Source organism: Panthera onca, chromosome B3 (genome assembly GCF_046562875.1).
Source record: "Panthera onca isolate mPanOnc1 chromosome B3, mPanOnc1 haplotype 2, whole genome shotgun sequence".
In the NCBI taxonomy this organism is placed as follows: domain Eukaryota; kingdom Metazoa; phylum Chordata; class Mammalia; order Carnivora; family Felidae; genus Panthera; species Panthera onca.
This window is the reverse complement of record NC_138344.1, coordinates 73,873,523-74,011,805: the sequence shown is the minus strand read 5'-3', so window position 1 is coordinate 74,011,805 and position 138,283 is coordinate 73,873,523. Positions and strand designations below refer to the sequence as shown.

Sequence of the window (138,283 nt, the reverse complement as noted above, 5' to 3'; positions counted from 1 at the left end):
TTGAAGTGTAAGCCCTACTAGCTGGAGATCCCTGGGAGATGAGGAGAAATAGTTCTGGGGTGGGATGGCCAATCCCCAAGTAATGGGTGTGCATAGCAGAAGAGGGAAAAAGCTTCTCCTTAGTGCTGGAGTTGCTGGGAACAAGTAAATCTCTTGCTGGGCAGGGGTGGGGGCATCTACAGGGAATAACTGAACAGTAAGTCATGTTTCCAAGCTCTGCATAAGGACTTGGGAATAAGACGTCATAATAACAGCTAATATCTACCATAACCATGCCAGGCATTAATTCATTTGATTCCCCTCACAGCCCTGCAAATTTATCCCCATTTTATACAAGAGAAAACTGACTCACAGAGAGGTTAACCCTCCAGAATTGAAGTCACGTAACTTGCATCTATTATCAAAATTTGATCATCCATTTAACCCTAGGGGATGCTTTTACAGATCACCTTCTGTGCACTAAGATGTGGTCTTCATGAGGATAACCCCCAGCAGGATGATGGCCATGTATGGGACTTTCCTAAACCCGTCTAGGAATGGGCAGATCTCAGTACCATGCTGCTCCACCGTGGCCCTCCAGAGTGAGGGCTGGACTGCAGTAGAGATATAAGCCGCTTCTCTGAATACCCAACCATGGAATAGTGGGAGTAAGAGCACTGACCTAGGAGTCAGGAAGCTCAGGGCTGAGGCAGACGGAATGGAAAGACAGCTGAGAAGGAAGGAAGGAGATGGGCTCTGCAAAGTAACCAGCTATGGGCTGAACACAGAGGTCACTGGATCCCCCTATGTCGGGCAGGTTCCAGCAGGAGTCAGGCAAACACTGGGGACAAATGTGGAGGGTGTGGCAGGTGTCCGGCTTCATACTACAAACAAACCTCCCCCATTGGAGAAGCTGGGATGTCCCAACATGGGAATGGGATTTGCTTCATTTCAACTCGACAGCAAGCCCTTTGCCTCCACCAGCTTGGGAGGGGTGGCATGATTTCTGCAGAAAAGCACTGCTTTTGCTGTGGGTCATCTCCTAAGAATGTACTACTTTGTCCTCCCCAGCCCTTCTCCCCACCCGGGGCTAGACAGATCTGCCCTTCTCTGGCTTTGACATGTCTCCAGGCACGAATCTGCTGGCCTGGCCTGGACAAGCAAAACATGCAGTCAGAAAAAGAATGAAGCTGACTGCCTTTGGCAGCACAAGACCTCAGTGCTGCCAGCCCCAGGCCCATCCACCATGCCCATCCCTCCCTCCCTGCTCACTGAGAAGAAGGAGGTCAAAAATCAAGCTGTCCTGGGGTGCCTGGGTAGCTCAGTCAGTTAAGCGTCCAACTTCGGCTCAGGTCGTGATCTCACGGTTCGTGAGTTCAAGCCCCACTTCAGGCTCTATGCTGACAGCTTGGAGCCCAGAGTCTGCTTCATATTCTGTGTCTCCCTCTCTCTCTGCCCCTCCCCTACCCATGCTCTGTCTCTCTGTCTCTCTCTCTCTCTCTCTCAAAAATAAATAAACATTAAAAAAAATAGAGCTGTCCACCTTTCATCAGCTGCACCTGTGACAATCATAATGTCCCAGGCCCTCTGTCCTTGCTCTGGTCTGCGAGGTGCTTTAGAGCTGTCCTTCCAACCCCCACAGGTTGTCATGGTGTCTGCTGCTCAGACTCCTCAATGGACAGAGCAGCAGACTGTCTCCATGGCAATGAAAAGAATCTGTGGAGGAAGGACGTTGGCCTTGGAAATGAACTCACAAGAACCCTCCCGGGAAATTAGCTCTTCCTGAGAGGTCAGGAGAGATGCCCCTCGTGGAGACAAAGTTCTTTAGCCGTTCCAGCAGCCTTGGGAAGCTCAGGTTTCCAACAGCGATGCCACCATCTCTGTCTACCCTCCAGCCATGGAGGAAGCCCAACCCAGATCCCTGGCTGAACCCATAAAAACTGCTGCTCTGGACAGCATGGTTGGTGTGGAGAATGCCTGACCCGGTTGTGCCGCACAGCCAGCTTCCCTGCCCGCTCTGCTTCTTCTCGAAGTCTCTCTCCCATCTGACAGGACCCTGGGCCCACTCCTCCTTGCTAAGGTGTGAGCAGATACAGATGAAACAGTGCCTCCCCTGCCCCCAGATGCTTGTGTGTTATCATAGGATCTTCCATAATAAGAACAACAGATCTCAACTAGCCCACTGCAGTCCTTGGGAGACATTTCTGCCCTGCATGTGTGCCTTTCTATCCTGCTTTTCACACCACGAATCTCAGCTTTGGCATGGTTCCTACAGGGAGGGCACTAGGGTTCTCTGAAACTCCTAATCCCTTTATTTTTTTTAAGTTTTTAAATGTTTTTATTTATTTTTGAGAGGGAGAGAAACAGAGTACAAGCAGAGGAAGGGCAGAGAGAGAGGGAGCCACAGAATCCATAGAAGGGTCCAGGCTCTGAGCTGTTAACACAGAGTCTGACACAGGGCTCGAACTCGTGAACTGTGAGATCATGACCTGAGCCGAAGTTGGACACTTAACCAACTGAGCCACCCAGGCACCCTGCTCCTAATCCCTTTCTAACCCGACACCTGCACAACTGGAATCAGGCTGGGCTGGGTTAGAAGATATGGCCTTTTCTACCTCAGCCTCCCAGGCAGGAATCTGTCTCCCCCACCTACCTCAGGTACCCAGTGACCCCTTCCCTCTCCCCATCAATCCTTGTTCTCACAGAGGAATCACAAATGCATTCACACTTGAATGTGAGCAATGACAGATAAAAGCAGATTCTCTCAGGGAGGTCAGAAGTTAAATTGTAAGGAATGAGCTCCTAAGTGGACTTTCAGCCACCAGTTCAAAGGACAAGTGCCATAAGAGTAGAGTTTGGACTTTGCTCTTAGAAAAAGAAAGAAGTGATGTGGATCTTCTTTCTTCCAAAGCGTTTCTTTGCACTTGCTGACTCCCTTGGACAATAAAGGGTCTGTTTTGCTTTAACTTCTAGTTCTTAAGCCAAGGAGTGTGATTTCATAAAATTCTGCTACACTAAAGCTAGGTGTGGTGTCACCACAGAGGACTTTATGTTCACTGCCTGATATCACTGCTTCCTCGTTAGCAACCCAAGAGCACAGCCTCATAGCCACCACCACACCTACAGAGCAGCCTGCAGGGGGGAAGGCATCCCACCCTTCCTCCCCTCCCCTCCTCTGCTCAGTAATCCTGGGTTCCTTCTGGGACTTCTCACTTCCTGAAAACAAATCAGAAAGGACTTCATCAAGTACACTTCAGTTCAGGTACCAGCTGTGCCACTTATTTCGCTACGTGACTGTCTTTACTTGAATCCTTCCAAAAGCAAAGCTTAAGTAAATCCTTTGTGATGTGGTCATGGGGCACAGAAGTGAGGGGGCGGGAAGAGAGACAGGGCAGCCTCTGGGCCATGGGAATGGACTCCACACAGACTCACTGAGAAAGTAGGATGCCTTCCTGTTCCTCCTCCCACAGGGTTCCCCACTGGCTGAGGCTGCCCCTGCCCCTGGCAGTCACCCCCCCACCCCCGACATGCAGGACTCCCTGTGTACTCCCCTGGGCAGAAAAGCAGATGAGTCATGGTAGGTGTTGTGGGGCGAGTACTGTCCATCTATGCTGTGGCTGACATCTGAGGTGGACTGAGGGGATGTGGCCACACTTTGGCACGTTACTGAATTTTTCTAGAATCTCAGGTTCTCCACAGGTAAAATGGGGCTAAGATCTGCCCTGCCTCACAGAGTTGTTACTATCTTTAAAAGAGAGAATTCTTGAGAAGCACTTAGCACTGTTCTTGATCCAGAATAAGGCTCAGTAAGTGGCAGCTACTACTCTTCCTGTGACTGGGGACCGTGGGGGTCACCTATGTTGCACTAAGGGCCTGGGGGTCTGTTTCCCACCCCACCCCCTCTCTTTGGCAGGACCCAGATTGGGCAGGACTGGAAGTCATTTGGGAGATGAATCCCAAGGAAGCAGCCTGAGTTCTGGGTCTAGAAAACTCTTAAGAGTTTTTCCTTCCTTTCCCAAAGGGAAGACAAACTTTTTCTGGAGTGCAAGAGGCAGAAAGGGTTGTAGCTCCAGAGTGGCTGGAGAGGAAAATCTTGCTTTTTCTAGAAGGAACCATTTCCTTATATGGTTTGCCTCTGCCATTTCCAGGAATTTAGGGTCTAAGAAGGAGTTCCCAGAAGCAGGAAGAGCTAGACACACCAGATTCACCCTCCAGAAGAGGAATTCATTCATTCACAATCCAGTCAACTATTCAACAAACCTGCATTGAAAAGTTTCTAGGTGCTGAGCTTTCTGCTAGAGGCTGGGGCTTCAGAGATACAAGACCATCTCTGGGCAACTGAAGAAGAAAACAGAACACACTGACAACGATGCCCACGCACTGCAGTAAGTGCCACAGGAGCGGCTGCCCTTGGAGGATGGGTTCTGACAAAGGCAGCAGTGTGTGTGGAGACCTCAAGCAAGAGAGAGCACAGCCCATGGGGAACTGTGAATCCTTCCACCAGCAAGAGTAAAGCTCCCGAGGGCAAGTGATGGTTTAAAAAACAGAGTGATGGGCTCCTGGGTGGCTCAGTCAGTTAGGCGGCTGATTTTTTTGTTTCATATTTATTTATTTTTGAAAGAGAGAGACAGATCATGAGCAGGGGAGGGGCAGAGAGAGAGGGAGACACAGAATCTGAAGCAGGCTCCAGGCTCTGAGCTGTCAGCACAGAGCCCGACGCTGGACTCGAACTCATGGACCATGAGGTCATGACCGGAGCCAAAGTTGGACGCTCAACCGACTGAGCCACCCAGGCACCCCAAGTGTCTGACTCTTGATTTTGGCTCAGGTCATGATCTCACAGTTCGTGAGTTCGAGCCTCGCAGGGGGCTCTCACTGTCAGCGCAGAGCCTGCCTGGGATTCTGTCTCTGCCCCTCTCTCTGCTCCTCCCTCACTTGTGTGCTCTCTCTCCCTCTCTCAAAATAAATAAATAAACTTAAAAAAAAATTTTTTTAAGCAAAACAAAATGAAAAAACAGTGACAAAGGAGGCAGAGGTCAGGATCTGAGGAGGTGTTCCCTACACAGAGAAATTTGGCTCTCATCCTGAGGCTGATGGAAAGCTATCTCCACCACAGGACTTATTCCATACCCCTCTGTGTAGCCCCTCATCATTGTAAAAGCTGTAGCTCCTGCATCAACGATGATATCCCCGACTATCTTAGAAGTGAAGGGAGAATGGAAAGCAACAAGCAAACCTCTCTGCCAATAAAGTTTGGGCCTCTGCTTAAAACACGGCCAGCCATGAGCCCTTTCTTCCTCTTCTTCTACTTACTGAAAAATCGTCCACTCAGTATCCTGAGTCACCTTTATAATTCCACTGAGAAAGTTCATAGCACTGCTGTGGAGTCCCAGGTGCAATAAATATTGGGTGGACAGGTGGATGAAAGGAAGGCCAAACAGTGGTAATAACGATAGGTGAGATGAGCACTGAAACTGATAAATACACATATGTGCTTGTACGTGCCCAGACTGTCTTTGGGAACAGCGATGGCCTGCGGGGAAGGGAAGCAGATTCTAGAGTTCAAGTGTGGTAAGGGAGACTCACCTTCCACTTCTCACCCTTTTGAAGTACTTCAATTTGTTACCATGTTCATTTAAAATACTTCTTAAAGGTGTGCCTGGGTGGCTTAGTCGGTTAAACGTCCGACTTCGGCTCAGGTCATGATCTCACAGTTCGTGGGTTCAAGCCCCGCATCAGGCTCTGTGCTGACAGCTCAGACCCTGGAGCCTGTTTCGGATTCTGTGTCTCCCTCTCTCATGGCCCCTCCCCCACTCACACTCTGTCTCCCTCTGTCTCAAAAATAAACAAACATTAAAAAATAATAATAAATAAATAAGTAAATAAATAAATAAATAAAATACTTCTTAAAAATAAATGCATGTACTGTCAATACCCTCCAGCCAAAGACCACCACCAATACAACCGTAGTCAAATAAAATTGGGTTTATTGACTCTTAGCAAATGAGGGAGAACATACCCTGTGGGGACGTGGGGTGTCTCACTAACAGAATGTTAGAAAGGACTTAATCAGATCAGGCTTATTTCAGGTGATTTTGAGGAGGATTCAAAGAAGCAAGTCTTTGCTCTGGATTGGATACTGGGATAACTCTGTGACTAGAATCTTAATCATAAGTATCTTAATTTGTACATAGAAGGAGAGAAGAAAAGAGCAAAGTTATGGGAGCTGTTGACAAAGCAGCATCTGTCACTCATTCAGGATGGAGGATGGATGTTCAGATTTTTGTAGTTTGGACAATAATTTGTCTGTGTTCAGGGGCTCCTGGGTAGCTCAAACGGTTAAGCATCTGACTTGATTTTGGCTCAGGTTGTGATCTCACAGTTTGTGAGTTTGAGCCCCACATCAGGCTCTGTGCTGACAGTATGGAGCCTGCTTGGGATTGTCTCTCCCTCTCTCTCTCTGTCCCTTCCCTGCTAACTCTCTCTCACACTCTCTCAAAATAAATAAGTAAACTATTTTAAAAAATCTCCCTTGAAAAAATAATTTGTCTGTGTTCAGACATGATTACAGAGTGATCTTGTTTTTGTCTTCATTCATCAAGTGAACAGAGTGGGCTTGTCTGGTGGTGGTATCCCCCAGAATTGCTTATGTCTAACTGAACACCGTCACCTAGCTGGGAGGCCAGGCCATCAGCACCAAGGCCTGGCTAATTATGCCAAGTCAGCTCCAGGCTAGCAGCGGCTGCTCCTCTCTTTCTAGGCACCCTTCAAACTAAAGAGTACAGATATTAATTCAACTAGTTGTTTTTACTATACTGCCTGAGTAGTATAGAAATTGGGCCAATTTTTTTTTTAATATGGACTCAACACTAAGTAAGGATCACTTTAACAACTTTTTATGAGATACCAGCAAGCTTTAATACAGTATATTCTAAAGCCTGAGCTGGGGCAGGTCCCTGAAAATGGGACCACTGGTGGCTGGCATAGATGGCCAGGCTCTCTGACCCATCAACACCATAGCGAAGTCACGTGGGCAGGGGTTAGTGTCAGCTCCACAGTCTTAGCTTGGGCTGCTATGACAAAATACCATAGATGGGCTGGCTTAACACAGACATTTATTTCCCACAGTTCCAGAGGCTCAGAATCTGAGATCAGGGTGCCTCCCTAGTCAGGATCTAGTGAGAGCACTTTTCCTGGTTTCCAATGGCCATTTTCTTGCTCTATACTCACCTGGTGGAGAGAGAGAGATCTCATATCCCACCACCACCACCCCCTTTTTGAAATTTGTTGTTAACATTTATTTTAGAGAGAGAGAAAGAAAGAGTGCAAGCACAAGTAGGAGACAGGCAGAGAGAAGGAGACAGGATCCGAAGCAGGCTCCACGCTGTCAGAACAGAGCCCGATGTGGGACTCAAACTCATGAACCGTGAGATCATGACCTGAACCAAAATCAAGAGTGAGCCACTTAACTGACTGAGCCATCCAGGCGCCCCTCATGTCCCTTTTATAAAAGCATTCACTCCATCATGAAGGCTACACTCTCATGACCTCATCTAACCCAAATTACAAAGGCCCCATCTCCTGGGGCACCCAGGTGGCTCAGTCGATGAAGCCTCCAACTCTTGATTTCAGCTCAGGTCATGACCTCATGGTTCTTGAGTTGGAGCCCCATATTAAGCTCTGTGCTGGTCATGTGGCAACTCCTTGGGATTCGGTCTCCCTCTCTATCTGCCCCTCCCCTGCTCACTCTTTATCTCTGTCTCAAAATAAATAAAAATAAACTTTAAAAAACAGGCCCATCTCCAAATACCATCATATTAGGGATTAGGATTTCAATATATGAATTTTAGGGGTAGATAGGCTTTCAGTCCACAGCACTCCCTGTTCAAATGCAGAAACTCCTGCCCTGGGAAAGAGAACTTCTTAGGGGATCATCAGTTGGACAGGTAATGGGTCAAGTGAACCAGGCACAGGACTTTCTCATGGCAAGCCCAGACTGAGGATCAGGGAATCTAGTCTCTGGATCAGTTTTCCCACCAGCCCACCACATGGCCAAGCTCCTTCCCCTCCATGGGCTTCAGTCTCTTCATCTGTAAAATGGCAGGGCAAGGGAAGGGGGAAGTAAACCAGATCATTTGTATGACCTTTTCTGTGATTCTGGGGCACAACTGTTCCAAAGGCAGGTGATGAGCCCATTTCAACCTCTTCTGGTAAAAGCAAGAGACCAGGTGCACTGGAGAGAAGCCAGCATATCTGGCAGGAAAAACATAGCCTCCATGACAAGCGAGTGGGCTTAGATCTCATGGACTCAGAGAGCTACACCTCCCCACACCTGCGTCAGTTCTTAACCCCCAGCAAATGAAGCAAGACAGGAGGAGCATTGAGCGTCCCCTAAAGGATTGTCATGGAGTTAGTTAGCTGACAAACTTCAGGACAGGGAAGAGAAGAAAGGAGGTAGAAGAGAATTCTGGAAATGGCTCCATCTGAGGTGGGCTATTCTGAAGTTGGGGGTTGGGTAATAGCTTCTTTTGCTTGGCATTCCATACTCCATCCTTCTGCCAGTTGAAAGACACTCTCTAGATGTGAGCTAACAGTGCTGTCTGTAAGCTGTTTAATTGGCCAAGGGGGCCACTTGCTTTGGATGAAAGACCGTCATCTTCTTGGTAGAATCTGATGCAGGACATTCAAGACCCAAAATGTCTGGTGTTTGGGTTGGGCTGGCCACTGAGGTATCAATTCATTAAACTCCAAGGCCCCACATCTCATCCCCACACCTGTGGTGTTTCAGGTCACCAAGGACCCATCTTTACCACCAGCATCTTTTGTCAATTGCCTCCAGAAGCTGGGTTGCCAGAAATGGGACAAAGGTGACCCTGGATTCCTTCCCTCCCAGGACCTCACATTCTAAAACCATCCTGATTTTTTACTTAGGGAGAAGTAAAGAGAGTTTTTAAATTGGTATGTAAATTTAATGACATTGAGTGTTGCATTTTAAATTTTCATTTTTTAACAAGTAGAACATCCAGTTGTTGAGAGACCGAAGCTCTTTGTGTGTGTGATTAGTTTATTAAGAGTTTCCTCTCTGATCTTCCTTTCCTGCCTTCCTCTCTCTTCAGTCTTCTGGGAACCCTGCGGAATAGTCACATGCACCACTCAAACCAGTAACTGGAGATTTAAGATCTGGCAGCTTGAAAGCCTCAGTGAAAATTTCTGATGGACGTCCCTTGGGGGAAGTGGATTAATTGTTATTTTGGGAAGAGGAGAGACTGTTTCTCCCTGGGGCTTCACAAGAGCAAAAGGGTTGAGAGTTTTGTTTTGTTTTCAATGTTTATTTTTTTTTGGGGGGGGGGGGGCAGGCAGAGAGAGAGACGGAAACACAGAATCCGAAGCAGGCTCCAGGCTCTGAGCTGTCAGCACAGAACCTGATACAGGGCTCAAACCCACGAACCTTGAGATCCTGACCTGAGCCAAAGTCAGACGCTTAGCCGAGTGAGCCACCTAGACACCCTGAGAGTTTTCGTTCTTAAACAAATTTGAGACCTTGGGTGCTTACATCCTAGAGACCTTGTATCAGACACTTTCGGTGTCCTGACTCAGGCCCTCTTGCTGTCACCTGCATGACTTCTGACATGGCTGGGGTGGGCCATTTCTTGTAGGCCTGACTCACTGCACTTTGGACAGCACCTTCCTCTTTGACTGGAAGTGTGGCCCAGTTAATAATCCCCAGAGGCAGCCCTCAGTGGATAGGAGGTGAGAGTACATGGATAAATGCTCCACCTGCCATCTTTAGGGTGGACATACTCTAAAGTATGTTTGTGAGGGAGTCTATGCTCTTCTTGGGAGATGGAGAGAACTTATGGCATGCAGTGGCATCCTCCCTAGCTGACCCCTTATTTCCCTGCTCACCCCCATACTTCTGCTCCCGCAAATCTCCTGTCTGAAAGCTCTTGTCTTAGGCTCTACTTACAAGAGAAACCAAACTAAGACAGATATGCCAGAGAGAATTAGGCTGACAGAGCCTTGGCCATCATTTTGTCATGGAAAGTGGTTGAGAGACAGACTCGGATTCAAATCTCAGCAATGCCTTCCTACAAGATGCACATATCTACACAAACTAACCTCTCTGGAGCAGGTAGCGATTAGGAAATGTCAAAGGTCCCCGTTAAAATGATCAGCATATGGAGTCATTTTACCACTGGGATTCATGAGGACCCTTCCTACATGGAGGAACACATCTTTGGGCCTTCAAGGGCTAAAGGAACAGAAACTGTAAACTTGAGTCCAGCCACTGAGGGTACACACAGCAGCCCAGCCCTGCATAGCAACTTCAGTGCCCCCCTCACCCCTGCTCCCAGGGTCCCAGCCCCACAGGTGAGGAAACCCAAGGGCACTTGTGTCATCTGATTGCTCTTTTCCTCCATTTCCATCCTACTCTCAATCTTTCGTTTATTCTGGTAATGTTTACCCCATTGTTTAATTGGCCAAGGGGACTTTTTGCTTTAGATGGAAAGAGTTCATCTCCTTGGTAAAATCTAATGCAAGACCTTCACTGGTGGAGTCAGCGGTGAACAAGCATAGCCTTGGGCATTCACCCATTTTTTGTCCTCACCTCACCCCACAAAACCCAGCCTCCACAAAACCTCCGCTTAGCTCCACTGCTTCGGGCCACTCTGGAACCACCCCTTCTTCTCCAATGCAGCACCAGGACCCTCTGCCCTGGCATTGCCCTTCAAACTGCCCTCCCACCTGTGAGCCCAGCCCACAGGTGAGGCCTGAACAGACACAGCCTGGATGTTCATTGCAGGAGTGAGTGATACACAGTGTGGTGGGACAAGAGACCCACTACAGTGTGGTCTGGAAAATAAATAAGAAAAAACCAGGCCAGGGACTGCAGCTTTTTATTCCTGTGGGGCCACAGCATCCAATCAAGGTTGGGTACCCTCAAGAGTCATAAGACACAGAATCCTCAGACTGGATTGCCATCACTCAGTTTATCATAATCCTTACCTATGGCCATCCCTGGATACCCTAGAATTCCCCAGTATCCTGATACTTTTTTCCTCCAGATCTTTCCTTAAGAATCAGAGATGAAGGGGTTAACTTGAAATGTATAAATACAGACAAAATGCTCCCAGGTGGAGAGTCAGATATTACAAGTCCCCACTCACCCGGCTCCATTTCCTCCTCTCCCTCCTTCCCCATCCCTCAAGCACACAAGTACTCCAAGCCAGCAGAAACCCTCTGATGAGCCAAGCTTGGCTGCTGTTGTTTTGTTTTTCATTTATTAGCCCAGGTGAAAGCATCTCAGTGCCACCCAAGGGCTGTTGGGAACCCAGTAAATACTGAGGTTATTTATCCCAAGGAAGAACTTATGTTCGGGTGTCTGTGACCTGCTGTCTCCTGGCTGGAAACAGCCTGAGGAGACAGGAGGGGGAGACTCAGTCTGGCCCTGGTCCTTACTCAACCCAGTCCGGAGCCCCCATCCACTTGTGTGGCTGTAAGGCAAGAATAGCATGGGAGCAGAGCAACGGGCCTGTCCTTCTCTCCATCCTTGCACCCTCCCATTCCTGGCATGCCCTGGGCAACGTGGGCCCAGAGTGGGCTTTTCCAGACACTTCTCAACAGAAGAAGGGCAAGAGCCATAAATTGAGTGCCAACCATCCTTTCACTCCCCAATATGTTCACCTGCTCTCTCTCCCAGCCCCTTCTCCTTGCTGAGGTCAGTTGCACTCTACCAGGGACACACACTCACTATAACAAACACACAGCATGTATCACTGGGACACCAAATCCCCTCTCTGAGCACTGCTCCATTGCAAGCAAAGTTCTCTTCTCGGCCTCAACGCCCTGCCTCCAGCACTGGGTCCAGAACTAGGGCCTTCCTTCCCAGTAACATACCCTCACCTTCTTCCACTGCTTTCATCCTGGGAGGGAGAGGGCTCAGCAGCCCCTGCCCCACCCTCAGGCTGCTCTCTCCCCTTGGGGGTCCCTGTCATCCTCTGCACCACTCTGGGTGTCCTCCCTGCCGGCCTAAAGGGCACTGTCCCTGCTTGCCTGGCCACTTCCCTTTCTCTAACTCTGCCCCCACAGAGTGTAGAGGGGGTCATGGGGCTGGAGAACCCATAACAAGCTTCTGCCCTCTGCCTTGGCTATTCTAGAGCTGTGGGAACCTCCAGAGTCTCCCCTCTGGGGCCTGGCTTTCTCACCTGTAGAATCCTGTCCTGCTCTGCCTGTCTGCATCTTCCCACTACACCGTGATTCCCAAGCCCCCCACCTTCCCCAACCAAAGCCTTCAGCCTGAGCTTTATGCTCTTGCTTTACTGTTCTATTCTGATTCCCCACCTCAGACGCCTCATTCAGGGCACTTCTGGTGGCACCTTAGCCCTGCACCTGTGGCCTGGACAAGTGCCAACCCTAGGGAGACCTCACTGTCCCCGTTTCTGCCACAGAATTCCTAAAACCCTTGGAATTTCGTAAGTGATGAGAGTAATAAAGGTGTCTCAATATTCATAACAACCTCCTCGCAACTATACCTCAGTTTATGTTAATGAGGTAACTTTTGGAAAACACCTAAGGATGGGCTGGTTGCCAGGGAAACCAACCATATGATTGGAGGGTTGAAACTTTCAGCCCCACTCCCCTGACCTCTGTGGGGGGGAGAGGGGCTGGAGGTTGAATCAATTGCCAACTGTGCCTAATGAAGCCTCCATTAAATCCTAAAGGGCAGGGTTCAGAGAGCTTTTAGGTTGGGGAGAGTGGCAACAGACATGGAAGCTCCATACCTTTCCCCATACCTTGCCCGATGGAACTCCCCCATCCAGCTGTTTCTGAGCGATAAGCTTTTATAATAAACTGGTAATCTAGTAAGAAAAATGTTCCTCTGAGTCCTGTGGGCCACTCCAGCAAACTAATCAAACCCAAGGAGGAGGCTGTTGGAATCTCCAAGCTATAGTCAGAGCACAGGTGACAACAGGGACTTGTGATTGGCTAGTGGGGTGAAGGCTGGTCTTGTAGAACTGAACCCTTGACCTATGGGATCTCATCCTATCTCCAGGTAGATGGTGTCAGAATTAAGTTGAATTGTAAGACATGCAGCTGGTGTTAGAGAACTGCTTGGTATGGGAGAAGAGCCCACACATTAGAACTAGGTACAAGGTGGGGGGTGCTTGGGTGGCTCAGTCAGTTAAGTGTCTGACTTAGGCTCAGGTCACAATCTCACAGTTCATGAGTTCAAGCCCTGTGTCGGGCTGACAGCTCAGAGCCTGGAACGTGCTTCAGATTGTGTCTCCCTCTCTCTCTGCTCCTCTCCAACTCATGCTCTGTCTGTCTGTCTCTCTCTCTCTCTCAAAAAAAATAAACATTAAAAAAAAAAAAAAGAATTAGGTACAAGGGCACCTGGGTGGCTCAATTGGTTAGGCATCCGACTCTTGGTTTCAGCTCACGTCATGATCTCACAGTTTCATGAATTTGAGCCCCAAGTTGGGCTCTGCACTGGCAGCTCAGAACCTGCTTGGGAGTCTCTCTCTTCCTCTCTCTCCCCCTCCCAAACTTACACTGTCTCTGTCTCTCTCAAAAAATAAATAAAATAAACAAACTAAAAAAAATAACGAAAAGCACAAAAATTTACACAGATTAAAAAAGAAAAAAAAATTGGCTACAGAATTGTACCCCTACCCTACTCTTAGTCTTTTTCTTCTGTACCTACTAAGACACTATATAATTTATTTTTTAACATGCTTGTTGCTTATTGTACCCCTCCCCCACGAGAGTGTAAGCTCTGTAGGGAAATGATCCTTGTTTTGTTCACAGTCACCCCCTGAGTTCCTAGAACGCGCTCAGGCAGAAGTCAGGAGACAGGAAAGGCCTGTCCTCAGCCTCATTCCCCTTGGCTCTGCTCTTACCAGGAGTTTCCAGGCTCGAGGATAAATTTGAGTTTATTTGGGGAAAAAAATGTTTAAAGCACAAGAGGCAGAGAGAAGAAGCCAGCATACATCAGGGGCCTGGTAAGGAGTGGTGCTTTGTCACTAAATTCATTGAATGAATGAATGAATGAATGAATGAATGAATACATTCTGCCTTATTTTAAACCCCTGTTTTCCTACCACAATGAAGGAACTTGAGGGAGGTTGGGTCTTTTTTATATTTATGTTCTCCAGGTTGTGTGGTCCAATGTACAAAGTAGGGATAAATAAAGCTTTTAATAGAATCAGTCTCAAGACAAAGACCCATGCCCAAGAGGTCCAGAGAGGGGGCGGTGGTGAGGGGCTTCGGTGAGGTGAAGGCTGGTGGGCAGGGTGGAAGCCTTGTCTCAGGCCCTCGCTTGGGCACCCCTTATGGATTGCAAAAGAGGAGGAGAGGCGTTCTCAGTGCCACTGTTCCTCCCCAGCTCCGCTGAGCCTTGGACATGTACACAAAGTAGGAGGGTGCCCATGAACATGACTCAGGACAATAAAAAGAACCTTTGCCAAGAGGAGACAACCTTAAGAAGAACTTCACACTGACTTCTCTCTTTTGTCTAAATTAGAAGTTCTCAACCTGGAATCGTATGCAAGATTTGGTGGGACTTTTTTCTTCGGGTCTCAAAGGCCTGTATGGCCCAGAAAACATTAAGAACCGCTAGCCTGGAGAATCCCGACGGGAGTTCCAGAATTCTCCCACTCCCTCCCGCCACTCACGCTACTCCCACCAGCCTGCTCAGAGAATGGAGCAGAGCCTGCTGTGAACACTCACTGACCACCACCATGGGTCTGTGAACGCGCTCAGGCAGAAGTCAGGAGACAGGAAAGGCCTGTCCTCAGCCTCATTCCCCTTGGCTCTGCCCTTACCAGGAGTTTCCAGGCTCAAGGATAAATTTGAGTTTATTTGGAGAAAAAAATGTTTAAAGCACAAGAGGCAGAGAGAAGAAGCCAGCATACATCAGGGGCCTGCTGCCCTGCTGCCAGAGGAGTCTCCGTTCCTTTCCCTTACGGTTCCTCCAAAGTCCCAGCCCCATGAATTCAGTCAGCTCCACAGCCCCACACCAAGAACCCACATGTTGGTCGAATCACAGCAGCTAAATCAACAACAGTCACGCAGATGAGAATACTGGGGGTCCTTCCTCGAGCCTGGCACAAACAAGCCCCCAGCTTTATTGTCTGGCAGAGCTTCAGACCTTCATGGGCCCCAGGCTCCTAGGCCTAGACCCCCTTAGCCCCATCAGAGACGAGAGGAGAAGCCGGCCACCGCGATGTTCTCGCCGGTGATGTAGCTGGCGTCTGGAGAGCACAGGAAGGACACAAGTCCTGCACAGTCCTCAGGCTGCCCAATCCTGGACAGAAGGAGGACAGAACACATGTCAATGATCTCAGACTCTGGTTTTGCTGCTCTGGTGGGAGTGGATTCCAAGAGGGGACAGGGTGGACCCGGCAGGGCTACTTGCATCCTCCAGGGCTCTGCAGAAACCAGACTTCAGCTAAAGGAATGACCAGTGCCCAGGGAGGGGTCAGCTAGTGAGATAGACCAGCCCCTCCTCCCCAACTGTACCCAGATTACCGAAGTTCCAAACCCAACTTGCCTCTGCACTTTGTGATCTTCCTTGAGGTTGTTCCAGAAAACCTCATTTTTGTGTAGCTGGGCAAAGAGAAAACATGAAAGAGTCAGTGCTAGCTAAAACAAGGAGATGAGCAGGGACCAAGGTGATCCCATAGCAGATTTGCCTTTCTCAGGGGAGAGGGACTGAGTCATGGCTGAATTCAGAGGACAGCAAGGACCTCAGCTGTTAAGGATGCTGATCTGAGGCTCCAGTCACTCCTTCATCACTTAGTCACTGGGGAGGTTTCGCCAAGCCAGGCTGAGAAATGGAGGACATGCCCCAGTCCTCACCACTTTGCTGAAGTCAGTCTTGATTACTCCTGGAACCAGGCAGTTCACCCGGATGCCCTTGGGGGCCAGCTCCAATGACAGTGTCCTGGTGAGGCTCAGCAGGGCCGTCTTACTGATGTTGTAGGGACCCAGCTCCTGGGAAGGGAATCAAGACAGTGATTAGGATATTGGGAAGCAGGGGCACCTGGGCGGCTCAGTCGGTTAAGTGTCTGACTCTTGGCTTCAGTTCAGGTCATGATCTCATGGTTCATGGGTTTGAGCCCCACATCAGGGCCTGTGCTGACAGTGCAGAACCTGCTTGGGATTCTCTCTCTCTCCCCCTCCCACACTGTCTCTCTCAAAATGAATAAATAAACTTAAAAAAAAATTTTTTTAAAGGATATAGGGAAGCAGAGGAACACATCAGTTGGATTTCTCTCCTACAGATGATCCCACCCTGGCCCAAGCACAGAACTCAGACACACTCTCCCCAGCCTGGTCTGAGAACAGAAGCTGGATCTGAGGGACCCAGCAGCCACATGGGCATCAGCTCAGCCTAGGGCAGCAGGAGTAAAGTGTGGGTCTATCCCAAACGTTGTCCCTGTGGCATTGTGGGGACCCCTTCCCCTAATCCTACCAGGAGCACATAAGCAACAACTCACCACTCGTGGTACATATGCTGAAATGGAGGAGACCAGGACGACTGCCCCCCTCCTGAGAGGAGACAGACACAGAGGAGACAGGAAACCAATAACTTACCACGGACTTAGGTGCCACTAGTATTTTTAAAAGATAAAAAATTATAATTATAACATTTTAATGATTATAGTCATTGAATAATGCAGTCCTCACAACAGCCATACAGTTCCTGTTATTATCCCCATTTCCCAGCTGAGCAAACAGAGGCTCAGCAGGGCTTATCAACAGAGCCAATAGGTGGCAGAGCTGGGACTCCAACCCTATCTCTCTCTGACCCAATGTCTCTACTTTGAACCATTACACTCTTCTGCCTATCCCTGGGGTAGTGAAGAACAGACAGCCAGGTGCTTGGGAAAGGGGGCAGAGTGGCCTTGGTGACAGTGAATGCCTATCAATGGGCGGCCTCTGACAAGTAGATGGGGCCGGAAGAGACAAGAAATGAGAGTCAGGAGTTTTTCCTTCTATCCAAGACAGTCCCCAGGCCAGTTCCTGAAGGGTATGTCTGCATGGAGGACATACTGGAGGACTAGCTACGTGCTGAGGGAGGTGGTGGCCCAAGTCCCTAACCTCAGACCCCTGAGACTATGTGTGGAGTGCAGTCAGATATGCAGGACCTAGAACAGGTCCTGCCTAGAACAGCAGGCTCCCTGGAGACTGAGAAGCAGGGAGTGAGGAAGGGCGTGGGATGGACCTCTCCCTGCCGGGAGCAAAGGGGCAGACCCTGTCCCAGACTGTAAGCTGGTGAAAAGGCATTGTCCAGCTGTGAGAGAATCAGAGTAGGTGAGGGTGAAAATGACCTGCCCAAGGCTAAGGAGCTAAAAGCACAGCCCTTTCCCAAACATGGTGATGTCAAGGCCAACGAGAGCATGCCTGAGCCACTGGACATCACCCTCATCAAACAGCCACTAGAATTAGAAGCCATAGCTGTACAAAAGGTGAGGCAGAACAGAGGGAGGGGGATGTGGAGGCCTCAGGGACACCTCTTTTGTCCTCCCCTCCCAGCTATGGCCCCATGTTCTCTAGACTCAATTCATGCCCTGGCTCCCCACCAGTCCCCACCCCCACCCTGCAACCTACCCCCTCTTCTCCATGTGGGGCACCAGCTGGCTCAGCATCAGGGCCGGGGCCTTCACATTCACTTCCATGATCTGAAGTCAGAGCAGAGGCATGGTGGAGGGCAGAAACACATAGTCAGCCTTCAGCCCAGGACCTGTTCTCATAAGACACATGGGGTCCTAGAATTTGTCCGGTAAACCCAGATATGTGCAGATCTGAGATCAGTTCCCCTTCTGATCAGGACAAGAGGTGCTTCCCACTTGCTAATGGTTTAACACGCAGGCAGGCTAAGTGACAGGCCTGTGAGCAGAGCCCCGAAAATGTGAATTGTTCAGGACTGGGGTGAAGGAAGGCAACGTTGAGGCCTTTTAAAGAAACTGGACTATGTTCTGGTTGTGCAGACAGAAGCTGTAAGCAGAGGCCACTGGAAAAAGACTGAAAGTAGAACAGATGGAGGGAATGTAGGTGCTGGGAGCAAAGGAGATTTCTAGAAGAGTTGTCTTTGTCTGTCTGTGTTTTTACTTGTTTATGTCCTTGTCTTGTCCCAATAGAATTAAAGGCGTACTCACAATGCAACAGCATAAAACAAATCAAATAGGTATTATGTGTGAAGAAATGGAGAACAGTAAAAAATAAGTGTAGAAAAATAAGAAAAAGCAAGAGTAAGGTTGGTGCCCACAGTTCACAGCATGTGGTAAGGACTGAACATTAGTCTATTATTCGTTCACAAAAATGCAAGCTGTGAGGGCCTACATGCATGCCAGTTTATTGCAAACTTGGCTCCAAGCTTTCTTACGGCCACCACAAAGAGGGAGACACAACAGAGAATTGCCATTCTGGGAGTTGGGTGCCCACGCTGGGCCTGCCTGCAGCTAAAACCTGGATCTGGGCTCAGACTTAAGGGTCCCTGACCCTCTGTCTGGGAACTCTGTCTGGTGGCACTGGGGACAGAGGAAAAGTATGAGAGGAGCCGACAGGGAAAGACGCAGAAACTGGGCTGGGGGCTAGGCCAGATTACCAGTTGGGACTAACATGGGAGCAGGATCCCTCCTGTGGGGCACCACCTCGAGTGAGGTCAGTGCGTCTGTGTCTCTAGGGAGTGAGGCTGCACATCTGCAATGCCTTCCCACGTTTTCATCCCACACCCAACCACCCCATTGGATGTGGGCAGGGGAAATGCTTCAATGGAGAGCTGGTGAGGCCAGTGTGATGACAACTTGCCAGTGTTGGGGATGACCCCCAAGACTGTAAGAAGTGGCTCAGATGTCTAAAGGGCGGACCAGCATGAGATCCCCAATAAGAAGGAATTGAGGGTTAGACTAAGGGTATTCCTGGTCATTTTCTGTTCGAAACAGACCCCCGCCACCCCACCGATGTCTGCCCTAAGCTCCATGTATGTCAGGCTGGGTGATGGGCTCAGACAAGGCCACTCCTAGACTTGGCAACCAAACATGAGCCAAGGAAAAGTTACAGCTCCTCCCGGGCTGAAGAGGACTGCCCTATTAGAAAATTGGGTAGAGTATCTCTGGGTGCCACGAAGTCCTGAGTAGAGACTGTGGGCCTGAGGAGGATGGGTGCTGGAGAGTCCTCAGGCAGGAGAAGGGTGGAGGAGAGGCGGTAGAATGGGAGATGGGAGATTTCCCAACCAGCTGGAGAAAACGGGAGTCTGCCTGGGGAGGTGCTCAAACCGGCCCAGGGATAAGGTGAACAAGAAGGAACTCCCAGGACACCTGCTGAAAACCGCATGCAGATAGAGCAGCAGGTCAATGTCACACTCGTTTTGTAACCATTTCACCTCTGAGGTGGTGGTGGATGTGACTGGAGATGACTCCTGCCCAGTGGGGCAGACCTTGGAAAACAGGGTAGCAGCAGAGAAAGTAAGGCTGGGCCGTGGGCAAGTGCGCTCGGCTTCAGGAGAGAAGATTTGAAATGGGTTCTGAGAAAAAGAGAGTCATGATCCCATGAACTAAGACACTAAAAGAGGGTATGACTCAGGAGGGTTAGGAGATGGTCAGCCATGCAGTCCCAGCCACCTAATCACTAATGGTCGTTGGGCAGCATCAGGAATCTGAGGAGCCTGGGGAGGCTGCTAGCAGCGGCTGCAGGGAGCTCAGATTTCAGGCCATCTCTGAGGATGGAGGAAAGGGCAAGCCGCCAAGGGCAGATGCACAGGAGAGGTGGCTCGAGAACGATGTCTACAGAGCGCGGATTGCTGGGGAAGGCAGAAGGGAATGCTCTGGCCAGTGCTTGGTAGGGAGGGGGGTGCTAACAAGGTGATTTCATTGCAGTCCGTCTTGTCTGACAGACTCAGGAACCAAAGACAGGAGTGAATGGAACAGAAGTCATAGGATAACAAAGCCCAAAATGGACCTCAAGACATTTTGCAAGGCCTCTTCTGGACCCTGTGGCTCAGGTGGCAGGATCATTAGGTGGACGCAGTGGGTGGAATGTCTGAGCTCATAGGAAGCCAGTGGCCAGGCCCAGGCCTGACAGGTGTAGCAGGTTCATCTGAGGGACAGTAAGGAAGCCTCATCTAGGAAGGGTGAAGAAAGAATCTCAGCGGCAGGTACAGGTCACCAAAAAGGAGCAAAATCACCAAGAAAAAAAAAAAAAAAAAGGAAAATATATCTGCTGTTGACAAAGAGCAGAGACCTTACTATTCTTGACCCTTACCAAAAGCAGAGACCTACTCCCACAGCTGTAAAGCTAGAGCCTGGAACCGTGCCTGGCACATAGCAAACCCTCAGTAAATATTTGCTAAATGAATAAATGCAAAAAGGATGGGAAGAGAAAAGATGGCAGAAAGAATGTAGGAAGCCACTTTAAAAACACACAAATTGGAAAGGAGCACCGCAGCACACTCCAGGGGACAAGCGGTCAGTGCCTGTTTTTACAGTAACTTTGGGAGGGGAGGCTCAACCGGGGAGCACTTCAGACCCTCTGCCAGCTCCTCCCAGCGGCCTCTCACCTTGTCCCACACTTGCTCACTGGCCCCCAGGGTGCTTCCCACCAGCGGGTTGACACCTGCACTGCACACCAGGAAGTCGAGACCCCCACAGTGCTCCACGACCTGGGGGAAAGAGTGACACGAAGGGCATAAGTGTGGAGATGGCCCAAGGAGGCCACACCCACCCCGCACTGCTGCCAGGTGCACAGGGCATTGAGACAACACTTGCTAATTAGATACTGTCTCAACCAGGAATGGTCACAAAGCCAGTGTGAGAACCAAACACTGGTGAAGGCAATGCCCTAGGTAGGCCCAAGGACGGGCTCTGCAGAGCTGAGGGCCTCAGGAGAGGAAGGTCTGTCTTCTCCAGGAATCCGTCTATATGCCCGGGATGGGGAATCCCTTTAGATTCCTCCTCAACCACAGTTCTCCAGGTGGGGGTGGGGGTGAGGGTCCTTTCACGAACAAGCCACTTTCCAGAAAGCCAGCATGAACAATGAGGTCTACCCGCTTAGACCATGAACAATCCTGGTTTCAAGACTGTTGTAGGGCCTCCCAACCCCGATCCGGGTCCCTGCCCCACCCAGGGCTGAGCAGAGTGGGAAAGGCTCTGTGCACTCTCCTTCCTATGTCCTTCCACCCCTGTGGCCCCTCACCGTGGCCACCAGTCGCTCCCGGTCCTCGGCCTTCCCCACGTGGCACACGGTGCCCACCACACTCAGCCCCTCCCCCTGCAGCGCCGCCACTGCCCGGTCTACGTTCTGCTGCTTCCGGCTGCTGACCACCACGAGGGCCCCGTCCCGGGCCAGGCGCCTGGCGATAGCAAAGCCGATCCTGTGGCAGAAATGGAGGGAACAAGACAGCCTCAGCCTCCTGCCACCATGGTCACTCGACCCACGGAAACCAATAAGGCTGTGTCCTAATCTACAACCCTGAGGTCTCTCTGTGGAAGCGAAAATCCTTGTGAGGGGTCAAGACCCATAGGGCAATCAGGGCACTTACCCATCAGTGGACCCCGTGACCACAGCCACCCGATTGGCCAGGATGCCCTTTTGGCCTATCCCACTGCTGGTCATGCGCACAGAGAGTCCAGCACAGGAATGGAACAAGCCTCTGTGGATGTAGGCCACTGTTGGGAGCATGGAGGCCAGTTCCTGTCTCTGCTTCCTGCTGAACTTGGCCCTGGAGGAGAGAATCAACTTCAACTATCACTGATGCCATTAGTGAGCGTGATGGCAATCTACCTCCAGCTCCTTCAGACAGACAAGGCCAGCAGCAGAGAGCCAGAGAGAGTCGAGCTAGTCAGGGTGAATTTCAAACACGTGAGCCTCAGGTCAGGCAAACTCTCTGTGAAAATTCTCTATTTATAAAACAGGCAAATTAGAGTATGAGACCCACCATTCAGCAGACAGGGTTATCTTCCCATTCATTCCACGACCAAGCACTGAGCACTTGCAACATGCCAGAGAAAGTAGACCAAGGTTCTGAGCGCCTGCATAACGTCCTCACCAGGCTGTGCTGAAGTGAAGCTAATTGCATAGAGGCTGTGAGGAGCCTGAGCCAGACAAGGCAGCCCCACACCAGGCTGCAGGGTGCAGACCCATGCCCTCAGGACACCCTCAGGAAGGAAAGGGGTAGGCCTTTCGCAAGTGTGGGTAGGGGTAGGTCTACACAAGTGTGAAGGCAGGGTGAGGACCTGGCGTGGGAGACTCACATATGCAGACACTGTGTATGAACTAGAAATACAGGAGAGATGCTTGTGTAGGGGATCCTCTTTCGCCAGGACCCCAAATTTCCCAGCTCCACATCAATGTGAGCCCAGAGGCTCCTGCCTCCCCCCAGTGTGAGATTCCCATTTGCCTGCCCAGGAGCCCTGTGGGGTCCCAAATCTAGGAGTGTGATCTGTTTCCTGCGGAGGCGGGAGGGAAGGAATGGTTGGAGAAAAGGGTCACTGAGGATACACAGCGACTCGGGATGTACTTTTCATGTAAGATAGTGCCAGGAAGCTGAAGAGATGCAGTCTCTGGCAGCTTGGACTGCAGGGGCCATCAGACACGCACTTTCAGGAGATTCTGGTGTGGGCTGACCGTCCGCAGACCCTCATCTGTTCCAGACCTGCCTTGGCCACTCTAACACCAAGGGTCTCCTTGTTACTAAGCAACCCCTGCCATACCTACTGCATCTCCCTTGTTCCTTAGCAACCAACCTTTACATAACCCAGTTCCCTCCAGTTAGGGGTCCTTATCTATAATAACAAATGAATGGGTGCTGCTCAGGAATTAGGGAGAAATTTCAGATTAAATATCAGTCTGTATCAGAGCCATAATGAAGGTAACCAAATGCTCTGCTTTAAGAGAGACAGCCTTGGTTTCAAATTTATGTCTCTTCGGATACCGTATTTCCAAAGACACCCTTTGCAGGTCCTTGACCTCCTCTCCTTTTTGTCCTGGCTGCTGTCATTCTCTTCTCTCTCACATGCTGTCTCTTTTCTGCAAGGTCATACCTACAGCCTTTCCATTCCAGAGGATGAGGGGTTTCAGCTTCTGATTATTCTACCTTTCCTAAACAGGACACCAGATTCTAAACACTGTTATGACCCCTGGGGGATTTCTCTACCCCCAGCTGTGAGCACAGATTAACCCCACCAAGTGTCAAGGGAATTGGTCTCCTTGGCTGGGAGGGCAGCAGGAAAAAGAGGGACTCGAATTTTGTCAGGACCGGCCGCCCCCTGCTGGAAGACCAGAGTTACGGCACGTCTGAGATGCTGTTCCCATACCAGCAAGTCCGTGGCTGTCCCCTCTGTTCTACAACAGTCCTTACCAAACCCTGCTCCTTTCTAAACTTGCCACGAGATGGTTTGCAGGAAAGCTTCCTTACTGGTAGGGAAAAGCAGCTGTGGCCTATTGCAGGTAGAGCATGGAGAAACTGATCAGGCCCCATCTGTCTGTCTTGGTTCCCCTTCCCATTCCAGATCCTTCTTTCCCTGAGACTGAGCAGCTTCCAAGGGTCCGGGCTCCCACTCACTCTGCCCTCATCCTCACTTCTGCTTTCCTCTGGAGCAGTCAGCTGGGCCAGCTAGGCCAGAGTCAACCACAGGTCCCGGGAGCTTAGAGTGGTATCTGAGCCTGGCACTGCCCACTCTGATGCCCCTTACCATGCTGATCAGTTCAGTTGCCCAGAAGTGGAGGTGGGAAAGCCAAGTGGACACACCCTCAACTTAGTCCCATCTTGGAGATGGATGGCCCTCACCAAAGAGAAAAGGAAAGGGAAAAGCAAAGAAAAGATTAGGGGAGAGCTAGTAGTTAGAAACATTGACAATCAGGAAAGAGAGAGATGAGGGAGATTTCAACAGAAGGTGCATGATTTGGGCAAGTCTGTTCCCCACTCTGGCTCCATCTGCACCTGGGTAAGATGAGGTGCTGAGTTGGGTGGCCCTAAGGGCTCTGATAGCCTCCAAGAGCTTTATTATGAGAATCAAAGAAGAAATAAAGACAGCTGCAGACAGAGCCAGGGAGAAGGAAGCATCAGCACAAAAAATAAAAAAAGAGTGAAGGTGGGCAGTAGTGGTGACAGGGACCCCAGCCCAGCCAGCCTTACATTGGGCCACATTGTCCCTGCTCTGGTCTTACCTGGCGATGCTCTTGTCGTCGTTCCTGAGTGCAGGTCAGGAGCCCTTCTGCTGTGGAGCCTGCAGCTGACTGAGTGTGAAGATGTGAGGAAACAACAGGCTGAGTTTCAGGCACTGTTACTCCAACTGAAAAACTCAAGGATTCTGGGAATCTACCTTCCTAGAATTATGAAAGGTGGTGATGAGGAAAGTCCTCCCCCACAGCTGGCGAGGAAGCTCCTCAGGGGTGGCTTGGGGGAAAATGCAGGACTTGAATTCCCCTCACGCCATTCACCGGGAAGCCAGTCCTATCAGTCCACCTGTCCCCAGACACTCACACAATAGAAGCAGACAGACTCCAACCTGTGGGGCCTACAGGCTTAGCCGGCTGGGGAGGCAGCACTGGGTACAAAGCCACGAAGATATTTCTACAAGCACAGAGAAGAGACTGCAGGCCTCAGCCCCAAAGCCATGAAACAGGCCCTACTGGCCAGATCAGGGGACCATTTTTTTTTAATGTTTATTTATTTTTGAGAGACAGCATGAGCAGGGGAGGGGTAGAGAGAGAGGGAGACATAGAACATGAAGCAGGCTCCAGGCTCTGAGCTATCAGCACAGAGCCCAACACGGGGCTTAAACTCATGAGCTGTGAGATCATGACCTGAGCCGAAGCCAGATGCTTAGCCGACTGAGCCACCCAGGCACTCCAAGAGACTCTTTTTTTTTTAATTTTTTTTTCAACGTTTTTATTTATTTTTGAGACAGAGGGAGACAGAGCATGAACAGGGGAGGGGCAGAGAGAGAGGGAGACACGGAATCTGAAACAGGCTGCAGGCTCTGAGCTGTCAGCACAGAGCCCGACGCGGGGCTCGAACTCACAGGCCGTGAGATCATGACCTGAGCCGAAGTCGGACGCTCAACCGACCAAGCCACCCAGGCGCCCCACCAAGAGACTCTTAAATACAGAGAACAAACTGAGGGTTGCTGGAGGGGTTGTGGGTAAGGGGGATGGGCTAAATGGGCAAGGGGCATTAAGGAGGGCACTTGCTGGGATGGGCACTGGGTGTTATACATAGGGAATGAATCACTGGAATCTACTCCTGAAATCATTATTGCACTATATGCTAACTAATCTCACACACAAAAAAAGAAAACTATGTGAAGTGATAGGTGTGTTAATTAACTCGATGGGACAAGCCCTCTCATAATGTATACATAACTCTCATAGTGTATACATGTATCAAATCACCATGCTGCACACCTTAAATATCTTACAATTTTATTTGTCAATTATACCTCAGTAAAGCTGGAAAATGTTATTTATGTGACCATACAATGGGTTTATTATTATTATTATTTTAATGTGTATTTATTTTTGAGAGAGACAGAGACAGAGTGTGAGGAGGGGAGGGGCAGAGAGAAAGGGAGACAGAATCCGGAGCAGCCTCCAGGCTCTGAGCAAGCTGTCAGCACAGAGCCTGATGCGGGGCTTGAACTCACAAACTGAGAGATCATGACCTGAGCCAAAGTCAGACGCTTAACCAACTGAGCCACCCAGGCGCCCCTTGGGTTTATTGTTTTTTTTTCAACGTTTTTTTATTTATTTTTGGGACAGAGAGAGACAGAGCATGAACGGGGGAGGGTCAGAGAGAGAGGGAGACACAGAATCGGAAACAGGCTCCAGGCTCCGAGCCATCAGCCCAGAGCCTGACGCGGGGCTCGAACTCACGGACCGCGAGATCGTCGCGGGGCTCGAACTCACGGACCGCGAGATCGTGACCTGGCTGAAGTCGGACGCTTAACCGACTGCGCCACCCAGGCGCCCCTATTGTTTTTAATAAATAATACATATTTTTAAATTTCTTAGTTTTAATTTCTATTATAGTAAATATTAACAGATATAACTCACATAAACAAAAGCTCTTCAGAGTCCTCAATAATTTTTAAGACCATAGGGGGTCTGGGGTGCCTGGCTGACTCAGTCGGTTGAGCTTCTCACTTGATTTCAGCTCAGGTCGTGACCTCCGGATCGTGGGATCAAACCTCATGTTGGGCTCAATGCTGATCTTGGAGCTTGCTTAAGGATTCTCTCTCTCTCTCTGTCTCTCTCTCCCTCTGCCCCCCTTCCCTGCTCTCACCCTTTCTCAAACAAACAAATAAATAAATACATAAATAAATAAATAAATAAAACTTAAAAAAAGAAAAAGAAAAGAACATGTAGGGACCCTGAGACAGAAAAGTTTGAGAATGCTGCTTACCCTAGTTTATATAACTATTCCCCTATTGATGGGCATTTTGTTTATTCCCTTATTTTCCTACAAGCAATGCTGTAATAAGCATCTTTGTACGTATCTCTTTGTATACAATACAAGAAAATCTTTTTAATCAAGAAAAGCATTCTAAATCAAAGTAATTAGTGGTTATCATAGGTCTTTCTGATTCGTGGGTAAGAGTGAAAGGCCAGGGTAACAGTGCCCTTCGGATGCTGGATGTGGATAAATCAAGAACTCCCTGGGATTGTCACCATCAATAGAAAGCGTGGTCAGAAAGGCTATGCTGGACCCACTCCGACAAGGCTTGCAGAATCAGACACAGTGATGTTGGCACAGGCAAACAGAACACACTGCTGATAAAATGAACATATTCACACTCTTAGCACATCGATTTCTTGCAAATGGAGGTGAAGATGTCATCTAGGACTACTGCAGTGAGTTCGTCAGGTAATATCTGTGAAGTGCCAAGCAGCATGCTTGCAGGCATCCCAGGCATTGATCAGGTGCCAGTTCCCTTTCCCCTGCTTTCCCCTTCATTGTGTGGCCTGCCTCAATACTTCGGGACACCTAATGCTGGAGCACAGAGAAGGCCCAGTCCCCAACTCCCTGCAGGGGAGTAGCAATGACAGGAAGATGCAATCTCTTGCCTTACAAAAGATCTGAGAAGGGAATCTGGTGCCATTACCCCAAACTTCCTGAGGCCTATTTGGGGGGGTCTCCATGTTTCATTCAGGTTTTATCCTATTTGCCAGCCTGTACCCGCCTGAAATTTCCTGAAGCCATGCCCCCGCCAGCCTTCCCACCCTGTCTCTCAGATCTGAGAGGTCCACTCTGCCAGCTGAGGGGCAGAGGAGTAAGGCCCCTTGACAAGAACTCTCCACAGATCCTGACCACCCAGATCCTGTACAAGGGAAATTACTCAGAGAACAGGCTCCCCACACATCTACCCGTTCCTACCAACCCCCACAGGCAAGAAGGTCCAACCTCCTCCTCTAGGAGACTCTACCCTAACTGAAGGTCTATCAAAGCCTATTTACCCCAAGACCTTTCCCAGTTGAATACAGGCCAGGCTCCTGGAGATTACAGGTCACTAGGGAAATGACTGAGGACATGTCCTCAATACCAACTGACATTTAGGAGATTTTATCTCCACCCTCCTTTTTCCTGAGGGTATAATCTCCCTGTTAATTCTAGGTATTGACTCAACAAATTGTTGCTGAGTCATAAATTATTCTCTAGGAATCAGTGAAGTGTTTAATTTACAATGTAATATATGGAATGTCCTGGGACTCTGCTCACCCTTGGTGCTCCCCACCCCTCCTGGGTTCCCAGCTCCAGGTACATCTAGTAAGTCAGCCTCCTCCAAAATCTCATATATACACAAAAGTTCACTGAAAATGGAGCACAGATTTAAAGGTAAAACATAAAACTATAAAACTTTTAGAAGAAAACATAGAAGAATCTTCCTTAGCCTGTTAATACAGTAAATTACATGGGTTTTATTTTGAATATTGAAAGAACCCTTGCATCCCTGGTTGGTTATGATGTATAATAATTTTAATATATTGCTGAATTCTATTTGGTAATATTTGGTTAAGGGTTTTTGTGCGTATATTCAGGGATATTGGGCTGTAGTTTTCTTTTTCCTTTTTTTAATATTGTCTTTTTCTGATTTTAGTATCAAGATCATACTAGCTTCATAAAATAAGTTGGAGAACTTTCCCCTCCTTTTCTATTTCTACAAGAGATTATGTCGAACTGGTCGAATTTATATACCATGCTTCAGAGGAACAGATCCATCTGCCCCTCTCCTTCCCTTCATTCCTTCCTTCTCTCCTTCCTTCCTTCCTTCCTTCCTTCCTTCCTTCCTTCCTTCCTTCCTTCCACATAGTTAATGATTATCTTGAGGAGGCAAGCCAGTTATCTAATACAAGGCTCGATTCTGCCCTATTTGTTTTTTTTTATTTCCATAACACTGGTATTGCTTTTACTATGTGTCAGAAACTATTCTAAGCACTTTGTAAACATTAATTCTTTTCATCCTTATACAACTATTATTTGAAGTAAGTGCTATCTATGATTATCCCTATTTTACAAATGATAAAATAACTTACACAAGACCACAGAGCTAATAAATGGCAGGGTCAGGATTTCATCCCAGGTATCTGTTGTTTTAACCACAATACCCTTCTCTATGGGGACATTAGTATTCTTTTCATACTCTAAATAACAGACAGCTTAAGTGATTTGCCCAACTGAATGCAGCCAAAGTAGAACTCTTAATTCCCATCCACCCTAAAATCTGTCTTTCCACACCTTCCTATCCCAGGAAGGTGTTCCAATCAAAACTTTGAGAATTGCCTTTGAGTTTTCTCTTCACCTTAAGTCCCACATTCAATACATCAACAACTCCTGTTGATTTCGCCCCCAAAACATGTGTCAAATCCTCTCTGTTCTCTATCATCCATACTACCATTGCAGGAGCAGCTAAAATTATCTTTTTAAAAAGAACTCTCTTCTGTTTAAAACTCTCCAATGTCTTCCCACTGTACTTAGAACCAAAACTTAAATTTTTTCCCATCTTGCAAAGCCCTGAAGAATCTGGTTCCCAGGTATCTCTGAGACCATCTCTTCTGCTCTCCCCTTGGCCCGCATGCTCTGGCCCACAGGCTTTTTTTCTACCCCAGACCTGACAGCTCAGGCCTGCCTTCATAGCTTCTGCATTTGCTGTTTCCTGAAAACTCTCACCACCTACACTTCATGGTCCCTAAATGTCACCTCCTTGTAGAGACTTTCCCTGATCATCCGGCACAAGGTAGACCCTCAGAAGCACTTCTCCTACCATTCTCTTTTCTTTCTTTCTTCCTTTTTTTAGTTTTTCTAAATGTTTATTTATTTTTAAGAGAGAGAGAGAGACAGACAGAGTGTGAGCAGGGGAAGGGGCAGAGAATCTGAAGCAGGCTCCAGGCTCTGAGCTGTCATAACAGAGCCTGATGTTGGGTTCAAACTCACGAACCATGAGATCATGACCTGAAGTCAGATACTTAACTGACTGAGACACCCAGGCTCTCCACTTTTCTTTTCCTTTTCTTTTCTTTTCTTTTCTTTTCTTTTCTTTTCTTTTCTTTTCTTTTCTTTTCTTTTTTCTTTTTTTAGGTATAATTAACATCCAGTGTTATATTAGTTTCAGGTGTACAATGTAATACTCAATAATTCTATACATTACTCAATGTTCCTGGTGATAATTGAGTGTTCTCTTAATCCCTTTCACCCATTCCACCCTCCACCCACCTTCCCTCTGGCACTCACCGGTTTGTCCTCTGTATTTAAGTCTGTTTTTTTGTTTGTCTCTTTTTTTCCTTTGGTTGTTCGTTTGTTTGGTTTCTTCAATTCCACATAAATGAAATCATATGGTATTTGTCTTTCTCTGACTGACTTGTTTCACTTCGTATTAATACTCTCTAGCTCCAGCCACATCATTGCAAATGGCAAGATTTCATTCTTTTTATGGCTGAGTAATATCCTATTGTGTATATATACCACATCTTCTTTATCCATTCATCTGTTGGTGGACACTTGGGCTCCTTCCATATCTTGGCTACTGTAAATAATGCTGCCATAAAATAAGGGTGTATATATCTTTTTGAATTAGTGTTTTCGTTTTCTTTGGGGAAATACCCAGTAGTGGAATTACTAGATCATATGGTATTTCTATTTTTAATTTTTTAAGAAACCTCACACGGTTTTCCACAGTGGCTGCACCAATTTTCTTTCCCACCAACAGCACATGAGGATTCCTTTTCTCCACGTCCTTGCAAATCTTTTATTTTCTTCATAGCACTTATCACTGCCTAATATTTCTTCTTCTTTATTACCTCCCCTACTAGGACACAAGCTCTGCAGAACTCATAATAATAAGTAATGCTTATGTAGCAATTATTTTTGCACCAGGCACTGTTGTAAGCTCTTTACACATGTACATTCACTTAATCCTCACCGTAATCCTGAATAGCTGCACTATGAACATTTTCATGTTTCAGAGGATGAATCTCAGGTACAGAGAGGCAAAGTAACTTGCCCAGGGGTTACACAGCTTGTAAGCAGTGAAGCTAGGATACAAGCCCAAGTAATCTGGCTGTGAAGTGTGTGCTTTTAACCCTCCTGCTTTATGACCGTCAAGAGAGTAGGGCCCTTATTTGTATTGTCCTCTGCCATGTCTATAGCAGCTTTAACAGAGCCTGGCAGAGAAAAAGCACCAATTAATCTCCCTAGGATACACAAATGAATGCTGCAAAACAAGCCTGCTTTTGAGCCAGAGTGGTCTGGACTCCAAACCCTCGTTTCCAGAGTATAGGAACTGGAGAATTACTAGCTTCAAACCAGAAATTCATTGAAATTTGCCATCTCCCCTAAAGATGTTTACAATCTCCTGGGAAATGCATTTGCAAATAACAAAGAAGCAAAGTAGCAAAATATAAGTACCACAAGTGAGGGACACTCAAAGTGCCATGAGGTTCTGCTCAGGGGTTGATAACTTTTCACTGAAGTTCAGGGAACTGTTAGAAAGAAAACTTCAGGTCCCAAATGGCATCACTTGGGCCGAGTCCCCAAACCAGGGCTTAATACCTGACCTAACTGGAGTTTTAACCTCTTCCAGAAATGTAATCTTAACAGATCAGTCAGGGGTTTTCTGATCAGTATCAGTGAATCTGCCTCCTGGGCTCTCTCCTTCTCTGCCCCCTACCAAATTGAGGTAATCTGCATGATAAGACCCCCTGCTGGTCCCCCTATGGGGAGGCTGTCAGGCCTGAAACAATTCTTTTATTTTGCTAGCAACATTCTTGCCCCACCCTGCTTCCTATAAAAACCTTCCATTTTGTACTTGTCCTCAGAGCCCCCTCTACGTGCTAGATGGGATGCTGTCCATTTGTGAATCATTTAATAAAGCTAATAAGGTCTTCAAATTCACTCAGCTGAATTTTATATTTTATTTTATTTTATTTTATTTATTTTTAATGTTATTTTTGAGCAAGAGAGAGCGGGTAGGGGGGTGCAGAGAGAGAGAGAGAGACAGACAGAATCCGAAAGCAGGCTCTAGGCTCTGAGCTGCCAGCACAGAGCCTGATGAGGGGCTAGAACTCACAAGTCGTCAGATCATGACCTGAGCCTAAGTCGAACACTCAACCGACTGAGCCACCCAGGCACCACTGAATTTTGTATTTTAACAGATTGGCAGCAGCATTGAGATCTAATGCAAACTTGTGACAGCATTTGAGGACAATGAGAAACACAGGGGTGGTGCCCCAGGAAACATTTTGAGTTCAGTCTTTCTCCCAATGAGGCCGTTGGTAAGTCCTCTGGGTTTCAAATCCTCTTGTTGTGTTTGGGCTACCGATCTCATTGGCTTTCCAGCCCAGGATTAACGGGTCAATGTAGACTGACAGGAGCCTCTAACAGAGTGTCATTCCTTAACCCTTGGTTCAGTCCATAATTCCACGTTGGGACCCTGTCCTAGTTCCAGCCCAGAGTTACCCTTTACTGGGGTTTGCTGCATTAGCCCTTTCCCCATTTCCTGTCTGTAGTCTTCATAATGGAGTCAGCTGGGTTAGTCTACGTTCACAATTGCATGGTCTTCTCTTGGACAGTCTGAATGACATGTTTTGGTGACTGAGGTGAGTTAAGATTTGTTTGCACATGTTTGCTTCTCTTGTTTTGTGTAAATAAAAGCCACCGCTAGTGGGGCTCTCAGAGGCCAAAAGCTGCAAAATTTGGTGGGCTCAGGTTGGGCATTTAAGAGCTATTAGAACACTTGTCACCTAACTCAGACTCCCATGTTAGGGTAAGCTGATTAAACGGGTTAGATTGACACTAGGTCATCTGCCAATCTCAAGAAAGTTTCCATGTAATGAGGCACACTATAAACACCCCACAAATCCCAACGCCCCTCCATGGCCAGCTCCTATCTGGCACACCTGCTTATTTTGTGTCTAAGGACCAGCATTTTAGAATCTGTGGATGTCTAGCAAGATGGAAATTTTTACTAAAAATAACATGGAATTATAATGGCCTTTATGGGGAACGTTTCAATTCCATCATTTAAGACATGCACTTGAAAGCAAGGGTTCCCAAATTAAACAGAATGGAATACCCATTTAAATTGGCAAGCGCACTCCTCCAAAGACTTCAAAATTCCAAAGCAGTTTTATTGAAAGATTCATTGCAAAAGGCTAAAGAAAAAGTAAAGATATAAAAGGCACATAAGGGAAAAGACTGCTCCCCTCTTCCTTCCTTCAAGTATTCATTGTCTGATTTGTTTTTCCACTCTGAAAAGACTACACAACCATAAACAAAAATCTGCCAAGTTCATGGCTTTACAGACACCCCCATATCTACCTTCAAGGGACGCCTCATTTGAACCCCTTCTAGTGTTGTCCAAACTGAAGGATTTCCTGGTAAACTGCTATATTATTCCTTTAAACAGCCAAGGGAAAATGCTGGTAGATACCAGATCTTTCAGAGGGGATCCTAGAAAAACTGGCAAAGGCCAGCCAAAGGTAAAAATGCTTACCAGAATCAATTCTTCTGAATTTCTGTCTGGAGCACCCAGTCCAGAGAGGAAAATAAAATGTCACATCCCTCCCTTTGCAAATCCAGACCCATTATTTATTCTTTCTCTCCCAACAATAGTTATTGCCTTCTTGTTTGCATAACTGGACTTGGCTTTCTGCTGGCTTGGAATTAGCAGATTGTTGGTTCTTTCTTTTGGCTATCCTTGGAAATGACTCCGAGTTTTGAGAAGTTAATATCCTTTGCACCATCTTTTTGGATCCAAGCAGGGTTATTCAATATTGCCTGAAATATTTAAAATTAAAATTAGGTACCCAGAGGGAAAGAAGCAAATTGAAGATAATGTCATTGGATGATATCATTTAAATTACAACCCGATTCTTTGAGGATGTGAGAGCAACAAATCTTTCACAAAACAAAAATCAGCTCTAGGAAGCAATTCAAAATTCACCTACTTCTTTACAAATCCCAAAACTTCCCTTGTTGAATGCAAAAGACTTGGAAATCATTGGCCTTAGCAAACCAAAGTCATTCTTGAAGAACTTCTATTCTTTCTCTATCCATTATCACGTCTTTGAAATGTAAACACAGGGGCGCCTGGGTGGCTCAGTCAGTTGAGCATCCGACTTCGATTCAGGTCATGATTCTCATGGCTCATGAGTTCAAGCCCCATGCCGGGCTCTGTGCTGATGGTTCAGAGCCTAGAGCCTGCTTCGGATTCTGTGTCTCCTTTTCTCTCTGCTCCTCCCCCACCTGTGCTCTGTCTCTCAAAATTAAATGAATGTTAAAAAAAATTTTTAAACATAAAATAAAATTCTCAAAAAGATAGAAACTAATCCAAATGTCTTTCAAGTTCACGTGATCTAGGATAATCTTCAGTAAATTAAAGTTTAAGCTCATTGGTTTAATTAAAACAGGCATGTCTTTAGGGTTAACGTCAAATATAAAACTTCTTTTCCACTTGAGTTTATTAGCCAAATAATTTCATGTTATCTCTTATAAGATCTTCCAAAAAAATAGCTTGGGATAATGACTGATTTTGTCTAACGTTTAATAAAGCTTTTGTATGTAATTTAAACAATTCTATTTTTTTCAATATTTATTTATTTTTGAGAGCAAGAGAGTGCAAGCAGGGCAGGGGCAGAGAGAGGGGGACAGCAGCGAGCCCGATGTGTGGCTTGAACTCGTGAACTGCAAGATCATGACCTGAGCTGAAGTCAGATGTTCAACCAACTGAGCCACCCAGGTGCCCTAAATAATTCTTTTTTTTTTTTTTAATGTTTATTTATTTTGAGAGAGAGAGAGAGAGGCATGTGTGTGCATGTAGGGGAGAGGCAGAAAAAGAGAGGGAGAGAGAGAATCCCAAGCAGGCTCCACAGTTGTCAGAGCAGACCCTGACTGGGAGGGTGGGGGGCCCAGTACCACAACCATGAGATCATGACCTGAGCCAAAATCAAATATCAGATGCTTAGCCGACTGAGCCACCCAGGCACCACAGTAACCTAAACAATTCTTAAAAACAAGTGAATAAAATAGATGTAAGCAACATAAAAGTTTATCAATGAACTTTTCAGCAATATTTATGTCTACTTAAATAGTTTCCCCAAATCTTTTTAGTAACCTAAAATCTTTGCTAACCTAAAACTTAAAAGTTAAGTGGTGAGTTCATTTAACATCATTGAATATCCCCATCTCAGGACCATTTCTCAAGAAGATAAAATAATAAATCATTAATTGATGTGGGAGCATGAGGCAAGCTGAGGGCAAAATACAGGCTGGCACCCCATCCCCCCACCCCCAGGTGGAATCCGTGTGATATTCCTCTGACACTCTGTAATGCCTGAAGTTCCAAAACCTCCCACAAAAGACCACCAGAGTCGTAAGTCAAAGCCAAGCGGCAAGGGTCGTTTATTGCAGGTTCGAACCTGGTCCTCTGCACACTCGTCGCCGGTGACACAAGAGGCCACGAATAGGGTTGGTATAGCGTTTTTATAGACAGAGACAAATAGCACAGGGGAGGTTTTTACTTGTGGCGAGAGGAAGAAAGGGGGAAGGGGGTAGGTGAGGAATGTGCTAAGCAAGCAGGTTTACAGAAGCGAGAAATGCCGGTTAGTTTGTATACAATCACTCATTCCATTACATATCAGACTACATTTAGGAAGTTTTACAGCCCATTCTACAGTGGGTTACAATCAGGAAAGGTCTCACAATGCTCATAGTAAACAGCAAGCAAAACAAACTTCTCAGCAATTGTATTTTTTATCAAACATCCATAATAAGCAGAAAAGAGAACCTAGCTTTAAACTAAGGCGGGGCTGTCATTTGGATTCAAAGCTGTTCCTTTCAACTCCTAGCTACCCAAGAACAAAGGAAAGGGGTTTAAGTGCTTACCATGGTGATGTGGGAAACTAAGGCAAATGAAAAATTAAATTCCCTTACTGCCTATAGTCCATTGACAAGTCCTTGAGACCAACAGAGTGACTGACCTCCCTCTAGGAGCTCAGCCGCCTCAAAGATGACACTTTGCTAGGGGCAAAAGAGAATTTTGGCTTAATATTGTTCCAACCTTGAGAATCCTGTAAATCAACTTCCTTTATCTCAACTGCCCCAGGATATATGCTGGCAATCAAGCTCCAAGTTTATGCCCCATGCCCCCCATATGCATCTGAGGGGTCTCATGACTGGGGTTTTATTAAATGGTGATAAATGGTATTTCCCTAGCAACAGCTAGCCCCTCAAGGTCCAGGAAACCTTGCTTCCAAAATACCTTAGAGATTTACTTAATCCCTGACCCCCTCCCAACCTGAGGGTATATAATGAGTTACCCTTCACGACCCCAGTGCAGCTCTTCCTGCCCATGGGTCCTGTCTCCATGGTTTAATAAAATCACCATTTTTGCACCAAAGATGTCTTCAAGAATTCTTTCTTGGCCATCAGCTCTGGACCCCATGAAACCACCCTCCCCCCCGCCCCCCCGCCATCACACCAAAACTTCATCATAATTACTGAACATAGGCTATCTACTTTTGACTTCTTATTACAGGGAAACTAAAAGATATTGGGATGTGTTAGTGCTATATTAGAAAAATTTTAAAAGACAAATGCTTCTAAAAATTATGAAAGGTATTTATACATTTGCAAATTTAAAGAATGCTGGTATTGGTGAGGGAGCATAAGGTGGGCTGAGGACAAAGTACAAGCTAGCACACCACTCTCTCTCCCCCCAGGTAGAATATGTATGGTATTCCTCAGGCACTCCTGGCTGCCCAAAACAAAGGAAAGGAAAGAAAACAAATGGTTAAACTGACAGAGTCTCCATCAGTTTACAAATGTCTTGGTAAATTATAAGAAAAAGGCAATCTTATCAATAGCCTAATCTCCAGAAACCTATAGACTCAGTTTCCTGGAACCCCAACATCACCCTCCCCTCCATAGTGATGTGGGGAACAGAGGCAAGAAGGAAATGGCAGATAAAATTAAATTTCCTTGTAACCTGCAGCCCATTGACAAATACTTGAGGCAGGCAGAGTAAAACATTTCTCCAGGAACTCCCTACTGTCTTAATGTTAATGCTTTGCTAGAGGGAAAAACAACCTTAGCTTGACAATAGCTAGGCCTCCAATAATCTGTGAGTCTTTAGCATATGAAAGTTTCTTTGGAAACTTCCTCTTGTCTTTACCTCCCCCAGCCCCATAGTATATAATGAGCCACTCTCCACAACCCCAGGGTAACTCTTGTTCCCCTCCCACTTCCCCCATCCCCACTTCAATAAAATCTTTGCACCAAAGACATCAAGAATTTTTTTTTGGTCAATAGCTCCAAACCCCACCATCACCCCAAAACCTCATCAGTATAACAGGCAGTTCACAATTACTTACTTCTTTAGTGGTTGTTATTATTTATTTATTTATTTGTTTGTTTGTTTGTTTGTTTGTTTTAAGTAGGCTCCATGCCCAGTGTGCACAACCCTGAGATCAAGAGTCTCATGTTCTACCGACTGAGCCAGCCAGGTGTCCCACTTACTTATTAGTTTTCACTTAGAAATTAAGGTTTCTAAGGGTTAAGAATTCTAATTAAGGTATGTAATAAAAGCTACTAAAAGTAAGATAAGCATCTCTACTTCCTGGGAAAATAAAATATCTTTTCATTAAGACAAGGTATGACAGATGCACTTTTTTTTTTTAAGTAGCCTCCATGCCCTACATGGGGCTTGAACTCACAATCCTGAGATTACAAGTCACATGCTTTATCAACTGAGCCAGCCAGCCACCCCCCAGAGATGCACTCTTGTTGAGGGAAAAAAGAGTAATTTTATCCTCAAGTAGGGCTACGTTAAAAAGAAAACCACAGGGGCACCTGGGTGGTTCAGTTGGTTAAGTGTCCAACTTCAACTCAGGTCATGATCTCATGGTTACTGAGTTCCAGCCCCACGTTGGGCAGTGTGAAGCCTGCTTGGGATTCTCTGTCTCCCTCTCTCTCTCTCTGCCCCTCCCCTGCTTGCACTCTCTCTCTCTTCCTCTCTCTCAAAAATAAATAAACATTAAAAAACAAAACAAAACACAGGACCCAAAGGGCATCAATCAGGTTAAGGCCCCAAGTCAGTAAGCCAAGACTTAAAGCCTAACCTAACTGCACTTTTAACCCTCCAGGAATGTAATGTTTAACCAATCAACAAAGAATTTCCTGGCCAATACTAGAAAATTTCCTGATGGCTCCCTTCCCCTCCCTTTAGGAGGGCAACATTGCCTAAACAATGCACTCCTTGCTAATAAATTCCTTTCTTTTTTTTCTTATGCCTTTGAAAACCCTTCTTTTGTTTAGCTCAGTGGAGCTCTCCTCTACTTGCTAGATGAGATGCTGCCTGATTCATGAATCCTTCAATAAGCCAATTCGATCTTCAAATTTACTCAGTTGAATTTTGTTTCTTAACAGAAGGATCCATGAAGAAAATGGCATTTGTACTGACTTTTGAACAATCTGGACAGGCAGAGATAAGAAGGAGGGGGTAACTGAGATGATTCGTTGTCCCCTAATATCTGTTCCATCAGTAATCATGCCCCCAAAATTTTAGCTGTGCAACTGGGCACCCAGAATAAAGGTTACATTTCCCAGCCTCCCTTTCAGCCAGGCATGGCCACATGACCAAGTTCTGGATAAAAGGATATAGCAGAAGTGAGGTATTCAATTTCTACGAAGTATTCTTCAAAGCAGGGGGCATGCTCTTCCTTTCTTTCTCTCCCTCCTGCTGGCTAGAATGTGAACTTAATAATGAGCTGGAGCAGCTACCTTTGACCTAAGAGGAAGCTACACATTGAGAATGCTGCACTATAGGGTTGAATCAGTCCGGATCCATGAAAATCATAAAGACCATATGAGACCTACCGTGGTCTTGTTTAAGCTGCTGTTGTGTTTATGTCTTAGGGTGGGCTGCCTGAAACAGATCCTGAGACCAGGCTTCACTTGCAAGTGAACTATTAAATGTTCCCAGGAGGAACAAGTAAGGGAGTGTGGGAAGCAAGACAGGAAAGGGGAAAACAAGGGTGTGCTTTCAAGCAAAGTGCCAGCCTCAGGCTTATCCTGAAAGGGAGCTCCGGAGCACAAATTACACCTCAGAGTTTGTCTTAATTTGAGACAAGGGACTGGGCTTTTGTCCTTCCTCACTAGTTCAAGCTAAAGGTTGCTCCCAGGCCCTCTGCATATGCAGAAGCTGTGGGAAATGATAAACAGGTCCAAGGGGATCCAGTACAATCTCAACAGGCCCCTTACACTGGGTTTTCGGTCACTCATAGCTGAACTAATTTTCACAGGTACCAAAGCCATTCCCACAGAGGGGAGAGTGTAAAGGGCACAGAACCTGGGTGGGGAAAGGTGTATATCAAAGTATAGGAAAGGAAGAAATAGAAAACGAAGTTGGGAAACCAAATTGTAGTCATTTGGACTATATGGAAAGCTGTAAATGCCTGGCCAACCCATACGAAAGGAAGCTGGGAGGAACTTTGAACATGATGATTCAAAAGATGAACGTGGTGACTATGAGGGGGTGAACTAGACTGAAACTCACGTGGAGTAGTGTCCGTAATTAGGCCATATTTGTAGCCTAGGCAAAAGGTAACGGTGGCTCAACCCCAGATGATGGTTCTGGGAAGGGAAAGAGGAGGAAAATGATCACAAATCTTATAAAGACTCAGTCTTGGGGCACCTGGCTGGCTCTGTCGGTAGAGCATGTGACTCTGGATCTTGGGGTTCTGAGTTCAAGCCCCATGTTGGGTATAGAGCTTACTTAAAAAAAATTTTTTTTAAATAAAAATGTAAAAAAAAAAAAAAGATTCTCACGGGTCATAGAGAAATAGGTGGCAGCCGGACTTGGCCTAGGAGCTGTAGCTCGCCCTGCTCTGGCTCCCAATTTAGGCGTTAACAGCCACTGAAGGGCACCTCCTTAGAGACACCAGCACGGTCACCAAGTGCATGCCACCAAAGACCCACACAGGAGTCACAGCGCCTCCTTGTTCTGTGGTTTGGGAGGCTGCTTCTCTGGGCCCAGGGGTTCTGGTGACACCACCTCTTCTCTCTGTTCCTCCAGCCCGGGGTAATAGTGCTTCCTGTAGTCACCACATCTGGTCACCACAGTGCCTCCCTTTGCTCTTCCAGCCCTCCAACACTGGACTAGCCATTCCCTGCACACACAGCCTAAATGGAGTGCCTTGTGTGGGCTCATTTTCCTGGATGGGTCCAGACTGACACAGAAATCCTTCTGTTTTAGGGGTGGGAAGAGGAAAAGAAAGCTGAAAAGGAGCCAGAGAGGCAAGAGGCAAAGTAAGTGTGTCTCGAAACTGAAGGGAAGAGGCGCCTGGGTGGCTCAGGTGGTGATCTCACGGTTGGTGTGTTCGGGGCTCTGAACTGACAGTGTGGAGTCCACTTCAGATTCTCTGTCTCCCTCTTTCTGATACTCCCCCTCTCATGTGCACTCTCTTTCTCTCAAAAATAAATACACATTAAAAAAAAGGAATGAAAGGGAAAAAATGTTTGGGAATGGTGAGCAGGAGTCACTGACCCTGAGAGAGGAGGAAGCATGAGAAGAGGCTGATGATTAGAGGAGCAGGAAGAATGGCCAGACCTTCCAGAAGCAGCCCCTGGGAATGGCGGGGGTAGGAACAAGCTAGAGAAAGACTCGGCCTCCTCTTGGGAGACTGTGAAGGGCAGGCAGCTTGAGGGAAGTGTCTGATGTGGTGCCACAAAATCCGTGCGGGTGTTTGGCTTACTGGGCATTGGGCAATGGCCCCTTGTTTGGTAACACCCTTATGGATAGGCAAACACAGGCAGATTGCCAATGGCCACCTCTCAGCCCCTGCAGAGGACTAACCATAGTATAGCAGCCAGGAACACCCTGCAAGAGGGGTGTTTTCAAAATCTTCATGACTTATTAATTCAGCAAAGGTTTATTCAGCACCTCTTATGTGCCAAGTGCTACTCTAGGTGCTAAGGATATAGTAGTGAGTTATTTCTTTTTAATATTTATCTTATTTTTGAGAGAGAGCGAGCGAGCGAGTGTGGGGGAGGGGCTGAGGGGGGCGGGGGGCGGGGGCGGGGGGAGGAGGCGGGGGGAGGGGAGAGAGAATCCCAAGCAGGCTCTGCACTGTCAGTGCAGAGCCAGATGCAGGGCTGGAACTGACAAACCACAAGATCATGACCTGACCGGAAACCAAGAGTCGGATGCTCAAACGACTAAGCCACCCAGGCACCCCCAACAGTGAGTTTTTAAAAACTTATTCCTCTGGGCACCTGGCTGGCTCAGTCAGTAGAATGTACAACTCTTGATCTCTGGGTTGTAAATTTGAGCACCACACTGGGTGCAAAGATTACTTAAAAATAAAATCTTTTTAAAAATTAAATTAGGGGTGGCTCAGTCGGTTAAGCGTCCGACTCTTGATTTCGGCTCAGGTCATGCTCTCATGGTTTGTGGGCCCAAGCCCTCTGTCAGGCTCCATGCTGACAGTGTGGAGCCTGCTTGATATTCTTTCTCTTTTACTCTCTCTCAAAATAAATAAATAAATAAACTTTTAAAAAATGAAAAAAATAAAAATTAAACCAAAAAGTCTATTCCTTCAAGGAGGAGCTTACATTTCTGTGGAGGGAGACAGGTAATCAAGAAAGAAACACAAAAGGGCAGGTGCTGACAAGTGCTCTGGAAAACAAAACAAAACCAAAACAAGGTGAGGAGGCTGGGGAATGTGGGATGGGGTGTTTCATATCAGGCCAGGTCAAGCAAAAGATGATAAAGCAGTAAGTGAGCAAAGGCCTGAAGGAAGTGGGAGAGTACAGAATGTTCTGGACAGCAGGAAGCACTAAGGCAGAGTCAGGTGCGCGGTATCATTCACGAAACAGCAAGGAAGCCAGTGTAGCTAGAGTGGATGGACTGAAGGGGAGGATAAGAATAGGGTTTGAGCAGAGAAGTGATGTATCTGATATTCACTGTAAAAGGTTGACAGTGACTAGTGTGTGGAAAAGACACTATAGGGGGTTGAGATGATCCCTCCATTCTTAGAACAATATTACTATAGATAGGAATAAAAGTCAAACCCCACAAATACAGGCTGGTGCTCAACTGGCTGGGTACCAAGAATAATAGAAGAAAAGCTATAGGTCAGAGTTGTCTACACCCCAACCATGAGACAGTAGTGTGGTAAACCAGGCAATCCTGCAATATGTGACATCTGACCCATGAAGACTAGGACGCTGACTCTGTGCCACGTTTGGCCTATACAGGGCGCCCTAGCACACAGTTGCCTTATGATTGCAATGCTTTCCACCTGTCCCACAGCCCAGGCTGCACACAGGCCTGTTCTCTCCATAAGTGTTTTCTCCCACTGTTTTCCCTTCTCTTCTGGCTGTGCCTCTAATGTTGTCATTCATTCAGCAACTACCATGTGTAAAACTTAATGAAGAGTGCCACAGGAGAGTCTCTGATAAGGACTTGGAGCTTGAATCTTTTGTTAATTGCGCCTAGAGAGCTCTGTCTGCTGTTGGCACAAATCTCTCTTGTTAGCCCCTTCTGGTTTGCCCTATAACTGAGGGCTTTTTCTCCACCTCTCACAGATGCACTCTTGGAATGTCTGCCCTGCCAGACAAAGGACTTCTCTACAGCCCAAAATCACTGGCTTCAGTTTGGGTCAGGACTGGCAACCTAGTCTCAGTCTCAGGTGAAGAAAAACAGGGCCAGGGTTGGCAGAATGGTGCAAGGAGTCGAGGGCTCTTTAACTTCTCCCCGTCCCACCTCCAAACAGGGCCTTTTTTCCTGACAAGCTCAGGTCCTACATGGTCAGAGCAGGGCCAGGGTCACAGCCAATCCCTATCTCCTTCCCTCTTAGGTAACAGAGAAGAGAGGCCCAGTCTAGCCTTGGGTCCAATGAGAATGAAACCTTGAAGTGGCTTATTTGGACCAGAGACTGGAGCCAGTTTCTACCCTGCCAAGAGGCAGGGAAAGTTTCCTTCTCCAGAGCTTGGAGATGCCAGCCTTGCGGATTCCCAAAGGTCTGTGGCTCTGTGTCCAGCCTCCTGCTCCAGAGCCCCAGGCAGAGTCCTGGAGACTAGACACAACAGCCAAAGGCTCTGGGAGACCACAGGGGCTGGGGACGAAGCTCCTGGCCCAGAAGCTGTGGCAGAGAGCTGTGTATTAGCTGCATGGCCTCTAAGTGGCAGGAGCGAGAGGCCGGGAAGGAAGGGGAGGTCCAGAGCAAGGACTGCTGGACCAGGCTTGTGGCAACCACTCTGCCAGGCTCTTCCCCGGGCCGTGCAGCTTAACTCTCTTCACACTCGTGAGGCAGGACTATGTCCAACTTAATAGATAATAAATCTGAGTCTCAGAGAGGTCACACAACTTTCCCCAAAACACACGATCTACAGACTCCAGAGCCTGTTCAGACACCGAGGCTGCTGGGAAGAAGCCCCTGCAGCCTTGTCAAGGGCCCCAGCTACTTGTGTGGAGCCTGTGGTCAAGCTCAGGCCTAACATCCAAGTCGTGTCTATCATGAGGAGTTACTGGACAGTTGAATGTCAAGTGACTTCACCCCTTACCCTCACTCTACCCCGGTCTCCTACAGGGACCCCCACCCTTCTGCCCTTCTCACCCTAAGCTGGCCGCATCCCAAACCCATCGGATAATGGGTTTTACTAGTACAAATGCATTCCAAAGGGAGGGGGGTCCAGCCCAGTCGTAGCTACCACAGCTGCTAGAGGTTTGTCCCAACCTTTAGTGCTTTGGGCTTCTTTGTCTGCCTCCCACCAACATTCCCTCTCCTTTCTGCAGCAGATTCCCACGCCATTGGAGCCTAGCATAAGGAACAGTCCCCAGCTCGTCACAGCTTTGCTGCGCCCCCACACCTCATCTCCCCTCTCCCTGACTGCCTCCTCCTCACCAGCGTGGGGATTTGGCTGGAGTAGCTTGAGCTTTGAATTTTAGAACAAATCCAGAGAACCCAGTAGCCCAGGGGGACCTGGGAAGGGGCTAACAACACCGGAGGTCATGTGACTGCCTTTGGCTTCTTATTGCTCCTCAGGCTTTGCTTAGCACTGAACTGGGGCCCCTGCCCTCCAGAGCCAAGGGGTAGGGGGTGGAGGGCAGCACAATCACAAATAATACCACATAAGAAACTCTAGAGCTGACCTAGGCATACAACCCCATGTTTTGCTTGGCGAGCGATCCACACCACGGAACAGGGACATGCTGGCTGCTTAGTCTGCACTGAAGGGTGAAATCGCCTTCAACTTCTCCGTGCCTCACATGATGATCGGCCTGCACCATCTCGACCTATTCCAGGGTGGTTGGAAAGCTATGAATCAAACAACAGATGGGACAGGTAAATATGCTCGTGTAAACAGAGATTCATTAGGGAGGTATGTGGGGGGGGGGGGGTGACCTCGTGTTGTGAAAGCCCTTGTTCTCTTCCACCTAACACTCAGTGCAGGGGCACCTCCTGGTCTCTATGGTTACCAAGAGCAGCCCTGCCAGGGAGAACCTGGAGTGTAAACAGCAGGAACCGGGTCTGCGGCTGCCATGTCTGGAAGGAGGCCTCACACAAGGGCAAGGGAGGAGAGGGTGGGGCCCCTGCAGGCTCCCCAGGCCAGAAGGAGGAACCTCTTTACCTGAAAACAAATTTCCCAGGTGTGGAAATCTCCCCTCACTTATTCTTGGCACACAGCATTTTGAACAGTCGTTCCCAGTTTACTTCAAAGATGTCAGTTTTAAAATATTTTTTTCAATTTCTCTATTTTCATCATAGAGAAAGAGTCAACTAGATGTGAATGTGCCTTTCACATGTGCTCGTTCCCCATTTAATAAGGAAGTTCTGTGAGAAGAAGCAATTGCAGCCTCGAGAGGTGAAATTCTGCCCTGGAAAATAAGACGGGTGAACTGCTAAGTCCAGAATGAAGACCAGACACCAGGAAGCCTGAAGCCGAATGTCCTGTATGCACATAAGTATGATCATTGTGGTTTAAACGGTTGCCTCCTTCCCTTCCCGTGGCTGCCAAACAGGGATGTGGGTAATGATCACAATTTGCTGTATCTTCAGGTTATCTTTACATACAAATTGAAACCATTATTATGAAATAAAATGGAGTGCTAACGTGGGATTTAGGAATGCTCATGAATTTTCCTTCATATCTGATGTGCTGGATAACTCTGGCCTTGACTCTCAGCCTCTCCAAGACCCCAGCTGCACCCATGGGGCCAGCCAGCACCGGTCTGAGAATCCCAGGGGGCCCTAACCCCACCTCGCAGATGCACAGGTGCAGGGGCTGTGAGAGCCAGCAGTGCTGAGGTAAGACTCAGAGCAGTGCCCTGGCAGATAGTAACCTGACTGGTTTCTCTCCCCCTTGGACATCTTGTGCCTGTTGCCACCCATGGCTCAGAGGTACAGATTCCAAGATCCACTGGCCACCACTGGCCTGGGATCAGCCTTCCTTCTCCTGATCCTCTGCTCACCATGCCAGTCATTTAATGCAAATAAACACAGTGTGAGGCAGGGTACATCGGTATGTACCCAAATCTAGTGCAGCCCCGTTGACTGCTCAGATGGTTAGAGTGCCCACCTCCCTTCTCCCACCCCACCCCACCCTAGGAAAAATTCAGCTCCCCCCTCCCCATTTTGAAAGAGAGGGGTGGGCAGATGGGGAGAGAGAAAGAGAGAGAGAGATCAAGAATCTCAAGCAGGCTTCATGCTCAATGTGGGTCCTGATGTGGGGCTCAATCCCACGACCCTGGGATTATGACTTGAGCCAAAATCAAGAGTCGAATGCTTGGGGCACCTCGGTGGCTCAGTTGGTTAGGCATTTGACTCTTGATTTCAGCTTGGGTCATGATCTTGCAGTTCATTAGTTCGAGCCCCACATTGCTCTCCGCACTGACAGTGCAAAGCCTACTTAGGATTCTCTCTCTCTCTCTCTGCCCCTCTCCGGCTCTCACTCTCTTGCTCTCTCTTTCAAAAAAAAAAAATTGAGTTTGACGCTCAATTGACTGAGCCACCCAGGCTCCCCCAGACTCTTATCTCTCAGCTCCACTGCATAATACAGAAGGTTCAACCCCTTAGCATAACCTCCAAGACGACCCCTGTTTTCAACACTAACCTGCTCCCTTCACAGCACCCACAGGAAGCAAATGGGCTTAGGAGGCATGTGGGGGTACCAGAAAATGCTGGACTTAGAGGGGCATGGATCCCCCTCTCAGAATCTCACAAAACAAATATTGTCCTCTCCCCAAGGGAGGGGTGGGGAATGGATATTCATGCCCCACTTGCCCATTTTATTTGAGTCCCTTAGTCTATGGCCCTCCGGTTAAAAAGCCCTGCTCCTGGTGAACTTGGTCTCACAGTGTGTAGAGAGAGAAACAGAATAGAATTCTCAAACATCCTTTCTCTTTTTCGCAAGCCAAACCTTGGAGCAGCCAGAGGCAGGAGCGATCAGGCAGGGGACAGCCATCCAGAACATTCTGGAATCACCATCTGAGGAGCAGAGGGGAGCTGTGTGTGCAGCCAGCCGTGGTCAGACAGAGGAAATGCAGGGTCTGGCTGCTGGCCATTCTTACCCTCGCTCCCACCATCAGGATCTCTGGCCCCATCCTGACCCCTGGTGGCTGCCCATGGGATGAGGTGAGCATTCTTCCCAAGCTCCTCCCTGCCCTGGTCCCAGCATAGCAGGAAAAATGAATCCCCCACCCCACAGGTCCTGGCTAGGGTCCCCAGGAAGTACAAGTGTGTTTCCTAGGGGTTTTTCAGGAGGGTTTACTCCACTGTGGTCACCAGGTGCCTTCTCAATGTAAGTCCAGAGACCAATTAAACAAATGTATATAAAGAAAGCCCTTTCACCTGCCAAGTTGGCAAAAGGTGTGTTAAGAGGTGTGTGTCTGTGTGAATGTGTGTGTGTGTTATAACTAAAAGTTAATGCAGGCCGGGGTGCAATAAGACCAGCACTCTCATGCACAATTCGTGAGAGTACAAATTTGTATAACCCTTCTGCAAGTGATCCGAGTAAAATAAATCCAAAATCTTACTAAGCATTCTATCCTCTGACCCAGTAATTCTGTTAGGAATCCAGCTTCAAAAAAAATCAATACTCAAATAACATGAAACCCAAAATTTGAAATAAATGGGAGAGGAAAAAACAAGATAAGCCAAGCGTGATCATCACTGAGGCTGGATGATGATTACATGACAGTTCTTTATTCTGTTTTGTTTTGTTTTGTTTTTGTCTGCTTTGCTATATGCTATGAATTTGCCATGATATTTTTAGAAGAAAGCATCAGAGATGCAAAGATTTGTATAAAAGATGTTAATTTTTAATAGCAAAAACTGTGCAAATGGCAAAAAAAAAAAAGTGCTATGCTGGGATGGTTAAACAAATTATGCTGCATCCAAATAGTGGGATATTATGCAGCCATTAAAAACGCAAGAGTGTTTTCATGATGTGGAAAAATGCTTATGTGATGCAAAGCAAATAAGTAGGAATCAAAATTGCATATGTAGTATTTAACTGAGTATGTTAAATGAAAAGTGCATAGGGGTGCCTGGGTGGCTCAGTTGGTTGAGTGTCTGACTCTTGGTTTTGGCTCAGGTCATGATCCCCAAATTGTGACGTCAAGGCATGTGGCAGGGTGGAGAATGCTTAAGATTCTCTCTCCCTCTGCTTCTGCCCCTCCCCACTCATGCTGGCTCTCTCTCTAAAAAAATAAAAATAAAAAATAAAAAGTGCATAGAAGGAAACCATATGAAAATACGCTAACATGTTTGTTATACAGTGAGACTAGGGGTGACTTCTATTCTTGATATTGTCCTTTATTTTCTTAATTCTACAATAAGCATGTCTTTTATAAATAGGTCCCCAAATTGCCTTTGTGGAAGTATACCAACTTGGGGGTCTGAGATACATTCAGCTCCAAGGACTGCCATGTATTAGCCATGCAACATTGAGCAAATTCACATCTGGGTCCCAGATTCCTCACCTATAAAACTGGCATAACACCAACCTATTTTTCAAGCCACCATTTACTGGGTCTTCATTATGTCCTAGGCAGTATGCTTGGGGGTGGTTTCTGCATATACAATCACACACACCATTCATACATGGTCATTTCAATCCTTACAATAAGCTCTGGAGTAGATTAGGGCACTGCCATCTTAAGAACTACACGAACTGTGGCTCAGGAAAATTAGGGAATGTGCTCAGTTTTACCCATCTAATAAACAGTACAGGTGGGATTCAGACATAGATCTGACCATCTTTGAAAGCCCTGTTCTCAGACCCTCCAGCCTGGCCTGCTTATGGTTACAGTTCTTTTTTCTTTCTTTCTTTTATATATATATTTATTTTTGACAGAGAGACAGAGCATGAGCATGGGAGGGGCAGAGAAAGAGGGAGACATAGAATCTGAAGCAGGCTCCAGGCTTTGAGCCGTCAGCACAGAGCCCAACTCGGGGCTCAAATTCACGGACCACAAGATCATGACCTGAACAGAAGTCGGATGCCCAACCAACTGAGCCACCCAGGCGCCCCTACAGTTACATTTCCATTGGACTGAATGCAGTAATGCAGGTAAAGTGCCACACACAGTGCCCAGCTCCAAGCACAGAGCTGCTCTACTGGTTGGTTCCCTTTTCTATGACCTCAGCATGATGGTACATTGTGGCAAAACAAACCAGTGCACCCTCCAAAAAGAAGCACCTCTGATTTAAAAGAAGGGATTATAGGATCTGCAGGGACAAACCAGACTGGGGCTGGAAGACTGCCTCACTCAGGGAGATATTGGGGGCTGGGACAGTGTGCCAAGTTCAAGGATAGTTCTGCCAGTGACTTCTTCAGGGCTTCATCAGCTCTACACATTGCTTTGCAGCCTGGAATTCCGTCCAGAGTCACTCCACCGAGCAGGCATCAATTCCTACCTTTCACTTACCCCTCCCACCCTTTCTCCCTAAAGAACAGGGCACAGGTCTCACCAGTCCTGTAGATTTCTTATTCTTCCCTTTTCTTGGAGAACAGGAAAATCTTAGGGGCTGAGTAGGATGAGGCCCTGTGTGGAGAAGGAAGTCCTGAATATCTGAGGGTGAGGAATGCGAGGGTGGTTGGCTTGCTCCAGAATCCTTTCTGGATTCATCCTTTAAGATACCTCTTTCCCTAGGGAGCCAGCCTAACTTAGTTTCCATCTCTACTCTCTACTTCTACCCCTTGAAACTGTTATAGCACTAACTACACTAGAGTTACTTGTTAGTTTACTAGTGAGTTGGTTAGTTTTTTGCTAGTAAGCTCCATGAGGACGATACTCGGTCTCTAGCACCTAGCAATGTGCCTGGTACACAGTAAACTATGTAAATGTCTGCTAAATGGCAAAATGGAGGGAGGAAGGAAGGAAGGAAGGAAGGAAAGAAGAGAGGGAGGCAGGAAGGGAGAGAGGGAGGGAGGGAGGGAGGGAGGGAGGAAGGAAAGAAGGAAGGAAGGAAGGGAGGGAGGAAGGAAGGGAGGGAGGGAGGAAGGAAAGAAGAGAGGGAGGCAGGGAGGGAGGGAGGAAAGTCCTCTTTACCAAGTAGACTTGGTAGTCTTGGCCCAAGTAGACTCACAGCTGCCCTGTTCTGTGCAAAGCACTTAGAAGATGTGATCCCTGCCCTGGAGACTTAAAATATACACATTTCTCCAACTTTGTATCCATCTTTGGGAAAATACATTGCAAGGGTAATTCCTGTTTATTCCAAACCTCATGCTCTTTATTTTACTAAAGTACTCAAAACGGAGCTCCTGAGTCTGAGGGAGGTTCCCAACTACATGGAATCCTGGGAAGAATTATAGGGCTCAGAGGTCTGAAGTCTAGTGTTCTAATCCTAGCTCTGCCACCTCAGCTGTGTAACCTCCAGTGAATGACTTTCCCCTCTGGGCCTCAGTTCTCTTTGTAAAATGGATGGGCCTGACTTTGTATGAAAATAAAAGCAGTTGGGTATATCTGACTATTTACCCCATTGTATGTAACTGGACAGTATCTTCCCTCATAAATGCTTAGGTGCAGGATAGATGCATCAGTAAGCTGAGGGGCAGAAAGATAGCATGTGCCTATTTCAGTCTGTAAAAAGGAAGGCCCAGGATGCGCTCCCCCTCTAGTGAGTGGTTGGAGTGGTGGTCGACCAAAGGGGGGCTTACCACAATAAGGGCCCACCCAAACATGTCTATGTGTCTTAGCCCCTAGGTTTACAAAAGGCTCCAAAGCCCCAGAGTCTTCATGGCACTACCAAGGACGAACCCTTGTTCACCATTCAAAAACAATACACCCGGGGCGCCTGGGTGGCGCAGTCGGTTAAGCGTCCGACTTCAGCCAGGTCACGATCTCGCGGTCCGTGAGTTCGAGCCCCGCGTCAGGCTCTGGGCTGATGGCTCAGAGCCTGGAGCCTGTTTCTGATTCTGTGTCTCCCTCTCTCTGACCCTCCCCCGTTCATGCTCTGTCTCTCTCTGTCCCAAAAATAAATAAAAAAAAATAATAATAATAATAATACACCCCTCATACCACCCTTCCCCCTTCGGAGAGACAACCCAGGGAGAAATAGTCAGCAGAGGTGGAAGATGGTGAGATCTGGAAAAGCACTGGTGAAGCCAGTCTTCCTGCAGGGCCCCATCTCAGGCTTCCCCAGAAAGTGCAAGTAGTGGAGCTTTCTGGCCCCCTGCAGCAGTTACTTCTGGAGGACAGTGGGTTTGGTGGACACAGGCATCCATGCCCAAAGGCTTCCTGGCTTCAGTCCAAGCGGCTGGCAGGTTCATCCTTCTCCCTAGAGCCCCACGAACACCACTTCCGGCCCTCCTGTCTCTGCTTGGGCTCTAGCTGCCTGGATTTCTATGCCCATGCCAGGCCTTCCCTGTGCAGAGCTTTCTCGCTCTCCCTTACAACCCTTATTCACTCTCACTCTCCCTATCTATTTCTTTCTCCTTCCTCCTCCTCCCCTGCTTCTCTCCTCCTTGCCAACCCTCAGCAGGCCCAGAATGGGTCCCCCCTCCCTCCCCCACAGCATCTCCCCCTCCTTAGCTCTCACCCCTGCACCTCTTTCTTTGTATTCCTCTCGCCCTCTCCCGGCCTCGCCTGTATCTCTCCTCCCCCGCCTGCCTTCAGCCTCCCCCAGCCTCCCCATCTTCAGCTCAGTCTCCTCCCTCTCGCTGTGCTCCCCTCCCCCTCTCCCCCAACCCTCGGTCTCACCCCACTCCCCGCCGCCGGCATCCCTGGGTTTCTTTCCACCCTAGGGGGGGTCTCTGTGCCCCTCATTCTCCTCTCTACCTGCCTCTACTTTCACCTCAGATTTAGCCGGCACCCATCCTTTCCTGCCTGGGTCCCCCACACACACTGCTAACATCGCCACTGTGTCTTCTTCCTCTCCTTCTCTCCCCACCCTCTCCTCTTCTCTCTTCTCCCTGCCCCTTTAAATCTGCCTGGCCCAGCCTCCCCCGTGATGCTGGGATGGAGCAAACATTGATTTGTGCTGGGATGGAATCGGAATTTTGATTTTTTTTTTTTCCTTTCCCAACCATAAGAAGGGAAAAAAATAATAAAAAACACCTCCTTTTGATAGCCCCCTCTCCTTTCCCATCCAGTTCCCAGCTCCTCTTCCCTATCTCCATCCAAGGCAAAATTTTTCCCCTCCACTATTCTCATCCCCCCCCCCACCCCTGCCACTACCTCGCCCCCCACCCCCATCGCCTGCTCCTCCAGCTGGGGAGAGAGGGGACTCTCTCTTGCGGCTCCCCCACCTTCGCTCTCTGGGTAGGAGCGGTCTCTCCGGAAGGGGAGGGGGCTTTGACTTGCCGGGACGAGGTGGGAGTGGAGGTATCCTGCCATGGATGCTGTGCCTGGGAGGCAGCCTGAGCCCCAGCCCACATGGTGAGTAACCTGCCCCCTCCCTTCCGCCTGTCTGCCCATCCCCACCCTCGTCTTTTCCCTGCGGAGCCTCCTCCATCCCCATCTTTCCCCCCACCAAACCCACTGCCCACCTTGGTCCGATCTCCCCCCTACATTTTCATCCTCCACCCCTTGCCTGGGATGCCAGAAAATCGGGGCAGAAGGGTCCTGACAGCAGCCTGAGGAGCGGACGGCCTACGACTCTGCCCAACCCCCTCTCAGGACCCCCCCCCCCCCCCCCAGCAACTGCCATCCACACCCGACACTTTGGGGTTCCAGGCTGGAGAAACGGGACTCCTGCTTGGGGTTGGGGCCCCAAGTCCTGGGAGGGGCTCTCAACAGGAAGGAGGGGTGGGGGAGCCCCCATGCCCCCAAAGCTTAAGAGCTGCTGGAAGATGCTGCCGAAGGGTGGGGGGTTGGGGGGCGGTGCTGATGCCCCAGAGCCTCTGGGCCAGGGAGCGGCGGGCAAAGAGGAGGGGCCTCGCTCGCCACTTCCCCCCTCTTTCTCCGCAGCCACTCAGGATGAGGGTCCGGCCCTGCCAGCCCGCGCTGGGGCCCCCCCGCCCGGCCCCGGTCTAACTGCCCCCGCCCCCAGGCCTCGCCCCGCTCGCAGGCCCCCAGCCGGCTCTCCAGCCCCAGGATGCGCTGAGCCGCCGGGGGGCTGAGGCCGCGCCAACTACATGCATGTCCCCCGGGGGCAAGTTCGACTTTGACGACGGGGGCTGCTACGTGGGGGGCTGGGAGGCGGGGCGGGCACATGGCTACGGCGTGTGCACGGGGCCCGGCGCCCAGGGCGAGTACAGCGGCTGCTGGGCGCACGGCTTCGAGTCACTGGGCGTCTTCACGGGGCCCGGCGGACACAGCTACCAGGGCCACTGGCAGCAGGGCAAGCGCGAAGGGCTGGGCGTGGAGCGCAAGAGCCGCTGGACGTACCGCGGCGAGTGGCTGGGCGGGCTGAAGGGGCGCAGCGGCGTGTGGGAGAGCGTGTCGGGCCTGCGCTACGCCGGGCTCTGGAAGGACGGCTTCCAGGACGGCTACGGCACCGAGACCTACTCCGACGGAGGTGCGGGGCCCGGCCCACTACTGTCTGTCTGCTCGTCCGCGTGCGCCTTCCCGTCGGCCTGTCCCGCGTACGCCTTCCCCACCATCTGCACCCGTGCCCCGCTGTCCTCCTGTATGTCTTCCCCATTCATATGCGCCCCGTGCTCCCATCTTGTTGCCCTCTCCTCCCATCGCACACGTCTCTCTCATTTGTCTGGCCCCTGCCTGCTTCTCCCTCTACCCAGTCTGCAGTCTGCCTGCCCTCACCTCTTCCCTGTCTGCCTGTCCCTCACACCCCCCCCCCCATCTACCTGACTCTCACACCCTCCATCTGCTTGTCCCTTCCACCCCTGCTGCCTGTCCCACACCTCCCCTCTCCACCTGCCTGTCCATAACACCTCTGCTCCGCCTGTCCCCTCACATTTCCTCAGCTTGCTCCTCATAGTCCTGTCTGCCTGTCACATGACTATCTTAAACACCCCGTCAGCCTATCCCTCACACCCTCTGGACTATCTGTCCTTCATACACCCCAGCCTGCCCGTCCCTACCCCTTTCCCTTGTCTACCTGCACGCCCCAAATCCACAGATCTCCTACTACCTGTCGGTCTTCACCGTGTTCTCCTACACCTTCTGACCCAACCTGGCCTGTCCCAGCTCCTAGTGCTTTTCCCCGACCTCCACGCTAACTGTCCCCACCACTCCCTCCCTACACTTGGGCCTTCGGGGGCGCTTGGGGCCTAAGGTGCAGGAAGCAGCGGGTCCTGACCCTTTCTCCCCGTCCTACCCCGCCCACAGGCACCTACCAGGGCCAGTGGCAGGCCGGGAAGCGCCACGGCTACGGGGTGCGCCAGAGTGTGCCCTACCATCAGGCGGCGCTGCTGCGCTCGCCCCGCCGCACCTCCCTGGACTCCGGCCACAGCGACCCCCCGACACCGCCCCCACCCCTGCCCCTGCCGGGCGACGAGGGAGGCAGCCCGGCCTCAGGCTCCCGGGGCGGCTTCGTGCTGGCCGGTCCGGGGGACGCTGAAGGCGCGTCCACCCGCAAGCGCACTCCCGCGGCCGGCGGGTTCTTCCGCCGCTCGCTGCTGCTCAGCGGGCTCCGGGCTGGCGGGCGCCGCAGCTCCTTGGGCAGCAAGCGGGGCTCCCTGCGCAGCGAGGTGAGCAGTGAGGTGGGCAGCACAGGACCCCCGGGCTCCGAAGCCAGCGGGCCCCCGGCCCCAGCTCCGCCCGCCCTCATTGAGGGCTCTGCCACTGAGGTGTATGCGGGCGAATGGCGCGCCGACCGGCGCAGCGGCTATGGTGTGAGCCAGCGCTCCAACGGGCTGCGCTATGAGGGCGAGTGGCTGGGCAACCGGCGGCACGGCTACGGACGAACCACCCGCCCGGACGGCTCCCGCGAGGAGGGCAAGTACAAGCGCAACCGGCTGGTGCACGGGGGGCGCGTGCGCAGCCTCCTGCCTCTGGCCCTTCGGCGGGGCAAAGTCAAGGAGAAGGTGGACAGGGCTGTCGAAGGCGCCCGTCGAGCCGTGAGCGCTGCCCGCCAGCGTCAGGAGATCGCCGCTGCCAGGTGGGCATCCGCTGCAGAGGCCAAAGCTGGGCTAAGTGGAGAAGGTACCCTGGGGACAGTTGGGGGTGGGGGGTGGGGATGGGTAGTTAGTGCCTAAAGGAGGGCCATGACCAAAGGCCTAGGGCTTGATGGGGAAGAACAGGCCTAGGGCCAAGCAGTTGTAGCCCTGGGTACCAGGAGTGTTTATATCTGAGGCTACAGGTGGATGTGGGTGTAACTGTGGGTGGCTGGGTATTTGAGGGAAGCCGTGTTAGACTATAAGTGTGTCTTAGTGTCTTTTGTGGGGATGTGTGTCATTGTTGTGTGTGGGAGTAGCAATGAGCGCTGGCTTATACAGGCTCAGAAACCTCTTGGAAGTCAGACATGTCCCTAGTCTTCCTCTTGCAGCTGGGGGCAGCAGCCTGGGTCAGGGAGACAGGGAGTGTGCATTCCTAGCCACCTCCTAGCCTGCCCACCAGACTGATAGAATTCCAGCCTTGGGCCTTGGGGAGATCTAGTTTGTACAGCTGATCTATCCACATGAAAAGATAGTTCCTGTCACCTTTGCCTCCTCTGCCTTCCTTTACCCAACTGATAAAGGTTTGAGGGGAGGAGGCTTGCCTGTAAATGAAATTTTCTTTCTGCAATTCAGATTACATTTCCATGCATTGAGGACCTTATTATCTAAAGCAGCACTGTGCAGTAGGAATATAATGTAAGCCAAATATATAATTTTAAATCTTCTAGTAGCCATGTGAAAAGATAAAAAGAAACAGGTAAATTGAATTTAAATAGTACTTTTTTTTTTTTTTAAGTAAGTCTTAGGCCCAACACGGGGCTTGAACCCAAATGACCCTGAGATCAAGAATCGCACATTCTGCAGAGTGAGCCAGCCAGGTGCCCCCTAAATAGTTACATTTTTATTTAAACCAGTATAGCCAAATTTTGATGATTTCAACATATAATCAACATAAAATTACTAATGAGGGATTTTACATTACTTTTTTTACTAAGCCTTTGAAATCTAGTATATATATTTTATATGTATAGCACATAATTTCAAATCAGACTAGCTACATTTTAAATGCTGGATTCGATAGCACAGATCTAAAGAAAGCCAAAAACCCATTTGTAATGCGATTCACAGGCCCCTAATTTATATAACTCATACATGTAAATTTTCACATGTTGGATTTTCTTTAAAGGGGAGTGTACAGTTGAAGGATTTTGTTTAAATTTGAGACTGTTTCAGAGGATCAGAGGCCAAGATATGTCCAAATATGCTTCAGTGAGTTTGTATAATGGGTGATCAAGTTATGTGTAGGAACGTGTCATTTCCAAAGTAGATGCCTGAGCCAGAGATGTCTATCTGTAGATACATCTCAGTGTCTGGGTGGTTAGAGTCCAGAGCCTTAAGCCAGGGAAGGGGGAGGGCAGGGCACCAGGGAGCACTTTAGCCTAGATGAAGAACAGGCATGGGCAGGAAAAACTGATCCCAGGAGCTGAGAGATCAGTCAGTGGGAGGAGGCTGGTTATTCTCCCCAGCAACAGGCCTGGCAAACCTGATTGGTTGCCAGCTACCATGGAAACAGCAGAGCCTCAGCAGCAGGTACCTCTGCCAGGTAGCCTGATGACTGATTCTGCTGCCTAGGACTTGCTCATCGACACCCTCCAAACTCAGAAACAGGCTCGAGTTGTCAGTGTTGCAGTTTTTTGGCCGCCGATAGAATTCCATGCAACCCAAGACTGTGATCGTCATCCCCTGCCCTAAACCCTGAGACCAGCTTACTTTCAGGAAGGGACTAGTCATATAGAGTCTAACAGCACAAAGACAGAAGAACATGGTCATCTGAGGTCGCTCCAAACAGGCTCTAAAAGTCCTTAACCCAGCAGATTTGAGGGGAGGAGGCTGACCATATCTCCTGAGGTACGTCAAGAGGGGATAGACTTAAGACTACAAGGAACACCAGCACACTTCTCTCTACCCCCATACCCAGTCTGCCTTCCTAAGCCAGATGAAACAAGCCTGGGGCCAGAGGGGTCTTGATCCATTTAAGCCCAAGTATATCTGATTACCTTTATCTCTGTTCCTTTGTGCCCCACCTTCAGTCAGGATTACAGAACTAATTTAATGATCACAGGGCATCTGTGATTAACAGCAGAAGTTGAAAGGGAAGGTAAATTGAGGAAGCATCTGACATCAGAGGGAGAACTGGGAAACAACCATGGGGAAAGGACTGATAATGCTTCATGGTGGCCTGTACCCACAGAGCAGGGCACAATGGGAGAGACATGTGAAAGGGAAGGAAACTAAGAGCTTCCTCAGAAGATGTAAACACTATAGTGAGAAAGCATGCATGGTAGCTGGGAGAAGAAGTAGGAAAAACAGAAAGGGGAGACCCATGCTTATCCCAGTTCCAGAACTCAGAAAGGAGGTGATGGTGCAGGGAGACAGAGGCAATGACCAAGAGGCAAGAACAGTGTGATAACAGAAGAGGCTGAAGAAAAGCAACCTGTGAAATTCTCATGTTAGGAAGTCTGCAATGAAGAGGCAGGGTTAGTAGCAGTAAGGGGAAAGGAGGCAAAGGCTCCTAGCACAGGGAGCAGATGGCCCAGAACAAGGGGCAGGGCAGGGAAAGCTGCTGGGAAGTACCAAGCAGGTGCAACTACAGAGAGATGTGCTAAGAGCATGAGGTCTCCTCTGTCCCTGGGAAGGGAGCAGGATGGGGCTGGGATAACAGAGTTGAGGGCAGCCAGGGAGGGCCTGGCCCCTGTTGCTGGAAGAAGGAAGGTGTTACTACAGGACATGATGGTGGCAGGTATGAAAGGAGCAAGAAAGTGTGATGAGAGCAGTCACAGCCCAGGTCTAGGAGAGGAAACCAGAAGCCAGCTGCCCTGCCAGGCCAGGGAAGGGAGCAGCCAGCAGTGTGTGAGCAAGAGTGAGGACTCCAGAGGTGAGCTCAAATCCAGAGGACATGATGTGGCAGGAACATGGGCCAGGGGGCTGGAGCATCGGAGCAGGTCTGCTAAGTCCCTGCCCCTGGAACCCGACAGGGCGGCAGATGCCCTTCTAAAGGCAGTGGCAGCCAGCAGCGTCGCTGAGAAGGCTGTGGAGGCAGCTCGAATGGCCAAACTGATAGCCCAGGACCTGCAACCCATGTTAGAGGCCCCAGGTGAGGCGTGGGCAGCCTGGGGAGCTGGAGGGGCTCAGGTGTGGGGAAAGGGAAGGAAGTCCCTACAGAGGACTGGGGATGAAAAAGCCAAGGTATGAGGGTCCAAGGGGATGAAGAGGGGGGCCAGACCCAGTTGTTTGGAGAGTGCAACCGGGAACTTATGAAATTTAGTAATAAGGACTAGGGGCTTGGGGTCTGGCTATGAGAGGCTGTAAGCCTGGGGATGCAAAGTCCTGGGAGGTGCCCAGAGAGAGGGATAAAGCTATAGCTCTTGCTTCCCAAGGCCAGTTAGGCCCCTCTGATTCTCAGCTATCCCTGCTGCAGGCCGCAGACCCCGGCAAGACTCAGAAGGTTCCGACACAGAACCCTTGGATGAGGACAGCCCTGGGGTATACGAGAATGGACTGACCCCCTCAGAGGGCTCCCCTGAACTGCCCAGCAGTCCTGCCTCCTCCCGCCAACCCTGGCGACCCCCTGCCCGCCGGAGCCCACTGCCTCCTGGAGGGGACCGGGGTCCCTTCTCCAGCCCCAAAGCTTGGCCTGAGGAGTGGGGGGGGCCAGGTGAGCAGGCAGAGGAACTAGCTGGCTATGAGGCCGAGGATGAGGCTGGGATGCAGGGGCCAGGGCCCAGAGACGGTTCCCCACTCCTCGGAGGCTGCAGTGACAGCTCTGGAAGTCTTCGAGAGGAGGAAGGGGAAGACGAAGAGCCCTTGCCCCAGCTGAGAACCCCAGGGCGCTTGGAGCCTGAGCCCATGGCCACGCCAGTCCTGAGGGGCCCATTCTCAAGGGGTCCTGAAGCCGGGTGCCTGATGGAAGAGTTTGAGGAGCCTGCTGCAACGGAGAGGCCCATCCAGCCGGTGAGATGCCCTCCATCCCCGCTTTGTGGCCCCTTTTCTCCTCAAAGCCTTGCCTGTCATCCTTTCCAGACATCTCTCTGATCCCTTTAGGGGCTCTGATTTGGACTCAGATTCCTTTCTGCCTGCCCAGTCTTGGACCATATCCCACCTTAAAAAAAAAAAAAAGGGAACTTGTGAACTGCAAGCAACCTTAGAAACCTTCATCTCCAGCTCCCTCGTTTGACAGATGGGGAAACTGAGGCCCAGAGCACTTAAAGTAATTTGCCCAAGGTTACCAATAAGTAATGGTAGAGCCAAAACATCTTTCCCTGTTCTCCTTCCATATCATTTCCAGCTCCTGGTTTCCTACTCCACCCCCACCCCCACCTCCACAGTTTCTCTCTTTGGTGCCCAGAAATAAAAAAGGAAAAGCTTGTTCCCTCCCTACCCTGAGTCTCCCTCCCTCTCCTGGGAAGAAGGGAAATGGGAAAGGAGGCAGAAAACTGGGAGGGGTGGAGTTTCCCCAGAACCCTCTACTCTGATTGGATGCCAGGCCTCTCCTGTTTCCTAGCAACTACATCCTCACCCCTTCATCCCTCTCTGCTTTACTGCAGTACTGGCTGCTGCTGCCAGCGTCTGCTACTAAGGCCAGGCACCTTCTGCCTGGGCCACGTGACATGCTGCTAGTGGGAGGGGAGTCGAGGGAGGAGGGAGGAAGGGCTGTTCCCGACTTGAGGGAGCCTGAGAGAAGGCGGGGCCCTGCCTGGGAGAAGAGAGGTGTTTCTGCAATCTAAAACAAAGGTTGGACACGCCCCTGCTCTGACCTCTGAAGAGAGGTGCCTGGGACCCTTCAGCTTTGCCACTTGCCAGGGCAGGAAGTTGGGACCTGTCGCTGGACACGGTCCTTAGGGACTGAGACTGCATTTCCTTCCCCTTATCTCTCTAGGGAGCTGCCAACCCCCTGGTGGTGGGAGCCGTGGCCCTCCTGGACCTCAGCCTGGCGTTCCTGTTCTCCCAGCTCCTCACCTGAGGCTCCTGCCCAGCCTAGTTCTGGCTTCGGTTGCTGCCTCTTCACTTCTTTGACCTGCCTTTTTCTCTTTTCCTCCTCCTGGTTGTTTTTTTCTCCTCTCTTTCTTTCTCTTCTCCCTTCCCATTCTTTTCTGTTCCCCCTTTGTTTTTGTCTTTTGCTTTTTCTTTCCAGCTGTCCTTTCAGATTCTCTCATTTATTCTGGATCTGTCTCTGTCTTCCTCACTCTCTTCCCCACCCTGCCCCACCTCTCTCTCTAGATTGTTTACATATGAAGGGCTTTTCTCACTCAGAGTTGCTCTCTTCTCTGAGACACACAAATCTAAGTCAGACCATTGCCCCATGTCCTCCCCGCCTTTTCTTTAGACCTGAACTTCGGTGAGGGTGGGGGTTTGGTATCCTGAGGGGTCTCCTGGAAGCTGAGTGGGAAGGAAGAAGAAAATGGAGAAGGGATGACTGTATACTGGGCAAGGCACTGGCTGAGCTGCTGTGGCTCCCTGACCCAAGGGGCCTGGTGTCCCTCTGAGGCCTAGTGGAAGAGCTGGAGGAGGTATGGCCTCCATCTCTGACCTTGGAGGATCCGATCTCACCTCCAAGCACTGAACTAGGTTCTTGCCTAACTCCATCCTTCCCTGAAGGAGATAGGGGAGATGAAAAGTAGAATGACTCCCTAGGATCTCCCTCTTCCTTTCCTCAACAGCCAGCCTCTCGTCCAACCCCCCTAGGGTGGCATGCCTTGTCAAGAGCAATGTGTAAAGGAAAGAAAATGTCTAACGCAGTCACGTCTACCCACTGACCTCTCCCACCCTCTTCTCCCCCCCCCCTTAAAATTTATTTGGTTGGTCTGGACTCACTTGTGGCCTTTGATTAGACTTCTAAGGGGCCTGAAGAAGACATTTCTATTGCTGAGGGTTAGAGGCACTTGAGCTAGGACCCCACTCCCCAACTCTGGCAGTTGTGGTGTGCGGGTTGCAGGGAGGCATTTTGGGGAACACAACCAGCCTAGGTAAGAGGAACTCAGAGCAGCAGAAGCTGTGACAAGTTTAGTAGTCTAAATGGGTTATATCCCTTCCCCCCATCACATCAGGATCTTGTGAAATGGGAAAACAACAGAAAGAGGGATCGAAGGAAGCCAATCTCTCACACACTTTCCAGGCAGGGCAGAGGTGGCAGTCAAACCAGGGTGAGAGGTGGGTGGAGAGCCCTGTTTGAGATTGTGGCTGATCCCTGTTAATAGCTTTCCCCTGGGGGCAGGAAGCCCTAGGAAGAGGGGGACCCCTCTGTAGGGTCCCCAGGGGATCTTTCCTCCCTCCCCTGCATGAGGCAGACGCAAGCTGCCTGCCAACCCCCTCCCTCAAGGAATGGCCTTGCCTGGGAATGCCCACCATACATACCCTCTTCTTTTTTTCTAGTCAAACTCTGTTTACTCCTTGGCCTGCCTCCCTCCCTCCCCTCTAAATCTTTACTTCTGATTTCTATTTCATGGAATTTGGGATTGAAGTTAAACTACAACAGTGCCGCCAACACCAAGTCTTGCAGGAAAAAAATACAAAGAAATTTAACAAAAAATATATTAATAAAAAAGTTCAAAAAAGGGGGGGGACTGTCATCTCCTTTGGGGTGCGATGGCTTCAAATCCAAGCTCTCTGAGGCTCTCTGGGTGATGAGAATGTACAAAGAGCCCTCTTGGGGAACCCCAGGCCTGCCATGCAGTCTTGCTGCCAGAAGAGCTCCTTCCCCCCACTCCAAAGCCCGAGGCCTGAGGTCAGAGTACTCTATACTCTAGACGGCTCAGTGGGGCTGCCCGGGAGGGGCGGGGTCCCGTGAAGAGGGCGGGAAGAGGGAAGGACCAGTCGAAGGACCAACCCCTGTCGGGCCCTGTACCCGGAAGCGCTGGGGGGAAAGAAGCGGAGTTGAGACCAGCCAGGTGAGGCTGTCTTTAGGGCTGGCGCCCTGGTGTGAAGCTGAAGCCGCCTGAGGTGTGACCCTGGGGAAGAATACCACGAAAGAGGTAGCTCGAGGCCCTGAAAGGAAATGAATGGCCGAGCTAGGGATGGGAAACCAGGTGGGGCTTGAGGCTGGGTTGGGGGGAAGGGGGGGGGGGGTGGGAAATAGGCGGGGTTCTGGCGCATGCTCAGTACGAACGGGAGCAGAGGTGGGGCGGGCACGCATGCGTGATGGGGAATCTCCTCCCGCAGTGTGGAAGGGGTGGGATGTGGAGATCCACGTGGGTAAAGGTAAATATGGGCTCGGTTTTAGGGTAGCTTCGGGGCCCGGTCCCTCAAGATGGCACAGGGCAAGCCTGGACTAGAAGGCCAGGTATTCGGCCCGAGGGGTTTAAAGCCCTCTCCATTTCCGGGCTCTGCCCTTTCAGGATGGTGGTACCTTCACTGAAGCTTCAAGATCTAATCGAGGAGATACGTGGGGCCAAGACCCAGGCCCAGGAGCGGGAGGTGATCCAAAAGGAGTGCGCCCACATCCGCGCCTCCTTCCGCGATGGGGACCCTCTGCACAGGCACCGCCAGCTGGCCAAACTGCTCTACGTCCACATGTTGGGCTACCCCGCCCACTTTGGACAGGTATTGGGCAGGCCCTCCTCCCTTCTGAGTTTGATGAGGAAGTCTAATAGAGCAGGGTCTTGGACACCCTCACCTAGTTGTGCCCTGGTTGTTGTGGGGTTTTTTGTTTTTTTAATTCTACAAAGATTCTGAGCCCTCCCTCACAGCATGCACTGCTGACCCCCGTCCTTATTACAACCCCTATGGGTCATAAGCTGGACTGAACACTTCATTCTCTGGCCAGCCCCATTCAAGTCACCTCCTTTCTTCTCCCATCCTCCTCGACTCCTGGTTCCTCGAAACTACCCACGAACTCTGAATTTCCTAAGCCTTTCCTCTTGTTGAAGGGAGGGTGATGGGAAATGGTGCTACCATAAGTTAATCTGGTGGTAAAGAAGATAGAAAAGGGATGTTAGTGCCTCCCAGTTTCACCCCTGCCCCTTCCTGTTCTCCCTCCTTCCCTGTAGATGGAGTGCCTGAAACTGATTGCCTCCCCCAGATTCACAGACAAGAGGGTGGGCTACCTGGGGGCCATGCTTCTACTCGATGAGAGGCAGGATGCCCACCTGCTCATTACCAACAGCATCAAGAAGTGAGAGGGTTCTGGGAACCACTTGGAATCAGGGAGATGGGAAGAGTGGGGAACTGGGAAATCCCAGGGGGCTGCCTAATGTAGGTACTGGGCAGGGTAGATTTCTCAGAGCTTGACTGACCACCTCCCCAACTCTGCAGTGATCTGAGCCAGGGGATTCAGGCAGTACAAGGCCTGGCCCTGTGCACTCTGAGCACTATGGGCTCTGCTGAAATGTGCCGGGACCTGGCCACTGAGGTGGAGAAACTGCTCCTGCAGCCTAGTTCCTACGTGCGCAAGAAGGTGAGATGGCAGGACTGCAGGCCCTTGCCCCACCAGAAACTGTCCTGTTGGCCATGTGTTAAAGGTGGGAGGTCCATCCTGGCAGACCCCTGCCCTCTTCTGAGCCCCCTGATCTCTGCAGGCTGTTCTGACTGCAGTGCACATGATCCGGAAGGTCCCTGAGCTCTCCAACATCTTCCTCCCACCCTGTGCCCAACTGCTTCATGAACGCCACCATGGTAAGGCCACAGGGCTCCCTGTCCCCTGCCTTACCTCTGGCTATGGACGGAAGTGAAAAATGGGACAGGAACACCAGCCCATAGGAGAAGGGGTAGCATGTGCACACAAACACACGCAGTAGGCTCTCCTGTGCCCCTGGCCCACCATTCACTCCCTACCCCCACACCAGGCATCCTGCTGGGCACCATCACGCTGATCACGGAGCTCTGTGAACGAAGCCCTGCAGCCCTCAAGCATTTTCGAAAGGTGGGCTGGTGAAAGGGGCAGGCCCTGGTCCAGGAAAAGAGGGGCAATGGGGTTGGAATGGGGCTGAAGGTTGAAAGGCTGAGGAAGAATGCCCAGTAAGGCTGTGCCCTCCCTCCAGGTGGTGCCCCAGCTGGTGAAGATCCTCCGGACTCTGGTGACAACGGGATATTCCACAGAACACAGTATATCTGGAGTCAGCGACCCCTTCCTGCAGGTGGGCCGATCCTTTCCTGCTGTATCCCTGGAACAGAGAGCTTAGCAGTAAGCCCACGGCTATCGGTCACCTCCCAGAGAACCCTTTGGGTCAGTCAGTGTCTTAGGCAGGAAGATGGCAGACACAGGATTGCACAGGTCATCACAAGACCAGTGCTGGAATGGGGATACCTAAAGGTCAGGAAATCCAGTTTGGTAACAATGACAACAAAAAAGCCTGTCTCCAAATCCCTGAGCCTCACACACGTCTGATCTCCCAGGACCCAAGGGACCCAAGGTGAGGGGCAGGGGCAGGGAAGCTCTAGGAAACCAGCCAGACCCCTCATGATACTTTCTTCAGTGTTGGATTTTTCTCAGCCCGACTTCTCACCCTCTGAACCCCTCCACCTTTCAACCTTTAACCCAACTTCAGGTCCGGATACTTCGTCTCCTTCGGATTCTGGGCCGGAACCACGAAGAGAGCAGTGAGACCATGAATGACTTGCTGGCTCAGGTTGGGGCTGGAGCGGGGCACCGGTTAGGTGTGTTGCTCTGAGATCCCACCAGCCCCAGGCATCCCTCACGTGACCACCCATTCTGTGGTGGCCGTATAGTCACATCTCCATTTCCCTCTAGACTGGGATCTCCATGAGGAGAGGGACACAGTCTGTCTCAGTGTGGTAGTCCCTGACATATGGTGGGGGCTCAGGGAACTTCGTTAGATGATGGAGGGATGACACGGTGGATACCCTCCAGAAACCTGAGGAGAGGACAGAGCCCCTTCTAGCTGCACCTTCTCTCCCACCCACTCAGGTGGCCACTAACACAGATACCAGCCGAAATGCGGGCAGTGCAGTCCTGTTTGAGACAGTGCTGACCATCATGGACATCCGCTCTGCACCTGGCCTTCGGGTATCCTCCCATATGCCTCTCCCACTGGGGCCCCACTCACCAGCCCCAGCCAGGCAGATGGGTCCTATTCACCGGTTTCTCCTCCCCACCCATCATCCCGTGCCACGAAGTTCCCCACTCCTTAACAAGGACAGTTGCTCCTTCCCTGACTGTCCTCAACCTTTGCCTCCCATAGGTTCTAGCCGTCAACATTCTTGGCCGCTTCCTGCTCAACAATGACAAGAACATTAGGTGATAGTCCCAGGTGTCTGGCTGGGCTGTGCCACTGAGCACCTGGCCCTCGCCCCTGCTTCTTCCAGGGCCTCCTGATTCACCTACCTCTTATTCCAATACTCAGGGCAGGATGGGGCAGGGAGGGGGCTGATGGCCATGGTGTGATAGGGCCTCTCCCACTCTGGCCAGGTATGTAGCCCTGACGTCATTGCTGCGTATGGTGCAGTCTGATCACAGCGCTGTGCAGCGGCACCGGCCCACTGTGGTCGAATGTCTGCGGGAACCTGATGCCTCCCTCAGCCGGTGAGTGGGACAGACAAAAGAGAAGATGGGGCAGAGGGCCCAGCACCTGGTAGCCAAGACCTGGATGGGATCAGACAGCTGAAGTAGGGGGATTAAGGAGACAGGTGCCGCTCCAGTGCCTGGAGAAGGGAGGGCCTGAGATATGTCTTGGGGTGACCTGGCTACTCCGTATAGACAGATCTCTTTCTCTTGATAGGCGGGCCTTGGAACTGAGCCTGGCTCTGGTGAATAGCTCCAACGTGCGAGCCATGACACAAGAGCTGCAGAGCTTTCTGGAATCCTGCCCCCCAGATCTACGGGCCGACTGTGCCTCAGGCATCCTGCTGGCAGCAGAGAGGTGAGGTGACAGGTGCCCAGTAGGCAAAGACCAGGAGGCAAAGACGGTAGAATCTGGGGAGGGTCAGCACCAGGGCTGAAGAGCCATGTGTCCCCTAGGTTTGCCCCAACCAAGCGATGGCACATAGATACCATCCTGCGCGTGCTGACAACGGTGAGGCAGGGACTGGACTAAGAGAGCTGGGAGGGAGTGGGCAGGGTTCACCACCCTGACTTGGCCCCATTCACCTCTTCCAGGCAGGCATCTATGTACGGGATGATGCAGTGGCCAACCTGACCCAGCTGATTGGGGGGGCCCAGGAGCTACATGCCTATTCTGTGCGCCGCCTGTACAGCGCCCTGGCAGAGGACATCTCCCAAGTACTGTTCCCACCACCCAGACCCAGGGCCACCCAACCCTCTTAGCCCTTCCTGGGCCACCTACTCCCTCCACCGGAGTCCTTACTGTTTCTCCCTGGAAGTCACAGCTACCTACTTCGCAGAGACACTCAAGGACACAGCCCTGTTTTTAGTTAGAACACCTAGACTTTTGAACTGGCTCTGGTATCTACTGGCTGTGTAACTACAGATGACTTATTTAAGTCTCCTTATGCTCAGTGTACTCAGCTGTCTACCTCCCAGAGCAGTCTTGAGGGTCAAATGAGATAGAGTTCTTTCTTCATGTATCAGGCTTTATTATCTTGAATTCCGAGTGGATTAACAGAAGCCAGCCACTATCAGTAGTCATTTTTCCATATTATCCAAATAGAATGGGCAGAAACCATGGTACCCCTTCGAGGGAAGGACCCTCTTGCTTCCCTCTCGCTGAGCCCCTTTTGATGAAGCCATGTAGTTCTCATGCGTGGCCACCAGAGGGCAGAAGTTGTCCAAGAGCCAGGACAGAGCCAGCGGGGAAACAAACTTACATAACTGTTCCAGGGCAAGTCTTTTCCCTTTCCCCACCCCTCCAAACCCCACTACCTCTGTGCTGCATAAAGGGAGGTCACAGGTGTTGGAAGCTGAGGAGGGGACCCAGAACCTGGCCTACCATGTTTCTTATCCCATGCAGCAACCACTGGTGCAAGTGGCAGCCTGGTGCATTGGAGAATACGGGGACCTCCTGCTGGAAGGGAGCTGTGAGGAAACAGAGCCCCTTCAGGTAAGACCTCCATTGGGAGTACACCAAGGAGGGACTCAGCAGGAGAGGCAAGATGCCCCAGGGCTACTACCTTTGTCCCTGCTGAAGGTGGAGGAAGAGGAGGTGTTGGCACTGCTGGAAAAGGTGCTGCGGTCCCACATGTCCCAGCCAGCCACCCGAGGATATGCCCTGACAGCCCTCATGAAGCTCAGCACCCGGCTCCGTGGAGACAGCAAGTAAGAAAGGGTCCCAGCCCCTCCAGAGACCTTCTTCTTCGTGTCTCCAGGGACAGATGTCCCTTCACTGTGCCCACCGGCTTCTGAGTTTCTCTCCATACACACATCCCAGTTCCCCTAATCCTTAGGTTCTTCTTTTTGAGCCAAGTATTGTGGGCATCCCCCTGCTCCATGGGGCCTTTCCCTTCCCTGCCATATCCTGGAGTTGAAGGGCAGGGCAGGTTGCATCCCCACTCACACACCACCCTGTGGCCCAGCCGCATCCGCCAGGTGGTGTCCATCTACGGGAGCTGCCTGGATGTGGAGCTGCAGCAGCGGGCTGTGGAGTACAACACGCTCTTCCAGAAGTATGACCACATGAGGTGCGATTGGCGTAGGACCCACACCCCTGCCCTCTCCTCACCTGTCCTCTCCCCAATGCCCCTCTCTGGGCACAAGGGTCTCATTCTCACCTGCGTCCTTACTCCTCCACAGTCAGAGCCTCCTGCCTGTAGTTCACTGAAGCTAAGTTGGCTTCCAACCCTCCTTGCTCATCTGAAAACTGGCAACCGTGTGCCCTCTTAGGAAATCAGAAAGGCACTCTGACCCACCATGTGCCCAGGGTTCTGCATGGTCTCACCCTTCCCTCCCCCATGCTTGTTATGAAAAGCCCAGGGTCCACTCAGAGGGACACACCTGTATTCCATTCTCTCAGGGCCGCCATCCTGGAAAAGATGCCTCTTGTGGAGAGAGGCGGGTCTCAGGTTGATGGGGAAGCAAAGGAAAGCAAAGAAGCCCAGCTTTCGGAAACAGCCCTTGTGTCCACAGAGCCCCAGGTGAGGAGGCCGGAAGCCGCAGGGGGATGAGGACTTGGTCGGGCTTCCACACCCAGCCCTGCTCCTTCTGCCCTTTCCCCTAGGCCTCCAAGCTCTTGGATCTGTTAGATCTCCTGGATGGCACTTCTGGGGATGCCCAGCCCCCACCCCCTCTGGATCCCTCCCCAGGAGGCGCTTTAGTACACCTCCTCGACCTTCCCGGTGCACCTCCACCCCCACGTAAGCCTCAGCAAAGGGGAGATGGGAGGGGCACCTGGGTGGCTCAGTCAGTTAAGCGTCTCTTTTTTTAAAGTGTTTATTGGGGCACCTGGGTGGCTCAGTCAGTTAGGCGGCCGACTTCGGCTCAGGTCATGATCTTGCAGTCTGTGAGTTCTAGCCCCGCGTCGGGCTCTGTGCTGACAGCCTGGAGCCTGCTTCATATTCTGTGTCTCCCTCTCTCTGACCCTCCCCTGTTCATGCTCTGTCTCTCCCTGTCTCAAAAATAAATAAACGTTAAAAAAAAATTTTTTTAATTAAAAAAATAAATAAAAGTGTTTATTTATTTATTTTGAGAGAGAGAGAGAGACAGAATCCCCAAGCAGTCTCTGCACTGTCAGCACAGAGCCCAATGCGGGGCTCACGTAGGGCTCCATCCCATGAACCGTGAGATCATGACCCGAGTGGAAATCAAGAGTTGGTTGCTTAACTGATTGAGCCACCCGGTGCCCCAAGTGTCCAACTCCTGATTTCGGCTCAGGTCATGATCTCGAGGTTCACAGGATGGAGTCCCATGTCAGGCTCTGACAGTGGAGCCTGCTTGGGATTCTCTCTCTCTCTACCCCTCCTGCACATGCACGCACACACGCTCTCTCTCAAAATAAATACATAAACTTTAAAAAAAGAAAGCAGGGGGAGATGGAAGACATCTTAAGAAAAGGAGGGGTGGAAATGTGCTGGTTCTCCTTCTTTGCCAAAATCACATCCCCTCTTGATAGGTAAGTGTTCATTAGCTTGTGCCTGTTCCCTCTCAGATACCCCTCAATGCCTTCCCTTTGTTCCAGACTTCTTACCCTCACCTGTGGGGCCCGCCTTCCTCCCAGCGCATCTCATCTTCTTTCCCCGCTACCCCCTCCACTGGCCCGTCAGCATCTCAGACCCTCTCATCTGAAGCCCTTGGCAGTTTGTGTTCCTTTTACATGAATGTTCTTGCCCAGCACACCAAACGACTGGCTCATTCTCATTTCTCAGGCCTCAGCCACAATGTCAGATGCCTTCCCCCACCACTCCTATTTAAGTTAGTTCTCCCCAGTTATTCTGACATCGTTTATTTTCTTCACAGCACAAATTGGTCTGTGATTATCTTGGTTGTTTTCTTGTTTATTGTTTTTTTCTGCCCACTGGACTATGAGTTTCATCTTCTTGTCCACTTTGTCACTAGCATCTCAAGCACTGCCCTGCACCCAGTGGGTGTTCACTTCATTTCTGTTGAATGAATGAATGAGCTTGTTATCTTCGCCCATACACTGAGCTGCTTGTCTCTCCATATTCCAGCTTCCATCCCAAATCTCAGAGTGTTTGAGCGGGAAGGACTACAGCTGAATCTGTCTTTTGTTCGACCCTCTGGAACTCCTGCTTTGCTCTTAATCATGGTCACTGCTACCAACACCTCAGGAGCTGATGTCACCCACTTCATCTGCCAGGCTGCTGTGCCCAAGGTTTGTGGAAGACCAGGATTTGAGGTGGCCTGGGCACTTGAGGAGAAAAGGCTAAGTAGAGGGGGTGGGTGGGAGGAAGAACGAGAAGGAAATGACAATGCAGGGACAAGCACTTGGGAAGTTATGGGAAGAGGGTTTGAGACTCTCAGGTGTGGAGGGGTTGCTTGAGCCCAGCTAGCTGCCTTACTGTGCTCTGCCCAATCTCCTGTGTTCAGAGTTTCCAGCTGCAGCTACAGGCCCCCAGTGGGGACACACTTCCAGCTCAAGGTGGCCTTCCAGTGACCCAGCTCCTCAGAATCCTCAATCCTAACAAGGTGAGCTCAAGAGCACCCACCCACAACCCCTTCCTGTTGATAAGGCCCAGGGACAGGACAAATCACAGGTGCTAACCTTGGTCTCCACTCTCATACTCCTAGGCCCCCTTGAGGCTAAAGCTGCGCCTCACCTACAACCACTTTGGCCAGTCGGTGCAGGAGATCTTTGAGGTGAACAACTTGCCTGTGGAGACATGGCAGTAACTCAGCCTCTACTCACGGTCTGAAATCCTCCTGTGTCCTGAACGCCCCCTAGGGTCCCAGCCACTTGGAGCCTGGTGATTGGCTACCAGCAGGTGGTGCTCTGGGCCTGTGCTTGCCCCTGCAAAAACTGTGGGGGCCTGCCTTCCCAATAATGAAAGCCCAATAAAGCCTGAGGGGCAAAAGCCATATTTGGGTATATTTGAGATAGAAAGTGTTTATGAATCATAGAAGGGAAGAGTTTTCTTATCCAGAAACTAAAGTATGTATCTTCCTTTGAGCCTTAGGAACCTGTTTTAACAATTGAGGACTTTTCTTTCTACCCCTTCCAGGATGGGGAGCAAATTTGCCCCTAAACCTCCATAGGAGACACTCTACCATCTGGGCCAGAGTAGGGCGCAGGAGCAAAAAGTAAAACCAGAATTTCTAGATTTCTGACAGATTCTCACCCACTTCCCCAACCTGCTGCTATTTCCCATACCCCAAGGCAGGGAAATCCCTCCCCTCGTCTCTAACTCAGCTGTAAGGCGGTTTAGGAGCCGCTGGCAGAATCAATGGCATCGACCAAGGGAGGGGGGTGGCAAGGGATTTTCCTGTGCTTAACTACTGATCACAGCTAAGTGGAAATCCTATAAACACGAGCGGAAATCAATGGAGGCTGCTTAGCGGCCAGGGGAGAGGGGCGGCCCACAGATTGCATCTGACGGATGAGGGAGAGGAGGCAGCCAGGGAGGGCTCAAGGAAGGATAGCTGAGGGTAAGGTGAAGGAACAGGAAGGGCTGGAGAGAGGGGAGTCAGTGTGAGAAGGAGGCCAGGGGAAGAGGCATAGTGAGCCCAGGAGGGAACCCTGTTAGATTCAGACTCTTCCCTGTTGAGGAAGTGACACCCTAGCCCAAGTTGCCTTCAGGATCTTTAGTCCCCTGTGGCTTCTCTCTGGGTCTGTGTACTTGTAGCAGGCGCTGATAGTCCTGAGGCTGGAAACGCTGTAGGTATACCATCAGCTTGGCAGGTGCTGTCTCCTGTACGGGCACACCTACAGGCAAAAAGGGAAGGAGGAGAGAACCAGACAGAGCTTCAAATGCATTGACTCTGCTCCCTGTCCAGATAGCCAGACCCCAGAATTCTTTCCAAGGCAGCACTGGGATTCTGAATGCCACCCGACCAGCTTCTATAACCCACCAGCCCTCACCCTGACTGGCCTGTGGAAGTGGGGCCTACAAGGACCACTTCAGGTAGGAGTGGGGCTGGGAAGCCAAGCGTGAGCCTCTCCTCCAGCAAGGAGAAATGGTGAGGAGGCGCTCAGGTGCCATGAAGACAAGAGGATGCCTCAATATCCACTCATTTCAGTTATTGCTCCGTCCCTCAATTGAGATTAAAGCCCGTCTAGGCAGGCCAAAGCTCATTGGGTTGGTAATGAAGCACATGCAGAGGTACACACAGAGAACCCAAGGGATATAGAAGAAATGACAGAAGTAGCTATAGCCGTGGGGTGGGACTCACATAGAATTCTAGCATCTAGAATGGTGGTATGGAACCATAATAAGTATCTTATTGTTAGTGCCTGGCAGCATGCTGGGCATATAGTGGTGAACTCAGCATATGTTTGTTGAGATAGCGAGAACAGCATTCCATGGCTTTAAGGCTTCATGGGATGCACAAACTCATACTTCTGTGGATGAACTGTCTACAGAAAAAGAAATCAGCCAACACTTGTCTTGCTGCCTGTCACATAAATACACTGTTCTCGCCTTTTAGTCAAAGTCAACAGGACAAATTAAATGAGGGCTCCAGGTAGTTGTAAAAATAAGAGGATGGGATTTGGGGGAGAGAAGGATGGGTGGATGGATTAAAGCAGAGAACTGATGGAAACTTGGAGTGGCTGGAGGTGTGTGAACTAAATGAGGCAAGGACTGAGAGAGATTAGAGACCTGGAAGGACTTGACTCAGGTTAGGCAGCTACTATAAAAGCAAACTGGGTCTTCCAAAAAACTGCTCAAACAATATCCAGTACAGAAATAACCCCGAGACCCTCCCCACGAACCGTCCCCATGAACCCGTTCAGTGGGTACACCCAGAAGACAGATAATGAAGGCAAAGAACGCACACAAGGGCCTGTCTCCCTCACCAAGCATGCTGCTGAGACTGTAGATCTTCTCCAGGGCAACTGGGACTTCAGCCTCCTCGTGCACCAGGGCCTCTACCTCACCCACGGTGTAGCCAAAGTCCGCTGTATCCAGGTCCACCCTGAGCGGAGGCTCCTCTTCATCAGTTCCAGAGAGCACCAACTTCCAGGCACTACGCTTAGTCACAAAACTAGCTACTTCCTGCAGCCCCAGTGGGCCCAGCACAGCTGCCACACCTCCTGCCCCCAGGACCTCAGTCCCCAGCACCTCACAGAGCTGGGCCACAACTGCAGGCTCAACTGTGAGTTCCACATACTCCTGGTGGGGTCCTGAGACACCTGCTGTTCCAGGACATTTGAGCTCCCATCCACTACCCTCTCGCTGCCGCAGCCAGTAGTCAGCCCGCATGAGGCTCAGCTCAGGCGTGTCATAGTATCTGTCCCGGAAGGTGACCTGGTGCTCTAAGGTGCTCCCCAACTCCTGCAGCCGCTTCTCTGTGCCAGGCCCAGGAATGAACTTTCGCTCCACCTCAATCAAGGCGTGGGCCATGATACCTGTAATCAGTCAGTAACAATTTGCTGAGCTCCCAAGGATGCTTGGCCTTGCAGGGGGACAATTCAGTAACCACCCCCTCCCCCACCCCGGGGAAGAACTTATGAGGGACACACTGTCACAGGGCTCTCTGTTGGGGCTACAGCCCTTTCTCCCTGCCTAGTGATGGATGGTCCCCTCTGTCTCTGATGTTCTAAAGCCCTGAAACAGTGACAGATCTCCAGGTAATCCCTTACACGGTTCATGATGTCAATTCAAAGGGCTTCCTAGAGAACTGTAGTGGGTGTCCTCCTTTCAGTACTTGTCTTCTATACCTTGCTACCCTGGGTGGCCGGTGGCTCACTTCCCGGAACAACCCCGCCCTTCGCCACAGCACCGGGTAGCGGAGCCCCGGGTCTCACCTCAAAGCCCGAGGGCCTCCCTCCCCCGGGACCTGGAGATGGAGAGGGGACCCCACACCACGCCAGCGAGGAATGCCGGGAGCAGTACCTGGCCTCGGACCTCGGCCCGGCTCTCTGTGCACCGGGCCGGTCCCAGCACGAGCGGCCATATTAGGCGTGATGTGGCGGTGCCGAGGACAGGCCGGGGCCTGAGAGGCTAGGTACGTGATAGGGGTGCCGCGACCTCGGCGGTGGGCTGGGAGCGCAGAGGTTCCCCCCGCGCTCTGCTCCTCGTGTCCGACCCCTCCCGGCTCCCGTGGGTCGGCCCGGGTCTCAGGCCTCAGGCTGAGCCCGGCACCCTGGGGGGTCCAGGTGCATGATGGGAGGTGTAGTTCCAAAGGGAGATTTTGCTTTCTCGCCTCATTCGTCGCTATGGTGACAGGAAAGCTGTGATTAGTGCCCCAACACTGTCTAAAGTTGAGAAGGGGCGGTATGGACAGTCGGATGGAAGGAGCTGAGCCCAAGTCCTGTCTCCCTCCCCCTCACTCCCTAGGCAGATGGGCCTGAAATCCAGGTAACTCACTCAGACGCTGCTGTCCCAACAGATATTTGATTGACTATTATGGCGGCCCACAAGTACAGGCAAGTGGCAATGGGTTGAAAAAGGGGATAACTCAGGCCAGTTTAACTACTCTGGAGGTTTAGAGGGGATAATACATCCTAGAATGAAAGTTTAGGGTAAGGGTGGAAAACGTTCTGTCAGAGGAGGAACTAGTATTTTGGATAGGAACTAAAGACACTGTGGGATTTCAACAGTTAGAGACATGGATGGAGACAGGAACAGCAAGAGCAAAGACCAAGAAGCTGGAGAGCACCTGGCCAGTGTGTAAGGAGAAGGAGATGAGGCTAGAAATACAGTTGAAGAGTAGGTTAGAAATGGCCTCGAGTGCCAGCCAGACTGAGGAATTTGTCACTGAGTTGCCAGTGGCCCCTGAGCAGGCTTGGTCTGGAGTGGGAGAAATATATTCATGTTCGCTTAAAATACAGGAAGACATTGGGGTGACCCTTTGACTGCTTTGGGAGACAAAATAGAGAAGGCTCCTTCTCCTTACTCCCTCTGAGGACTGTGATAACCTGGAGATGTCACTGTGTATCTGATACTCTGGGTCAGGTAGCTTGCTGAGGAACAGTGGCTCTTGTCAACTCCTACAATGGGTGAGAAGTGCCAGGTTCTCAACATCGGACATCTTCCCAGTATCTTTTCGGAAACAAATGACCTGTGGGAAGTACTATAGGGAAGGCACTGATTCACAGACATGACATCTTGAACTTGGGATGTGTTGGATGCATCCCTCCTCCACCCCATAACAGGCACCAATAGTCAGGGAGGGGAGGGCCTCCAGCCCCTAGCTCCAATCATTGGCCTACTTTTCATGCATCCTTTGCTTTGCAGTTTTCTTCCCTGGGGAAAAAGACCCCTTCCCCTGAATTATAAGGTCCTCTTCCCTGGGTTACAATGTCCAGTCCAGTCGGGCAGAGGCAGCAGTTTAACTGAAAGACCAGACTCAGGAACCAGACAGACCTGAGTTTGACTCCCAGCTTGGATTTCCAGTTGTTTTGTCTTGGGCAAGCTACTCCACCTCCCTAAACGTCTCATTTCTCCATGGTAAAATGTGAACTGCCACAGTTATGTGTGAGGATCCAATGATAAACTGTCACAACCTAGAGATTCAAAATGTTACTTTCTTTCTACTTCCTTTTTTCCTGTGAACTCAAGGATTCTTTTTCTTTTACCTTCTCTCCTTTCTTTCCTTCCTTCCTGTTCTTTTTATTTTTTTATTTTTAAGAGGAGTAGGTTATAGCAGCAATTGTGAGCTCTAGAGTCAGACTATTGAGGTTTGAATCCTGGAGCTGTCACTTAATGGCCATGTGACCTTGGGCCACCTAATTAATTTGTTTGTTTCCTGGTTTCCTCAACCGTAAAATGGGACTAGTTGTGAGGATTAAGTAAGTTAATATACATAAAAGGTCTTGGAAACTGTTTCTGTGCACTCAATAAACCTTAGCAGTTATTATAAAAGAGCTTATAAACTGAAGATGAGGACCAGGAGCCAGAACCTCCCCTTCCCCCATCCAACTCTCTGTGGAGACAAGCTCTCAGAGACTTCAGAGTAACTGCTGTGGAAGAGAAGTTTCTAATACCCAACCGGAAAGGAGGGGGACTAATAAGGCAGGAAGAAGGGAGTGGAAAAAAAAAAAAGAGAGAGATAGGCCTGGGGTGGCTTTGGGAGGCTGGTAAAAGCCGGGGCTTGCTCTAGAGCTGATTTAAAACAAAATAACAAAACACATGTATGGTTTCTGTAGGCAGGATAAAAAAAGGAGAAAAACACCAGAAAGAGTTTAAAGGCTCCGGCCCCCTTTGCAAGCACTGGCTTGGACCCGGCGCCACAATCTTGCAAAGCGGCCCCGCCCGCTGGCTGGCCTGCCCTGGGGTATCAGGTCCAGCGCAGGCACTCAGCGCTCGCTGGCCGCTGGGTGGGAGCGGGGACGGATGGACTACAAATACCGGCATTCACTGCGGCGGGCGGGCCGCTGCACCTGCTCAGTGGGGCCGCCCCGGGCGCCTGGGTATTGATTATTCCATTGTGTGGGACGCCTCGGCTCCAGCCAGTGAATGAGGCGGAGGAGTGAGGGCGAGGAGGAGGAGGAGGAGGAGGAGGGCGAGGAGGAGGAGGAGGAGGAGGAGGAGGAGGGCGAGGAGGAGGAGGAGGAGGGCGAGGAGGAGGAGGAGGCAGGGAGCGAGCGAGTGCCCAGGGTGAATCAATGGAAACCCCCTCACGAAGCCGGGAAAACACTTCAGCCGCAGCCAAATAGCATTGATTATTTTCCTTCACTTCCCTCACCGCCGTGAATTTATTTATTTATTTTTTTCCATCTCCGTCCCCGACGCCCCGGAGTGAGCGCTGGAGGGAGGGAGGAGGAGGGGAAAAAAAAAAGGAATCAACACATCGGAGAAGTCCCTTCCAAGAGCCGCCCCCTCCCCTCCCCGCCTCGCGCTGCTCGGCGGCCGCGGTTCGACTCCCGTCCCTGCTTCCAGCTGAGGTGTAAGTGCATCGATTTCCGATGCTGCTGGGTTGGTTTTTTTCTCCTCTCCCTCTCTCTCTTCTTCCTTTCCTTGCTCTTTGGAAGCTGAAGACGGAGGGGAGAGGAGGCGCTCGGAGACTGCCGCTGGAGGGCACGGAGAGGGACGGGAAGGGGCTGGGGGAGGGGACACGGACGGACGGACAGACAGACCGAGAGCTTGAGGAGGAGGGGCACGGGTAGGGGGGAGGGGGCGTGCGAGCGAGGATGGTGGTGGGTGGGTGATAGAGATGCAGGGGTGGAGGGAGAGACGGCGAAGGGAAAGGCTTCGAGGCTGGACCAGGAGCCAGCCGGACAGACGGAGGGTAACGAGAGCCTAGACGGACCGCGCCGAGGTGTGCGGGTAGCGGGGGTCCCGGAGGGAAGGGGAGGCCGGGTGAGTGAGGGCTCGGAGCTGTCAGCCCGGAGGGGCCTGGGTCTCGGCCGCCCCGCGCCGGCTGCGGGATCGGGAACCGCGGCAGGCGGACGGGCTAATGGATGGGCTAGCGTGCTGGGGGTGGGGGTGGGGGTGGGGGTGGGTGGGAGGGGATATGGATACTCTTAATCTTCGATCTTCGTTTTTGCCTGAAGTTGAGCTGGGGTTTTTTTTGTTTGTTTGTTTGTTTGCCTTTTTTTTTGGAAAGGTGCGAGTAGGTGAGGGGAGGCCACTGCTCCATTCAAGGTGAAGTGTGTCTCTCCTGGCCCCCCAACTCTCCATGCGCTCTTGTCTGCCCCCCTCTCAGAGTAACCCTATCATTTTTGAGCGCTGGACCACGCGTGGTCTCGATGTGCCTGTAGCCCCGCTGATCTCTGTCCATGTGTCCCTGCCTCTTGATTTTGTCATTTTTTCACCTCATTCATTCTCCCCACCCATCCATCCCTGGGTCTGTGTGTCACTGTGTCCGCATGTGACTCTTCCTATCCGAGTGATCCTCTCGCAGTGTGTCCCTGTCACTGTCATGCCTTGGCTCCCTGACTTGTCTGTCTAGGACCATCTAGGACTCCATGCCCTCTCTTTTGGGGTCCTTATGAGATCTCTGGCCTTCTCAGGCTACTTTTTTCATGCTTATGGTTGTGGTAGTCACTGGTCAGGGGCCTGCAAAGAGTCTGAGGGATGGAGCAGATGTATCTCTCCCAAGGACTCAGGTACCCTTTCAGCACAGCCAGTACCGACTCCTCTTCCACCTTCACCCGGGAAGCTTTGGAACTTCTAGCATTGTTGACTGTCTCCTTTGCCATGTGCCTGTCTCACCCACCAGGACCTTTGGTCTCCTGTGTGTCATCTGCCTCTCCAGGAGCTTCCCACCGCAAACCTCTTCCTTGCTGACTTGATTTCCTCCCTTCCCTCACTTGGCCATTGTATATTTTTTCATTTCCCCATTTTGTTTCACCCCCTTTTTTGCATTCCTATCTCCCGTGGTCTCCCTTGCCTATTCTTTACCTTTGTTCCCATAACCTGCCCTCTGCCTACCTTTTATCCTTGATCACCCTAATTCCCTCTTATCCCTTATCCTCTCACTGAGCATTTTAACCTCAGCAGCAAAAGGTACCAGAGAGGAAGGGGCTGGGAGAGGTAGGGAGTATGGTTTGTGAAGGCACATAAACAGGCCAAGAAATCAATTTAATGGGCTTCCAGGGGCATATAACCCCTTCATCAGTCAGGGCCATTATGTCCATTAACTGTCAACTTTGATTTTGTAAGGGGACATTCTCTAGGACTCTGAACTCCACCCTGCTTGGTTGCCTCTCATCCTTCAGGTCATTCTAGATATCAGTGGCTTTTTCTTCACTTTCTAGTTCATCTTCTTCCTGGCCCCCCTGTTATTATCATATTTGGATTCAGCCCGATCCTTTATGTGGCCGTTTTCATTCATATGACAGAAGCTATCTTGTGCAAGAGGCCAGGTTCATTCAGCCTAAAGAATGGGAAAGGTGGATAAAGAGTCTGGGGAGTTTACCTTGTGTTAAGCCCATCATTGTTTTCCAGCCCTTGGAGCTTGGAAGGGTAAAAGGAGGAGGTAGATAGGGGCAGAAGATGGAAGATTTCCGAGGTGAACAGTGTTCCAGAAAGGAAGGAGAGGCCGGGTGCAATAAATGTATGGGGTAGAGAAATGCATGACGTGAGGGATGTGCAAAAGGAAGGGAAGAAAATCCATGCGGAATGGGGGCAGGGAAGGAACCGAGGGGTGATTGGGAGAATGAAATAAAACATGACTTGATAGCGATACAGAAGATGGAGAGAAATGATAGAGTATTCCTCAAGAGGAGGTCAACAGAAAAGGCAATATGCAATGAATACAATTGTAAAGTGGGGGAAGGGAGGAACTGAAGAATAATATGAGGTGGAAAAAGAGTATGGTACAAAGAAGGTAAATGGAAGGCAAGCGGAGGAGTGCTGAAGCAGATCAGAGCTGCACAGAGCTTGGTAGGGGGAAAAAGGAGAGGATGAGGTATCAAAGGAAACAAATGCCTCTGGTGTGAAGGGGACCCAGCGTGACCGGTGCAAAGAGAGCGCTGCAGGAGGGGTGATTTGGAAAAAGGCATAGCAGAAATACCACTGGGTGAAGCCCCACAAGAGAGAGATGCCAAAGGAGAGGCAGAGAGCCCTCAGAGATACTGGTGAAGAGAGACAGAAAGAGAAGCTTCCGAGCATTCATTCCACTGGGCACATCCCTCACTACCCCACCAGAGGCCTTTGCATTTCATTCCCAAGCCAGGGGGACCCAAGCAAAGAGATGAAAAAAGTAGAAATCCCATTTACTTTACCTGACAGGAACTTGAATCTTTCTAGCCCCCTGAGAACCAAAGATCTCAAGCCTCTGATGTCATAAATTGCTGGTGTTGCCTTGGCAACCTGACAGGGTTCCTCCCTCCATGATGTCAGAGCAGCTGGTGTTACCTTGAAACACATAGAGGAAGAACTTGCTGCTTTGCTGGAGCTGTACACGTATGGGGCCAGGGCCTGAATCTGATCTGTAGGATTCCTGGGTCTTAGCTCAGAGTGAGATCTTGTATTTGATTGCCCAAGGTTCACTAGATCCTGCAGGAGCAAGAGAAGGGAACTTGGGAGACAGGAGGCATTGAAGACTGGGTGGTAGGACTGAAAGACAGGCAAAAAAGGAAGAAAACTGGAAATGGCAGTTACAGAACATGAGACGGGCATTATGAGCAGGGAGGAGAGCTATTGAAAATGTAAGATGAACCTAGCTCTGGGTTTAGGAGTGGAGACTGAAGCTGTAAATGCAAAGACAAGAGATCAGAGCTGTGTGAATGTAACCTGATGCAGGGATAAAGAGGAGGGTTCTGAAATGGCAGCGGGCACAGTGGAATTTGGCTGGGGCTGCTTTAAGTTGGAGAGATGAAGCTGTTGGGTGAGAGACCCAGGGTGAGTCATGATGGTCTTATGAGCAGGGGCCTTGTCCATCTTCTTTCTGACTGTTTTCCCAGCACCTCGCCCAGCGTCTGTCACATAGAAGATGCTTCATATCTGTTGATCGAATGTTGAATAATAGGGAAAAGCTAGGGAAAAGAGTTTCCCACCTCCCTCTTACCCCAACCTTCAGGCCTAAGTCTGCATAAGTGGGCAAGTCGGGAAAGTAGAAACTGAAGGAAAGGTCTGGAGGGGAGTTTTCTGATCAACACTGAGATATCAGGTAGAGAGAGGAGAGACTAGGTCAGGGGCACACCCGGAGTCAGCTCAGGGCAGCCACACTTGGAGGGTTGACTCCAGGGTCTGATCCAGGGAATCTTTGTAGAGATAATAGGAAGAAAACATGAATGAACAATCTTAGGAGCCCAAGAGGAAGATGTGGAGGAGGGTGGAGAAAGGAGGTGGTTTCCAGAAAAGGTTGGGAGCTGTTTCCAAAGACAGAGTGGGTGGATTTGAATTGGAAGTGGCATCCCGGGCCGACTGCATTCCCAATCATGAAACCACAATTGAACCCATCATACCCCTGCCCTTCCCGCCATGTGACAAAGAGTTCATAAAGCAACACCAGGGCCATCCTAAACACCTTGTCCCAATCCAGGCAACTCCAAGGAAGTCAGCATTGGCCAAGTAGGCCAACAAGCAGGAGGCACAGACCTGGATGTAAGAACCCGGTGAGGGATGGCCTTGATGCCTGATTGCTCACTGTTGAAAGAGTCCAGAGGTATCTGGAAGGTGGGGAGGGAGGCAAGTGATGCAGAGCTCACCACAACTCTGAATGAAATCTGCAGAGAGGTCTCAATACACAGAAGGTTTAGAGAAAGATGCACTAGTCAGGGATTATAACCTGTCCCGTTTCTGTGGTGAAGAGTCAGAAGGACTCTGAATGGATTGGGACTCTAGGAAAGAAGACCTGGAAGGGAGCAAGCAACCTGGGAGCCCTGGGGGAGAGAATCTGGCTATAATAAGAAAGGCTAGGGTGACTGGAGAGTCCTGAGGAGGGGGGCACCCCGAAGGGAGGGCAGTGGCGGCTGGATGCACTGTCAGCCGCCACCATGGACTTGGGCAGCTCATATTTTGCAGCAGGCGACAGGCTGTCGACACGGCGGTCCTTTACCTCACGGTTAGAAACTCATTTCATTGATTTTTCCATCTTTCTTCTCTGGCTTCTCAGTCATCCCACCACTCACTTTCCCAGAGCCCCTTGCCTCTCTGGGGAATGCCCCAGGGGACTGCCTGCCCACCCCTCCTCCACCCCAGGCTCATGTGACAGGGGTTAAAGATTTAGAGGGCCTTCCAGCACCCCCACTCCCTCCCCCCCCCACCACCGAGGTAATCCCATTGGCTCTCAGTAGCCCCCTCTTGTAGGAACTAGTCCAGAGACCAGGGCCTCTGTTAGGTCGTTTAGGATGCCCAGTTAAGAGGGGACAGGGCTAAGATCCACCTGTTCTGTCACCAAGCTATACCACTGAAGTGCAGGCTGCATGTCCCTGGAAGGAGACATCTTTTACTAATTCCTCCTGACACAGCTTGGTATCCCTTAAAATTTTTCTTTCAAAGTCAAGTGAGAGAACAGGAGCGGCCTCTGTGTTTGGACAGGAATAAGGGATTACATTAAAGCTAAGCTTCTAGCCTTGGAGTCACATCAGGGCCATCCACTTGCACAGGCGCCTGTGCAATTAGGAGGACATAGTAGCAAGAGCTCTCTTCTCAGAGAAGAAGGTAAATGTATGCAGTGTCTAGTTCAGTGTAGTGTGTTGACCTGCAGGCAGTGGGGCAGGATGGGTGTGGGTCAGAAATTTTTACTTCATGTGTGGATATTTCCCTAGTGCCTCCTCCAGTCACAGCCTGCTACCCTCAGCCTCTCCCTCTGGGGCTGGGATCGGACAAAAGGTTAGGAGTCAATTGCCAGTCATTTGGCTTCTCAGTGAAGGAAGGCAGAGGGTGGGACAGAAGTGTTAGATGGGGTTTCCCTGAGGAACGAATGGGATACATGCCCTTTCTATCCTCAAAATTTTCAGTCCTTGTTTTGCCAGTGACCACCCCCTCAGGTCAGTCTTATGGCTCTGTCCTCCTTTTTCTCTCTGGTCTCTGGGAGGTTGTTTCTCTGGGGCCCAGTGTGTCTTGGGTGTGGGGTGTCTGAATCCAGATTCTGCTACCTCCTCTGACTCATGGGCCTGTCCGCCCCCCCTGGCAACTGTCTTCCTTTCTGTCCAGCCACTTCCAGGTTCTGGACCACTGGCCTACTTGGGCCGGAATGCCTTCTTCCATCTTGTTTCTCCCGGGATTTTCAAAACCCAGAGGTAAATCCTGGTGCTTCCGGGAGAGGAGTGCACTTGAGGTTAGAGAGACCGAGGCAGGCCAAGAAAGGAGTGTGGGAGGGATAAGGGCAGGGAGGAGTGGGAGAAGCGGGGGCAGGCTGAGTATGACCGAGGAAGGGAGTCCGAGGTAAAAACCATGTGACTTGGAGCCGACGTGAAGGCCACAATTTAAATGAAAAAGAAAGGAGGGCGGTAGACTGCGCGGCCGGGTAAAGAAATGGGAAGAGCAAAACCGGGAGCCTGACCCCCTGCCGGGAAACGAAGGCTGTGGGGAGGAGGAGGGAAGGAGAGTGGCTGGGGAGAGGCTTCAGGCGGAAAAGGCAGCTCTGGCTCAGCCTCTGTGGCAGTCCTGAGTTCAAGCCGTGCTGGCTTTGACCCTTGTGGGAGGAACTGAAGTGGCAAATTAACGACGATAATGAAGTCACTGCTCCTTGTTTGTCTTTGCTGGTTTCCCCTTGAGATTTGTCCTCTGGCCAGACGGGGCAACGTGGGGGAGGGGAGGGCCATCGGCGGGGAAGGGCGGGGGAGGGGCGCGGAGGAGAGGACCGGGAAGTGGAGACGCGGGGGCCGAGCGGACCCGAGCGAGGAGGAGGAACTCAGGCAGGGAGGAGGCCGAGGGAAGGGGACGCGCCAAGAGTAGGGGAGAGGAGAGAGCGGCGGCAAGACGGGAGGGAAAAGAACAATGGAGAACAGGGCAGGGAAGCCTGGAAGGAGGAGCAGAAGACCGGGCGGGAGAAGGAGAGCTGGCACCGGGAAATGGCGAGCCGGAGGGAAAGAACGTGGCCGGGGCTGCGGGAGCTGCAGCTGGCGGGGCCAGTGGGCGGGGCCTCATCTCCATCTCTAATGGCTGTGAAATGAGGTTAGCTCCATTAGAGGCGGTGAGAGTGTAACGGGATCACACTCATTAGGGCTGGGCCATCCCAGTAATTACCACCACCCCAAACACGCCCGCGCCAGCCGGGCCGCCGAGCACAAACAGGCACGCGGCAACACACCCGCACCGGGCAGCCCCGCCGCCCGCGGCCCAGCGAGCAGCCCCGGGCCCACGCGGGCAAGAACTAGGGCCCGGGGAGACCCAGCCCCAGCTGGAGGTCTGACAGCTAGCGCCTTCACGAACCCCGAAGATGTGCCGGGACAGACACCTACGCCCTCAGCCACGCACGCAATCAGAAAGCAGTGAACACACACGTACACCCCAACTCAGGAAATAAGGCACGTGAGTGAATAACTATCGTTTCTATTTATTGATCCCAAAGTGCTGGCCTGGATAATGATCATCTCAACGGACACAACTCCATGAGGAACTATTCCCCATTCTGTATACAACGAAACAGTTTTTAAGCAACCCACCTGAGGTCATTTACATAATGCAGACAACTAAAATTTGATTTCAGGTCTGTCTGACCCTAAAGGCCAAGTTCTACAAGAATGCTCTGCTGCTTGTCTTGAAGCTCATATGTTATTATGGATGCATATGTGTAGACCTCCAGCTTTAAGAGACATTATCATAAATTAATACGCATATCCCCTACCTTTTGATTTCTATCTCCAGCCACCCCCCAAACACAAACACACAAAAGAAATGGCCAGAGCCCCTCATTGACTGCAATGTGAATAGCACCCCCTGGAGTTGCACAAAGCAGTGGTCCTGTTCTGGCTCATCTTTTACTAAGAAACTGAGAGCAGCCATCTAACACCTTCAAGCTCAAAGAGGAGCCTGACAGCTTATATGCTCAAGGGGACACACATAGGACAGAGTAACACACAAAAACCTCAAAGACCTTATTCAAAATGCACAGCAGCCAGAGTTCAGAAGCTAGCAAATTAACCCAAGAGCTGAGTGCTGGGGTCAGGCTACGGGAGTCCAGTCTAGACTCCACATCTTTCCAGGTGTGAGACCTTGAAAATTCCTTTCCCCATCAATGTCTGTTTCCATGTTTGTAAAATGGGAATGAATGGCTGTATCTATTTCATCAGATTGTAGTGGAGAATTAGGGGATGCAATTTCCAGGGCTCGGCACAGTGCTGGCACATGGTTAACATTTAAGGATACTATTATTATTAGTTGTCTTGTTGTAACACTATTTAAATGGAGCCATTACTATGACAAGGTTCACGTAGACTCCAAGAATCAGAAGGTTTTATTTATATTACAATGGTATTCTTTCTATTAATTCTAAAGAATTGTGTGTAATTCCTTTCAAGTGCAGGGACCTTCTACGGAGGTCCTCTATGCCAGGAGCAGATAGGTTCCTGAATCTGAACTCAAGAACACTACTCCCTGCCCTCATATAAAAGGGTTCAGAGCTGGCTTTGTGGAGTTGTCCGAGCCTGAGTCTCCCAGGGGCACCTACAAGATCACACAGCTCCACACGGCTGTCCTAACGCTTGTGGTGTCATTAAAGGAGATGCATGGGCAAGAGGGTCCACTCCTCTCCAGCACGTCCACCCCTCCAGCAGCAGACACCCTGCAGCCCACTGAACAAAGTAAGGCAAATGTGGATGGATGTTCCACTAGCTGGTTGTGGTTTTAGTCCACAGCTTCCCTTTGACCCGTCTGCTCCCAGCCTATCCCCATCTTCCTCCTCTCTGCCTCTGCTTTCTCCTCACATCTCACCTAGTTCCATTATGCCCACCCGAAGCATCTTGCAAGGTGTAAGACACAGTTCCTGGGCTCCATCCCTCTCACTGGGGACAGGCCCCCTGCCCAATCTGATGCCAAAGCCGGGAGGCCTCCATGAGATTCAATAATCACACTTGTGGATCAAGATTTGGCCCCATCCCCCAACTTCCCTGCCTCTCCCTTTCCCTCCCTTCTTCTTCCCTCTTCCTCTCTACCTTAGCTGTCTCTTTCTTTACCCTCTATGACACACCTTCTCCTGCCTAAGTGCTTCATTCCCTGCCAACTCTCATTTTCTGTCTTTTGGACAAACATATTTCACAAAGTAAACACTCCCAAATATTTGGGGTGGGGGGAGATGGAGAGGTCTAGGAGAGGTAGGTAGGATTGAAATGGAGGAATAGGTACTGCTGAAACTAATATTACAATATATGTTATTTACTAGAATTTATTTTTTAAATTTTTTTTATGTTTATTTTTTTATTTTTGAGAGAGACAGAGCATGAGTGGGGGAAGAGCAGAGAGAGAGAGAGAGAGAGAGACAGACAGACAGAATCCGAAGCAGGCTCCAGGCTCTGAGCTGTCAGCACAGAGCCTGACACGGGGCTTGAACCCACAAACTGTGGGATCATGACCTGAGCTGATCGGACGCTCAACCGATGGAGCCACCCAGGCGCCTCTCTTATTTACTAGAATTTAAATAAAAACTTGAAATATGAAAAAAAAGAATGGAGGAATAGGAGTACCTCTTGTTTCCTTTTGAATAGGAAGGGAAGATTTAGAGATAGAAAATGATAGTGTTTTTCGGTTTTTTGGGGGGGGAGTGTGAGGGGGAAAATGATAGTTTATTTTTTTATTTTGAGAGAGCGAGAGAGAGCAGGGGAGGGAGCAGAGAGAGAGAATCCCAAGCAGGCATCACACTGTCAGCAAGGAACCCACAAACTCAAGAGTTGGACATTTAATCGACTGAACCATCCAGGCGCCCTGAGAAAATGATAGCTTTAAATGAAGGGAGTGGCCATATAGTTTTGATCCAGGTATTAACTGCTTTTGCACCCGGTCCAACTGTGAGCCTGGGCAAGGCTTCCATTCTCTGCTCTCAGATGATGGGGTGTCTCGAGGCCTGGCAATCGAGAGGGCCAAGTGAGAAATGAAATCTGCTGCTGGGCAGACTTAGCTTTAAATCCTGGCCACTGAAGACTCTCCCCTCCGTTTTTGAAAAGGGCAGAAATTAGAGGATGAGTCCTGGTCAAGAAGGAGCGAAGCAGAAGGAAAGTTGTCACCCACCTGGGAACACCTCACTCTGCTCTGTGGGAGGAGCTAGCCAAGACAGAAGGAAAAGAAGCAGCCTGACTGATCACCCAGAAGGCCAGGAAGGAAGGGATCATTCTTCCCATTTTCCCAGGTTGCAAGTAACTTACCAAGGTTGCATAGCTGGTGAGTGGGGGAAGCAGCCCAGCACTGAACCTGGGGCTGCATGAATCCATAGCCCATGTTCTTACACTGCTTTAAAAATCAAGCTCATCAAGTTAGAGTTTATTGTCTATACCAAACAATCCCTGTTAGGCAGGGCACTCTATATTTCCTTTTTCTTTTCCCCTCTTCTCCAAGGCTTCTGCCTCTTAAAAGCAACAGGTTGAGACAAAAAGGGGCAAGAGGCAAAATGAGTGTGGAAGAGGGCAGTGCCCTAGGCAAGAATTTCAGACAGAGGAAGAAGAAGAGGAAAGGTCCTAAAAATGGACTCTTCAGTAAGGGAGAGGGGATAGATCCAACAGTTGGAAAAGTGAAAGGCAAAACTGTTTGGAAGGCTCTGATGTGGAAATCATTGTATGCAAATTTTAAGCAAATATGCTGGTGGCATCTGGTAGACTTTCTGGGAAAGTCTTTGCCATGTCCTTGCGTCTGGAGAAAAGAAGGGAGTGGGATTTTGCTTTAAGTGGGATTCTGGTTTAAGGAGAGGAGGGGGAAGAGAAAGGCAATCTGTTCGCCCGGCCTGGCATGTTTTCTCCTTGGTGATGTTCCTTCCATAACCACTAGGGAGCAGTAGTGTTTCTTCTCCTCTCGGTGGCCTGCTTGGGGCGGAAGGGGGCGCCATCCAAGGGTAGCCCTGGTCTTGCCGGGCTCCAGACGGGAGCTCCCGTCGCTGGCTTTGCCTCCATTTGCTGCACCCGTGCCCTAGTTCCTCCTCGGGGAGGGATAGAGTCTCTCTGTCCTCGGGCCGCGTTTCTTCGGTCCTTCCTTTGCCCTTGCTCCTTTGGCTCTTGTGCCTCACTGTGTTCTCCCTGCCTTGTGCGGTCTCAGAGCCCACCTTTTCAGACGTCCGTAACTTCATATCCAAGCCTTTCAGTCCATCTCTTAACATCTTTCTCTCTCTCGGTAACTTTCTGGGTCTACTGTCCGTCTTGGAGCCTCCCAGCTCCCCGGCTTCTTCCTGTTTTAAGCACGGTGGATCTGCCCCCCGAATAGGGAGCATTTATCAAGAAGGAGGAATTCTTGTCCAGCTATTTACTGGGTGCATTTCTGCACACCTACCATGGAACAATGTTTGCAGTTCAGTGATTATGTTTGGGGGGCAACTCCTCCCTAGCTGAGCTTTGAAAGTAGCACTTCCAGCCTTCTCTTCTCATCCTGAGCAATAACCATGGACCCGGCTCTGGAAAGAGGAAGAGGGCAATAGTAAAAACAAAACAAAACAAAATACACACACACACACACACACACACACACACAACTCTTCTATTCCTCCATAGCTTTCTCTCCATCTTCCCCTTACTCCTCTCCTCCCCCTGTGAGGCAAGGAAACATTAGGGATGGAAATGGAATGAAGGGGCAGCAGGGGAGCTCTGGAGACTGAGCCATTTTGGAGCTGGAAGATTCATCTCAGGGGATGACTACACCCTCAGAACTCTCCACCCTCCCTTGGCTCCAGGCCTGCCTCCTCCCATCCCCCTCGGTGGCAGCAGCCTTGTAATTTAAAGCTCTCTCTGTCGCCTCTAATGTGATCCTCTCGTTTTATTGACTCTCTCTGCCGTCTGTGGCGCCCCTTCACATCAATCTCCGCTCTAATCACACCGCCGCCACTGCCTGCTGTCTCCCCAACCCCTCTCCTCCTGGGCCCCAGCCCTTGCAGCCACCTCTCCTTTGACTGTCCCCCACGTCCACCCTACACCTGGACCGCCCTCTTCCTCCCTCCCTTCCCCAGAGGCGGGAGTGCCAGGGCCCTTGAGGGTGGTCTTCTCCCCTTCCCCACCTCTGAGATGTGCCCCAAGGGAGAGGAGATGCCCTTAAGGAAAGCCCGGAACTACAGGAGGAATGGCAGTGGTCTGAGGGTGAACATGACTCTTGGCCTGGAGGTGGTAGGTGGAGGGTGACTTGGTCTGTCATCCGGCTCTGCATCATCTCCAGAAAGAGCTGAAAACTGAGTTCAAGGTAGGAAGGGCAAAGAGAGGGACACAGAGATTCAGAGAGGGAAGGAGGAAAAGATTGAGGAGGAGGGAAATGGAAGGAGGAAAGAAAAGGTGAAAAAAAAATCATTGCTGCAGTTAAAGGTTTGTAATAAATAGAGGGTGATGGGAGAAGCGTGGAGAAGAAAAGGGGGGGAGCTGGGGGGTGCACTGAGGCAGAGATAAATTTGCAATTGAAATTCTTTCCTGTAGAGGAGGAGGAGGGAGGTGGGGAAGAGATTTGCAATTTTAAACAGCTGCCGACCTACCCTTGGCGGTCTGGGTCTCACCCACGAGCTAGCCCAGAGCTAAACTCCTTTGGTTTCTAACTAAGAATCAGCTGGGTTTTTTTCCAGTCCTGGGAAGTAGAAGCTTTGGAGAGAGGATTTGGGGCTTAGGTCGTTCTAGCACCTCCTCTGAAGTTAGATCTGGAGTTGTGAATCAGGAGCCAGGAGGAAGCAGCTGATCGATGTGATGTAGGCGCGGTAGCCCAGCGGGGATGAAGCACTACCCGGGTCAGCCCTCGGTGGCAGGGCCCGGGAGAAGCCCGGCTTGCCCAGCCTCACTTCTTCCCACCAGGTGGGGCAGCGAAAGGATGGTGGGCCCCCACTGTGAGGGGTAACAGTGGACTGTCAGACCCTCGTGAGCCAGCACATTTACCCCCTACCCCCAAGGATTCCGTAGGAGAGACACCTTTCTCCCAGTTTCGGGCTTCTGCTTTCTGGTTATCTAGGATAACCCCTCCATCTAATACCTTTACTTCCCTCCCGGTTCTCCAGCTACCTCCCCCCACCCCCCAGCCCTCCACCCCTTGCCCAGGTGCTGATTTGCATTTTCATTAGCATGCTGATCCAGCCCCACTCGGAGCTACTTAATGGCTCTGACTTCACGCCTGGCTAGCCCCCTAGGAGGAGGGGGGGAAGTGGGAAAGGGGGCCTGCAGGCTGGGTGGGGCCAGGCCGAAGACCCATTCCTAATCAAAGAATCTGAAGGTGAGCATTAGAGGTGGCCCAAGGAAGGAAGGAGAGACCACATCCCTTCTGGAAGCATGGGCTTGAACGCTAAAGGTTTAATCATTAGAGATTGGCTGATAATTAAGACCTGGAGTGGATGCAAGCCACTTGGGACACTGGGAAAAGTATGGGATGGTGAAGCATGGGGAACTGGTGAGTTTGGTGGGGACGGGAAGCGGGGCGGGGGGGGGGGGGTTGCGGAGGGGGAGGAAGGTGTGGTAATCAAGGTAAAAAGGCTGGGAGCAGCGTGGGAGGCCTGGTGTTTCTAGTAGCTGGAGGGAGCCCCGGAATCCTGACTGCTAGACCTCTGGAGGCTCATTTGGCCTTTCCTGGGTCTGAGGGACGATCCAGGTAGATGGAGGGCCCAGGTCTCTGTGCCCCGCCAGTCCTCTGGTTTCCCCTCCTTGGAGTTGTGTGACAGTTAGCAGCTCACTCAACCTGTTTCTTGGCTGCCTCATCTGCAAAATAAGATTAAATGAAATAATTGATGAAAGCATTTAGCACAGTGCCAGGACCATGGCATATGTACCTTAATAGCTTTTAGTAATATTACTGTTATTATTTTTTTTAATCTCTTTGTGGGGGAGGAAGCTAATCACATAGAATCGGTTGTCTTCCAACTGGCCAGGAAAGCCTCCGCCTATTTCACATGCTTGTGACCAGAGATGGCTCTGGAGGGCATCTGTGAGAGCAGCACCGGGCCTGCAGGCCAGCAGAAATTCACTGTGGCCTCTCTGGCTCAAGGACCTTGACTTAGGGAAACTACCCCTTCAGTGAGTGGAAAATCTGAGGGTCTTTCCTAGAGTTCATTCATTCAACAGACATGCACTGACTATGTGGCGGGCATTTTTCTTGGTGCTAATGATAGAGAAAGTAGGGTTCCTACTCTCATGGAACTTACCATCTAGAAGGGAGAAGTAAGTAAACCAGGAAATATCAGGTGGTGAGAAATCTCTGAAGAAAGTAACCCCCCGGAGCATGTTAGCTTCCATAGGAAGGGAAAGCCTGTTGGAAGAGGTGATATTTAAGCAGACACCTGAATGAGAATTTGCCACCATGCAGAGGTCTGGGGAAGAGTCTTCCTGGCTGACAGAGTAAGCTGTTTAGCTTAGGCAAGGCCCTAAGGTGGGAATGGACTTGGTGTGTTTGAAGAACAAAAAGGCGGCCAGTGGGCTGGAGGCAGCCAGCCAGGCAGGGTGGAGAGTATTAAGACGTGTCAGAAGTAGGCCGGCATCAGATCAGATAGATCCTTTTGTAGATCAGGATCCTTTTGGATCTTATTCATTGTACAGTGAGAAATCATGGATGGGTTCTTAAGGATATAGTACAATTGACATTTTTTTTTTTTGGTTTATTTATTTATGAGAGAGCGAGGGGAGGGATAGAGAGAGAATCCCAAGCAGGCTCCGCAATGTCAGCACAGAGCCTGATGTGGGGCTTGATCTCACAAACCACGAAATCATGATCTGAGCTGAAATCAAGAGTCAGACACCTAACCGACTAAGTCACCCAGGCACCCTACAGTTTACCTTTTTTTTAATGTTTATTTATTTTTGAGAGAGACAGAGAGAGAGCATGAGAGGCAGTGAGGCAGAGAGAGAAGGAGACACAGAGCCCAAAGCAGGCTCCAGGCTCTGAGCTGTCAGCACAGAGCCCGATGCGGGGTTCAAACTCACGGACCGTGAGATCATGACCTGAGCTGAAGTCGGACGCTTAACCGACTCAGCCACCCAGGCGCCCCACAATTTACCTTTTAAAAGACGTTTAAGATATCTGAAATTTGCTTTAAAACAATACAGGAAAATGGAAAGTGGGTAAAGATATGGATGAACCAAGATCGGCCATGTGTTGGTGGCTGTTGAAACTGAGTCATGAGTACAAAGGGGTACCTTATGTTATTTGGTCTACTTTTATATAGGTCTGGCATTTCTTATAATTGAGAATTAAATGAAAGGTCATTCTGGCGGCTGGATGGAAGGAGACTGGGCTGTAGGGGCAGCAGTGGAAACGGAAGCCGCCGTGGAGCTCGGCACACTGGTTCAGGAAAGACCGTGGCTGGGGTGACGCTGATGCTACTGGAGACGATGCTAAGGGAGGGATAGGACGCGTGTCTGTCTGAGAGATTGCTGTCCCGTTGTATGTGGGGAGCGGGCTAGAGGAAGCTTCTAGGTTTTTAGCCTAGCAACCAGATAAATGGTGGTCCCAAGTTCTGAGATAGGGAAGATGGGAAGAACGAGCTCGGGGGGAGAAATAGTTCTGATTTTGGACATGTTATGTTTGAAGTGTGTTAGCACTAAGGTGAAGCTTCAGGTTGGCAGGTGGGTAGCTGAGTCTGGTGCTCAGGGAAGAGAGTGGGGCTGGAGTACCTGGAGAGTCAAGGGCCTGTCTGGGTGTCTCCTGCCACCTCACAGCCCCGCTCTCTCCATGTTTCCCCCGCAGGGTACTTGCCGTCACGCTGAAATGAACCCCCGGCGCTCCTCCGTCTGCCATGGCCACCCTTAACTCATCCTCTACCACTGGCACCACCCCCACCCCTGGACACAATGCCCCGTCTCCGCCTCCGGACACCTCCCCCCCTGGCACCCCCGCTGATCCTGTCACCAAAGATCCCCCTGCTGCCCCCTCCACCTCTGAGAGCATGAGGCCCTCAGAGCCAGGGGGACAGGCCCTGGAGTCAGGCTGTGGCCTCGTCCCACCACAGGAGACTGGGGAGCCCCGAGAAGAGGCTGGCTGTAGTGGCTTCTCACCAAAGGACCTAGGAGTGCAAGAAGACAAGGAGCAGGAGGAGGAAGGAGGAGGGCTCCCTCCCGTGGACCTAAGCAACCATTTATTCTTCGCAGCTGGTGGTGAGGCCTACCTAGTAGCCAAGCTGTCCCTGTCAGGTGGCAGTGAACTCCTGTTACCAAAGGGCTTCCCCCGGGGCGAGGTGGGAATCAAGGAGGAGCCCAGCTTGCCCCTCCTTGCCCACCTACCCTCTGCACACCTCACTGCCCTTCACATCCAACATGGCTTTGACCCAATCCAAGGCTTTAGCTCTTCTGACCAAATTCTGTCCCATGATACCTCAGCGCCATCTCCGGCCACCTGTGAGGGAAGGGATGGAGCCTTCTGGAGCTACCAGCTGGCTCCAAACCCACCCGGAGATCCCAAAGATGGCCCTATGGGGAGCAGGGGAGGAGACCACAGGGCACTCTTCTGGCTCTGCCTCCTGTGCCGCCTGGGTTTCAGCAGGGCCCAGGCCTTTATGGGTCACACACAGTCTCATGGGGTGAAGCTAACCCCTGCTCAACATCTGGGCCTGCCCAGTAATGCAGCTGTGCTTCAGGTGGGAGATGAGGGCCGCGTGGCCCTCCTAAGCTTTCTGGAACCAAAACCACCTGCTCGCCCCCCTTTAGAAATGCCCCTTGATAATAGCAGCATGGTGAACATAGAGGCCAATGTAGCCCAGACTGAGGATGGTCCCCCTGAGGCAGAAGCTCCTGTCCTGCCTGCGGAAGAAGTCAGGGCACTTAGCCCACCCTCCCCCGCAACAACTCCCGCCACCTGGGACCCCAGCCCAACCCAAGCCAAAGAATCGCCAATGGCAGCTGGCGAGGCAGGGCCAGATTGGTTCCCGGAGGGGCAAGAAGAGGAGGGAGGGCTCTGCCCCCCACTGAACCAAAGCTCACCTGCCTCTAAGGAGGGGGGCGCTCTCTCTGCCCCAGTCGGCTCCCCCGAAGACCCCAGCGACCCACCCCAGCCCTACCGCCTAGCTGAAGACTACACCCCAGCCCCTGCGGCCTTCCAGGGCCTCAGCCTGTCCAGCCACATGTCTCTGTTACACTCTCGCAACTCCTGCAAGACGCTCAAGTGTCCCAAGTGCAACTGGCACTACAAGTACCAGCAGACCCTGGACGTGCACATGCGGGAAAAGCACCCGGAGAGCAATAGCCACTGCAGCTACTGCAGTGCCGGGGGCGCCCACCCCCGCCTCGCCCGTGGAGAGAGCTACAACTGTGGCTACAAGCCCTACCGCTGCGATGTCTGCAACTACTCCACCACCACCAAGGGCAACCTCAGCATCCACATGCAGTCTGACAAGCACCTGGCCAACCTGCAGGGCTTCCAGGCGGGCCCCGGTGGGCAGGGCAGCCCCCCAGAGGCGCCACTCCCGTCCTCTGCCGGGGACAAGGAGCCCAAGACCAAATCATCCTGGCAGTGCAAGGTGTGCAGCTATGAGACCAACATCTCCCGCAACCTGCGCATCCACATGACCTCTGAGAAGCACATGCAGAATGTCCTCATGCTGCACCAGGGGCTGCCGCTGGGCCTGCCGCCTGGACTGGTAGGGCCGGGGCCCCCTCCCCCGGCAGGAGCTGCCCCCGCCACCCCCCCTGAGCTCTTCCAGTACTTCGGACCGCAGGCCCTGGGGCAGCCTCAGGCTCCCTTGCCTGGCCCCGGGCTGAGGCCAGACAAGCCCCTGGAAGCCCAGCTGCTTCTCAACGGCTTCCACCACCTCGGAGCGCCTGCTCGCAAGTTCCCCCCACCAGGTAAGCAGCCTGGGGTCTGCACCTGTTTCCCCTTCTCCCTTCCCCAGGGCCAGACTCGAGCCTCTGCTCCCTCCTAAGGGCCAGCCCCCCACTGGGTAACCCCAGCTCCCTCGGCGCTATCCCCATTTACCCAACTGCCCCATTCCTTCCTTGGGCCACTAACCTGCTTCTGTCCCCCAGCCCCTGGCAGCCTCTCCCCGGACACCCACCTGCCTCCAAGTCAGCTCCTGGGCTCCTTGTCTGACAGCCTGCCCACCTCACCACCCCCAGATGAAAGCCCATCCCTGAAGGTGTTCCGCTGCCTAGTGTGCCAGGCCTTCAGCACAGACAACCTGGAGCTGCTGCTCTACCACTGCAGCGTGGGCCGAAGCCTCCCGGAGGCTGAATGGAAGGAGGTGGCTGGTGACACCCACCGCTGCAAGCTCTGCTGCTATGGCACTCAGCTCAAGGCCAACTTTCAACTCCACCTCAAGACTGACAAACATGCTCAAAAGTACCAGCTGGCAGCCCACCTGAGGGAGGGGGGTGGGGCCGTGGGCACCCCCTCCCCAGTGCCCCTGGGAGATGGGGCTCCTTATGGCTCCGTTCCCCCCTTGCACCTGCGCTGCAACATCTGTGACTTTGAGTCCAATAGCAAGGAGAAGATGCAGCTGCACGCCCGGGGCGCAGCCCATGAAGAAAATAGCCAGATCTATAAGGTGAGAGTGGGGCAGGGAGCCTCTGGGACTTGAGGGGAGCAGCACAGAGCCTCTGGGGGGAGAGAAGAGAAGGGGATGGGGACGGATCAAAGAGATGCTGAGTGGGAGAGCGATGGAAAGACCCAGGACTGGATACAGTGGCAAGTATGTACTGGGATAATCAACTTTTTGGAGATAGTCGTGGAGGGGAGGCCAAAGGATGGTGGACTCTGATAAAATGAATCTAGTACTTTATTCGGCTTTTCTGATGTTCGGGACTGGAGGGGAGTGTCTGCTCAGGCCATCTTGTCATCCGTTCAAGAGGTTGGAACCAGATTCCATTCACCTACTAGGGTGGAGTCCAGTATTGGTAGGAGGAAGAGAAGGAGACAGGGGAGAAAAAGCAGTAATATTCAGGTGGCCACAGGAGGGAAAGGGGAGGGGGCTGAAGAGGGTGGAAGGGATGGGTAGGGAGGGGCTGCTGCTGGTCAGGCTCCCTTGGGGGAGGTGAGATCTCGAGGTGTCTGTCCCTTCTGGGCCTGAGCATCCTCTTTCTGTGCTTCCAGTTTTTGCTGGAGATGGAGGGGGCCGCGGCAGGGGCTGAGCTGGGGCTGTTCCGCTGCCTGCTGTGTGCGTGGGAGACCCCCTCCCGCCTGGCTGTGCTGCAGCACCTACGTGCACCGGCCCACCGCGACGCCCAGGCCCAGCGGCGTCTGCAGCTGCTGCAGAGTGGCCCCGCAGCCGAGGAAGGGCTCTCGGCTCTTCAGAGCATCCTGAGCTTCAGCCATGGGCAGCTCCGGACTCCCGGTGAGGAAGAGGGGACGGGGCAGGGCGGGCAGCAGGTGTGGGAGCTGGGGGTGGTGAGGTGATACCAGTGAGGAGAAACGGGTCTGTGGGCAGTCAAGAGCAAGTGGGAAGGGGCCAGCTGTGAAGGGGAGATAAAACCGGACTTGGGGAAGAGTGAGGCTGCCCAGTGAAACAAGGAGCAAGAGGCTGCTGGAGGGAGGAGGCAGTGAAGGGCAAGGGCTTTGCTGGGTGGAGAGCAGAGAACAGGAAAGTAGATAAGGAGGAATCAGCGGGTGATTCCGAATCGTGACCAGCGTCCCAGCAACACTGGGTGTGGGGAGTGGCAGGAGCTGGTCAGGAAGGAGAGAACTAGAAAAGCAGAAGAATGGAATCCACTTCGTGCTGGGTTAGGGTATGTCAGAAGAAGATGGGAGTTGTGGGCCTGGCCCGAAGGTTGCAGGGATAGGAAGCCCTTGACAAGTTCCCCAGCCTCTTCCTGTCTCCTAGGAGGTCTTCAGCCCGAAGGCTGGGCTTAGGGTCCCCCTTAGGCAGCTGAGGTTGTACCAGCAGAGACCAGGAACAGCCCGCCAGGCGTCATTGATCCAGAGGGTGCAGGAGAAGAGCCTGGAAGGGGCTGTCAGAGGTGGGCATGGGCATTGGGGCTTTGTAGGGGCTGGCGGTGGGCGAGGGTGAGGGTACGGGCAGCAGGAACCAGGAACAGGCAGCATCGACTGGTGCTAATTGAATTGCCAATATGCTGGCTGGAGTTAAGTGCCGGAGGGGCCCAGATCAATAGCTAATGATCCTGGCGCAGGGCTGAATGGAGTTAAGGAACTTTAACACTTTAATTAGGCTGCCACCGAAAATAAATTCCTACACATCTGTCAATTCTTACTTGAGTGGTAATCTCCTCTCCCAGCTAGACCTGCCGCCTCCTGCTTGCCGCACCTGCCTCCACTCAACTTCACTTTCCTTCTTCAGTGCCCCTCCCTTTATGTCTCTGGGCTCCCTGTTTCTGGGACCAGTAGGCAGGGAGCCCAGTTGGCCTGTCTCCGCTGTCTATGGCCAGACTTGTTTCCTCATCTTTAAATGATGGGGGCTGGGTACTTAGAGTTAATCTCTTAGGCTCTCCCACCTCCAACCCTGTCACTTCTTCATCGTCTGTTTCTTTTTGGCAGCTTTTTGACTCCTCCATCCATTTTCTCCTTCTCCTGGCTGCGTGTCCTGCTTCCTCTGCCCTATGTCCTCCCTTTCCTGATGCTTCACTAAGTTGGCTCTCCCCTCATCCCACACAGGGAAGCCTCCTGTCACCCCCTTAGCTGAGCTGCCCACCCCTGAAAAAGGCTCTCAGAACAAGACAGAGCAATTGGGTGAGTTGCTCATCTGGTCCATTTTCCCTCTATCCCTGCCCCTTGTCCCCCACCCTCTGCCCCATCCTCATACGTTCTGAGGTGCACATGGGATTCTGCAGTAATCCAGCCACCCAGTGAGGCCTCATAGGTGCATGGAGCCAAACTGATACAAGAAAGGGCTCATCAGAGGGAAAGGAGGGGGAGCCACAAAAGGCTTAAATCTGGCCATCCCGCTAACCTGGGATCAGCCCTGCTGGGCCTCCTTTCCCTGTACTGTGTACAGCTTTGTGCTTTCCTGCCCTTTCCCCCCAGCCCAGCCCCCTACCCTGGAGGCTCTTTGCTACAAGTCAGGTAATCTTAAGGGCTGGGGGTCTGGAAAGAAAGAGGGAAGGCTGTCAGAGTCTCTTAATCTCTTCTCCTTTCAGCTTCTGAAGAGGTCGAGAACAAGTCTGGCTCTCGAGGAGACAGTGCCAACCAGACCACGGTCAGAACTGGGATAACTGGGAATAGCTGGGGTGGGGGTGGGGGGCGGGGTAGGGCCTGGTTTTACTGAAATTTGTTCATATTCTAAAGCCTGAAATTCTTATCAGTAGAGCTTTACAGGCAGATTTCAGACTAATGGCAGACCTAGTTTTGTCATGCTTGTGACTTGTCTCAAAACACATTAAGAGATGCCACCTAGGGCCAGTTATATGTTTAGCACCATACAGGGAGCAGAGCTGGCCCCAGGGGTGTAGCACAGAGGGAGAAGACAAGAAGGGAGGGCAGGACTTGAGGGAAAAGTGAAGACAGAAGCTGTCCCAAGGTAGGAAAAGCTGGAAGCAGGTGGAGGAAGGAGGGGAGGAGGGAAGACAAAAGTGAAGAAATGAAAAGAGAAAGCCCAAACCAAAAGGCTAGCCCGCTGCCCAGCTCTCTATTCCTGTCAGGAGCAGAAAGACAACTAGACACGGATGGTCATCTCCTGCAGAAGGCCCCAAGCCTGCATGGAACCATCTGGGCACCTCCTTCCTGAGGGTAGAGGCCCCAGCCCAGATGACTGACCCAGATAGCAAACCCTGAAGCTCTCCAAGTTTCCCAGCCTTGGGCCTCTGCCTGGCCTAGGCAGGACCTGTGTGTTTTAGCTTTGTGGCCTGAGAGTGTGGATTCTGAGGGGACTCCCAGACTGGGTCCCTGAGGCTCCATGCTGCCCCTCCCTCACAGCTCTCCAAATGGGACCTCAACAGGCAGGATTACTACATTTCCACAGACTGCAGCAGTGCTGGCCAGACCCTCCTCACTCCTGTTTTCTCCTGCAGACCGATTCCAGATGTCTGTTCCGAGGGCCAAGTGCATTAAAATGAGCATCTGGATGCCCTTCCTTTATGGCCATCCTGTCCCAGTATGCAGGCCTGGACCAGTGGCACAGGGGGCAGGAGAGGAACTGAGCCAGGGAGATGAAGATAGGCTGGAGGTCAGGCAGTCAGGTGACTAAGGTGGAGACAGGGCCTTCCCTTGGCCCCACCCCTCTAGAGGTGTGGGCGAGAATGTGCCTGCAGAGCAGGACAGAATTTTCATGGGCCGCTGGGGGAGCTGTGGCGTTTGTTTACATTAAGAAGGGGAAAAGGAAAAGAAAGTGGGAGCTGCTGAGCCGCTGGGAGATGAGCCGGCTTCTGAGCAGACAGGTAGGGAGGGCCCCTCTTCAGGAGACACTCAGGTTAGGGACCTTGGGGAGGCAGAGTGGGCAGGGATAAAGGAGCCTCTGGGTCCAGATGTGCCAGAGGGCAGGGGTGCCATCTCACAGGGGAGACACGGGCAGGGTGTGGGTGGGTAAGAAAACTAAATCCCGGGGAGATAGGTACAGGGTCATACTGTAGCTGGAGTACTAAGCAAGGCAGCAGAGAGAGGCAAAGACCAAGGAAAGGCCAGGATGGAGGGAGAGGGCCGGACAAAGAAGGCAGGCAAGGGGAAAGTCTAGCCTAGGCCTTTGTCCCAGTGGAAGGGAAATGAGGGAGGAGCCAGCTTCTTGCTTCTGGCTGGATCCGTGGTGATGCCTTGATGCCTCTGAATGCGGCTCACTGCTAAATTGGGAGTGGGGGATCATGCTGTGTCCAAGAACACAAAGGGCCGGGTGATGGTGGGCCCCATCATTCTCTGACACCTCCTCCCCAACCCATGTGCCCCCAGGTATTCTGCTGTCCATACTGCAGCTTCCTGAGCCCCGAGCCTGAACAGGTGAGGGCTCACACCCTCTCCCAGCATGCAGTGCAGCCCAAGTACAGGTGTCCGCTGTGCCAGGAGCAGCTGGTGGGCCGACCTGCCTTGCACTTCCACCTTAGCCACCTTCACAATGTGGTGCCCGAGTGCGTTGAGAAGCTGCTGCTTGTGGTGAGTACTGGCTGGGTGAGGACCCATCCAGGAGGCCTTGTTTGGGCCAGGAGGGGAAGAAGAGGCAGGGGCGTCCAGGCAAGTATGGGTTTAGCGGGGACAATGTTGGTGAGGAAGCTAAGCATTTCCTTCATTTCCATTAGGTCCTGATAAGAGCTGTTCAACTGGGGAGGCATGGGCTTTGGAGCAGGAGAGGCAGCAGCCCAGGCCCTCCCCTCTGGGGAAAAGCCAAAGTTCTGGGAGTGTTTCCAGGAGGAGACTGGAGCCCTGGACAGAAGCTGGGCACAAGCCCAGGTGCAGAGCAGGGCGTGAGGAGTAGCAGGGTGGGTCAGCACAGGGGAGTCACTGGGCTTTCTTCCATTGTAGGCAACAACTGTAGAGATGACCTTTACAACCAAAGTGCTGCCTGGGCCCACTCTATGCCCACTGGGGGATGCCCCAGAGCCCCCTGCTCCGGGGCCAGAGCCTGAACCCAGCAGAGAACAAGGAGCAGGTAAGAAAGGGGACATTAGCTTCATGGACCAAGAGGGTCTGAAGACAACTGAGGCAGGGATCAGTTGTCCTTGATATGGGGTGGGTGGGGTCTGACTTCAGACAGTTACCTTCTCATGGCACCCTTCTCTTTCCTTCAGAAGGCCCTCAGCTGACCCCAGAAGCCAGTCCTGATCCTCTTCCTGAGCCTCCCCCGCCCTTAGCTGAGGCCCCAGACAAGCCCCCAGGAAGCCCTGATCAACCCCCATCGCCAGCCTCTCGGCCTGATGTCCTGGTGGAAGAATTGGCCCCTCCACCCACCATGGCTGAGGAGGAAGAGGGGCGTGTGGGGGAGCCCCGCCCTGCAGAGCCAGCTCCATCTGACTCTCGCCACCCTCTGACCTATCGGAAGACCACCAACTTTGCCCTGGACAAGTTTCTTGACCCTGCCCGGCCCTATAAGTGCACTGTGTGTAAGGAGTCCTTCACACAGAAGAATATCCTTCTGGTCCATTACAACTCTGTCTCCCACCTGCACAAGATGAAGAAGGCTGCCATTGACCCGTCCGGCCCTGCCCGAGGAGAGGCAGGTGCTGCGCCTCCCACTGCTGCTGCCACAGACAAGCCCTTTAAGTGCACTGTCTGCCGAGTCTCCTACAACCAGAGCTCCACCCTAGAGATCCATATGCGCTCAGTTCTGCATCAGACTCGCTCTCGGGGGACCAAGACTGACGCCAAGGCCGAGGGGCCAGAGCGTGGCCAAGAAGAGCCCAAGGAGGGTGAGACTGAGGGGGAGACTGGCACTGAGAAGAAGGGCCCTGACCCTGGTGGCTTCGTATCTGGGTTGCCCTTCCTGTCGCCTCCCCCACCCCCCTTGGACCTACACCGATTCCCAGCACCCCTCTTCACCCCACCAGTCTTGCCCCCTTTCCCTCTGGTGCCGGAATCACTGCTTAAGCTCCAGCAGCAACAGCTGCTCCTGCCCTTCTACCTCCATGACCTCAAGGTGGGGCCCAAGCTGGCATTGGCTGGGCCCACACCCCTGCTGTCTCTGCCAGCTGCCACTCCTCCTCCCCCGCCCTCTAAGGCTGAGATGGCTGAGCGGGAGTGGGAGCGGCCCCCCATGGCGGAAGAGGGGAATGAGGTGGGGCCCGCCTCGCCCCCCAACTCCATGCCTAATGAAGCAGCCCGCACTGCAGCCAAAGCCCTTCTAGAAAACTTTGGCTTTGAGCTGGTGATCCAGTACAACGAGGGGAAGCAGGCTGTGCCCCCTCCCCCGACCCCACCCCCACCAGAGGCCCTGGGGGGTGGAGACAAGCTGGCCTGTGGGGCCTGTGGGAAACTCTTCTCCAATATGCTTATCCTCAAGACACATGAGGAGCATGTCCACCGCCGATTTCTGCCCTTTGAGGCCCTGAGCCGTTATGCTGCTCAGTTTCGAAAGAGCTACGATAGCCTATACCCACCCCCTGCAGAGCCCCCCAAACCTCCTGATGGGTCCCTGGATTCACCAGCTCACCAACTGGGCCCTCCCTTCCTGGTCCCAGAGTCTGAGGCAGGGGGGGCCCATCCCTCTGAGGAGCGAAGCCGGGCAGGAGGACGCTGGCCACCAGAGGAAGAAGAAAGCTCCAGAGGGAATCTGCCTCCCCTACTGCCTGCAGGCCGCAGGTTCTCCAGAACCAAGTTCACAGAGTTCCAAACCCAAGCCCTGCAGTCTTTCTTCGAGACCAGTGCCTACCCCAAGGACGGAGAAGTGGAGCGGCTTGCAAGTCTCTTGGGCCTGGCTACCCGTGTGGTAGTAGTGTGGTTCCAGAATGCCCGCCAGAAAGCACGCAAAAATGCCATCGAGGGGGGGCCTGTGCCGACCGGAGGGGGCAGCGGGGGAGCCTCTGGCTGCAGGCGCTGCCATGCCACCTTCTCTTGTGTTTTTGAGTTGGTGCGGCACCTCAAGAAATGCTATGATGACCAGCCCCCTGAAGAGGAGGAGGAAGAGGCAGAGAGGGGGGAAGAAGAAGAAGAGGTAGAGGAGGAGGATGCAGAGGAGGAACAGAGCCTTGAAACCCCCGCACGGCCCAGGGGCCCGTCACCTGAACCTGCAGACAGGGAAGAGCTGAGCCAAACAGAGGCAACAAACCCAGGAGGCAAAGAGCCTGAAGGGAGGGCCCCTCCCTCGCCTTCCCCAGTCCACACTTGTGACCAGTGCACCATGTCTTTCCCCAGCCAAGATCTCCTGACCAGTCACCGCCGGCTACACTTCCTGCCATCCCTGCAGCCCGGTGCTGCACCCCACCTCCTAGATCTGCCATTGCTGGTGTTTGGGGAGCGAAGCCCCCTGGTGGCAGGTGCTCCACCGGCCCCAGGGCCACTGCTGAAACGGAAGCATGAGGAGGGCAGCCTGTCCCCAACGGGCAGTGAAGCAGGGGGTGGAGGGGAGGGCGAACCCCCCAGGGACAAGCGCCTACGTACCACCATCCTGCCCGAGCAGCTGGAGATCCTGTACCGTTGGTACATGCAAGACTCCAACCCAACGCGCAAGATGCTTGACTGCATCTCCGAGGAGGTGGGACTCAAAAAGCGGGTGGTGCAGGTCTGGTTCCAGAACACCAGGGCCCGGGAGAGGAAAGGCCAGTTTCGAAGCACCCCTGGTGGGGTGCCCAATTCAGCAGTCAAGCCCCCCATCACTCCTGCCCCTGCAGCCTTCCCCAAGTTCAACCTCTTGTTGGGCAAGGTAGACGATGGATCTGGGAGGGAAGCCCCAAAGCGGGAAGCACCTGCTTTTCCCTACCCACCAGTTACTCCTGCTGCCGGGCCCCTGGCTTTCCTACCACCTGGGAAGGAGGCCACCACCCCAACACCAGAGCCACCTCTACCTCTCCCACCTCCCCCTCCACCCAGTGAGGAAGAGGCTACAGAGGAACCTTCTAAAGCTTCACCAGAGAGCGAGGCTTGCAGTCCATCTGCAGGGGATCTCAGCGATTCGTCGGCTTCCAGTCTGGCCGAACCAGAGTCTCCTGGGGCTGGGGGAAGCAGTGGAGGAACAGGAAGTGGGGTCGGGGTTCCAGATGGAATGGGGCAGCGGCGCTACAGGACTCAGATGAGCAGCCTGCAGTTGAAGATCATGAAAGCCTGCTATGAAGCCTACCGTACCCCAACCATGCAGGAGTGCGAGGTGCTGGGGGAGGAGATTGGGCTGCCCAAGAGAGTCATCCAGGTCTGGTTCCAGAATGCTCGTGCCAAGGAAAAGAAGGCCAAACTGCAGGGGGCGGTAGTTGGTGGGGCTGGGGGCAGCGGTGAGGGCCCCTTGGGAGCCCAGCGCACTGACTGTCCCTACTGTGACGTCAAGTATGATTTCTATGTCTCCTGCCGAGGCCATCTCTTTTCCCGCCAGCACCTGGCCAAGCTCAAAGAGGCAGTCCGAGCCCAACTGAAGAGTGAAAGCAAGTGCTACGAGTTGGCCCCAGCACCCGAGGCACTCCCGGCTCCCAAGGCCCCACCAGCCACCACACCTGCCTCTGTGCCCCTTGGGGCTGGCCCGGCCCTGCCTCGCCTGGCCCCGGTCCTCTTGTCTGGTCCAGCTCTGGCCCAACCCCCGCTGGGCAGCCTAGCTCCTTTCAATTCAGGTGAGTGGGCAGTTGGGAGGGGTTGGACTTCAGAAAGCATCTCTCTCTAATGACATGCCCCTCTTTTTCCTCCTGGACTCTTCCACCTCCAGTCTCCTGTCGCCTCCTTAGTTTCAAGCTCTTGGGGGAGAGGAGGGAGGGAAGGGAGCAAGGCAGCTAGGTGGTGGGAATGGGCGAGGGTGTGGCTGGAGGTGGCAGGATGGACACCAGGCCAGTAGGTGGCTAACCCTTCATCCCTCCTTTCGTCTTCCTAGGCCCTGCAGCCTCCTCGGGCCTCCTGAGCCTCGCCACTTCAGTCCTGCCTGCTACCACAGTGGTCCAGACTGCTGGCCCAGGCTGCCCCTTACCTCAGAGACCTGTGCCCGAACAAACTAACAACTCCACAGCAGGCACCACTGACCCTGCCCCAGGCCCCCCTACTGAGCCCTCCGGGGACAAGGTCTCTGGTGAGCGCAAGCCAGTTGCAGCGCCCACCAACTCCTCCACTGACGCCCTCAAGAACCTCAAAGCACTGAAGGCTACAGTCCCAGCCCTGCTGGGGGGCCAATTTCTGCCCTTCACATTGCCCCCCACAGGGGGGGCAACACCACCAGCTGTCTTTGGCCCCCAGTTACAGGGGGCCTACTTCCAACAGCTCTATGGCATGAAGAAGGGGCTATTTCCCATGAACCCCGTGATACCTCAGACCCTCATCGGACTGCTCCCCAACGCCCTCCTCCAGCCACCACCCCAGCCCCCTGAGCCCACAGCCACAGCGCCTCCAAAGCCGCCCGAACTGCCTGCTCCAGGGGAGGGGGAGGCCGGGGAGGCGGATGAGCTGCTGTCAGGCAGTACCGGCATCTCCACCGTGGATGTGACCCACCGCTATCTGTGCCGCCAGTGCAAGATGGCATTTGATGGGGAGGCCCCGGCCACGGCTCATCAGAGATCCTTCTGCTTCTTTGGGCGGGGCTCGGGGGGTTCTGTGCCCCCCCCACTGCGGGTGCCCATCTGTACCTACCATTGCCTGGCATGTGAGGTGCTGCTGAGTGGGCACGAAGCCCTGGCCTCCCACCTGCGCTCCTCGGCCCACAGGCGCAAGGCGGCCCCACCCCCAGGGGGCCCACCCATCACCGTCACCAACGCCGCCACTGCCGCCACGGCTGCCGTGGCTTTTGCCAAAGAGGAAGCAAGATTACCTCACACGGACTCCAACCCAAAAACTACTACTACCTCTACACTTCTAGCTTTATAAACAGACAAACCAAGATGGGGGGGAGAGGGGAGGGCCTCAGGGCTCCCTCCCTTACTCCAAGGGGTGTTCGGTGGGAGCTCAAATCCCTCACCCCAACCCTCGGCTCCGCCCACCTCACGGGAATCTTTAAATTCCCACCCTCAGTGGGCTTCACACACCCCACCTCCAGCAGAGTCCTGCCTCCTCCCCTGCCCCCAGACACACACTGATCCTCTGCGGCTCATTGCCCATCTTCACACCCACTTTGTCATCCTGATGGTCCACTCATCTCTGCCCTGCCCACCACACACAAGATCTATCCTTGAGTCCATCTTCCTACAACCTTTTCCCCACTGAATTCCCAGTCACCCTCCCCCCACAAAACACAGTCAACCCCCGCGAACACACAAGTACATGTTATCCCATGCTGTTCTACTGACTGAGAAAACACCAAAAAAAAAAAAAAAAAAGGAAGAAGAAGAAAATAAAGAAAACCCAAGGCAAAGAAGGGGTAAGGAAAACAAACATTGCTACTCCCCCTTCTCCTTACCCCCTTGTCTAGAGCATCACACAGCTCACAAACTTTCCAAATACCCAGTTGGCTCCCAAGGTTGGAGCCTGGGACGGGCAGGGAGCCCACAAAACTCGAACCAAACTGGAGGCTGGCAGGGGGAGAAGCGCTTGCAGCTCACTCTCCCCACACCCCTCCCTCCTAACCCTCTCCTCGCCTGACAGGGGAGCCCCTGCGGCCTGGACTCTAGGGGAAGCCGCCGCCAGGAACCCCTCTGCCAACCCCCACCCTGCACCCTGGGAACTGCAGTAACTTATTCTCAAAGGCTTTAAACACAGAGATCCTCTCAGCAGCCGTGGGCCTGCCCCTTGTCCCAGCCCTGCCACGTGGGGGTCCAGCCTCCGGGACCGGCGCTGCCCACCAACGGCAAATCCAAAGTTCTTTTATTTAAAAAAAAAAAAAAAAAAAAAAAACTGAAACACATACACGACCAAAAAAAAAAAAAAACAGCGAGAGAGAGCACGCGCGCACATGTGCACGGGAGAGAGATGGAGACAGAGGAATGAACTAAAGTAAAACACAAGCTTGGAAAATACAGAAAAAACTGAAAAGTCTCCCATCAAACAAGTGTTTTTTTCCTGTTTGTGTTACCTTCCCCTCCGTGTTGAGGGTTTCTTTAAACCACTGGTCTTTGGAAGATCTAATGGCTTTAAGTCCTTGTGTGGGTTTGGTGATCCTCAAGATGGAAAGCCATGCAGCCTGGCCTTGGCCATGCCCAGCCTCAGAGGTGGGGGCTGGTAATGGGGAGACAGGCTCAGACACGGGGGAGACCTACCCTTGCCCCTGAACTGAGTATCAGGACAGGTAACATCCCCTCATTCCTAGCTGCTAGTTAGAAAAGTCAGTACCACCAGATGTATCCTGGAGGTCCAAGGAAGAAAGGGGTGGACAGGGCAGTTGGGTAAGCCTCTCTTTTGTGCAGCTAACCACCACTTCCTTTTGCTTCTTTCACAAAACCCTTCTATTTCCCTTTCCATTTCTGGTCACTTCTTGGACTCCTTGCTTTTGTGGGGTCCCTTGCTCTCCATATGTGTTCTTCCCTCATCCTCTGCCCTTGCCTTTTTTCCCACCGGCAAGCAGCAGCTGCTGGAGGTGCCACCAAAGGAGTCAGGCTGTCCGGGAGGCCCACACGGCTCTGGAGCTCATGACAGATGAGGGGGTGGGTGGGCAAGGAGGTGACTGAAGCACAAGGTGAAGAATGTCTGATAGGGTGCTGTCACCAAGGGGACCAATGAAAGAGGAATGAGCTAGAAGAGAGTCCCCCACCTCTAACCTCATTGTTCCTGCCAGGATCAGGTGGTAACTGGCCACCCCAAAGCCCAGCTAAATTGGCACAGGGTAGAAAAGCAGGTGTTTTATTTCAACAAAGAAAAGCTTGCAAAAGCTCCTAGTCCTCCAGGTAATTTCTGCTACTCCCCTTGCCCCAGACTTCCCCTCTCAAGGGAGTCTCTTTGCAAACTTTCTCCCTTCAGGCTTCTTCCGCTACCATCATCCATTTAATATGCAGACACACCAATTCAGTCAGCCCTAGGATTTTGACTTCCTGGCCCGTCACTCCACCCTGTGAACTGGTTAATACCAAAGCGGTGGCTTATGTGCCCAGAAGATGGGAGGGGAGAGTGGGGGAGGGAAAAGTCAGCTGAGTCCCTAGTGCCCACAGGTTCTGCGAATCGCACTTCTGGTCCATTTCTAAAATTAAAAGCTCCTACTCTAGCAAACTGGGGTGGGGCAGAGCCAGTCACTCTGATGATGTCAGGCATAAATGCAGGCCCTACTGTGGTCTCAATCTTGCTGCCAACCTTCCCACTTCTCAGCATCTCTTTTGCACCCCGCCCTCCCTCCTTCCCTATCCTTTACCTTCTCCTGTTGAGATTCTGTGTATAAAACTACTTTCTTAGCAGCATGTGTGAGGAAAGAAGCTTTTTCACTCTGTGCTTTCAGGGAATATGACTTGTGTATAAAAGTTGAAAACCAAAAAAAAAAAAAAAAAAGAAAAGAAACATTTTAAAGAAAACCATGGCAAACACCTGGTATGGGATGATTAGGGGTGTGGTGTCATGCATTTTATGAGTTCACAACAAGGACAGGTTGGCTTCAGTTCGAACTGTGTATATTTTTAGTGGGAGTTAAGAGAGCCAGATATCCCTCCTCCTCCTCTTGCCCTCAAACATGTTCTCTTACACCTGGATACCCTGGTCTGGAGACACCATGTACATGCATAGCAGTAGACAGCAACTGACTCTAAGCAACTGTCCTAACCAGGAACCCTGCAGTTTGAGACAAAAGAGCAAGGCTGACTGTGGAGTTAGGTTTCCCATTCCATGTTCCCAGTGCCCGGAAGCATTCCTCCCTAACCCCATTCTCAGACCAGAAGTCCACAGGAGCAGTGCTCCTGCTTCAGAAATGCGCAGTGGGCCACTCTGGTAGACAGAAGTCAGTAGGCCCTATGCAGAATGCTAGAGGTGAGCACCAGGTCGTGCTGCTTCTCCTGGGGAGCAGTAGACCCAACTCAAGCACCTGGCACATCAACAGCTATATTGTAGTATAGGCTCCACCCCAACAACCCTAAAGTGAGCTTCAATCCATGGCTCCTATGATTGGTCTTCCACGGCCTGGGGCAAAGGCCTAGGGTCTGACACACATGGGTCCTAAGGCATCCAAATTCTGGTCTACCCTACTTACCGCTAGGATCAGTACCAGGAGACAGGAGGTGGAAATGAGCTTGGCTGTTTTTGCTCTAAACCAGAATCATTATGGGATGGCTTTAAGGTACCCCATTCTCAACTAGGAACAGAACTCCAAGTCTTCTGCAAGAATATGGCAAAATCTGAAGCTGCAGCAGCCAAATGGGGTAGAATGTGCAATAGGACCACTAAAAGAAACACATTCTTTCTCCAGCTCTCTAGCCCCTGGAGTGTACTTACAGAAGCATGCACAAGAACCAAGAAAGCCAACCATTCCAGCCATGGTAGCACCCATCTACTTAATTCCTTCTATTTGTTCCTTAGTCACTTTCAGGGCTTAACAATCAGATCACCAATCCTCCAAACCTCCACCAGCCTGTTTTAAGACGCATTTTTCCATCCAATAGAAATATATATAGGAACTTGCACCTGAAATACAGAACTCTGTATAACTGCACCAATGGAACAAGCACACACACTGTCAGCAACTGCAGCAAAACCATGGAGAGAGCTACAGGGATACATACATGCCCTAAGGAAGGGCCCCATGGGCACAGAGGCACAAAGGACATGCCTTCAGACCTATCACCTACACTTCACATAAGTAGAACCACCCTCCAGGACATACTCATTTTCTTCACATAAAAACAGTGGGTTTGAAAAGCTTATGAACAGTCAGGGGGAAATGTAACCAGTATCAGAAAGGGTGACCAAGTGTTATAATCCATGGGGAAAGGACTTTAAATTTCTGTGCACTGTGACACTAGGGAGGGGAGAGGTAGAAGAGAAATCAGGAGGAAACTTTAAGGAAAACTCATGAAACACAAGAATAAACTGGTTTGGGACCCTGTGTTATAGGAAGGGTAGGCACTGAGGAACCTTTCTCTCTAGGTTGTGGTGCAAAGCTCAAACCACCAGCTGGGAGCAACTAGTGAGAAACTTGTGAGCCGTGAGGATGTCATTTAGGACTAAGGAAGAAATGCCCCAAATACCAAGGAAACCTTTGCTACAACAAGAAGGGCTACAGACCCAGTCTGCAGGATTATAGCTTTATATACATTGTGAAAAGGGCAGATGAAGGAAAAGCGAGATAGAGGACATCCATAGAAGACCTAGACCGTGACTCGTCAAGTTGGGGGAGCGATGGGAAGTGATTCCCAGGCAAGACTATACAGGAAGAACATAAAATTGGGTGAGGTCCCACTCTGTCATTCTCCATCATACAGAGGTCTCAGACAACCTTCCACACAAAGGACAGCAAGGGGTAAGTGGCATTATTCCCTGTCAGTAGTCTGAACCTGGTGTTTCCTGCAGCTCTCCAGCCAGAGAATTGTCTGGCTAGAAACTCATGGGGAAGCAGGCTGGACCTGCTTATGTGGACCGGAAGGAAGGTGATGGGGAAAGGTGACCTGGGATTGACTCTTTTTTTTTTTTTTTTTAAGTAACCTCTACCCCCAACATGAAGCTCTAACTCATGGCCTCAAGTTCAAGAGTCAGATGTGGAGTGCCTGGCTGGCTGAGTCAGTTAACCTCTGACTCTGGATCTTGGCTCACGTCATGATCTCACTGTTTGTGAGTTTGAGCCCCATGTCGGGCTTTACACTGATGGCACGAAGCCTGCTGGGGATTCTGTCTCTCCCTCTCTCTCTTCCTCCCCCAGCTTATGTTCTCTCTCCCTCTCAAAATAAATAAACTTAAAAAAAAAAAAAAAAAAAAGAGTCAGATGCTCCACCAACTGAGCCACACAGGCGCCCTCCTGGGGTTAACTCTTAATCCTATCCAAGCAAACACACACTTTTACACAAACAATGGCTAAAACACCGAAATGGGTAATCTGTAGGAGCTCAGCATGCCCCACATCCACAGTCCTTTCCTGATACTCAACCTTGTACCATGTCTTTTCACCTGGACTTGAAGAATGACACACTGTGCTCATTCCCACCGAGTGCTCAAACAACAGTATCGTCTGCATCTTGCTAAGTATCCACAGTCAGCCAGGCCCTGTACTCCGTTGACCCCTCCTTCCACTACCCAGGACCCAGATCTGTCTCCAATAAGAAGAATAATTAGGATTCATCCTGTACCAAGCATAGAATCCACACAAATCTTGCTGGACCACAGAGAGCCATCTTCCGGCCATGCTCCTAACCTGGTGGTTCTCAGTGGTAAAGTTTAAGAAACAAAGGGCGGCCTACCATCAGAATTTGAAAGTGTTCCCTAAGGGATTCTTTTGTGATAACTACTGCCAGGGAGAAGCACCGTTCTGACAAGCTAAACCTGTGTGATTTGACCTCACAATCTATCCTATTCCTCCTGTTGCTCCTACCCAAAACACATTTACACACACCCCACATGCATGGCAGCATAAAGACAGGCCTGTGGTTGGGGAGGAAGAAGAAAGATGCAAAAAGCCTAGAGAAATCCAATCTAGAGTAACTGTTCTACAAGGTGACTGCTGTCTCTTAAAACAGTTTCTCAAAGTTCTGTTCACCCGCATCGTGGTCACCTGTGCTGGCTTAAAATGCACATTCCTGAAACACATTTCATATTAGTTTAAGAACCCCTGATTTGGGCTGCTCAGCCCATATACGTCTGTGACCTGCCTGGAACTTTCCAGCACCCAGGGCCCTATCCTGCTACACCAGGGGCTCCCACCAGGCGCCTAACATCACCTCGGAATTGTTTTCTTCATTACCCTGCCATCACCCCCACCTCCAACATCTGGGAAATCTGACTGTGTCTTCTGCCAACAGGCTGTTCTTGAACAGGAGACAAGAAACATCATCCACTCACCCATTCGGCTGAGTGTCTCCCTGCTTTTTCCTGTGCTGTGGAAACCACCTCCCTTCTTCTGAAGCTGGCATCCACTTCCAGAGATGCTGAAACCAGAACTCCCCCCAACCCTAAGCAGCTCAGTAACATAGTAATGGTTTGATTTCCTTCTGGGCAGGTCTTCTCCTCCATCGGACCCACCCAGCCTCCCCCAACATTACCCAGAGCCAAATCTTCTAATTGAAGATCCTCCTAGTTACTAATCCACAGCCTCTGGCTACTCAGAAAGCAAGGAAAGCCCAACCTATTGGAATTTCTTCCAGATCGAGGCCCAAGGTGCAGTTTTATGGCACTGACAAAGGCACTGCCTCTGAAGGCATAGGGCTGGTCTGCGTCACCACAGATGCTGGGGACTCTCCTTCTAGGAGCCTTCCTCTCTATGAGGGTTCATTGCTGATCTGTGGATTCCCTTTCAGGGGTGAATTTCAAAGACATGGACATTTATCCAATTCTACCTAATTGCGGTGCCATTGAGAAATTCCTAAATCTCGGGAAACACTCTTTCTGGAAGGACAAGTCCCAGGTGCCTTTGTTTTTCTTATACTTATCTACCTCTTTAGGCCTAGAGCACCTCTTCATTTTCCTGGGACTGTTACTGAATATGGGCCTTTTAATGAGGGAGGAAGAACTGGTTCATCTCAACCACAGCTCAGCCAATCACAAGGCATAGGGCAGACAAAATATATACGGGGATAAACCACCCCACAACCAACAGCAAGGCCTGAGGGTCCCTCCTTCCTACTTCTCTTCTAATCTCTTCTGGCACCAGCTTTGTGACAACATAGCTGGCTGTCCTCTCTACAGCTTTCATTTGCCCTGCTAGCATTTTCTCTGTCTTCACTGCCCAGAGAGGCGTACAGGCCACTGGCCTGGAGCCTTGGATTTGGTTTCTTGCCTATGCCCTTGGCCCTCTGTTCTCCAGGTTCCCTTGAAATAGCTACTCAAACACTGACTGTGGTAGCAGTTAAATCCCTTTCTTGGAGGCAGTTAAGTAGGAGGGAGGTGGGTGTCTACTTGAGGTTGGCTGGCGAGTACCGATGCAGCAAGCTGTTGAGGGTGCCATCTCATGCCACTCCCCAGCAGAGCTCCGCCTGATGCCCGGAGTGCCCATGTGCGCTGCCCCCTCTCCCTCTGCCGCCAAGTGGCGGTCGTGAGCATTGTTTGGCGGCTTTGGGTTTGCCGCAGTGCCAGGATCTGAGACACTGTTCACGTGCCAGTGCAGCACTACCAAGCGTGGCGGCATCTAGTTGGTTGGGTGCCAAGCAGTAGGACCCAGATGGTGATAGAGAGATGAAAGAGGGGTGGAGTGGAGGGAGGGGGAGGAGAGGAAGGCACCAGGGAGAAAATCAGATACCTCACTTGTTAGAGTGGAAAGTCCAAACGAGATCCACAGAAAGGTACCCTTCCCATTCTAGATCCCAACTCAGCAAGCAAGCCACCCCCCCACCCCCCACCCCCCCGCCATGCTCGCACGGTGACATACACAGACCAGGCAAGAGGATCTGGCCATCTTCAGCAGGAAACTGGCTGGGGGCCAGACAGGACTGCCAGCGCTCTCTGTCCTTCTTCCTTGGGGTCTTGGCAATGGCATGTTTCCTCCTTTGTGTCCTCAAGCCTCTCTCCATCTGTCGCTCCGCTCCCCATGCCTAAGAGGGAACAGGAAGGAGGTCCTGGCAGAAAACAAGTCTGTTCTCCCAAACAACTCACTCTCACTCTCTCACTCACTCTCTCTCTCTCTCTCTCTCTCTCTCTCTCTCTCACACTCTCACACACACACACACACACACACACACACCATCTCACCTCCCTTCTCATTCCTGGCACAGCAACCTTCTCAACCAGATTGGCAAGAGGCACTTCTACCCTCCTCCATTCCACACAATGCCAGAGCCTCTGCCAGGCTCCATGGGCAGTGCCAGCACCCACTGCTTCACGCCCACATCCCCGCGCTTTTCACAGAGGCCAGCCCTGAGGAGCTCCCCCAGGGAGCAGTGGCATGATCCCTTCTCCTGCTCTTAGACACTTTCTTGGCACTTCCCTGGCTACTCTTTCCACCACTTCACTTTCCCAGACTAGAAGAAGGCTAACTACCTCATAGTCCAACTGTTTCTCAGAGCTGAGCTCCAGAGGGACAGAAACATCATTAACACATCTCTGCCCCTCCTCTCTGCCTCCTGGGGCCCCTGTTCCCACTGCCCCAGCTCGGTGCACCAGCCTGACGGGTGTGATGCCAATGGCTCCCAGGTACCGAGTCTCCCTCTCAGACCACCAGGACTCCTGCGGCTGTCCCCCTCCCCATTCGCTTCCTCCCATCTCCGCGGGCACAAGGGTGGCAGCTGCAGTGCCAATGCGTGTAAGCAGGCAGCATGAAGCAACTAATGCACCCTCTTCTGCCCTCCCAGGCCTCAACCCTCTCCCCTCCTTCCACTCCATCCCCCTGTCCTTCTGGTTGGACACTAGATTGGCAACCGCAGTGCCAACCCCCACCCATGCCCAGGAGGCTCACATACAGCACGCGTTTATGCGTACATGTACATGCGCACACACACACACACACATACACACGGCCCCATGAGTGCCAGGCAGCGGTGGCAGACACACAGCAATGCACAGTGACGGGTATACCCGAGGAGGCAGCCAGATTCGGCACCTGATCCAGCACCCGTTTGGGATTGGGTGGGTAGGCGGGCGGGCAGGCGGGCGGAGGGGTGATGGAGGCAGGCGATGGCCCTAGGTTGGCAGCCGATAGAGCTGGGAGAATGGAGGGAACAGATGCTCTTTGCCCAGCCTCTCTCCCTCTCTCTCGGAGATCAGTGCCAAGCTGGGGGGATGGGGTGAGGGGAGGATGGGGGAAGGGTGGCATTTGGAAAGCTGGCAGGGGGGGGAGCTGGGTCCGCCCAGGCTGGGCAGTGCCGGCACTGGCTGCCGCCTCTCCACTCTGCCATCTGTCTCGCTTCTCTCCCCACCCCCTTTCTCTTTCTCTCTCCCTCCTTCATCCACAGCAAACCGAAAAGAAGAAAACAGGGTCCTCATTCCGCCCACCCCCAACCTCTGCCAGACCCCCTCTCCTCCCCACAACTCACCATACCATACCACCACCAAGCCATCTGTGCTCTCTCCTCCTGGCTCAGCCACCTTCTTTCACTCGCCTTCGCCCTCATACCAAAACGGGTGCAATGTTTTAAAAATATATATACATGTATATTTTAAAAAGCAACTTAAAAAAATTTTTTTCTTTGGGAATGTCCTGTCCTTCTGAGTCTGGGTCCTCGGTGCCAATATTTATGGCAAGCAGAGGGAGGGGACCCTGTCCTCAGCTGGTGCCCATGAATCCCATGCCAGGGAGGAGGGGTGGCTGGGGTGGGGTGGGGGTGGGGTGGGGTATCGGGAGAGCTCTCTTCTCTCTGCGCCTGTGGTGGTTTCTTTTTTTTTTCTCCTCTTCCACTTCCGGAGCAGATTCAAATAGATCTACAGCCTTCCCCACCCCCAGTTCCCAGGGCCCCTGTGCCCTTCTCTCCCTGCTTTTGATTTTATTCCTCGATCACCCTTTCCTTTTTTTGGTGTGTGTGTGTGTGTGTGTGTATGTGTGTGTGTACGTACGTGTGCGTGCGTGTGTTTGCATCCATGGCGGTGGGCACTGTGCCAGCCACCACACAGCCATCTGCGATGCCTTCTGCAGCCTCCGCTTTCTCCTTGCCACCTCCAGCCCCCAGCTCCCCGGCACCCCAGCTCTCCACCCCCCATCATTAATTAGCTACTGAATTAATTAAATCGTGAATGCTAATTAACATTCCTACAGGGCACGCTGCCAGGCTGGGAGGGCAGCGGGGGTGTGAAGAGGGGATTGGGAGATTGGGATGGGGGAAGAGGAAGGAGAGCCAGTCTGCTTAGAAGAGCAGGGGGAAGATGAAAAGAACCCAAAAGAAGGATGAAGGAGAAAGAGGGCAGAGTGATGAGATATGAACACGGAAAATGGGGTGTAAAAACGGAGTCCAAAGGAGAGCAACCCACCTTTCCTGCCCAAATAAGACAGAGCCAATTCTCACCAAGCTTACCTTTCCATCCCAGGACGTATATATTCCTAAGGTGAAGGACTCCAGCAGCTTTCTTCCTGTCTCTTATAGAAAATTAACCCCAAACCAGAGAATCAACAGCTACTACCTGTCAATCCAGCCACAGTGATCCTCAGACCAAGCCACCAAGAGGAAGCTCTGGGCTCAGAGGAGCCCATGTTGACTTGTCTGTCTCTACCTCTCAGATATTGAGGTAAAGGGGGCAATCTGTGAGCATCTGCTGCAGGGAGGCATGGGGGATTGACATGGGGAACTGTGAGGGGTGTCAATTCAATGGGAATTCAATAGCAATTAGCAAAAATCATTGGCACTGCCTGCAAGGCTGCGCTAGGGAGACTGTGACAAAAGACTGACTGCCTTTGGGATTCCAGAGGAGGAAGAGTGGAAACACTCCTTCCCATCTTGAAGGTCAAGAATTTCGGGAAAAAGTGAGTAAGGACCATCTAACTTGGAGTTGTTGCTGTTTTTAAGGGTTGCTCCTTAGAAAAGTGGATCCCACGATCAAATTTGTTTGGGAAATTCCTTTTATTCCCCCTTTAAGAGATTCAAAATGCATATTGGTTTGTTGATGCTCTGAGAAGTCCTGAGAAAAAAGAAAATGTTAGATGTGTTTAACCCAGATACTCAAATTCATTGGGCCATGGAACCCTCATTTTATATTTTCTAATTTAATTAATTCTATTCACACAGAAGCAGTGCTCCACTTTGGGGAAAGCTCTATCAAGTAATTAGGCATGGCTCTGGCCTGGAAGCTGGCAGACAGACTAGCTGGTCCCAGGTCAGCTGAATCCCAACAGTCCACAAAGAAAGGAAGAGCACCTAGGCTCTGGTCTTCTGAATGTGATACACCAGCTCATGATGGAGAAGCCATAACAATCTTTAACATCATAGACTTATACTTTCAGAGCTGGAAAGAGACCTTAGCAACCATTCCTTAATTTTACAACAGAAGCAACTGAGACTCAGAAAGGTGAAGTGATTTGCTTAAGATCACAGAGCCACTAGATGACAGCACTGACATTAGGACCAAAATTTCCTGACCTTTAGAATAGGAGAGGACTTAAAACTCTAGGACCAGCCCGACATAGGATTTATCAGTTACATATGCTCTTAAAGAGCTGCACCCAGACTCCTTCTCTCTGTTGACTAAGGCCCAGGCCTAGTCTTTTTCCCCCATTGCCCCCTCTCTTCACCCCCACCTTTGGAACCCTGCAGCATTTCCCTGCCTCTGGAGAGTCTAACCTATCTTTCTGTGGAAGTGGGGATGGGGGCAGGAGTTTGTGTTTTACAAAAGCTCCCAAGTGCTCCTGATACCCTGGTTTCAGAACTTGTCTTCTAGGGTGCCCTGTCCCTGCTCCCCCCTGCCCCCATATACTATTGCTTTCAACCCAAAGATTCTACTCTCTCATGACCTTAACCTTATTCTGGTCAAGAAACCCCAAATGCCTCCTGGGACATTTCCTACTGTATTCTTAGCAACGTTCCCTTTGCCTCTCCTTCTCACTTTGGCATATGGCGTCCCTGAGGTCACTTAACTTCTCCATCAGAGTCTTTGAGAGGGCAGGCTGTCTTCAAGTTGCAGGGACACATGACTCACTAGTGAGGAGACCCTGGAGCCAGCTTCAGAGACCTTCCAGGACCCACAGCCTCCTTGAGCTTCTGAACATCCACCCTCCTGCTACAGTATGAGCCGCTCTTTTCTTGCAAGGCCCTTCAGGGAACTGGAAACAATGGAGAAAGGTGGAGTCCAGCTTATTTCAAATGTCGAAGAACATTACTGAATTGCTTTTGCTTTCTGGGTCCTATATGTGAAATCCATCCCACTTCACACCCACCCCGGCCCCAACAACTTCACAAGACTGATGACTCTCTTCACAAGATACTCACCACCCCCATTTTAAAGAGAGAATAGCTGTGAAATACAAGTTTGATTTGCCAAAAAAGATTTACATCCAAATATCTGAGAATGGGGCACCTGGGTGGCACATGCACTCTCTCTCTCTCTCTCAAAATAAATGAATAAACATTAAAAAAAAAAAATATATCCAGGAATGATGAGGTCCTTCCTTTGGAGCTCTAAAAGTCTATGAACGCGCCTGCTAACCTCATCTCCTCCTTTCTTCCCATGTTTCTGACAGGATAACCCTTTGGCCCTGGGCTGACAGAGCCACTTGAGTGTGACCCACTGTCCACTTGCTAGCTACACCTCCAGCTGAGGGACCATCTAATAAAGGGAGGACAAAGCAGAGTCAATTACCCAACTAGACAGCCAGAGGTAAACTTAGATGTTCTCATAGGACACATTTTTAAAGAAAGCATTTTGGGGCTGCTTTTATTGGGTGCCATCTTTGTTAAATTACCCCCTCTCAGTGGTCAGTGACAGAGGCCAAAGTCTAGCTTTCCAGGGTCAAGGATTTCAACCCGGTTCACTTTCCCTTCTGGAGCCTGTTTTACCTCTCTAACACCCAGGCACCAAGCCACTGTCAGTAGCAGAAGCTCTCCAGAGCTGCGATATAAATGATGATTATTCTATTATCAAATAACATTGCCAAGCCCGGCCGGCTCCCTACAATGGTAGTGGCAGAGGCGAGCTACAAAATTCAATATTGATAAACTGTATATTGTCTTCTAGAACCATCACTCTGCTTGACAGCTACTCTCTTAAGCTTCCCACCATTAGTGGCAAAGAAGAGGGAGATATGGTTAGTGATGGCCCTGGGGGGCAGGGAAACTAGGCAGAGGGAAAAACAAAGGGGCCCAGAAACTTTGGGGTAGATGAAGTCCTCAGAGCCTACCCCTTCTACAGCCCCCAACATGAACCAGCCTACTTTGACTCCTCATGCTCTGTCCTGACTTGTTCTTCTGGAGGGTTAGTCTTAAACAAAGCTGTCTAGAAAAGTCTAACAATGGCGAACAGGAAAGGGGCCTATACTCTAGTCCCATCTCTGCCAGGCTTTCAATGGCACTTAACTTCCCGGTATTTGCATTAAAGAGAAGGGAATGTACCTAAACTTCAGTCCAGCATTAACCTTCTCTAATTCAACTGTTTAGCACAACTTCTAAGAGAGCAAGCACATTTCTGGGACACCTAGGTGGCTCAGTCGGTTAAGCGGCCACTTTGGCTCAGGTCATGATTTTGCAGTCCATTAGTTCGTGCCCTGCGTCAGGCTCTGTGCTGACAGCTCAGAGCCTGGGGCCTGCTTTGGATTCTGTGTACCCCCTCTCTCTGCCCCTCCCAGACTCATGCTCTGTCTTGCTCTGTCTCTCAAAAATAAATAAATGTTAAAAAAAAAAAAATTTAAAAGAGCACATTTCTTTTAGGGCCTGACACTCAAACGCAAACAGGGTCATAGGACTAAGTTTTCTAGGAAAATGGTTTAAGACTTTGAGCCCTAGACTTAAGGCTGTACCAGATCTGCTCTCCACACCAGGGCCTTTGTACTATCTGTTCTCTGTGCTGGTGTGCATTTCCCTAGACAGGTGCTCTTTGCCCAGGAGGCCTACCTGATCACCCTATTTAGTACAGACACTTCCCCCACCCAGCCCCTTGACCCTGCTCTACTCTTTATTTTCTTCTCTTGCATCTATTACCTTCTAACATATAATTGACTTTATTACGTATATTGTTTATTTTCTATTTCTTATTTCTGGTATGTAAACTCCACAAGGGTCAGGATATTTGCTTTATTCGTGAATGTATCCCAAGCACCAATAACAGCGCCTGACGCATAGAAGGTGCTCAATAAATATTTGTTGAAAAAATGAAGCTAAGGTTAGAATGGTGTATGTTTTGATCAGACCTATCTGACTAACCTCACATTTGGGGATGGGAGCAGGGAGAGATGGGTTGCCATTTCAGTGCTCTCTACCTTCTAGCAGGATGGCTGGTGGATGCCCCCATATCCTCCTCCATTCTCATCATAGCCTTAAAGAACATGCCACTCAGGAAAACCTGATATTTAAGTGAGATGCTGAACCCAAGCACCTTCCCGACTTGCACTCAGTCAGGTCACCTCTGGTCCATACTTCAGGACCCCATTCCAGGCCATCCCAGACTAAAAGTCCAACTTCTAACACCATGATACTCCAACTTGGGTAAACATAAGAATCACCTGATAAGCTTGTAACACTTACTACTAGACTACCTTCCAGAGACTGATTCAATAAACCAGGGAAGCATTTTTAACAACTTTCCCCAACCCTCAAGATGACTATCATGACAGGTGTTATTTGGGCCACACTGTGAGGAACTTCGGTGCAGACAGAGAGCGAGGGGACTTATTAAGTGAGCCTTAATGCTGTCTCTGCTCTGATTCTACCTAACTCCAGGATATGGCTCTGCCTAGGATTAGGACCAAAAGAAATGGATCTGTAAGGCTTGCCAATTTCTTTCCATAGAACTACAAAAATTTAAAACAGCACTTAGAGAAATATGGAAAAAACCGAGGAAGTAGAGGATGGCAGCAGCATGGAGCTAAGGTGAAGCCATGTCCCAGAATGTCCTAACTCTGAACCTTCTATTTTTGATAGCTTCTTCAGAAATTAGGTGCTAAGTTTAAATATCTCCTCTTAGCAAGTAAACAGATGAAAATGAGCATGTCTAGAATGATGGAAGTATCTCCCTCTATTTTATGTGGGGAAATCTAGCACGAACCAGGCGAGTGGCCGGGGACTCAACTCAGCTGGAGTGCTTCCAAGTGCCGGACTATTGCCCAAGACAGGCTCTCATGATCAGAACTGAAGAGGACTCAATATTCCGCCACCAAGGGCATTACTTCTTAGGGCAACTCTGTCCAGGAACAGTGACTGTCAAGCAGATGTTCCCAAAGGGGTGACATCATCACCATCAATCAAACCTCAGCACAGAGGTTCTTGGATCGTCTAAGATAGAACTTGGGACAATGGAAACAAGTCAGCAGCAAGAAGGGATAGCATGGTTGTCCCAGGGTCCTAGGAACAAGATGAAGGCTCTGGGATGCTATGTGTAAAAGCATCTAGGTGGAGGAGGCAAAATGGGATGGGGAATACCCATTAGGTCTTCTTTCACCTCTGTTCTTTCTCTTTCTTCTTTGGATCTTCCACTCTTTGGAAACTTGCTGGAGGCAAGCATTATTCCTGCCCATTCCATAGATAGGGAAGACTGAGTTATTCAGTCATAATTTAATCCCACCACTAAGGACTGAAAAGGAGCTGAGTCAGAACTGAGCCAGCTGCTGGAGTCCTTTCCAATCAGGCAGCCTGGGCTCCAGAGCCCATTCTCCTAACTGCCTTGCTCACCTACTGATTCTGGACTAGAAATGGGGTGGGAGTTGCCCTAAATGACAGATTCAAGACTAGGTCTAAGTCTCTTGAATCTCAGGACAGTGCTGGGACTCGGAATCAAGAGCAGAAAAGTCACTGGGGTTACACATACCCTCAGAGAAACTTTAAGTCTCCCTAGCTAAGTTCATTCCCTGATATCCTATTCTAGAAGTTTTGAGTCTGGGATACTTCTAGTCCAGTGGGTCTCACATTTGCTATTTCACTATCATTTAGCTAATGAACACAAGGAACTATGAGCAGACTGCTGTTACACAGCATAAAGGAGAAGGCAAAGATATGCAGAAGGCAGAGCAGAAAGCACCTTCACGTACATATACCACATCTGCAGATGCAAATGTTACCCTGAAGGCTATTGACAGCAATGGAAGGATTTAAGCAGGAGATGAGGGTAAGATATGTGCTTCAGAGAGATTACTGTGGAGGGTCACTGGAGGCCAGATTCAAATGGAGACGAAACCAGAGGCAGGGATAACAGGAGGCTGTAGCTAGTTGAGGTCAGAGATGACTAGAAACTGAACAGAAACAGTGGTAATAGGAGAGTTAATATCGGCTTTCCTTACCTGGTGGTATATAGGGGTGAGTGAAGAAAAAAAATCCCGAGAAAGATGCTCAGGTCCCATGCTTGGCAATCAAGAAGAGAGTGGAAATAGTTACTAGGGAGAGTGAATAAAAGTAGACTTGATGAGGAAAAAATGGAGGTGACTTTACAAATTAAGCTAAAAGTACAAGTCTGAAGCTAGAAGTCTAGCTAAAGTTTGTTTAGATCATCCAGGTGGACACACCCATCAAGTAGATTTTTTTTTAAGATTTATTTTTAATTAATCTCCACACTCAATGTGGGGCTTGAACTCACAACCCCAAGACCAAGAGTTGTGGGCTCTACCAGAACTGAGCCAGCCAGGTGCTCCATCAAGCATATTTTGAATAGAGGAGCTGGAAGCTCAAGGGAGAAATCTGAGCCGAAGATAGAGATGCAGGAATTAACAGGCAATTGGTGGAGTTGAAACCTTGGGAATGAATGCTATCACCCAGGGAGAAAATGCTGAGTGAGAAGTAAAGAAGAGGCAGACTCGTAAGATATCTTAACATATAAGAGGTGGAAGAGGTGCCTGTGCCAAAAGAGACCAAGAAGGAACAGAGTGATACAAAGACACATGGGAGAGTGTGTCATAGAAGCCAAGAGAGAAGAGTTTCAAGAAGAAGAGGTCGACAGGTCAAATGTTGAGACCCGCTGTGTTTGGACAAAGCTAAGATCTTGGGACCACTCTAATCTATGCCTTGCAGGCTGCTGACACAGAAAACACTGCTTAGGACTGCTGTGTTTCATGATCCCCCTTTTAATGCCACTGAATAACAAAAACAATTTACTTATTCACCTTAAAGTTCAGTAGAGAATCATGCTAGGACAAGCAGCACTGAACCAAGGAGGAGCCAGGGTGGGGTTACCTGGAAGTCTCTTGAGGGCAAAGACCCACATCTAAGGTAGGAGCCCACACAGTAGACCCAGAACCCTGAAAACATTACCGACCCTCTGAAGACAAATCCCTGAGCCTCATTCCCTCATCTATAAAATGGTCGTAAAATGGTTCCAATGGTTGTGAAGGCTAAATGAGCTGATTTTCCTGATGAAAACATCTTCCACTGTAGCTGGCTCTTAGGAGTCACCTAATAAATGCTAACAGTAATTTCCTTCCTTCCTTTATAGGCTTTCAAGACTTAAAGCTGCAATCTTACACGATTCTTAAAACCTAGAGCTTTAAGGAAGTATAGTGCCTGACCAAAGATCACCCAGAAAATTAGCTGCAAAGCCGAGACTGGAACCTAGGGCTGCTAAGGCTTAGTCCAGGGTTTTGTCATCCACAGCACACAAATGCCCAGAATCCTCTTATAAGTAAATAATCCCTCTTTCATTAATCATTACATCTTGCATAAACCTGAAGCTTTAATACAGTAGCCTTGTTCCTAACTGGACAAGCCTATAGGAAAATTCACTCCAAGGAAGCTGAGTCCCCAGGATCCTCTTGGCCACCACCAGTATGACAGAACCCAGGACCAAGTGTAAAAGCAAAAGAACCCAAGAGCCCTATTTCTCAGATCTCTTTTTCCAAACATTACCTACTACTAGCTTTACTCTTGACCTAGAAGCTGAAACCAGCTAAGCAAGCTTCCAAGATCCATTTATTTGGCAGAATCCCTCCTCAGCCAGAAGACAGAGCTGATGGCTCAAATGTCTAGGGCCAACTTTAATCACTACATCACATCTCTTTCCTCTGCTTCTGAAATGCCCCCTCAGGCAATGTCCAGCAGGCAAGCCATCTCTGTATACATGATTCGTTACATTGATATATAATATATATATATGAAGTATGTGCCTTATTTCTCTCCCTAGTGTTATTCTTATTTTTCTCCCAGTGTTAATTTGTGGTGACATTAGGGAGAAAAATAAGGCAGGAAAGGGAGCTGGGGTGTGTACAGAAGGAGGAGCAAGGGGCAATTTTAAACACAGAGAAGGTGACATTTGAGCAAAGATCTCTTTCTCTGAAACAAAGATATGATCAGCTCAAAACATAATCTGCAAGTCATTTAGCATTTCTAGACCTCATTACTTCATCTATAGAGCAGGGATACTTTAGAGGGTGAATGCTTCTGAGTAGGGTACCTTTGTGGATAGGAACACATTATCCTTTAAGCTCTGCTTTGGAAATTTTCTATTCCATATGCCCCCCCTTATCCATAGGGGATATATTGGCATGACTCCCGGTGGATGCCTGAAGCTACAGACAGTACCAAACCCTACACATACCATGTTTTTTCCTATACATACACACCTATGACAAAGTTTATCAATTAGGCACAGTAAGAGATGAACAATAATAACTGATAATAATATAGAACAATTATAACAATAGACTATACTCAAAGTTACATGAATGTGGTCTCTCTTACCTTTCTTCTTCTTGCCATGATGTGAGATGATAAGATGCCTATTGATGAGATGAAACAGTGAGGTGAATGACACAGACCTTGTGATGCGGCACTAGGCCAGTACTGACCTGATGGTACATCAAAAGAAGGATCATCTTGCTTCTGGACTGCAGGTGACTGCGTGTAACTGAAACCTCAGAAAATGAAACTGTGGATAAAGGGGTACTACTATATTAATGTAGGGTAGATGTAATTCCCTTTACGCAGCAACTGCAAGGCCAACTCCCCCAGATTCACCCAGCTGGCAACGGCAGAAGTGGGAGTGGAAGCCAGGCCTTCTGACTCATGGTTCAAGATACTCACCTCTACCCCAAAGTGGCCTAGACTGAAGTCATAGGCATGTCACATCTCATGATGGGGCAAAGGTTTCCTAATGGCATGGCCAGACTAATGATGGCATCTGCATTTAGTTCACCATTTCCCTCCAAGGATCCTAAAGCACTACAGACACATATAAGAGCTGAGGGAGTTTCTGTTCTCAAATGATGCAACGCACTTCACCAAGACCCTCAGAAGCGGATTTCCTTTCAATGACAAATCTTAGTCAACTACTATTTACCAAGGGCTTTGCTAAGTATCTAGCTCCAAGCAAGGAGCTATAGAATACCTATTTAAAAAAAGTAATTACAGGTAACTTGGTTCCTGCCATTAAGTTGTTTTAATAGTAATTACTGAATTGCTTATCCTTCCTCCTCTTTAGGCCATGCAGCCTTTGCCCCGAACCTTGACTATGGGCTTTTGGGATCAGTAAAGGAGTCTATACGCCTGATTCCCATACCCTCCTTGCACATGGTAGGTGCTCAGTAAAGTTCTAATTGTTCTAGCTCTAGGTAAGAAAACTGAAGACTTCAACCTACATCATATTATTCCCCAGAGTTCTTGCCACTATGTCACACCAGAACTGGGTGAAAGCATGTGAAGATCGTCCCCACCCCTGGATGTGACTCAACAATGCTATCAAGGCTTCTGCTCCACCAAAAAAAATTCCTCTTAGACACAGGTTATGCTTGTTCCAACATAAACTCCCTTGAAGAGTTCTGCCTCCACCACAGTATCCGCTTTCCACATGATTCTGATTCTACAGACAACTAAAGGGCAGGCCCCCCCACTGCTACCATGCCCCCCACTGCTACCATGCAGGTCTGGACCGAGGCTCTGCAATCTCCCCAACATGTCTAATGGATCTGCCCAGCTGACCTTACATAGGATCCTACACAAATGGTCTGCTCCAGAGCACACCCAATATCATAATGACTATTTGAATATGTCCGACTCCCTTCCAAACTGAATTCTTCCATAAGCCAGAGTTTGTGTCTTATGCCAGCACCTAGCACAGTGCCTACTAGAAAAAGCAGAGGTCAGAGAAAGTCAGTGTGTGCATAGCAAATGCTACCTGTTATAGGTACCACGCTGCCCAAACTGCCCATGCCCGGAGTCACGTAGAGCCTTCTGCACAGAGATATGCTTCTCTTACCTATGTTCAGGCATTATGTCACCTGAGAAGGATACAATGAGAAATCAAACTAGTTAGCAAAGATCAGCTGGTTTCATTTATTTACTGTCTCCTAACAGAAATAAAGCCTTCTGGGAATGGGAGTAGGAAAATATAAAATACTATTGAGAAAGGCAGGTAAAGGTCCAGGGCACAGGGTGTCAAGGTGAAGAGGGATCTGGCAGCCATCCTGGTCAGCACAGGATACAGCAGTCCCTGACAGAGACTCAGGAAGGAGAGTGGGTTAAGTGCTGCCAAGTCTATCCATCCAGGGCAATCTCTGCACAGAATTCAGCAACAGGAGAGCCAAGGATTCCCACACACTTGCATTTTTTTGCTGACGCCAGACTCTCGACCTTGGACCTTCCAGTTTCACCTCCTCCTCCCTTCTTCCCTCTGCAGATTACAGAAACATCCCAAAGGCCAACCAGCCATTTTCCTCTCAGCAGCTCCCAGTTAGGAGGAAACAGAGCTGGCCAATAGGATCCTGGCTCAAATCAGCCTCGTCCACTCACAAGTCTTGGCCAACCAGAGCCTGAGGGCACAGTAGGAAATAAGGGGGGAGGGAGTGGAGGAGCTCAAAATACATTTCTCACTGCTTACAGCCAGAGCTTGATCCAGGATCAACCGGTTTTCCATCAGCTTGGTAAGACATTTTGATAAGCAGGTCAGTTAAGTTTCTCCAACAGAATACGTCCTCCTATCCTGCACCTCTGTAGAGTCCCTGCCCCGATTATCTCTCTACAAATGAAGAAGGACAAAGAAGAAGGGGGGAGCAGCATGCTTTTTCGTTTAATAAAGAATGAACAAAGACTGCATTGTGGGGTGTTAAAAAGGAAACTGGGCCGAAAGTCTAAAAGTCTACATCCAGGGCCTGGCTCTGCTACTCAGAAGTTCTGTGACTTTGGGCTGTCCATCTCACTTCCCGGAGCCCATTTCCTCATGAAAATGAGCCCTATGATAGCCACATGCACTAAGTACCTTCCACATGCAAGGTACTACAAGGAGGGCTTTATATTTGTTTCTATTCCTCATAAAAATCCTACGAAGTAGCTCTTTTCTTTATTTTGCAAACAAAGTAACTGAGGAAGTGGTTGAATTTCAAGGTCAGTTTTTTTCAGATCCCAAAACCCACTAAAAACATATGCCATTATTAAACAACCTCCAAACTCCCTTTCAGCATTAGAGCCCTGAAATTTCTTTTTTTTTTAAATTTTTTTTTTTTTTCAACGTTTTTTATTTATTTTTGGGACAGAGAGAGACAGAGCATGAACGGGGGAGGGGCAGAGAGAGAGGGAGACACAGAATCCGAAACAGGCTCCAGGCTCCGAGCCATCAGCCCAGAGCCCGACGCGGGGCTCGAACTCACGGACCGCGAGATCGTGACCTGGCTGAAGTCGGACGCTTAACCGACTACGCCACCCAGGCGCCCCGAGCCCTGAAATTTCTTAGATGATCCCTTCCGTCACTGTCAGGTTCTTTCCTTCATCAGTTGACAGCGTCAAGATCTGGAAGCTAAACTGCCCAACTGGCACTTTCTGTAGCCACGGAGGCAAACACTCCAAATTATCCAAGGATCCTAGACCCTCAGGGCTGGAAGAGACCTCTTAGCCTTCCACATATTTGCCCTTCCATTACTCACACAGGAGAAGAATCAAGGAAGGTCTTAAGGAATAGAAAGAACGCTTCTTACATTTGCCCATCTCCTTTATTTTTCCTCTAAGAACTATTAAGGCAACTGAACTTATATGCAGCAACGTTTATTTCTTCCCATTTAATTTTAGTATTGTTTGTTTTTCTTCGTTGTTTATTCCTGTTTGTGATCCAAAAGTCAGTAAGGCTTGAAGCTGCCTGTGCTCCTTCTCATTAGGGCAGGCCCTTTCACTCTAGGCACTAGACAACACTGCCTTATAATCAAGAGGCCTCCTGATGAACTGATAATGATCCCACCCTTTAGTGCTTCCACTCAAGATACCTGGACTCACACATTCTAAAAAGATTACAAACAGGAAGAATAATAATAGCTATAAAACAAAGAAAGTGTTAAAACAGAGCATAAACAATGTGTTAAAACAAAGTGTTATGTAATTCTTTGACTTGCTTCTTCTTGTGCCAATAGGTAATTGAAAGAAGCATTCTGGCTGTGAGCAGGGTTATGCCTAAACCATCCCGGGCATATTAACAACTGCAAAAGGGAGATGCAGACAGGCATGAGGACATTCCAGAAGAGACACAGATTTAGACAATTAGATTCTTAAAAAAAAAAGTCTATGTGTCTCAGAGAACAGGCCCAGTACAGAGGTCAGAAATAATAGGCGAAAAGTTACCCTAGAGTTTAATCAAAAGAGATCTGTCAATATTTGGCTTGTTCTGCAAGAGACCATCCAGAAGAAGCAATTAACATAAAGCAAATTCAGGGGAAGAGCTGCAGTGTGTCCGGTACTGGCAAGGGAAATACCACTCTCATACACTGCTGGTAGAAGCAGAAACTCGTTTAGCCTTTCTGGAGGGCAACTTCAGTCTCCATTAACATTTAAAACTTCTAGCCAGCATTTCTACTTCTAGGCAGCTATGAGAAAAATAACTTCATATTCTTCACAATAGCAGTGTTTATGATAATTCCCATCATTAGCAAAATGGCTACATAAACTATAGACATTATATAGCAATTAAAAAAGTGAGAAAGATGTTCAAAGACCTGGAAAGATTTTCAAGATATATTGAATAAAAAAGCACCTTACAAAACCCTATGTATAATGTACTCCCATTTATGAAAAAATAACTACAAAACTCAAAACAACATACATTTTTTGTACATACATAAATGCATGGAAAAAGGCCCAGATACACATGAATGTGGTAACAGAGGTTACAAGAATTGGGAGAGTGAGGATCAAGGGAGTTCCCCTCATCTGTACTTCCTGAATTTTTTGTTTTAGAAATGTATTTATGTGTAGTGAATGACAAAAAAAAAAAAAAAAAAAAAAAAAGAAAGAAAGAAAAGAAAAAGCACCTAAAAACAAAATACAAATACCACCTTTATATTTGAAACAAAAGATATTCAAGATATGTTTTAGTGAAAAAAGCAAGTTACCAAATACCAGGCAGAGTATAATCTCATGACGGGGTGGGGGTAGGGTGGAAGTGAAAGAACACCAGAGGTAAAGGCCTCAGTTCAAATCTTCATTCTGCCACTTAATGGTCTCTTGATCATGGGCTCACTACTTAATCTTTCCAAAGCCTTGGTTTAAGAAATAGCTAGCTCATGGGGTGCTATAAGGTTTAAGTGAGAATGTTTAAAGTACTTTCTAAAAGCCTGGCACAGACAAGCACTCCATAAACGGTAGCCATTATTTGTATTAATAATAATAAATTCAGTATCAAAAATTGGATCCCTGAGATCATTTCAAAGAGAATCTTTATGACACTTGATTATGATTTAGCCTTAACATTAATCATTATTATTTTTTAAATTACTAATTCTCTGAGTTTCAGTCATTAAATTTTAGAGCTGGAAAGGATCCCAAGAGTTCATCTGACTTGGTGGTTCCCATATAAGGCTGTACAGCAGAATTAGCTAGAAAGCTATTAGCGAGTAGGGGGCAGGGGAGGGGAAATAAATGAGGACACACATTCCAAGGCTCCTCCTCAGATGAGATTAGAATTTCTGGGAGGTGGGACTGAATGAGTTCTATTTTTTACAAACCTTCCATATCTATACATATACATATACATGCACAGAATACCTCTGGGGAGGGAAATGAGGGAGAAAGGTGGGAGAAAATTGCACTATGTTCCCTTATGTAGGGTCTGAATTTTTTACCTAATCAAAAATAAATCACTGTTAAAAATTAAATAATAATAAGCTTCCCTAGGTGAATCAAATGCAGTCAACCCACAAACCAGAATGGAGGTCTTTATTCTTTGCCCCAGAAATTCCACTTCAGAAAGTTGTAAGATTTACATATAAAGATGTGGATGTCCATCATAGAAGGAAAAAACAATAACAAACCTGGAAACACCCTAAATGTACAACAGTAAGAAATGGTTTTACAAATTATGGCATATCCATGATAGAATATTACATGTTCGTGAAGTATATTTTCACCTGTTTTTTTAATAGCGTAGGAGAATATGACACAACATTAAGAGGACAAAATAGGATGTAAATGTGTACAAATGGCCTAATCATAATTTGGGGAGTGGGAAGATGATGGGAGACGTCTACAAAAAAGTAAAAGGAAACACAGTACACAGAAAAACAAGCCTATTGCCCTCCTCCCCCGCATCCCTGTGCCCCCTCAAAAAAACCAAGCCTGTGCCCTGTTCTCCACACTCCACTGCCTCTCCTCAGGCCGGCCCCTCTTTAGGAACTGGCTTCAAATCCCATTGAGGAGCATAAGCACTTTTACCCTGTCAAGTCACTTACCTTACTTGTCACATAATTATCTTACTCACCGTCACAATTTTTGTAACTTTAAAAAATAAGAGGTCCCTTCAGAGGAAAATATTTGCCACAATTAGGAATGTCACACACTCTAAAGCAACTCTTAAACCTCCATACATGGCTGTATGTTAACACATAAGGCTTCAGGGTAGTGCTATGTGTACTCCACCTACAGACCTGGTTTCTCAAGGAGCTATCATCTCTGTGGACAGATAAGACACAGATATAAGAAGGAATAAGTAACCACATAAGAGGACACAAAAGCAGCACAGGTACCAGGTGCTATAGGAGCACACACATATTTACACATATACACAGAGTGAGTTACTGCACTTTACTGTAATACATCTTTTTTCCCTGAACCAAAATATAAATTCCTTAGATGTAATAGCTTTATCTAAACCTAATGCCTAGTGTGTCTGGCAGACAGTAGGTGCTTAATAAATGTCTTTTAAATTAATGATACTCTATGCCCTGCACAGCTCGTATGCAAATATTTTTGAATGAATCAATTACTGCAGTATACTGGTGAGGAATGCCATCTAACTGAACCACGGTTAGGGGTGTAGACAACACAGCACTTGCTCCTGACATATTTCAGACTCAAAATGGTTGGGAAATATTCTTCTAACCTGCTGGACTCCTCCCAGACTTCAGTTCTTGGTAGGGGGCTAAACAGGGGGTGAGTTTAGATCGGTACTGAATATAGTTTTCTTTACTCTTCAGAGGTCAAAAGCAATGACAAGCAAGCTGTCCCTATTTTTTTTCAGGTTGGGCCACAGTAGTGACCTTAATGAAATCCCTGGTGCCAGACACACCCTTGTCAATCCACACCAACCTTCCTTTTCTGCCCTCTATGTAACTCTAGCCATTCTCCTCTCTACCCCTTGGTCAAGGACAGAAGCCATGCTAGCCATAAGGCACTCATCTTTCTGAAGTACTCGCTACGAATTACTGCTCTAAACCTCCCAGCGAAGCAATTTCTGATTTGAAGAGAAGGCTCACCCCTAAAAAGCTAAACAGACCACAGAGAGCAAACTCAAAGTTCACCTGGAATGCAATAAGGAAAGGGAACTGAGAATGAATCCCGAATTTTCCCATCCTGGATTTTCTTGTTTCTCCAGAACAGATACACACTTAGGGATTAACATCTATGTATCTAGAAAAAACCTTCGAAGTTCATCATCTCCTCTGGCTTTGGGCAAACTTTAACCATTCTAGACAGATCACTTATCTCCCAAAGAGTTTCTTCTGCAGAGTATGCCACTGCGTTGCAAGGAGGAAGTTCTCTTTTGTTTCTTTAAAAAAAAAAATTTTTTTTTTTGTTTATTTATTCTTGAGAGACAGACAGAGACAGAGTGTGAGTGGGGGAGGGTCAGAGAGAGAGGGAGACACAGAATCTGAAGCAGGCTCCAGGCTCTCAGCTGTCAGCACAGAGCCTGACGTGGGGCTCGAACTCCCAAACTGTGAGATCGTGACCTGAGCTGACGTCGGACACTTAACTGACTGAGCCACCCAGGTGCCCCTGCAAGTTCTCCTTCGTTTGTAATCTAAAGTATTCCTATTAAAATTGAGATTTATTTCTCTGGAAGACATTCAAGGCAGCAAATCAGCATCCTTTGTATCATTATTTCTCAGGTTATTTATGCACGCTAATGTTTGAGACCCTCAGTTCTACCTTCTAACCTTCAGAGACTTCAAGGCACTTTCATTTCCCCCATGTTAATTATTCTAATTATTTTCCTTTTTAATAGGTTCCACTCTCCATGATTTCTTTTCTCTGTCTCTTCCTATCTCTCTCAGGTTTCTTTGCACTCATAGATTCTTTCCTCATCTACCCTTTACCCCTTTCCCCCTAACTCCCACCCACAAATCTCTTATCCTAGATGGGTACAAGTCTTGCTTTACCACCCCCTGCTTTTCTGACCTGGCATTCTTCCCTGTAGGAATGTTAATTAGCATGTGGGATTTAATTAATTCAGTAGCTAATTAAAAATGGGAGAGGAAGAGTGGGAGAGGAGGAGGGTGGGAGAGACAGAGCCCGCCTCAGTGCAGAAGGCACCGGAGATGGTTCTGGGTTGGCTGGCACCATGCCACCGCCCTCCAACCCCCCCCCCCCCCCCGCCCATAGCACGCACAGCGATGGGGGAGGGGCAAGAGTGAGGGGCACAGACTGGCAGAGCCTCTAGACAGACTCATTCAGTCCTGCCGCTGCTTTGTGATGGGGAGAGACAGAAAGAGGGAGAAAACAAGAAAAGAGGGGAGAAACACGGTCAGACCCGTACTCGGGAAGAGCAAAAGAAGAGGGCATCGGATCCAATGACTCCTCTCCTCTTCAACAATGGATGAAGCAAAGAGGAGAGATTGTTCAGAGCCAGCATCTTGGGGTTCCCTGGCCCCTAAGGACCACTGAGGACAAGATGGGAAAAGAGAGCCACTAATTCTCTGGAGAACAAGGGACAGCTTACTCTGACAACCAGGGACCCACTCTGCAGCCCTTCTTCCCATACCAGGCTGTTTCCTCAGCATGTACAGGCAATGAGGAAGATAGATGAAAATGAAAGATGGTGGCGAGGGGGAGGGGGAAGGGTGGAGGTAGTAGGCACAGATGGATGACGGGGAGTAAGTGAACAAGAAGGAGATTTAAAGGAAGAGGAATGAAGAGTGTACATGAGGAGGGAAGGGAGAAGTGGGAGAAGGTAAAGGAGAAGAAATAAATATTGGAGGAGGAAGTGAGGGGCAGAGCCATGCTTTGTTTGTCACGATGGATCAAGAGGGATGGAGTATCTGAGCAGAGGACTTCCACATACTGATTCCGTCCAGCCTAGGCCAGGCAGACAGGGAATGGCATCAAGGCAGGGAGGGGCAGGAGCAGATCCTTCTGAGGATCAACTAAGATGCCGGAGACAGGGAACTCATCCTGCAGGACCTTCCTAAATACTGGATATTGCTGCCAAACCAGGAATTTATCAAAAGCAATGGAGAAAAGCTTCCAAATGAACAGAAAAGGAGGCTAGGATGACAGGAGGCTGCAGAACCTGATTCCAGGAGCTCCAGCGGGGAGATGGGTGAGGAATGGGATTTTTAGCACCACCCAGCTGGCTCTCTAAGGGTGTCATCTGATACTGAGGGAAATACATCCATTAGGGGGTTGATTTGAGGATTTGAGGGATGATAAAGACAGAAAAGGCTGGGCTTCAGAAAGCACCCCGTTGGTGGGAGGCATCTAGGAAACTTTGGAGCTTAAAGCCTTGGAGGGAATAAAGGAGGGCAAGAAGGAAGTCTGCCATCAGTGATAGATTACATAAGGCTTGACTGAAAGAAACAGAAGGAGGGTGTGAAGCCAGATGAAGCTTTTCTGGTGTTAACTGCCATAGAGCTGAATGCAATGGCAGACAGGGGTCATTGTAGCTAAGAGACAGGGTTTTCCTGGCTAGGAATTCTGATTTGATCTCTTTACCACCTAGGGCTTCCTGCAAGAGCTAGCAGTGAGTGAATCACAATTGGGAGAGAGGAAGTAGAAACTCAGGGGCTCTTTATTCTTCAGAGTTCACCCGTGGGGCTAAACCCAAGGCTGGCAGATGAGACAAAGCAGTTCTCAGAGTAAGTTACTACAGGCTGAGTCAGAATGGAAACACATGAATGCTTTCTGAGCCTACTTTCTAGTCTAGGTTTTAATTAACAATAAAAATTATAAGGACATTTATTAATATAGCCACAATGACGGTTTTACACTAGATTTAGGATCACAGGCACTAGTATGAGGAAGCAGGTGGTCCACAGAGCTTTTTGTAATTGTAGTGGTCCTGGAACTGAAGAGTTAGTTGCAAACGAGCAGCAAGGAAAGAGCAGAGATCAGAGTTTCCAGCATCCACCAGTAAGAGCTGGAGCTATCTAGCTCCAAGATATTTTTGAGAGGGAGAAATCTTAGGGGAATGGGGCATATTAGTTAGCATTAAGGTCAAATTAAATCTGGAAAGGCAAATAGAAGCCAGGGCTTTGGAAATCCCCTACCTTGGCACTGTTGAGGCCCCTCCGCTAGGCTGGACTATGAAATGCACAAGGAGAGTGCTGGCCAGCTCCCTCATCCAGCCCACATACCCCAGCTCTCCCACTGCTGATGTTCTCCCTCAGCAGGGCAACCAAGGCTGGCTTAACCTAGACATAAAATCTGACCGGGCTGCTGGCTTCAAGGCTGTCTGTGACTCTGGGGATGAAATTGGAACACTGGTTTCCAAGAGGTAGTCAACAAAGTCAGACCTAGCTGTTGGAGAAGATAATAGGCTCTAATGCCAGCTCTGTCAATGATTTATTTACACAGCTTTGGACAAATCACTTCCCTCTATAAGGCCTGAGTGAAAGAAAACAAAAATCGACCAATTTTAGCTATAGCACCAGGGGAAGAAATAGTTAAAAATTTTTTTGTGTAATGTTTTTATCTATTTTTGAAAGAGGCACAGAGTGTGAGGAGGGGAGGGGCAGTGAGAAAGGGAGGCACAGAATCTGAAGCAGGATCCAGGCTCTGAGCTGTCAGCACAGCGCCAGATGCGGGGCTCGAACTCACAAACTGTAAGATCATGACCTGAGATGCAGTCGGACACTTAACCGACTGAGCCACTCTGGGGCCCCAGAAATAGTTAAAACTTAATTTATAACTCTTTTAGAAGGGTACTAAAGCTGAAAGTTCCTACCATTCAGTACAACAAATATTGAGCCTTGTGCTTTCAAGAGAGGGATCACTGTAGGGGCGCCTGGGTGGCGCAGTCGGTTAAGCGTCCGACTTCAGCCAGGTCACTATCTCGCGGTCCGTGAGTTCGAGCCCCGCGTCAGGCTCTGGGCTGATGGCTCGGAGCCTGGAGCCTGTTTCCGATTCTGTGTCTCCCTCTCTCTCTGCCCCTCCCCCGTTCATGCTCTGTCTCTCTCTGTCCCAAAAATAAATTAAAAACGTTGAAAAAAAAAAAAAAAAAAAAAAAGAGAGGGATCACTGCTATATTAACATGAGTCCATGACTCTAACTAGAATTCTGAAAAAGGGCAGTAGAAAACACAACTGTGGAAACAAAGAGTCCACTGGCCTATCCGCCTGTCAATACACACACCTTAGGAAGGCAGGAGGCAGGCAAAAGAGAGGTTTTCACAGGCACCTACCTGCAAGGCTCAGATAATAAAGTGAAGGGTGTGGTGTTCTAGCTCCCGTTTTCACAGAGGATCTTTCCTGCACTCTGCTGGGCAGGCAACTCTGCCTCTCTCCATAGTCTAGGAGGCAGCCTTGACCCACACATGCTAGGGAAGTGGGAGCTAGTGACTCTGGGGCTGCCACTTATGCTAAGGAAGATCCCCTGCCACCAGGAAATGAAGGAAGAAGGCCACATGTCCGTCCATAATTCCTAGGGCACACACAAGGCAAAGACTCAGCACTATTGTCCAGAGAGTTGCTAGGATGCTAGTAATCCATAAAAATAATTCAATAAGAGGGAAGTTAGCCATCCTAGAAATTGGATAACCTTACAATCAACAACACTGCTGAGTTAGCTGAGGGACTGTACTGGTCACACAATGAGCAGTCTCCAGACAAAGTTAAGAAGCAAGGTGGGGCAAGAGCTGGGATAATAGTCTGATCAATTTGGGGTATATTCTGGAAACAATAAACAATAAAGGCAGCTATGGCTGAGTAAGGCGACCATATCAACTTGGCTGAGATAAAGGAGACATGGAATGACAGAAGGAGGAAGAAGGCTACAGGAGCACACTGAGGTCCTACAGCCAGGATGCCCCTCAAGTAGGCATCACAGCTGTCCTGGAAAGGACCTTCTCAGGACTCAAAAGGTCAGTAACAAGGCATCTCCTGAGGGACCAGAGAACAGGTTTTAGAGCATGGTTTTCTTCCAGAGTCTTCAAAAACAGGGTAACAAAACCACAGCTATCCTTAGCAATCGAAACCAGAAGTTTTTGGATGAAGCCCTTATTATCTGAATTCTTGTGACCCCCCCTATCTCGCATTTTCCCAGCACATGGAATCAAATTCTGTGAATTCAGATAGCTCAGTATTCCCTTGCCAGCTGAGTTCTAATTATCCAAATCCAGGAACTGAATAGATTTGGACAGCAAAGGATACCTTTACTTTGCACCTGCATTCACTTCCCTCACAGAACTTGTCATTCTCCTGACCTAGACCTCGACACTGACCCCTTAGATCCCCTGCTCTCTTCTCACCCACTCATTCATAGCCCCTTTTCATTAGGAGACTCATCTGTAAGATGCCAACAGTAGAAGAGATAAAGAAAAAGAAAGGGAGTAAGGAAGAGTGCAGATTTAATATAGGGGTAGGAGACAGAAACCCTTCAGACAGAGAGAAGGAGAGAGAGAGAGAAATAGAGAAAGCAAGAGAGCTGGAGCAGGGGGGAGGGGAAGATGGCACTGCGGAAAAAAGAGCGCCACAAAATTAATTTGAGGAAGGGAACAGTAGAGGAGACGTCGGTGGAATAACAATCAGGCAGTAGAGGGCCGGGGAAAGAGGGAGGGCGCCAGGGGGTGGGAGGAATGGTGTTGGGGAGGAGGGCCTAGCATGCAGAGCAACAGCAGCACCACCTATGGGCATGACGAAGGGTTACAGACAGCAACAAAAGAGGCCCCCACCTGGGCATGGAAGTCTGGGGTGCGGATGGGAAGGGAGAAAGCCATGGCTTCTGCCCTTCAAACCTCTCAGTAACCAACACGCAGGCTAGAAGAATAAATTCTATATGGCTCTCCTGGGAAAAGAAGGGACTTAACAAGGAAAGGGAGGGAGGCCACATAACTCCTGGCTTTTTCCATTCCAAGGGGGTTTTCCCCTCAGAATTCAGGCAGGAGAAAAGGGTATGAAAAGGAAGGAATGCCGGGTACTGTAAAGGACGAGTGTGCCTGCTTCTTTCATTAGCTGGAGAAAGGATTTTATCTCTATTTCCAAGTGATTTCCTTTCCCCACTGGATGTTGGGAGTACAGCTCCCTCCCTGGGGCCATGGATGCCCCTCACTCAGCTGCTTCCTCCCAGCATTGCCTTGAAACTCCCAACCATCATTAGAAACCCCCAGGGAGCCACCAAGCTCAGAAAAGGAAAAGGAAGGGTCCACCCCCACCAGTCAAACAGACCCGGGAGGGGGACAGGGTGGAAAGAATGAAAGGGAGAATGCAAAAGCTCTTCAGAGGGAGGAGAGAGAGAAATGTGATCAGTGGTATTTGTTGTACTTCCAGGGAGGAAGGATCCGTCACATTTTTAATAATAATAAATACATGAAGACAGATTTGCCAGCACTGCTCCAGCTCCTTGGGAAGTGTGGGGGAGGGGAGCCGATGCAGCTGCAGCACAGACCAATATCCCCCTCCCCTCTTCTCCCCTCCCCCCTTAGATAGGCTCAGTATTGCAGCAGCCTCTCCCTCCCCCTCTAACCGCAGTCCTCCCCATCACAGCCCACCCTTTCCCAGGTCCCTTCACACAGCTCTGCTCCTCCCTCCTCCACCACTCTCTCTGTCTCTACTCGCCACCACCCCCCCCAACCCTAGACTCTCTTTTCAGCACTGGTCCTCATTTAACACGGTCTTGCTCCAGCTCTCAGAAACCTTAGTACCCACGGAGTCCTCCCCCAATCCTGAGGCCCTGCTTTCCTACCAGGGCCCTTCAAGCTGACGGCAATCTCCCCCGTACAACACCCCCACAGAACTAATCCAGTACGTTTCAGCATTCCCTGGATCCCACCAAAAAGGGCTGTTTTCCCCCCATTTTTATTTCAATGTGACCTCCTTTCTCACAACCTTAAATATAATGGCCATCAAATGTGCTTGTGTTCAGGGGGTGTCAGGGCCTCGGGACTAGGTGACTACTGCCACCTATTGACCCAAATTTGTTCAGGACAGACCTTTAATATACTTCTTACACAGCGACGCTCTGTTATTTCAAGAGCATCAATAGCTTAAACATGCGAAGGCACGACTCTTGGGGCTTCTCTGAGACCCTCTCAACAATGAGATCAAAGAAATACAAAAGCAAGACTGGGCAGAGAGCCAGAGCAGTGATGCCTTTCTCCATGCAGAGGCAGAAAGAGAAGCTGAGGCCAAGAAATGAAACAGCAAGTTTAAGTCTCCTCAAGGGTCTGTAAGCAAAGAATAGGGGACAGAGTTCTTCTCAAGCGCTGTTAAAAAATCTTGCGCATCACAATATGAATGATGTTACCAACAAAGCAGAAGGCAGGAGTTCACTCACATGCCTCCATGTTTGGATAAGTCTAAACAAGGATCTGAGCTTTACACATCTAATAGCTCCCAGGGAGGATGGGGATACTCAGGACTGTTGTTGACTCTCACTCAATCTGCTACCAATCAGAACTGGAGACTGGATAGATAAACTGGGCTCTGAAAAGTGGCAGATCTATAGCATGCAGCTCTATGGATTGGTTTAGCTATGTACCTTCCGCCAACCCAAGGAAAGGAATGAGACAGGAAAGCTTGAACTCTCCATGGTACTGAAAATGAACACAATCAGGTCATCCCTTCCTTATAACCAAAAAATATTTTTCTAATGAAAAAAATACATCCATGAAGACTGCTGTGAACTCCTGACAGACATCTCCCCAATTCTTCATAAAATCATAACAAAACAAAGCTAATAAGGAAAAACAGGTCTTGGTCAAACCCTCTTCCCCCCTCCTCAGATGAAAAAACTAAGGCAGAGACACTAAATTATTTGACTAGAACAAGGCCAAGACTTTACTATCACAAGATGCTCATGTGAACTAGTGACAGACATCACTTAGTGAACACTGGAAATTATCTGTTGTTAGCAGTGCATTGACGAAATCGGACATTCATATGGTCTCAACAATCAGAGGAGTGAATCTCTGAGCAGGAATACAGGATACAAGAGAAGCAAACATCAGCCATAAAGAAACCCTGAGATTTGAATGCTTCGTTCCCTTGCTCTTCTACTGTTAACAGTGGTTATCAAACTATATCCTATGTGTTTTCTGTTTTTTGTTTGTTTTTTGTTTGTTTTTTGAGAGATAGGGCACAAGTGAGCGAGGGGCAGAGAGAGAGACAAAGAGAGAGAGAGAAGCGGGACTCATGTCCACCGGAAGCAGGACTCGTGCTCATCCAAAGCAGGGCACAAGCTTTTCTGAAGTGGGGCTTGAGCACACCCAAAGTGGGACTCAAACTCACTAAGTGTCAGATGCTTAATGACTAACTCACCCAGGTACCCCATTCTATGGAGTTTTAAAGGTTGCTTGCAGCTATTCAGAAATCTTGGGAAAAGCAGGCTATGAGAACATAGAGCTCTAGGCTTCTTCATCCTCACTTTAACTAAAGTAACTTCACTTATACCTGTTTCCCATTTTGAGAATCCAAATAAAACTTTGTCAGCAGCATACTCTAAACAGTATTTGATGACTCTGGGGCAGATATTCTCAGAAATTATTCAACATTTTGTTGAAAACCTTTTTCAAATAGTGCCTATCGTCTAGAAACCAGGGATAACAAGATATCCTGGGAATAAAGACTGGATTGAATTAATAGAAGAGCCACAAAAGTACAGGTTTTTGTATAACAGGTGTTATACTCACTGGTATAACACCAAGAGGGCAGAACAGTATCTGGAACTTGTGGTTTCTTTGAAGACAAGACTTTGAACAGGAGTGGGGGCAGTAGGGAAGAGGGAGCTAAACTCTATAACCTACCTACCAGTATTTTTAAAAAGGAAAAACAAACAACCTGAAGACTTTCATGAACCCCAGGATACTTGAGGGCCTCCACACAATTGTGTTCTTCAAGTACTGGTTCTCTTCATTTATTAGCAATGTAACCTTGGGCAGACTGCCTAAGTGTCTCAGTTTCCTTACTGGTAAAATAGAGATGATCTATAATTTGTAAGGATTATGTATAAAGCTCTTAGCTCAATATGTAACACAAAGTAAGATCTTAGGAGAAAAAAACCACCACCACTTCCTTTTCCTTGGCAGTTCCTGTAACCCAAAAATCTTAATAAATGAGAAGCCAATGCAATAGTCAGTCCTAAGAAGCAAATGAGGTGGTCCTAACTAAGTATTTTTGAACTGAACCTCCTGTCCACTTAGTTCAGCCAGAAAGGGAAAAGAATCTCTAAACCTGTTCCGTGGCTCTTTGTTTAGATTCACTTGAAGAAACAGAAGTATCAGTGCCCTAGGCAGGTCAGGCTCACTCAGACTACAATGGACTAAAAGTTCAAGGCCCTAGAAATAACCCCATTCTGGAAGAAATCTCAGAGATTCAGTCTAACACCTTCATTTTTCAGCTAAGGAAAATCAAAGGCCAGGAATGTTAAGTGATCTGCTCAAGTTAACAGGAGACAATACTAGGTTGACCCCTACTTTCTATCAGGCTACAGCCAACTAAAAACACACCCTGCCCTGATCAGGCAGACTAGTAGAAGTCCAAATTCACAGGACTCAGAACCAAGGATTTAGTGATACAATAACCCAATTCTACTTCTCTCCATGACACTGCCCAGGAATACAGACACAAAATTAGGTCTTCATGAAATCCTAAGCACTTAAAAAAACTGTAGTAAATTTATTCAACAGATTCTTCAACTTCTGTCCTTTCCGGTTCCCCTTTTCACCTTCTGTATTATC

At 50.1% G+C, this 138,283-nt stretch overlaps 5 protein-coding genes and 4 long non-coding RNA genes across 27 annotated transcripts; 4 read left to right on the top strand and 5 right to left on the bottom strand.

Annotated features, from left to right (window-relative positions):
* Positions 1-15,055: 15,055 nt before the first annotated feature.
* DHRS2 (dehydrogenase/reductase 2) lies at positions 15,056-22,677 on the bottom strand. Of its 2 annotated transcripts, none has more exons than XM_060619302.3 (10): positions 22,502-22,677; positions 21,920-22,050; positions 21,524-21,703; positions 21,178-21,355; positions 20,543-20,644; positions 17,596-17,666; positions 16,482-16,533; positions 15,841-15,975; positions 15,533-15,588; positions 15,056-15,286 (listed from the first exon to the last, which is right to left on the bottom strand). In XM_060619302.3, the coding sequence occupies exons 2-10, from the start codon at positions 21,949-21,951 to the stop codon at positions 15,175-15,177; spliced, it is 918 nt and encodes a 305-aa protein (XP_060475285.2). In that variant the 5' UTR covers positions 21,952-22,050; positions 22,502-22,677; the 3' UTR covers positions 15,056-15,174. The 2 variants fall into 2 exon arrangements, with proteins under 2 accessions (XP_060475285.2, XP_060475283.2); XM_060619300.3 differs by having other exon boundaries at positions 22,582-22,677.
* Positions 22,678-32,583: 9,906 nt separating this feature from the next.
* On the bottom strand, positions 32,584-51,891 carry LOC132669455 (uncharacterized). 3 transcript variants are annotated; one of them, XR_009606111.3, is made up of 5 exons: positions 51,470-51,891; positions 48,451-48,524; positions 44,108-44,354; positions 43,629-43,794; positions 32,584-33,253 (listed from the first exon to the last, which is right to left on the bottom strand). It is a non-coding gene; the product is annotated as an uncharacterized LOC132669455 (long non-coding RNA). The 3 variants fall into 3 exon arrangements; XR_009606112.3 differs by lacking the exon at positions 48,451-48,524; XR_009606110.2 differs by lacking the exon at positions 51,470-51,891 and having other exon boundaries at positions 48,451-48,650.
* On the top strand, positions 33,882-44,355 carry LOC144616675 (uncharacterized). 2 transcript variants are annotated; one of them, XR_013556222.2, is made up of 5 exons: positions 33,882-34,214; positions 39,729-39,781; positions 41,076-43,821; positions 43,925-44,126; positions 44,245-44,355. It is a non-coding gene; the product is annotated as an uncharacterized LOC144616675 (long non-coding RNA). The 2 variants fall into 2 exon arrangements; XR_013556223.2 differs by lacking the exon at positions 39,729-39,781.
* Positions 51,892-52,061: 170 nt separating the features above from the next.
* Positions 52,062-60,558, top strand: JPH4 (junctophilin 4). 2 transcript variants are annotated; one of them, XM_060619290.3, is made up of 5 exons: positions 52,062-52,440; positions 53,214-53,985; positions 57,019-57,137; positions 57,462-57,994; positions 58,920-60,558. In XM_060619290.3, the coding sequence occupies exons 1-5, from the start codon at positions 52,062-52,064 to the stop codon at positions 59,001-59,003; spliced, it is 1,887 nt and encodes a 628-aa protein (XP_060475273.1). In that variant the 3' UTR covers positions 59,004-60,558. The 2 variants fall into 2 exon arrangements, 1 of the variants encoding a protein (XP_060475273.1); XR_009606105.3 differs by lacking the exon at positions 58,920-60,558 and having other exon boundaries at positions 53,214-54,029; positions 57,462-57,573.
* Positions 60,559-60,882: 324 nt separating this feature from the next.
* AP1G2 (adaptor related protein complex 1 subunit gamma 2) lies at positions 60,883-69,429 on the top strand. 2 transcript variants are annotated; one of them, XM_060619288.2, is made up of 22 exons: positions 60,883-61,011; positions 61,375-61,579; positions 62,026-62,150; positions 62,291-62,432; positions 62,554-62,650; positions 62,821-62,897; positions 63,016-63,111; positions 63,523-63,603; positions 63,903-64,001; positions 64,177-64,232; positions 64,404-64,517; positions 64,714-64,854; positions 64,953-65,007; positions 65,091-65,213; positions 65,902-65,991; positions 66,079-66,206; positions 66,464-66,568; positions 66,901-67,021; positions 67,105-67,240; positions 68,552-68,715; positions 68,931-69,029; positions 69,132-69,429. In XM_060619288.2, exons 2-22 carry the CDS (start codon positions 61,376-61,378, stop codon positions 69,231-69,233), a joined length of 2,355 nt encoding a protein of 784 aa, XP_060475271.1. In that variant the 5' UTR covers positions 60,883-61,011; position 61,375; the 3' UTR covers positions 69,234-69,429. The 2 variants fall into 2 exon arrangements, with proteins under 2 accessions (XP_060475271.1, XP_060475272.1); XM_060619289.2 differs by lacking the exons at positions 60,883-61,011; positions 61,375-61,579; positions 62,026-62,150; positions 62,821-62,897 and having other exon boundaries at positions 62,319-62,432.
* Positions 67,549-72,607, bottom strand: THTPA (thiamine triphosphatase). 2 transcript variants are annotated; one of them, XM_060619309.3, is made up of 3 exons: positions 72,395-72,607; positions 71,356-71,907; positions 67,549-70,263 (listed from the first exon to the last, which is right to left on the bottom strand). In XM_060619309.3, exons 1-3 carry the CDS (start codon positions 72,453-72,455, stop codon positions 70,118-70,120), a joined length of 759 nt encoding a protein of 252 aa, XP_060475292.1. In that variant the 5' UTR covers positions 72,456-72,607; the 3' UTR covers positions 67,549-70,117. The 2 variants fall into 2 exon arrangements, with proteins under 2 accessions (XP_060475292.1, XP_060475293.1); XM_060619310.2 differs by having other exon boundaries at positions 72,307-72,419.
* Positions 72,608-72,764: 157 nt separating this feature from the next.
* On the top strand, positions 72,765-104,450 carry ZFHX2 (zinc finger homeobox 2). 6 transcript variants are annotated; one of them, XM_081795900.1, is made up of 11 exons: positions 75,042-75,389; positions 90,668-92,757; positions 92,938-93,455; positions 94,001-94,241; positions 95,516-95,590; positions 95,998-96,056; positions 97,736-97,936; positions 98,303-98,429; positions 98,569-99,186; positions 99,955-102,027; positions 102,282-104,450. In XM_081795900.1, the coding sequence occupies exons 2-11, from the start codon at positions 90,717-90,719 to the stop codon at positions 103,259-103,261; spliced, it is 6,933 nt and encodes a 2,310-aa protein (XP_081652026.1). In that variant the 5' UTR covers positions 75,042-75,389; positions 90,668-90,716; the 3' UTR covers positions 103,262-104,450. The 6 variants fall into 6 exon arrangements, with proteins under 6 accessions (XP_060475254.1, XP_081652026.1, XP_060475258.1 ...); XM_060619271.3 differs by lacking the exon at positions 75,042-75,389 and adding an exon at positions 72,765-72,859 and having other exon boundaries at positions 98,569-102,027; XM_060619275.3 differs by having other exon boundaries at positions 93,028-93,455; positions 98,569-102,027.
* Positions 77,008-78,252, bottom strand: LOC132669454 (uncharacterized). Its single transcript, XR_009606108.3, has 2 exons — positions 78,172-78,252; positions 77,008-77,321 (listed from the first exon to the last, which is right to left on the bottom strand). It is a non-coding gene; the product is annotated as an uncharacterized LOC132669454 (long non-coding RNA).
* On the bottom strand, positions 83,973-112,397 carry LOC132669453 (uncharacterized). Of its 7 annotated transcripts, none has more exons than XR_013556218.1 (6): positions 111,953-112,397; positions 110,811-110,997; positions 101,341-101,510; positions 100,874-101,049; positions 89,130-89,233; positions 88,027-88,686 (listed from the first exon to the last, which is right to left on the bottom strand). It is a non-coding gene; the product is annotated as an uncharacterized LOC132669453 (long non-coding RNA). The 7 variants fall into 7 exon arrangements; XR_013556221.1 differs by having other exon boundaries at positions 110,811-110,973; XR_013556214.2 differs by lacking the exon at positions 111,953-112,397 and having other exon boundaries at positions 110,811-111,124.
* Positions 112,398-138,283: the final 25,886 nt, after the last annotated feature.

Coding starts and splice junctions, on each gene's coding strand:
- DHRS2 (XM_060619302.3), bottom strand. CDS start 21,951: ATGAATGGGAAGATAACCCTGTCTGCTGAATG. Junction 21,704..21,919: donor ATAACCCTGTCTGCTGAATG/GTGGGTCTCATA, acceptor TCTCTCCTCCAG/GGCCAAGTTCAGCAGGAAGC. Junction 15,589..15,840: donor AGACTGACTTCAGCAAAGTG/GTGAGGACTGGG, acceptor CTCTTTGCCCAG/CTACACAAAAATGAGGTTTT.
- JPH4 (XM_060619290.3), top strand. CDS start 52,062: ATGTCCCCCGGGGGCAAGTTCGACTTTGACGACGGGGGCTGCTACGTG. Junction 52,441..53,213: donor CGAGACCTACTCCGACGGAG/GTGCGGGGCCCG, acceptor CCCCGCCCACAG/GCACCTACCAGGGCCAGTGG. Junction 57,995..58,919: donor CGGAGAGGCCCATCCAGCCG/GTGAGATGCCCT, acceptor TTATCTCTCTAG/GGAGCTGCCAACCCCCTGGT.
- AP1G2 (XM_060619288.2), top strand. CDS start 61,376: ATGGTGGTACCTTCACTGAAGCTTCAAGATCTAATCGAGGAGATACGT. Junction 62,651..62,820: donor GCTTCATGAACGCCACCATG/GTAAGGCCACAG, acceptor CCCCCACACCAG/GCATCCTGCTGGGCACCATC. Junction 65,008..65,090: donor TCCTGCGCGTGCTGACAACG/GTGAGGCAGGGA, acceptor CACCTCTTCCAG/GCAGGCATCTATGTACGGGA.
- THTPA (XM_060619309.3), bottom strand. CDS start 72,455: ATGGCCGCTCGTGCTGGGACCGGCCCGGTGCACAGAGAGCCGGGCCGA. Junction 71,908..72,394: donor GGGCCGAGGTCCGAGGCCAG/GTACTGCTCCCG, acceptor GACTGATTACAG/GTATCATGGCCCACGCCTTG. Junction 70,264..71,355: donor CAGTCTCAGCAGCATGCTTG/GTGAGGGAGACA, acceptor TTTTGCCTGTAG/GTGTGCCCGTACAGGAGACA.
- ZFHX2 (XM_060619271.3), top strand. CDS start 90,717: ATGGCCACCCTTAACTCATCCTCTACCACTGGCACCACCCCCACCCCT. Junction 94,242..95,515: donor TGGGCAGCTCCGGACTCCCG/GTGAGGAAGAGG, acceptor CATCCCACACAG/GGAAGCCTCCTGTCACCCCC. Junction 98,430..98,568: donor CAGCAGAGAACAAGGAGCAG/GTAAGAAAGGGG, acceptor TCTTTCCTTCAG/AAGGCCCTCAGCTGACCCCA.